The 144,179-nt window shown below is 43.0% G+C and overlaps 3 protein-coding genes across 7 annotated transcripts; 1 reads left to right on the top strand and 2 right to left on the bottom strand.

Annotated features, from left to right (window-relative positions):
* Nucleotides 1–52,029: 52,029 nt before the first annotated feature.
* NSUN3 (NOP2/Sun RNA methyltransferase 3) lies at nucleotides 52,030–75,471 on the bottom strand. Of its 2 annotated transcripts, none has more exons than XM_084843397.1 (6): nucleotides 75,329–75,471; nucleotides 72,285–72,394; nucleotides 70,286–70,629; nucleotides 67,773–67,927; nucleotides 65,560–65,681; nucleotides 52,030–53,676 (listed from the first exon to the last, which is right to left on the bottom strand). In XM_084843397.1, exons 1-6 carry the CDS (start codon nucleotides 75,431–75,433, stop codon nucleotides 53,415–53,417), a joined length of 1,098 nt encoding a protein of 365 aa, XP_084699523.1. In that variant the 5' UTR covers nucleotides 75,434–75,471; the 3' UTR covers nucleotides 52,030–53,414. The 2 variants fall into 2 exon arrangements, with proteins under 2 accessions (XP_084699523.1, XP_084699524.1); XM_084843398.1 differs by lacking the exon at nucleotides 52,030–53,676 and adding an exon at nucleotides 61,604–61,752.
* A 4,689-nt stretch (nucleotides 75,472–80,160) lies between these two features.
* Nucleotides 80,161–143,110, bottom strand: ARL13B (ARF like GTPase 13B). 4 transcript variants are annotated; one of them, XM_084843393.1, is made up of 12 exons: nucleotides 142,853–143,110; nucleotides 141,231–141,411; nucleotides 130,474–130,544; nucleotides 126,857–127,106; nucleotides 98,975–99,080; nucleotides 96,510–96,712; nucleotides 92,677–92,791; nucleotides 88,177–88,432; nucleotides 87,569–87,685; nucleotides 84,903–84,971; nucleotides 84,067–84,109; nucleotides 80,162–81,766 (listed from the first exon to the last, which is right to left on the bottom strand). In XM_084843393.1, the coding sequence occupies exons 2-11, from the start codon at nucleotides 141,287–141,289 to the stop codon at nucleotides 84,102–84,104; spliced, it is 1,254 nt and encodes a 417-aa protein (XP_084699519.1). In that variant the 5' UTR covers nucleotides 141,290–141,411; nucleotides 142,853–143,110; the 3' UTR covers nucleotides 80,162–81,766; nucleotides 84,067–84,101. The 4 variants fall into 4 exon arrangements, with proteins under 4 accessions (XP_084699518.1, XP_084699519.1, XP_084699521.1 ...); XM_084843392.1 differs by lacking the exon at nucleotides 84,067–84,109 and having other exon boundaries at nucleotides 80,161–81,766; XM_084843395.1 differs by lacking the exon at nucleotides 84,903–84,971 and having other exon boundaries at nucleotides 80,163–81,766.
* Nucleotides 102,364–113,398, top strand: STX19 (syntaxin 19). Its single transcript, XM_084843396.1, has 2 exons — nucleotides 102,364–102,657; nucleotides 109,956–113,398. The coding sequence occupies exon 2, from the start codon at nucleotides 110,011–110,013 to the stop codon at nucleotides 110,893–110,895; it is 885 nt and encodes a 294-aa protein (XP_084699522.1). The 5' UTR covers nucleotides 102,364–102,657; nucleotides 109,956–110,010; the 3' UTR covers nucleotides 110,896–113,398.
* Nucleotides 143,111–144,179: the final 1,069 nt, after the last annotated feature.

Genomic DNA, 144,179 nt, shown 5'->3' with positions numbered 1-144,179 from the left:
GTTTATCAGTTCTTAAACACAGTGACTATTATTACAAAATCCATAATAAAACAGGCATCAGATAAAACCCATTTAAGCACAATTGTAGTTACCTAGGAGAAAGAAGTAAAACCTTCAAGCCACAGAACAAGCTGTACCATAAAAACATCAAGCAATAATCTAAGGGAAGAAACTTAAATCAATATAAACAGCAGTGACATTTAGGGAGAGGGGCAAAAACCAAAAGCCCTAACCAAAAGCCTGAGCAATCAACACAGACGTCACCTAGTGCCATTAAAGATAATAGAGACCATGCCAGGCAGACATCCCTTGGGAGGACATTCCATAAATAGGTCACTGCTACAGAAATGCCCCATCTCTGATAGCCTCACACCTAATCTTTGAAGTGGTGTGTCTCTGTGTGTGTGGGAGGGCAGTATCTGGTGAATAGCCTGTAATGATGACCTTGGATGTCCATATAGTATAGAATTGGAAGAGACATCAAAGGTCAGCCCTGTTGATGCAGGACATTTGCTGCTGTTTGGGGGCTGTGGGACCACATTGCCCCGCAAAGAACTCACTGTGGGCTACACCCCATCACCAAATTTGCCATGACGGCCAAATTGTGGCAATTTTCCACTAAAACAAGGAAGATGGGGTGCGAGAGCTTTGTATGCAAGCACAAGCACACTTCCAGGGACCCTCCCAGAAGTGCAATTTTGCTTGTACAGAAGGCGTGTGCACCTAATGCACCTTGTTTCAATGGAAAATTGCTACAATTTTAGCAGCTGCAGTGGTGGCGAGGGAAAAGGCAGGTCACACAAAAACAGCTGGGGGGGGCACATACAGCCCATGGACCACGTTTGCCCACCCCTGACCTAGACCATCAAAGTCTCAGTCCTATCTATGTATGTTTAGACAGAAGACCATCCTACAACTCCCCACATCCCTCCAGTGGCCATGCTGGGAATTGTAGGACTTTTTCTTTCTAAACATGCATAGGATTGCAGTTTAAGACACATATCGATTGCAGTTGTGCTTGTCAGTCTACTTATAGATACTTTTACTGTAGACTCTGAGTTGTGACCTAGAAACAAATTGGAACAGAAATGTGTTCCACATGCCAAATCCACTGAGAAAGTGAGCATGTTGACTTCAACACACTAAAAAAAAAAAAAAACAATGGTGGCATGAATGAGGTTTCTATCATAAAGGATTGTGACAAGACCTAAATATGATCATCTGAAAATTTGGTCTCCCATAATGTGAGGGAGGAGGGAAATGATAAACCACAGAAAATCAGCTATGCTATTACATTTCATAATGAAATGAATAATTACTCTTCTGTTTCAAAATTCAGCACATCTTCTACCTTCATTATTTTTTTTATTGAAAGCCTATAAATACTAGCATGATATAGCTAATCTGTGAACCTCTGGACCTTTCAAAAGTATCTAATTGGTGCCATTTTGTACAATCAATATGTTACAAGGACCTAATATGCAGCCCTCCTAATCACTGAAAACAATCCATGCCAAGAAAATACGACTGCATTGAATATTCATATGTGAGTGCAAAGGTTAATTCATGCTGTACTTGTGTTATACTGGTCTAATTATCTACTGAAGGAATCCTTTCAAGGTACGTTGTCAATTCTACAGACTAGGTTCAATGGAGTGAAACTCAATTTCATGCTCTTTTTTTTTTAGCTAAATGCTAAAATCCACCTTCACTTGCTTTTTAAATGGATAGGAAAGATAAGCATAGCCACATGCTCCAAAACGAGATGAGGTTGCTTGTGCAGTTGTTACCATTTCAAGAGGCAACTTCATCCCTACTCTCAGCCTTTTTCATGCAAGGCAATTGAAAGGGTTACTGTCAAAAGAAGTTTGTTTCTTTTCTTCTTCTTTTTATGCAAGGGCTACTTCTTCAGAAGGATCGCTGTTATGCAGTAATGAAAATCCTTCTTTCGGATTTTCAAGTAACCCTTCAGCTTGTATTCAAAGATATAATGTAATGGCTAAAGTAATAGAGCATGAGCCCGTTAATACCACAGAGAATATTGTGAAGAGTTTAACCCTCCATTGATAGAAAAATTGATCATACCAATCTGGTATCACAGTCAAATGTACCCCAAGAAAGTCATACAAATAAAAAACCTGGTAAAAGTTATTAAGCATGACACCATTTGCAAGTTTAAACAAATCATGCTTTTATGGAGACCTTCCCTTTTCTAGTAAAACAATATAGCTGCATGAAAGTCATTGGAGTCAACAATACCCCACAGTGTAAAGTGCAAAAATCTACACAAATGATATGTGGGGTCTAACTGACCCCACAGTTTTTTAAACATAAAAAAATGTCCCATTATACATAAAGCAGAATCATAACAGTTGCACAAGTATAACAGTGCAATAATCATGAGTTGTGAATTACTAGTAGTAACAACAATTGCGAGCGGAGATGGGTTAAAGAAGACGCAGACAACAAGCTTGGGTTGAAAATTGGGCCACATTTATTGAAATACCTGCAAAGGGGTAACTAGGATGGGCATCTAACTGTGTCAGCGGCTATCTGGCACTTTTTGGGCGAAAACACACCCAGTCCCAGCCTGAGGGGTGGCAGTGATCTCGCCACCCCTCCGGACTACCCCTTCTGGGGGAGGTAGACCTTCCGGTGTCACCCCTGACCCGGTGCCGCACAACACCTGGGTGAGTGAGTAGGGCTGGTCTCCCAGGCAACCCTTATCCCCCCGCCAAGCCGCACAACCCGTTCGGGGGGCCTCAGGTGTCACCTGTCACCATAAGGTGCCTCTGCATGCACACCATCCCTACTTTCCTGTTTTTGCCTGTCCTAGCCGCCACAGGAGTCACAAGCCTAGAGCTTGTGAAACTCCCCCCACCTGTGCAGAAGAACTTCCCTCAGGCCCCTTTGCAGATCAGACAGAAATATGTTATTTACTACATGAGACAGGCGGACACTGTCCGTCCTGTAACGCTCCCTCCATGTCCACAGAATTCCCTGGCGGGTGGTGCATCCATCATCTCATTTGCATAGGCCATAAGCCATTTCTCTGTGCACTTTCGGACGTGCCCTGCCACTGGCAACGTCATTCCATTCCTTCCCATTGATCCATGGGAGCAGTGAGGGCTGCAATAGGCTACTTCCGGCCAGGTATGCCGGACCACCTTCATCTCAATCAAGGCCTGTTCAATCAGGTCCTCGCCTGGCTTACAGCCGAAATCATACCTCTCAATGTGCAGCACCTGGACCTGCGGAGGAAGACTGACCAACTTCAGTGGAACAGCTCCCACTGTATGCCTCGTCTGAGAAGCCACTGGATCTTAATGTGTCGGGGTGACTGAAGCTGAAGTCCGAAGATGACATACAAGCCCTTCGTGCAGCACAAGACATCAAAACGTGCTCATGTAAGAGCACTCATTCCAGCATGCGACGAGTCTGCTGGTCTAAGGAATAAGCACATTAGGGCAAGCAAAGCGAAAATTGTGTCAGGAAGAAGCAGACAACTCACGAGCGTGGGCCAGAACGCTGTGAAGCCCCATTTTCAAACTGCCATAACGTGCCTGTGAGAGAAACCTCCAGTGGCCACCATGGAGAATGCTTCACTGTAACAACAGTGGTTCTGAACTGCAGTTATCTAGGCCTAGCGGGGTAGAACTAATGTAGAAACTGCCCAAATTGCCCTTATGTCAAGAGTAAGCCACTGAAGTGATAAAACGGAGGCCCCTCCTCAGACCCGCGGCATTCCATAAAAACCCATAAGGTCCCAACGGGGCATAACCCATTGACTTGCATTTGGCCGTGGGCCACTGCCGAGCCCTTGCCATACCGATCAGTTTGATCACCAAATGCGTAAGTGGGTTACACTGGGACAGACCTGTACCTTGAAGTATATCAAGGCCCTCCGGGACAAGTCAGACTTGGGAGCCCTGACCAACCCTGAATTCCTAAGGGGGCTTGAAGAAGGCCATTAAGGCTGCTGCGTGGAACTGGGAAACATCTTATTGGAAAGCACAAATGGAGGGCCATTACCCCCAGAGCCTGAAAGGGGTATCCGGGGAGAGAGGGTGGCTAAATTTATTAAAACAGGTGACATCTGTGCCCAACCTTATATTGCACGCTGAACCCTAAAATCTGACATGGGGTCAGTGAATCCCACCATTGTGGGCTGGGAGGCTAAATGGCCAGCTTACGACTTATGGTCCCAGATAGTCTGTAGTTCCTTAAGGAGGCGCAGAATTGCGGCCAATGGTCTATAGGTAAGGTCCGTGAATCCTATCGCTGAAGCTTTGCCTAATGCACAGGCACACCCTACCTGCTCTGTCGCAGGCGGCTCCTGTACGGAGAGCCGTGGAATGCAGGATGGCATGCCTGGCTTCAGTCTCCCAGTCTCCCATAGTATTGCAAGGATGGGATGGATCTGGGAATGGATGCACCAGTGGGGCTAAGGCCCAGAAGTCATTGACCTAATTTCGTGACAAAGCATTGACAATTGGGTTTGCCTAACCCGGCACATGGCGGACCCAGAACCAGATGTTGTAACACCGACACTGGAGCGCAAACACACTGACGCATGACATGACCCTCTGATTTCACGAGGACGGGGAATGAATAACGTCGTCACGTTGCCATACCGAAGGGAGGGGGGGGTTCTGACTTGGCTATGAGGTCATCCAACATGTGCTTGGCGGCGGCAGCCCCCACTCTACAGGCCAATAACCACAGCATGATCAGACCTGCCCTATGAGTCTGACCCCCCCCCCCCCAGGATTCACGGAACCCCGTGAATCCGCAGTCTGGCTTTGAGGAGCGGCTCACACCTCCGGAAGGAGGTGCCATTAAAGCCCTACTAAGTTGAAGCCATGCCCATGGATACATGCACACAGCAGAAGTGACCCTGGGTCAATGGTGCAGCAGCCGCAGTCCCAGCACTGCCCAAACTGAGCTGGCGAGAGAAGGCACGGCCAGGGGCCGCTACCCTAACTGAGAAAAGAAGATGCCCTACAATATCTTGCATGGCCCCCCAAGGGAAACCCTAGGAAGATGTATAACTGCTTGGAGCTGTGCCTAAAGGACCTGAAAGTTGTCCTGAGGGAGGCAAGAATAATGCCTAAGGGTATCAGATTGGCTTCACTGAATGTTGATGTGGGAGACGGGCCCTCAGCCTTTTGTGAGTTAAGGGACACTGGTAACAGGAAAGGGAAGCAATACTTGCGTAAGTTCAGAACATTGACCACCAACTTTGGACTCCATGTAGCATATGCCCATCAGGGCCTTGTGGCTGGGATCGCCATCCAAGATAACTGCCCCATCGACGAGGTGTATCGCACTGAGCACAGATGATCAGTGAACTTGTGATTAACAGACTGGCCCTCAGGGAAGGGAGGTTATGAATCAGGATAACTCCCTAGAGGATTTCCCTGGCACCATTTCGAGAAGGGAAATCCCTAGGGTTGATATCGGGGTGTGGAAAAGGGGGGGGGCTATAACCCTTCTGCCAGTACTGCCTTATTAAGCTCTCATGAACCTGTCGACGCCTGACGAGGAGAAATGTTGCTTACGAGGAAAGGATGGCCTATGTTGACCTAGAGAAAGGGGAGGGGTCCTAGGACCCAGCATGAAACCATGTTCCAAGTTAAAACGTGTTCCCCCTGTTGGGTAGTGTCTTAAAGCCGGAGTAGCGGCGCCAAACTAACCGGGCATGGGCCCGCCAGAGGGAGCAGTAGCCTGCCCCTGGGCTTCCTACTTCCTCAGCCTTACCGGGAGCCGCGGCAGGCGCACCGGGCAGATGGTGGGCGAGGAGAAGGAGGGGGTGGGTGCGCCGCCGCCACATGCGCCAGGGCCCCCAGGGAGCAGCAAGCGCCGGCGGCGACAGGCGCCGCTTCCTAGAGCGCGCTGCCACGAAAGCCGGCACTCACCTGCGCCACTCAGAAGTGCGCGCCCCTGCCAGGAACGCCGGCGCTCCCGCTGGTACAGTAAGCTGGTTACGAGGGGCGGCACGCGGCACGCGCAAACCCCCGGGCCAGACGGCGTAAGCGGACCGCGGCGGCTGAAGGAGGCAAAAAGGTGGGTAGGTGGGTGGGTGGGTCGGCGGGCGAACGCTTGGCCGCTGCCAGCGCCAGCAGCCCACAGGGAGCAGAACCATGAGCGCTGCACCCGGGCGTGCGCCGCCGGCACTCCCGCCGAGGCAGCAAGCGCAGGCTTACTCCAGCGCCCACGCACATGTGCCACTGCCGCGCGCGCCAGCAACCCGGATCTGCGGCAGGTGCACCGAGCGAACCGCGGGAAGCGAGGAGCAGGAGGGGGCGGGTGTGCCGACACCTCAAGCGCCAGGACCCCCAGGGGGCAGCAAGCTCCGGCGGCGACAGGCACCGCACCCTAGCGCGTGCCGCCACCAACGCCAGCAGTCCCGCAAACGCTGGCAACAGCGGGGCGAAGCTTTTGGGGTTGACGCGCTGAGCACACTGAATCCAAGGAGGCTGGTAGCTGGAACGACGACGAATCTGGTCTTCAGCAGGCAAGTGTCCCTCATCGTTTCCAGGCAGAGCTGTAGCTCTCTCTAGCTGCGTCGAGCCAGAGAGCTGAGATTGGGAGGGGGGCTAAGTTTAAGGCAACTCAGCCTGCCCCTCCTTGCATGGTGGTGCCACTGGGTGCACCAATCAGAGGCCCCTATGTCTTGTCACCCCACCCGCCCGCAATGCCCCCCCCTTTCAGCCAGACAAGCTGGCCCCGGGGTGAGGGCATATCTCAGGAACCTTGCAAGCATAGCACTAGGGATGGGTGGATTCCCTACCTTCCAGTCCATGGGGAATCCGCCCACAGCGGGGAGGCAATCCATTCCTCCTCCCGGAATCCTCTTCGGCCGGCTCTGCTACGTGGCGATTCTGTGGAGCCACCAGCCAGCTCTGAAGTGCCAGCGATACGGCCACCATACCATATCGCTGGCTGAAGAGGAGTTGACTGTGGATGCAAATGGTGTCCAGGACATCATTTGCGTCCGCAGTCAGTCCCTTCAGCCAGCGATATGGCATGGTGGCCATATCACTGGAAATCCGGAGCCAGAGGATCCAGCCAAAGACAATTCTGCAGGGAGGCAGAGATAAGTGTTCCGTTCAGCCATGGACTCTGTGGGGTCAGATTCTTTAGAATCTGGCCTCATTGGAGTCCGTGGCAGAATTCTCCGCCATCCTGACATAGCACACACTACCTGGGAATCTTTTGCACAATTACAACATTTCACAACTGCATGCATAGGACAGACAAATGTCAGGAGCGCCCTAGATGCCTCTTAGTCCCCTCCAATAGCCAAAAGAAGATGCAGACAAAAGGGATTCTTTCCAAGGCTTTATTCTTTTACAACTTAATGACTCTTTCAGATGTAGGGATGTACAAAAGTCACTTACCTTTCCACGGATTATGTTGATGGTGGGGGGGAGGCATTCCATCCCTCCCCCCGGAATCCTTGATGGGGAGGAGGCGATCCGTTCCTTTCCCCCCAGAATCCTCCATGGCTGGCTGTGCTCTGCGGCAGCTCCGCGGAGCAGCCAGCCAGGCCCAGGCCAGAGCCGTCCTCAGCCGGATTTCCAGCCGTGGAGGGCTCTGGGTAAAAAAAAAAAAATAAAACACGTACGCAAATGGCAGCGGCTACGGCCGCTGCCATTTGCGTTCCTTATTTTTGGCCGTCTTAGTCTACGTAAATATTTATGTAGACTATGATGGCGAAAATAAGGGAAACGCAAATAGCGTAGCGGGCACTATTTGCGTCCCTTTTTGATTTGCCGTTTTAACCTACATAAATATTTATGTAGACTAAGACGGCCAAAAATAAGGAATGCAAATGGCGGCAGCCGTAGCTGCCGCCATTTGTGTACGCGTTTGTTTGTTTTTTACCCAGCCATGATAGGCTATGTAAATCTTTATGTAGCCTATCACGTCTTGTGGGACTAAAAATCCGACAAGACTGCAAATGGCGGCAGTGGCAGCCGGTCGGATGACCAGCCGCTGCTGCTGCTGCCGCTGAAGCCACTGCCGGAGCCGCTGCCGCCCGGAACATCCACCCCAGGTAAGTCTTGTCCCGGGGGGGATCCGCGGTGGGGCGGGCGGTGGCAGGCCGTTCCGCCACAGAGTTTGGGGGGCCGAATGAGCTGGCATTCGGCCTCACCGAGATCCGTGGCAGAATTCTCTGACATCCCTATTCAGATGGTAATTGCCAGTGACTAAGCAAGGAACCTCGAAGGGTATCTTAGCAGGGTAACCTAAGCTCCATGTACTCAGTTGGTCCCCGTTTGGAGAAGGGCGGGAAAGCTCTGAAACGTATGGGCTAGGAGGGGAGGCTCCCCCCCTTACCTGTGAGGCATCGAGGCGCTGTTGCAGAACCCAGAGTCAAAGAGACCACGGAGTGAAGGGAAAAGAGAGTCTGTATTTAACGCTCGGGCTTAAGGCTGGAATCATTTCCAAAGAGCCAGAAGCCCCGAAATACATCAGCACATTGTTTTTATAGACATTGTGACACATATGAAACGGCTCCCCCTCCCGCGTGGGGTTGCAGTCCTCAACATTTCTTCTCCTAGCACTATTGTTTATAATACAAGAACTGGGTTATAGGGTAGCCATGATAAGCAGAGAACAGAAGAGAACAGCAGAGAACAAGATATACAATTGTATGACCTTTGACAAGATAAGGAATTCCTGTGTCTCGTCAGCTTACAACAATATATTCAAGGGAGAAAGAGCTTAGCAAGAACATGAAGCATGAGACTGCATGAGGCTACTTAGTCTGACCCCCGATATGGCTGCTACATTCCCCCCTTAAATGCATAATTTCATTACAAGTATAGCATTTCTGATAACCATACAAAGCTTTTTGTGACATACATATTACTTAGCCTCTTGTTGGGCTATTAGAGCGTAGAGGGCAGCAGTTTTACTAGCTGAGACATAAAACAGATTGGTTAAACAGCGCATAAGACAAGGAATGCAGAGACATAACAGAACTTTTATGAACAACACTGGTAGAATTAGGATGAACAATGCTTTAAGCCAGCTAAGATCTGGAAGCCAAGGGGTTAACTAACTGAGCTAATTGTTTTGTCTTATTGTTTTGTTAGCTACTATATTGTGCAGCTTGTTGATCTGTTTATCTACAGCATTGCCATTATCAGTTAAGTTAAAACAACAGAGCTTTTGGTGTGTCTCACAACTTAAATGATGAAGAAGGAAGAGGTAATCTATACCAGCTCTATTTTCTAGAACTGCACCTCTTAGATCACGCAACTCTTTATTTAACAATGACAATGCTCATGAGGTGGCATTTATGCTTTTGGCTAAGCTGCAAGCTAACTGGTTGATCTCTAGACCATCAGCCAAGGCTAAACCTGGAACCCCAACTAGTGACATTGCTAAGGCCAATTTTTCTGAGTCAGAATATAACTGCACATGACTATTACAATTTTTAGTTAGTTGGAGTGCTCGAGGCTGCCGTCGATGGATTTTCTCGGGCCACAGGGGAAGAATTGGCACCAGTTCAATTGGAGGCTGAGGCAACATGGGTGGTTATTAGACAAGTTGGCCGGAATGAATGACCAAGTGCAGGAACTACATGTCTAAAACTATCCTTGAGGCAAAAGCATGTGGGCATCATTAAAAGATATGTTTTGAATTTTATTACAGTGGAAGGGGGCCAGGGATAGCTTTATATTTTCTGGAAAATTTTTGACAATTAAGCATTTGTGCGCACGTAGTATTTGTTTCAGCAATGATGGGGGTACGTAAAGTAAATTCTGTAGGGAGTAGGATCTTTGCAACTATGCCCCAATTAGCATTTTGGGAATAAGTTAAACTTACACCATAAACTCTTAACATGGTATCTTTTTGAATTTTCCCAGGATGTCTACAGACAGGTATTAGGCAAGAGCTAATAAGCCTGTTTACAGGTATATCTCTTGGCAAACAAAAATGTTTTACTCTCGTGATATTAGCCAGGTGAAGCCAGTCATTATCAGCAAATCACTGGGACAAACTTCTCTTTCTAGGGGCAGACCCCCCTTTTTGCACCTTATTAAGGAAACACAATGCAACACTACTAACACTACAACACGCATGTTTGATCTTCTTTGGGATCTGACCTTACGCTGGGCAGCTATTCACCTGGCAAGCTGCAGTAGGGTCTAGTCTCCTTCTTTAATTCTCCAGTTGCAGGTCTGACCATACGCAGGGGGACAGTCTCCCGGTGTGTCCACAGTAAGGTCTAGCCTGAGTCTTCTTACTGCTTTTTCAGAATGATTTTTAAAGGATTTTCAGGATTTCTGTTTACAGTCTACTCTCTCCCTTTCGCTCTCTTGACTCGTGTCCAATGTTTCCAGGGTTTAACTCCAGCTGCTTTCATAGCTGCGGGGGTGGAAAGTATGACAGTTTTCAGTCCTCTCCATCTGGGAGTCAAAGGGTTATTTTTCCCTCTTTAACTCATACTTTAACTCTTGGTTGGAAAGGATGAACTTCTGTGATGGGAATGGCTTATTTTCTAAGACAAAGCGATGCTGGGCTTGAAGAACTTTGCTCAGTGTTTGGACTTCTTGTTTAAGGCTAACGTTTGCTTGCTTTTGATGCCGCTCCAGTGTCAATTATGAAGTCAATGTCACGGCCCCTCACAAGCTGTCTCCCTTTTCGCCCATTCTGGCCCCTTTGGTTTTCTCCTTTGTATTTGAGTTATTTTATTTGGGCATTCATGCCACTAATGTCCATCTTGTCTACACTGGGCACACTGGTTCTTTTTTTTAAGAATCTTCTGCCTCTGCCAGGTCTTCTTTTCTTCTTTCGTCCACGTCTTCTTGGGCCTCTGGGTTGAGGGGGCTATACTGGCGATAGGCATTTGAAAGACGCTCCAAGTACGCTCTGGGGCCTCGGTGGCACCTTGCAGCACTTTAGACACTTTGGTCATATTAACTGACTTTTTCATACTTGCTTTCATGGCTTCTAACAGCAGGGTTTGATACTGGGTGAGGCGCTCTAGCCCCACTTGTGTTTTGGGATTCCAGTGGGGGGGGGTTACTTACAAGGAGACTTTATTGGGTAACTTACAGCACACAGGCGTACTTAATGGTTGGATCAGACAGCTTCTCTGAACCACGAGCTATTGGGCTAAATGGGTTTTATACCATACATGTTACTCATGAGGCAGCCCAACACTAGCAAGCATTTTCAGCATAGGCTAGAAGTGTTTGGTTCTCAGGCACAGCTTCCTGTAAACAACTTCGCTTCCCAAAGTGCTTGATAACACTTTTATTTATTAGTATGGGAAGACAAATTTTTTTCTCTTTCTTTTGCTTTCTTTTTCTTTGCTGATCTGCCTGTATTGCAGATCATGTTTTAAACTTTTAAATAAAACTTTCTGCTCTATGCACCAGCCTTGTCTCTTTATTTGTCTTTTTCAAGTTAAACTCACTTACTTAAACCTTTCTGCCTTACACTAGTCCCAATGACACACATTTGGGATAGACTCTTCTTCTCTTTCTAGTTACATTTTCTTTATCTTAAAGAACTATTACATTATTGTGGCTACTTTACCCCAGGTAATAAGCTCCAGGCACAATCAGCTGCTTTTAATTTACCCTGGGGGCAACTATGGCCACGCTTCTTTTCTACAAATGTTTTTTTTCTTTGCCTTTTGCCTTTTCTTTCTTTTCTTTTTTTCCCCTTCTCTATCTGTCTGCTACTTTCTCTATTCCTTCTTTTCTACTTGCTTCTGTCTTTCCTCCTTGTCATCCATTGGGAACCACACTTAGTATTATTTGGAGTTGCAACTAACACTAATCTGCAAATATCACATATATTTTATGATATTTAAGAAATCATAAAATATACACAACAAACTTTTTCTGCAATTTAACACAATGAGTAGAAAGCACTTTTAGCACGGTAAGGAATGATGGAGCAGATCCAGCAATTATACTGCTCTTCTGGCTGAAAGCTCAGGGCCCATTAAAATCAAGGGACGGGCATACCCATACACGCAAAGAGTTCTAGGTCACCATTTTTGCATCGGCAACTCTATGCTGCATGAGTTCTGGCAGAAGGAAATCTAAAAGTCATAGATCAAACTCAGCCTGATGTACACTGAGCTGACTACAAACACAGACACACGGTCCACAGCGATGAGAGTTTAAGTTTATCAAAAGCTTCACAGCACTGTCCATGGCAAGTCTTTGACAATTTAAAATTTTAGTTCATGTGCAGAGTGTCTCTAAAAAGCCCAGATGATGATGGAGGAAAACAGAGAAGGCTCTGGGCAATGAAGATGCGATGTTTCCAGCAAAGGCTCTCCATTTTTGCATCAGTTTAAAAAGGGAAAGTGTGGCCCTACACCCCTTCTGACAGACAAGGGCCTTTAACTTTTTAGCAAGGCCTCTGTCTAAACAGAGCGGCACAGCTCAGCTCTCTAGCCGTGACACTTTAACTTGGGCAACTCCTCTGTAAATTTTATTTTACTTCTGTCAGGTTCTCACAGACATTTTAAAAACTTACTCTTTTTTTTTCTCTTTTAACCTGGTACACGAAAGCACTGAAACACTGAGTGCCGAAACTCAGGACGCTGGGGGGTGATGGGCATCGCCTTATACTTGCATTTTTTAGGCAGCCATTAATCTTCGGGGAGGCGATGGGGTGATTTGCAGGACTTCAAAGGCAAGCTTCTTAGTTTGTTTGTATTTGTAAATCTCAAGCTCAAAACAGGACATGATGAGGTACAGGGCAGCTAAATCTTTGCTTTGGCACGGGCAACAAATAACTCGGGTCAGCTTTCTTCGCTGGGGTCTCAAACAGGAAAACAGTCTTAATTTAAAGTTGTAACATCACTGACAGCGTCAGCCAGCCAGCTACACAGATCTCATAGTTTTTTAAGACAGTTGCTCTAATATCTTCTTTTCTTTTCAATCAGGTTGGGTCTCCCAGCTTACACAGTTTATTGCAGCTTTCAGGAGCATGGTAGTAGCGTGATTTTGGCTTAGCCAGGAACATGCTGTCTGGTTTCTCGGTCTCTTCAGCACACACACTTAGGCAGTGTAACACTGGACACTTAAATTAGTGAGATTTCTTCATTGCAGGGAATCTCACGGCAAAAGCTTAATGGTTACGCTGTTCAGAAATCATATAGCCGATGGTCAGTAGCTACAGGATCTATGCAATTTTAACACAGTTCAAAGCTAAACACGGTTACCTTGACAGAGATCTTCAACGTGGTCTCTCCGCTTCATTCTGCTTTGGGACAGTCTTATGGCACACTTTTCATTCGAAGAGGGGTCTAGCCTGTGCTCTGGGGGCTGATTCTTCACCTTTATTTTCTATTTTGCCTTCATCTTCTGGGTCTTCATTTTCAGTTTCCATTTCTTAGGGATTTCATCTCTATTAGGCGAGGTGATGATGTTGCACAACTCAGAACGTTGTAGGCAATTTTCCTGCCCCCCCCCCTTGGCGCGCTAGGCTAACAGCTACTTCTTCGGCCTTACACTCTCACGCTCCCACGCTTTGTTAAAAGCCAGACTGTCCTGCAACATTTTTCTAATTAACAGCCTCAGATCTTGTGTTTTTTTTTCCTCTCAGCTCGACCTTGAGCTTTTTGCTGTTTTCTCTCTCTATTCTGAATCTTTTTTAAAAAAACTTTTTCCTTTTTTGTTTGACATACATCTCAAGGGGGTGCAAGTCTTGAGCAGTAGACGAGCTCGCCTCCCCTTTTTTGTGAGAACACATCTTTTTAAGGGTCGCTGCCGATTTTATTAAATCTTCCGCCCAACACTTCAATTTTTCAGTTTCTTTTATTAATGCTGATTGAGGTGTAAGAGAGAAACCTCCCGATCCCGTAGAGATGAAAGTCTCGGCAGACAATATCTGGGAGTTGAGGACCGTAGCTGAAATCGGCGAATTACTGCCGGTGGGGCTTGAAACTGATGGCGACCGTTCTAAGTCAAAGCGAGGGGCAATGCCTCTGTAGGGGGGATGGCAGGGGCTCAGGAGCCACAGGATCTGGATCTCGACGGGGCGGTCTTACAGTAACATGAGCCCGTGGTGGAAGCAGGGCATAAGCAGGTGGAAACGCCGTTAGCTCTGCCAGATCTTCACATGGGGCTTCTAACACTGGTTGTAATTTCTTTTTGGCCAATTTTTCTTTTCTGAGCACCAAAACTTTTGCCTGGGATTCTAGGCATTTCTTTAGCCATGGAGGAGAAGCGCGGACTATGGAATCTCATGAGTTTATGTAGGGAAATTGGTTGGGGTGCCCAGGTCTCCCAACCACAATGGCATATACATGGCTGATTTTGCTGGGCTCTAAAGAGCCTTTCGTAGGCCATCCTACACCAAAAGATGGCCACTCTATTTCACACAAAGTCTGCAACCGTTGAGGATTCATGGGGGGGTCCCCATAATCTCCACTAAAACCTTTCTTAAAATTTGCTAGCATACATCCCAAGGGGGTGCAAGGTTTGCTTCCCCCACCACCCATAGCCTCCCTTCTAAATTGAAGACAGACACAATTAGGGAATGGGAATTGGTCAGTGAGTAAGGGGTCTCACTGGCCGACACAAGAGGATTTTACACACCATGCACTTTGCTACTGGCCTGGGCACCCAGACGGTCAACGGTATGCGTCAGAAACCGCAGTAGCCACTCACACAATCATCAGTCTCTCCACTGCATCCATATGTCCCTGCTACCCACTTTTCCCACTTTTTACCAGAGCGGAAAGCGGCTTCCCCAGCTTCCTACTGAGTACTGGCGTGCTGGGTACTGGCGCCCACTCGGGGGTGTGATCAGGCCCCCCTTCTACCCGCAAGTAGTAGGTTCTTTTTGTATACGTATACCACCAACACTGACCTTCTTCATAAGGCGGGGCCCTCTTTTTTTCTGCCCAGTGGCCTTTTTCCCTAAAGGCGGGGCCCTCTTTTTCCCATATAGTTGCCTTTCTCCTGAAGGCTTCCAATGTGGGTTTCAACTCAATTGCAGCTGCGATACAGGCAGGGCTCAAGTTCCTTCCTCCACTTCCTCTTGCCGCTCGCTGCCGTTCGGGCGATTCCAGTGCAGGCTTTCTCCCATTCACTCGACAAAAAGGTCGGTGGTGCCAAGAAAGGGAGGCATGCGCCAAGCTCGTCTTCCCAGTGCGGCGATCAAGAGCAGGCAACTGCCACCTGTCTGGCTCAGAGCCTGCCACATCTGAGTCACGGCACCATTTATGTTGCAGAACCCAGAGTCAGAGAGACCACGGAGTGAAGGAAAAAGAGATTCTGTATTTAACGCTCGGGCTTAAGGCTGGAATCATTTCCAAAGAGCCAGAAGCCCCGAAATACATCAGCACATTGTTTTTATAGACATTGTGACACATATGAAACGGCTCCTCCTCCCCCTCCCGCGTGGGGTTGCAGTCCTCAACATTTCTTCTCCTAGCACTATTGTTTATAATACAAGAACTGGGTTATAGGGTAGCTGTGATAAGCAGAGAACAGAAGAGAACAGCAGAGAACAAGATATACAATTGTATGACCTTTGACAAGATAAGGAAATCCTGTGTCTCGTCAGCTTACAACAATATATTCAAGGGAGAAAGAGCTTAGCAAGAACATGAAGCATGAGACTGCATGAGGCTACTTAGTCTGACCCCCGATATGGCTGCTACAGTGCAGCCGTTGCCATAGCACCAAGTGGGCTGAGCGCCTCCTCTCAGTGCCCTCCACTTCACGCCTCTCTCTGCGCCGGCGCCTGGCGTCTAGCAACAACCAATTTCCTGCTCTTTCGCTGCCTGCATCACTATCTCTCTCAGGAATGCGAGCAGGGGGGGCCTCTCCCTACAGCTGTGCCTCTCAGAGACGAGTGGGATCCTCTCCCACGGGTTGTAGCTCTTCCTCAGAATTAGAGCTGCTTTGGGGCTCTATGGGCTCAGTTCCAACCCTGACAACAAAATAGTTATGTGAAGCACATAGTTGCTGTGATTCTGTCATTGCATCAGCCACAGATACTGGCCCCTTCTCTTGGTATCAGGTAAGCAGTAGCAGGTTCTAACAGTTCTGAGGCTACCTTTCTCAACATCCCAGGCAAACTGACCATGTCCTTCAACCCAACCCAGGGTTTGATCAACTGTAGACACAAATCAACTTAAGAAGAGGCACCTTTTGGGATATTGACACCAACATGGGTTGTTCAACTGCCAAACAACATAAGCATTTAAGCAGGAAATGCCTACTATATTTGAAGGCAAAACAAACACCATTGTATTGCCAAGAGACAATGCTTCTTTTAAACAGATCTGGAGGCAATGAACACACCAATGGGTCAGGGCTACAGATTTTATTGAATGGCAAACAAAAGGTTAAACAAAGATATATACAGAGCACCATTATGAGGCTTACTTCCCATTTCTGTTGTTGGGAATCTCAGGAGAATGACAATGGAGAGACCCCTGCCAACACCCAGCATGCAGCACCTTCTGTGGTCCAGGTCTGTGTCGAGGTTCTGCTCGGGCAACTTCCTAGGGACTTATATTTCTGAGAGCTGCACAAGCTACATGCCATCCTCGATAGCAGCACACCTGCTGTTTTGGTTATACTCTTATAGTCTTAACTATGTTTATACATTCTGGCAAGGTCAGAAGATAAGTGAATATGCAGCACACAGCCAATATAGATAACTGTGTGATCATCCCAGTACTTCCTAAACAGGTGGTTAACCTTGAGACTCTTTCTCCAGCACGTACCATCTTTAAAAATACAGACATAGCTAGCTCTAAAAAATAATGAAGACAGCAACATGAAGAAGCATAGTTGACTGCTTAAAAGATTCAGTCCAGCATTACTAGTGCCTCCTTGGGATCACAATAGCCTTCTGATGATTTCCCCTACATAAGTAAACTGCTCATAGAACTTTATGCTATGGAGTGGTATAATAAATAAATAACGCATAGTTAAATGCATTTGGAAGTATATGTGTGGAGACCATCTGGTCACAGGTGTCTACACCACCTATGGCCTCATCATCATCTCAGGCTTGGATATGTTGTTCAAGATTGCTGCATCTTTATACATCTAAGAACTGAGTACAACTGCCATTTCTTCAGTACATAAGGAAGTATCAAATCTTGTTGAAAAATAAAATCCAGAATACGCCTGTTCACGCATCTGGATTTGTGGGAAAGGAACACTGGGTGAATTTCAGATTTGTTTGCTTTTTTCAGTGTGCCAACCAGAGGGAGGGTTTGTTTTTGTTTTGTTTTATTTTGTTGGTTTTATTTTTTAGCTAATTCCCTCGCAAGAGTGGCATACTGGTGAAAAAGTTATCAGTTGTTACAGTTTACCTGGAGCCCTGTAAATGTGGTGTTTATCAATCACTGCCTGGCTTAGATTTTGATTCTGCAGAGGGTGTGTGTGTGTGTGCGTGCGCATGTGTGTGTATGTATATGTATATATATATATATGTGTGTGTGTGTGTGTGTGTGTGCGCGTGTGTGTGTGTGCATGCATGCTTTATAAACATATATGTGCTGTTGGTGGGAAGGATTCAGCAAATAGATTAAGCAGTGCTATTGAAATGTTGTCAGCTCCTATGCATGAGAACTGTATGTTGTGTGTATGTGATGGTAGTAGTTTATATGAATATTGTATAAGTACTGTGTGTGTAAAGCTCTCCCTCTCTCTCCCTCTCTGCATGATATATTTATCATAAATTCTGTAGACCTGGTAAAAAACCACAATTTTCTGTTAGTGTTTTTTTTTAATCAAGACATGTTCAGTGCCCAGAGGTGATCACAGTGACATTACTATACATGGCATGTACACCTCTTTCTATGCTCTGAAGTGTTTTAGCAGCAAATCCTATTTTCCCAGCAGACAAATAATACTAGCGACATTACACTGCAAGACAGCTTATAACAAGTATTTAATGGACTCATTTCCACAAGTGGATGACACAGCAAAAAGTATTCATAACTTATGGACTGATTTTTAAAAGCCACATTAAAACACTGTTCTTTGTCGAAGGCTAAACTTATTAAGTTTAGGTGGCAGTTCAAACCAGTGATAGAAAATGGTGACAACCGACCAGCAATATCTAGACAGAGAGGATACGGGGGAGAAAAAGAACTAAAATATAACCAAAATGTAGATGAAACATAAGAACAGGAGAATATTAAATCATATCCAGTGAGGTAAATCAAAGCCTCTTAAATAATAATGAAAATATATGGGAATACAATACTAGAACTTAAACAAGGTCATTTATAAGAAAATATCTGTAGCATATTTTCAACCTACCGCAGTAGGGAAAATTCATGAATAATATTAGAGGTATTTACATGATCCACTTTCTTCTGGTATAGTGTTTGCCTAATGTAATGAGATCTGAATTGCTCAAATAAAATACAAATTTCAGAGTGATATACCTGAATCTTATAGTGCACACTTTTTATTATTTAAAAGGCAAACAGGAAGTGTTTTATGCATCTAATACTGAATGTTAATATTGGCATTTGCCTGCATTAATATTACAGGTTATTGTAAGTGAATTAGCAAAACTTCCAAATTAACAAGTTTGTGCATTACACAGTCCCCTTCAGGATAAAGACTCTATGGGATTAGTTTTTATTCAAGGCAAGGCCTTGCCATTCTAATTTCATTTGTGCAATTCAAATCTTATTTTGGGACACAGAGAGTGTATAGATAGCATCTGCAAAGTTGAGAGACAGATTTGCCTTATTCACAGAAATGCCAAGTAAAAATTATTTTCTTGAGTCCAAGCCTTCAAAGTCATATTTCTTTAGCTCAACATTTATACTTGCAGAGAGACAGAGACAGAGAGAAGATAATTTTAATCCATCCCATTCCAAATCTTGCCCATCCTTTGAAAAACAAATGCTGGTTCTATTTCCATGGTGACTAGTTCACTTTTGTGCTATCCCCATTGCCACAATTTATAGGGAAATGCCATGGGTATACTGGGGATCCTGGCATGTGCCTGCCAGTTTCTATACCTGTGAATAGCCCTGTGATGTACCCCCTGTGATACATGTACATTATGTTGACTTGTCTGCCAGAAGCTTCTTCCTGCTGCTTTATGCTAAAGCTTATTCCACACCTTATTCACTTGTACTAGTTTCGCAAAATGTTGCAGTATATCCTCCCACCTAACAGAAAGCCTCTTATTCAGGGTTCCAGACAGCCACTCTTTTTTGTTTCCAACTTGTTACTCTACTTCTGTGGCTTCTGGGCATACTCAGTCCTCATGTCACTATTTGCGGGGAAGTTTTATTTTTAAAAAACCTTTCTTGTAATTCTGCAATCCTCGGGGTTCCCCTGAGCATGCTGATACCTCCCTCTTGTTTCCCAGTGGTCCTGTTTTGGCTATAATCCTGTCAGCACTCACCACGTGAGAAGGAATGAGGTTTGTTTTATTCATGCTTAGAATTTCTAGATTATTTCTCTAGCTCAAAGTGTCCAAGATGATGTTCAAAACTAATCAATACCACATTCTTAAAATCCAATCACCGTAATTATGTTTCTATATTTTAGAAGTGTTCTAAAACTCAGAAAGAAGGGAGCCTGAAGACTACCCAAGAAAGAGAAAGCTCTGCTTTGAACCACTACAGAGGCTTCCCCAAATAATGGCTTCCCCAAATGATGTTATCGTGTGTGTGTGGGGGGGGCTTACATGGAAACAGGTGTTCCTTCATGGAGGCTGACCATAAGCCATTTAGTATTCAAATAGGCAAAAACAACACCCTGAACTGGTCCCAGAAACGGACTGTCAGCCAATGCAGCTATGAGTCCACTAATCCTATATTCTTCTGCCCACCAGTCCTGTCAGATGATGAGCAGCAGTATTCTGCATCAGCTATAGTTTCTGGACCATTTTCAGGAGGAACCCCACATTAGATAATGTTACCAAGGCATAAATGATGGTGACAAATATGCCTATCATCAAGAAAGTGGCAGAATCAGTGAAACTATAGGTAACTGAGAAAAGGCAACAGCAACCACCTGGGAATTCAGAAGTAAAGCAAGATCTAAATATGAACCTGTTCCATCAGGGTCCAAGCCCACCTAGAAAAGGCAAGCTTATATCCCTAGACAAAAATAACAGACATAACACCATCTATGACACCTTCAGTTCCTTGGAAGAAGGGCAGGATAACAGGGAGTTTCATCATTAAAGGTGACCTAAAAATAGTTTTGAATATCACCGATAAACAATAGATACCCTCATAATCTCTGGCTCATTTGGACTTAGACCTTGGCCAAGCTCAGGCCCAAGCTGTTGAGTCCAGGACTGGCAGGAGATCAGGGGGGTTTCTCCATGACAATGGAAGGAAAAGCAAATGGAGGATTACCCAGATTTTTTCAAAGAATTGGCTTTTGTGTGCTTTGGGCTCCACGAGCGAATGCACCACACCAGTAAAAGTCGCTTCACAGAACATACTTCCAGGGGGGTAGGGGGATTGGAGTAAACGTCATCAGACTGGTGGGGGCTGCACAACCAATAAGAGGGCCTCCCCCCCCCCAGGCTCTTTCTCCTTCTGCTGATACTCCTGTAATGTGATGGATCAAAGCTTAGCACTAATTACTTCCTTACACCAACAAAGCAAACAATAAGAAACACAGTGGCAGATCATTTGTTACTCCATAAAATCCTGGGAAGTATCCTCCCATGAAATGGTCTTGCCAAAAATCAATCGCTTTCTCTCTCTCTCTCTCTCTCTCTCTCTCTCTCTCTCTCTCTCCACACACACACACACACACACACACACACATACATTAATTACTTTCTTTCAACAAAGCAAACAGCAAAGATGCACAACATGGATATTTACGAAACAAGCCTCATTGACCACAATGGGAGTTACTTCTGAGAAGACACCTGCTTCCCAAGCTATGTCCAATTCCACTGGTTTTGGTGCAGGCAGATCAGAATCTAAAGTGCCAGAGGCAGATGATATGATGAAAAAGGGGGGGGGGGGCTGGTTGACAACAGGGTAGGGCTGCAGTTTATCACAGTGATGAGTTGCTCAGATTCAAGAGCTGAGATAACGCTCTTTAGGGCCTGGACAATCTGAATGGACCTATTAGGTGAGCTGATGATATTTCAGACTACTATGTGATTATGTTATTCTTTATTGGTACTGAAGCTTTAACCCAACTTCGCATGCCCGGTTTGCTGATGAACTGGTGGCACAGGTGCTGGAGTTGAAGGTTGCAGCTCTAGATCAAGACTGCTCCCCACATCCCCCACATTCACTTTGTCCAGCAAAATGTTAGAAAATAGCTTCACAGAAACCCTGTTCATGTGGCCAGTTCAGTATACTGAACATGAGCCAGATAAGGAATTAAAATGGTGGTGCTGGGCCCCACACCTGGCGTCCATGTGTTAATTGACTCTTCTGCACAGAGCTCACTCTATACCCAGGTGGTCTCCTGAATACAGCTTATGAAAGGGCAAGGAATATTTTTTTGACAATCATTGAATCCCAAGTTCCTCAGGCTATTAAGACATTGTGTTTCACATTACTGGGCTTTGTATTTATTTTTGCTTTCTGGAACTGAGTTCTTATGCTATCTTATTTTGTAACAAAACCTCCAGTCTGCTTGGTTTATTTTTGCCAGACACAACAGTCTCTGGGTAATTTCTTAACAAATCCTTTACAAGCGTTGTACCGTACCTGCCAACCTTGATAATGGAAATATGGGATATACAGTACAATACATCTTCAGAGAAAGCAACAGGGAGTAGGAAAGACCTCCCGGCACAGAAAGGCGATAATGTTTTCAATGTGACTTTGGAGCAATGGGGGTCAGTACATAGAGAGAAGCCGTTAGGTAGTGTTCTACTCTATCATTTGTATTGACATTTCTTAATAGAACAGGGTAGCAAGATAAAATATATTATAATATGGATTCTAGGACACCGTTACATGAGCTGAAATGAGAAAGCTGACAAGTGTGCATTCAGAGTCTTGTAGTTCCATTTGTTTTTTTCAGGAAATGGGAACAGAAAGTGAAAGACAAGACTGAAGCTGGTTTGACATGCTATCTATTCCATGATATGAGTAACTGGAGTATTTCTGTTTTATTATAGTCTGTAGCAAGCTGAAGTTGTCTAGGCCAAAGCTTGAACTGCTTATATCCAACGCAGTCACATTTGGCTTCAAAAGATGAAATTTCTCTAAAATGAGGGAAGTGGTTAAAAGAAAGTTGAAAGGGGAGAGTCAAGAGGGTTAAATCTTTTCAAAATGCTTGGAGGTTACTCAAAACCACAATAATAGAAGCTCACTTAGAATGTAAAGCACAGGTTAGGAAAGGTAATACCAAGCCCGTGAGATCACCAGCATGGTTAACAAGCAGTGTCTAATAGAATCCTGTTCTATTAGAGAAAAGGAGGCTTCCTTGAGAAAATGGAAGTCTTGCCCAAATGAGAACAAAAAGGAACACATACTTGCACAAAAGACATGCAAGCATACACTAAGAGATGCAAAAAAAAAAAAATGAGGACCATGTCACTAACAACATCAAGGCCAACAATCAAGAATCCTTTAAATATATCAGAAGGATATCAGGAAACCAGCTGGAGAGGTAGTTGGACCATTCGATGACAATGGAGTTAAAGGAGTACTGAAGGAGGACAAGGAGATTGCAGAGAAGCTGAATAAATTCTTCTCATCTGTCTTCACTGCAGATGATATAGGGCAGATACTTCTGCCTGGACTGATGTTTTCAGGGAGGGAGTCTGAGGAACTGAGGCAAATGGTGGTGACAAAAGATGAAGTTTTTGACCGTAATGACAAATTGAAATCTATCACCTGGCCAAGACGGTATCCATCCTAGAGTTCTTAAAGAATTCAAATGTGAAATTGCTGGACTTCTTAGAAAAACATGTAGCATGTCCCTAAGATCAGCCTCAGTATCAGAAGACTGGAGAATGGCCAATGTAATGCCAATTTTTAAAAAGGAATTCAGAGGGGATCTTGGAAATTACAGGCCACTTAGCTTAACATGTGTTCTGGTTATATTGGTTGAAAGCATTATCAAAGATAAAATTAGTAAGCATATAGAAGGACAAGCCCTGCTGAAAAAGAATCGGTATGGCTTCCACAAAGGTAGGTCATGTCACACTAACCTTTTAGAGTTCTTTGAGAGTGTCAAGAAAGAAACATGTGGACAGGGGTGATCTGGCAGACATGGTTAACTTGGACTTCCAAAAGGCTTATGATAAAATTCCTCACCAAAGACTCCTGAGCAAGCTTAGCAGTCATGGAATACGAGGGGAGGTCCTCTTATGGATCAGTAACTGGTTAAAGAACAGAAAACAGGGAATAGAAATCAATGGTAAATTCTCTGAATGGAGGGATGTAACCAGTGGGATCCCACAGGGATCTGTATTGGGACCAATGGTTTTCAACCTGTTCTTAAATGATGTGGACTTAGCTGTGAGCTGTGAGGTGGCCAAGTTTGCTGATGATACCAAATTATTTAGGGTGGTTAAAACAAAAAACGATTGTGAAGAGCTCCAAAAGGATGTCTCCAAAGTGGGAGAATGGACAACAAAATTGCAGCTGCAGTTCAGTGTAATCAAGTGTAAAGTGATGCATGTTGGGGCAAAAAATCCCAACTTCACATATAGGCTGCTGGGATCTGAGCTAGCGGTGAGTGACCAAGAAAGAGATCTTGGGGTTGTGGTGGACAGCTCAGTGAAAATGTCAACCAGTGTGCGGCTCTTGTGAAAAAGACAAATTCCATATTAGGCATTATTAGGAAAGGAATTGAAAATAAAGCTGCCTGTATCATACTGCCGTTATACGAATCTATGGTACAACAGGGTCCATAGCCAGTGGGAGTTGGGGGGGCATCCCCCCCAAATTTTATCTTCCCTCCCAAAATAAATTTTACAAACAAATAATTAAATTTATTATGAAAGTTTTTGGAAACCAACAAGAAAGCCTTTGTTTTTCTTAAAAGTACAGATACTTTTATTTTGGGATAATAGCCTGTTGGAATCTACTCACATATTCCTAATAGTACATGCAGTTGATGGCATACCTGAGATGAAGGAATATTTTGACTTATGTTGTACTTTTTTAAAAAAGAAAGAACATGTTGCTCAGATTTATAAAGGCAGTTTTTGGACACTTAGATTCAGTTACAGTTATAGATTCAGATGAAGAATTTATTGTTTCCACACTCAAATTAATCAGTGCACCTTTCCCTTGTGAAAAATGTTGTCATCTAAAAACTGAAACTAATGCATTGCTCAATCAGTTCAGTAGCCTTTTTTTCCCCTTTCTTACTGAAATTATGCTAAAAGTACTGGGATAGCTTAAACCTGTAATATCAGTGCTGCAGCAGAAGAATCTGGATATCGAGGAACTCAGGAAGCATTTAAACTTATTGACTGTGCTGGGAGGCAGTTGCAAGAAATGCAAAATGATACATGTTGTTTTTAAAAACATTTTTGAAGCAGCCAAGAAAGCATGTGAATCTGCTGACACTGAAGCACCATCAACACATCTTCATAAACAACAGTATAACATTTAATAAGGATTAATGCCAAGTTCTGCACCTAGGAAAAAGAAACCAAAAGCACAGTTACAAGATGGGGAATACGTGGCTCAACAACACTACAAGCAAGAAGGATCTTGGAATTGTTGTAGATCACAAGCTGAATCTGAGCCAACAATGTGATATGGCTGCAAAAAAGGCAAATGCTATTTTGGGCTGCATTAATAGAAGCATAGCTTCCAAATCCTGGGAAGTACTAGTTCCCCTCTACTCAGCACTGGTTAGGCCTCATCTGGAGTACTGTCTCCAGTTCTGGGCACCACACTTTAAGAAGGATGCAGACATGCTGGAGAGGGTTCAGAGGATGGCAACCAAGATGATCATAGGGCTTTGTTTCCAGGGGACTGGAAACAAAGCCCTATGAAGAGAGACAGAAAGAACTGGGCATGTGTAGCCTTGAGAAGAGAAGACTGAGGGGAGATATGATAGCGCTGTTCAAGTACTTGCAAGGTTGTCACAGAGAGGAAGGCCAGGATCTCTTCTTGATCATCCCAGAGTGCAGGACACGGAATAATAGGCTCAAGTTACAGGAAGCCAGATTCCGGCTGAACATCAGGAAAAAATTCCTGACTGTCAGAGCAATACGACAATGGAACCAATTACGTAGGGAAGTGGGGGGCTCTCCCACACTGGAGGCATTCAAGATGAGGCTGGACAGCCACCTGTCAGGGATGCTATGACTTCGATTCCAGCATTGAGCAGGGGGTTGGACTCGATGGTCTTATAGGCCTCTTCCAACCCTACTATTCTATGATTCTATGATAAACGTCCTTGGACTTCAGGGAAGCTGATTTTAATAAACTCAGAGCACTGGTAAGTAGGATTCTATGGCAGGAAATCCCAACAGGAAGAGGAGTTCAAGAGGTAGGGGGGAACACTTATGAAATTTGGAGATGACACACAGAATTGGTTGGGATAGCTAATACTTTAGAAGACGGAAACAAAATTCAAAATGATCTTGATAGATTAGACAACTGGGCAGAAAATAACAGAATGAAATTTAACACAGACAAGTGCAAAGTTCTTCACACAGGAAAAAAAAAAGACATAAAATGCACAGGTATAAGATGGGGGATACCTGGTTTGGCAATAGCACATGTAAAAAGGATCTTGGAGTTGTAGTCGATCACAAGCTGAATATGTGTCAACAGTGTGATGTTGTCAGGGTGGACACTGAGCCCATAGAATCCCAGAGTAGTTCTGATTCTGAGGAAGAGCAGTCGCTTCTGGGAGAGGAGCGCACTCCTCTTTCCCAGGACCAACAGCTGACGGAGATTCCTCCCACCAGCATTCCTAGTTTAGTTAGCAGTCCAGGGAGTGACCAAGCACAGATAGCAGACTTGGTGGATGCGTGACGCAGACGCAGAGAGCGGCGCCAGATGGAGGGCGCAGAAAGGAGGCGAAGTGCCAGGTTGGCGCGCAAACAACGGCTGCGCCCAGAGGCTCCAAGGGAAAAGGGGAGGGACTCTCCCTAGTCCTCAAATTCAGGGGTCTGCCAGTAATTCCCTTTCAAATGGGGACCAACTGTTCCAACTTAGGGCATAGGTACTGTGCTGCTCAGATCTAGTTGCAATCGGTATAGTTGTTAAGTTGTAAAAGAAGAATAAAGCTTTGAAAGGAATTCCTTTGTCTGTGTCTGGACTTGGCTACTGGTTTAGACAGAGAGAGACCTCCAAGGAGCCCTTGACAGATGTGGCTGCCAAAAAGGCAAACGCAGTTTTAGGTTTTATTGTTGATTTTGCATGGCTAAAGCAACTTGTGATTGGCATAGTTCTGTTTGTTATGATACTATTAGTGATGGTTTGCGCCTTTACGTGTGTAGTCTACTGCAGGGCCAAAGAGAGGTATGGGATTTGAGAAAAGCCTTTTGAGAGGGGAGTGTTATGAAAATTTCATTTGTAATACATTTGGATTAATCAAGCTATTTTATGTTTGTTCTACCTCTGCTGCGAAATTGCCATGCTGGCAAAATGTAGTGCCTTATAAGGAAGTCAGGAATGCCAAGAATACATCATGCAAGAGTACGTGACTAGCTTTCTGCGCATGCTTGAGTGTCGAAAGGCAATGTCTGTTTCCTGCTTCCTTTCCAGCTAGACAAAGAAATCAGCACAGCACAGGCACAAGCCACCAAAGGCTTTGTCTGAATCACATTACCTAACTGCCGTCCTTGCTTTGGTGCCCTAACCCCAAGGACTGCCATATTCTGCAGAATAAAATTGTGTTGGACCAAATCTCTGCCTCCTCCTGTTCTTGGTGAACAATTGGATAGTCTACCAGGAATATGAATGTAGTTTTTGTAACAGTATCTTAAGACATATAGTTTCAACACAGGAAGTAATCATTCCACTTTACTCAGTGCTGGTCAAGACTTCACCTCAAATACTGTGTCCCCTTCTGGACATAATAGTTTAAGAAGGATTTGGATAAATTGGAACGAGTTCAGAAAAGGGCAGCAAAACTGATCAGGGGACTAGAAACGAAGTCCTGTGAGGAAAGATTGAAGGAACTGGGTATGTATGACTTTCAGGAGAGCCGACTGAGAGAAGATATCATAGCACTTTTCAAGTACCTAAAGGGTTGTCACACAGAAGAGGGCCTCAACCTGTTCTCTAACATCCAAAACTGCAGGACACAAAATAATGGGCTTAAGGGCCAATCTACACTTACAGGTTTTTTCGCTTGCCATGAGGTTTCACTGCCCATCTTTCACACTACACAGTACCCGCCTCAAATTGGAACTAGAATTTTCCACTTCCATGCTCCCGCTTTCAATACCCTGATATCCCGGTATTTCCCCTTAATGTGCTCTGATTTTCCTCCTTCACTACTGTATCTGGTCATAGTCCCCTCGCCTGCCTGTCCATATATGGCAGTGTTTGTATTTCTCTCCTGTCCAATCACAGCTCTCGACGGCCCCATGTCGTCTTCCGGCTACTGATCGCTAGGGATGTACGAAAGTCACTTACTGTTTCGCGGATCTGCTTCGCGGTGGGGGGGGAGGCACTCCGTCCCTCCCCCCGGAATCCTCAACGGGGGGAGGCGCTCTGTCCCTCCCCCCGGAATCCTGCCCGGCTGGCTCCGCTCCGCGGGGTTTCCGTGGAGCCGCCAGCCAGCTCCGCCTGCAACCGGACATCTGGCCGCTGGGCAGCAGGGACGCAAATGGCGGCAGCCATAGCTGCCACCATTTGCATCCCTGTACTTAACCATGATAGTCTATGTAAATATTAACATAGCCTATCATGGCAAAGTAAAAAAAAATGCATACACAAATGGCGGCGGCTGTGGTGGCTGCCATGTGCGTTCACTATTTTTTGCCGTTCTACCCTACGTAAAGATTTACGTAGGCTAGAACAGCTAAAAATAGTGAACGCAAATGGCGGCCACCGTAGCCGCTGCCATTTGTGTATGCTGCGCCCAGCCAGGAGACCAGCCCCTGCCACCCCTGCCGCCACACCTGCCGCCCCCGCCACCGCCCCTGCCGCCCCTGCCGCCCCCCCACCCCACTGCTGCACCTTCCGCCCCCACTGCCGCCCCGCCGCCGCCCCTTCTGCCCCCACCGCCGCCCCTTCCCTTCCGCCACCCCCGCTGCCGCCGCACATTCCGCTGCCGCTGCTGTGCTGCCGCACCTGCTGCCCCCGCCGCCGCACCTGCCGCCCCCGCCACCGCACCTTCCGCCGCCGCTGCTGCGCCACCGCCGCCGCACCCGCCGCCGAAGCCACCACCGCATCCGCCCCAGGTAAGTGCCATCCCGGGGGGTTCCGCAGGGTGGACAGGGGGGCAGGAGGCCGTTCCGCCACGGATTCCGGGGGGCCAAATGCCAGTGCATTCGGCCTCACTGGAATCCATGGCAGAATTCTCCACCATCCCTACTGATCGCATAGCTTCCTCAGCACTCAATGTTTCCTCAGCAACAAGCGAAAGGCTGGATGTGCGCGTGCTTGTCTTACCTCAGAAGCTAAGCAGGGTCAGCTCCAGTCAGTAGTTGGATGGGCAACCACCTGGGAATCAGGCTTCCTGCACTGAGCAGGGGGTTGTTCTATCTCTTCAAATGAGACTAAGTTTTACCCCCTTCTATCCCCTGCTTCAGCTGTTTTTTTTCTTTAATTAAGGCGTTATCTTCGAAAAATCGTGTGGCTTCTCTGCGATGTTTTTTTTTTTTTCTAATTCAGGCATGTTCTTCGAAGATTCGAAGATTTGAAGCTTCAAATGGGGCTGTCGAGAGCTGTGAGTGTGGTGGGCGTGGAATCAACAGAAACAGGAAGAGTTTCTGATCCTCCAATGAGAGTGTCCGTCTTTAAGAGCAGGAAAACAGCACAGCGCTCGAGTGTGCACATTTGATGAAGCACCGCAATGGGGAAAATGGGTGAGTGTGGATAATCACATTTTAATGCGAGAGCATTTAACCCAACAGGACACCAAATACATTGTGATGGCGGGTGCAATGTAGATCGGCCCTAAGTTACAGGAAGGCAGATTTCAGTTGAACATTAGGAAAAACTTCATAAGCATCAAAGTGGTCAGACAATGGAACCAAATGCCCAGGGAGGTGGTGGGCTCTGTGTTGCTGGGGTATTCAAGGAGAGACTGGACAGCCATTTTTCAGGGATTCCCTAATTGAGCAGGGGGCTGTATTTCATGGTCTAAATGGCCCCTTTCTACTCTATGATTATATGCTAAGAATATTCCTATTGTAGCTTATTCTTTATTTTTCTACTAGTGGGTTATTCTTGATCTTTTTACCTTTTTTGTTCATCGGAGGCAAGAACCATAATTGTTGAAGTTGCTTAGTGAAAATTTTTGAATGTACATAAATTGCAGTATGGCTGGAAAAACAAGGGCTAATGAAAAACAGATACAATTTTGTCTTTAACAAGGTTTGCGGACTAGATAAACTGCTTGCCTACTTTTGTTGCACCCCCCCCCCCCAATGTTTAGGCTGTGTACAACCACACTTGGAATATTGTGTATGGTTCTGGCCTCTGCACCTAAAAATGAACATTGCAGGGTTGGAAAAAGTGCAGAAAATAGCAACTAAAATGATCAAGGGGCTAGAGCAACTCCTCTATGAGGAAAGGTTGCAATGTCTGGTACTGTTTAGCTTAGAGAAAAGGCAGGTCAGGGGAAACATGATAGAGATGTACAAAATTATGCATGGTGTGGAGGAAGCGGATAGGGAGACATTTTCTCCCTCTTTCATAGTACTAGAACCCAGGGTCATCCCATGAGCTGATTGGTAGGAGATTCAGGGCAGGTAAAAGGAAGGGGTTCTTCATAGTTAAACTATGGAATTTGCTACCACAAGATGTAACAATTACCACCAATTTGGGTGGCTTTAAAAGGGGGTTGGACATATTCATAGAGGAGAAGGTTCTATGATGGCTACTAGTCCTGATGGCTATGTGCTATCTCCAGTATCAGAGGCAGTATGACTATGTACACCACCTGCTGGGGAACATGGGCGGGAGGGTGCTGTTGCACTCATCCCCTGCTTGTGGTTTTCTACAGGCACCTGGTTGGCCACTGTGATAAGAGAATGGTGGACTAGATAAACCTTTGGTCTGATCCAGCCTTTTTCTTAGCAATACATTTCACAAGCCATTTCTTGTGCTAGCTTTGGCAGCACATATACTAAACAAACAAATTAAAATGGAACAAGCGATTTCTCTTGGTATAACCTTTTCTTTTCTTTTTGCCTTTGGTTAAGCATATTTTGTCCCAATTAAATGTAATTATATACTCCAATTATATATTAAAGCAATCTTATGTAAGTGTTATCAATTTTATTAGGGCAGCCTTCCCCAGCCTGGTGCCCTTCAGTTGGTTTGGACTACAACTTCCAGCATTCCTGATCATTGCCCATGCTGCCTGGGGCTGATGGGAGCTGAAGTCCAAAACATCTGGAGGGCACCAGTTTGTGGAATGTTGTAGTAGGGGATTTAAACAGTAACTACCAAATACGACTTCACAGAGTATCAAGCCTTCATGATGTCCCACAGTCCTTCTGTTCTTGGATGTTGAGTGACCTACATTATTTCCATCTTCTTCCTTAATGGCTCCTACAAGCTCTAATCTTCTGATTTATTCCTTGCCTTGACAAAAATCTGTCCCTCAAGACTTTATTTCCTCCTCCTCCTCCTCTGTTTCTGTTTCCCCGTCACCCATTTCCTGTTGCATTTCTTCACTCCCCTTTCTGTCCTGCTAATGTGAGCACTTTATAAGTCTACTCTTCTTCTTGCCATTGGTACTGATTGCAGAGGTTAAATTTAGGGCTGTGCATGGACCCCCTGCTTGGCTTCAGATGCCTCTTTAGACCTTCCAAAGTGGCCCAACTTTGCTTTGGGCTGATTTAGACCCCATCTGCTTCAACTCAGATCCAAATCCAAAGTGAGATTTGGAGATCTGAATCACTCGCTTTCGATGTTTTCCCATTGCCTTCATGGGAAAACACAAACAGCCATAACTTTTTCACTTTTCACGATACATACATAGAATCTGGGGAACTCTCAGCCCCTCTGGAGGGGTGTCCATCTGCCAAATGTCAGGGAATTTGGCCTAGTAGTTTTTGTGCTAGGTGCAATTTGATTTTTTCAAGGAAAACTCTCAAAGCAAAGAGCTGTAACTTTTCACTGCTTGCACAGAAGTGCATGAAACTTGGGGAATGCACAGCCCCCCTGGAGGGCACCCTACCTGCCAAGGTCCAGGCAGTTTGTGCCACTAGTTTTTGTGCAAGGTGCAGGTAAAATGTGCTGTTCTCAGAAACTCAAACCAAAGTTCATAAAGGGATAATCAAGTTAGGTGTTGAAGCGGTGAGGAGGTCCCTATCTCTAAACTCTGCTGTAAGTTTCTTTGAAGTGCAAATAGTGTTACTTTCCTATTCACAGTCAATAACCTCAGGGTCTCTTTGGCTGAATTGCCTGGGAAAACACTGGCTGGGAGGCAGGAAGCAAACAAAGACAGCAACCCTGCCAGGTGGGCACACTGACTTGAATGAAGAGCAACGACAGTTGTCTGCTGGACTGACAGAGGCAGGAAGCAACACAGCAACCCTGCCAGGCGGGCACAGCAGCACCTGACCCACCTCTGCCCCTGCCAAGACCCCGAAGATGCCTCATATTGGGCTTGCATGTTTTGCAACACACAGTGTAGTAGTATATTATTTAAATAATAGCTGTTATTGTGTGCAGTCCTTTGCCCATTGTTTTTTGGAAATATGGACTGTGTATAGTCCTTTGACACACACTGTTTGCTTGTCCACACAGCACAATGACACGCACACTTGCACAGACACAAAAGAACAAAAGAAAAGTGAACACTAAATTACAAGCAAAGGTGTAACAGAAGAGAAAGGTGGTTTATTTATTTATTTATTTATTTTTCAGGAAAAGAAATAAAAAATGGGAAGGGAAGGAATACAGGAATTGAGAAGGGGAGGTGGAAGGGAGCCAAGAACAAGGAAATGAAAGTGCTCTCTCTCTCTGTCTCTCTCTCTCTCTATATATATATATGTATGTATGTATATGTATACGTATATAGAAAGAATCAAAGTAAGGGCAAACTAATGGTTGAGAGAGAATTGCAAAGGTGTGTGTGTTGCGGGGGCAGAGATAAACAACTACAGTGAATTTTTCTGGATTTTTAAATGAACAAAACAAGAATAGAATAGATGTTAAACCTATTACAGAAGGGTGGGGTGGGGAGACACTAACATAGCTGTCATAGCACATGCTTTCTTCTTGGCTTTGTTCTGCCAAACGAGAGTGGAAAGTGTTAAGGCTTCCACTGCCATGCCTGGCAGAGACTGACGTAGTTGCTCCCAGTGGCTGCAGCAGAGGCAGGATAGGACTGGAGTGGAGAAAGAAATGCCATGGAGCTTCCCTTTCAGCTCCCATCCCATCCCATCCTGCTGCCGCCACCACCATCACTGCACACAACAGAAGCTCATCAGGGCAGCAGGAGGCTGCTCAATTATCACACAGCGTGCACACCCCAATGGATCATTTTGTGCACACACCCCTGAAGTGTGTGCACCCCACTTTGGAGACAACAGCTCTAGCTTCTAGTCCTCTCCTCTCCAGTAACACCACATCTCTCACAATGAGCAGATGGAGGCTAACTCACAGCAAAGCTCAATCCCTCCTCCTTCTCCTCTGTCTCCTCTGCCTTTCCTCCCTCCCTCCTCATCTTCTGCCTGTCCTGGTGGCCAGATCTATCTCAAATTGATACATTCGGCAGCTCTGCATCCTCTCCCCTTCCCTCCTCCCTTTTCCTCCTCCTCTTCCCCCTATGCGTGATCTTTCAGAAGTTCATACATTTTGGATACAGCCTGTCTGGGCTGCTCAGAAGGCATAAGAAGGGCTCGAAAGGCACACCGAGGCACCTCATAGGTGACCCGCTTCACTTTGGGGTGCCTTGGTGCTATTCATTTGCTTCGTAGCAAGTTGAAGCACCTCCCAATCAGCCTGCTTCGCCTCATTATTTGGTCTTCAGACCAAAGCGGTGCACAGCCCTAGTTAAATTTGCCATGGGGATTCCACAAAAATGGAATCCTCGAGGCATGTATTGCAACAAACATGTCACCTCTTATTGTATTTCTGACAGCAGTTGCCAGAAAGAGAGTAGGAAATGGCAATTAGACAAAATCTTAAAACTTCAAGAACAGAAATGGATTTCTGTCTACCCCATCCCCATTTTGCATAAATGAATCATCACAATTGTTGATACTTTCTGGATAAAGTTTGTTTGTTTGTTTATTGCATTCCTATACCACACAATAGTGAAAACTGAATGTGTTTTGGTCAGAGATGTGGAAATGTTCTAGCAGGTCATCAGTGAAGCTGAACTTTTCCTGACCGTTCATAAAGACTAAACAGGAGAAATAAATCCTTGTTGATCAATTTTATTTCATTACATGCAATGTACGCTTTTAGAGAAATTTACAATATAATGATATTTTAATAAAGCCAGATCAAAATCTCTGTAGAACACTTGCATTGGTAGTGTCTACATATATTTAATAAACAAGCTACCTCTGGAATAAGAATGAAGACAGGTCATGGCATGTGATTATGTTTGTACTGCAAACTCATAAGTTCTATAGCATAAACAGCCTTACACATGGACAAATAGAAAATTCACAAGGGGCAGATAAAAGGGCCTGCATAACAGAAGAGATTTTAAAAGCAATGTTTTGATTTATTCTTAGAAAACATTCAACAGAAGCACTGTTAGAGAATTGTTAAAAATCTGGACTGGTTTAGCAGCAATTATTTTGCAGTGGGATTTGCATTTTATTTTTTAAAAAATATAAGCTATGCTTAATAATTCTATTTATGTTACTTCATATCCATTAGAAGATGTGCAATTTCTTCTCATGTTTTCAGTGAGGCTGCAAATAACAGACAGCTGAATTTTGACAAGGGAGAATTTCAGTCCAAAGTCATGAGTGGCCCACTATCTAGAACACCAGAAAGAAGTACGAAAAGAAATGCTTTGAAGCCTGAGACACAATGCCTTGCTATATCTTAATTCCAATACTGGAAGGAAAAGAATGAACAAAACTTCAAAATAATTTGCACAATAAGACAGATTAATAGCAAAGCTAATTCAAAAACCAAGGGTGCTTCCAGACAAGGCTTTTATTGTTCAATCTCACGGCCTCATTCATGGCATTTTACAAGGGACCAAACAATAGCATCTTCCATTTGTTACCTTCCCAAATTTTCCCACTGTTCATTCTTTTCTCTTAACAGAAAAAATATATTAATGAAGAAAAGACAAAATAGCTGCATGATGCCTTTTGAATGTTAGCGACAGGAGCAATTCGTTGGGAAGCACCCCAAGAAAGTGGAGTTAAAACCTTCAGTCTTACATTAAAAACTACTAATAGCCACTTTGAATAAAAATTCATTAACTTATACGTTAATAGAGTGAGTTATGTTCCACAAACCACAAGGTGATTCTCCAGCTTTAGGGAAAATAGGGTAGACCCTGTTCACATAGAGTTCTCAAGCCATTGGGGATTTAAATTGTCATACAAATGATAGCTGCTATTGTTGCTGAATAATCATGAGGAGGAGGAAAGCATCGGTCTGATATTTGCTGCTCTGTCTACAACCCAGTTAAATTCTTATATTGAAGGCACTGAAACTGAGAGAAGGGAGGTGAAAAACCACTGTTGCTATATTCCAAGCAGCTGGGAATAATTCTTACCTATATGTATAGCTATTCTATAGCACAATTCTACATGTTTACTGAGAAATAAATCGCACAGGTACAGTGTTCAATGGGTCTTGCTTCTAGGTACATTTGCAAAATAACGCAGTCCTAATTTCCCCTTTTGCCCTCCCTGCCCCTTCCCACTGGCATCTTGTTCATGGATTGTGAGCCCTCCAACAAGATATCATTTTTTTTTAAATCATTCTCAGTTCTTCATTTATATTTTAGGAGCTATATGAATAATAACCCTATGGAAAAAACCACACCCCAAAATACAAAACAAAGCTGATATGAGAGTTCACTGAGTCTGTTTGCCCTCTTGTCTTTCTGCAGTGAACCACCAAGTCTCACTGTTGTCATCTCTCTCTCTCTCTCTCTCTCTCTCTGTCTCTCCGCAGCACTTTCCCATCTCCATAATGATATTCCTTCTTTGGGCAACTGCATTTATTTGTGGTGAGAGGCCGCTTGTGCAGCATTTCAGCAAGGGGAACAAAGAACTGCAATGAAAATAATATTTTCGTTTATTGGAAGAACTGAATTGGCTCATGTCAGAAGATATCAAAACTTAAAGCTGTTGGTAAGAGGAAAAGACAGAACAAACGGGGTATTTGTTACAGGTCCAGCCATTCCCTTAATATAAGAAATAACATTCTGTTTTTTGAAATTTATTTACAGATTTGAGTTTTGCTACTTTCAATCTTTGAGATTGTTGGAGCTCACGATATTTCACAGCCACCACTGTGGCATCTGCTACCAAAGGTGGAAAAATTAATTTGGAGACTACCGGCGCTTGCATTGCATGGCCAAATAGAGTACCAGATGAAATGACATAACCATTCCCTTTATGCTGGATTTGAACTACTTCATGCAAAAGTAATCATTTTCTCAATTAAAAGCAAAACATGCCGTCTAATAAAAAATATACTGTCACAGTTATTCTAGTTTTAACTGACAGGCATGACAGAGTGGGGTTTTAAAAATGCTGTTACATGATGCAAGGGACATGTTGGTTTTGTGCGGTGTCTTTCAAACACTCTGCAATCTGGTCCAACAAAAGTTAGTTCAGGAAAGGAATAACTAAGTCCAGTGACATCATTAAAAAAAAAGGTAAAGGTAAAGGTGTCCCCAACCAGTCGTGTCCGACTCTAGGGTGCGGTGCTCATCCCCGTTTCTAAGCCGAAGGGCCAGCGCTGTCCGAAGACGCTTCCGTGGTCATGTGGCCAGCATGACTGAACACCGAGGTGCATGGAACGCTGTTACCTTTCCCGCCCATTTACCCATTTATCTACTTGCAATTTCTTGCTTTCGAACTGCTAGGTTGGCAGAAGCTGGGACTGAAGATGGGAGCTCACTCCGTCACGCAGCACTCGGGTCTCGAACTGCTGACCTGCCAAACCTTCCAGTCTGCAGTTCAGTGTCTTAACCACTAAGCCACCGCGGCCCCAGTGACATCATTAGCACTAGTCAAAAAGCATTCATTACACTTATTTGTCTGGAAGCACTAGTGTGAAAGCGGTGGACGAGGGAAAGGGGAATTTCATTTACCCATCAACAGTGGCATATAGTTTGCATGCTGGGTAACAGGGCCATAGCCATCCTTAAAGGTTTTTTTTTGGGGGGGGAATGCAGTGGGGAAGTTCATATGGTTTGCAGACCTTTTAAAGACAAAATTTAAACTGTTTTTTAATTATTTGTTTGTTAAAAAAAATTAGGGGGCAGAGAAAATTTAAGGAGGAAGCGCCCCCCCCCCCAGCTACAGGCCTGCTGGGTAAATATAAATTCCTTGCAAACCAGGCGTTAACTGGGGAGAAGATTTCTAGATCCAAAACAAACATACTACTCTAGGGAATATTGTATGAATCCTGTACATGCTTTGTGAGCACAGCACATTCCTGGCTAAAGAAACCCTAATCTGAAAGGAATGTTAGAATAGTTTCCCTCAAACAGCACGGAAGTTAAGTCAAAAGGCAGCACTTTTGTGAAGTGTTGGCTTTCTCAGGGAAGACTCTTTATCAGGGCCACCTGGATGCATTTTGCTACCTGAGGTGGAACAGCAAATAGCATCCCGTCTGACCCAGCCGACATATGTAGTACCCAAACCAGTCAAGTTATTCTAGCACTTCAAGCAGAAAATCCCGCAACCACCTCACCACCTGGGCAATAAAACTACTATAATAATAGATTAAAAAAACTCAGAATTTGTTTTGACCTGTTATTACAAAGTTTAAACTTTTAACAAACATACTTATGATGTTATCAACATTACATAGCGTATGTTAGTTTTCATCTCTCTAATTTGTGAAAATATCTGAACTGATTTTTGAGAGTTTGTTTCCTGAGCGTTACTATCTACGCTGAGATAGTACAGAGATGGCAAATTAGGATGAATTTGTGTAATGCCAATGCTTGATAGCATGAACTTGTTAACTGTTGCCAACAGTCACCATAGATCAGCCTTTCCCAATCCAGGATCTGTACATTGTTGGACTACAATTCCCAGGCAGCATGGCCAAGTGCTGAGGATGATGGAGATTGTAGTCCATAATATCTGATGACCCTAGGTTAGGAAAGGATTCTACATATCATTTCCACTTACCTGTCAGGCATGTATTCTCCAAGGGACACTCAGCTAGGAGGTAGCAATGAGTGCCTCACAATGTGTGGATGGATACTTAAGAGTTTAAACATGTAGATTACTGTTGAGAGGTCAACTCACATCAAACACAAGATTAAGCTGCTAGTTTTCACTAAAAGTTTACTCTTCTATGATTCTATGATCAGTTGGCATAGAGCACATCTATCCTGTCTTGCCGTCTGGATCCTGCTTCCATGTGATCAGAAAGATCCGCATGGCAAGCTGGAAAAGGTGTTGCAGTAGTGGAGTGTTGCTATGCATAAGCAGCTTCTACAGGGATACTGTCTGATGTAGACCAGAAAAGAAACCATAGAGAAACTAACAGCATCAACGGACAGCCTTCAGTTTTCAAACACTTGTGCTCTTGAATTCCATCCCATGGTTATTCATGGAATGCTGAACTGCTGGCCATGAATAACGCAAGTGTTAAGAATTTAATGAATATTAAATATTAATAATAAATATCCAAATTGAATATTAAATTCTGAATAAAATAAGTGTGTAATTAAATATTTTCTCTCTCTTTGTTGCATGTTAATGGGAAGGCCACAACGCGGAGCAAAAACTTCTACAAAAAAAATCCCGTGGACATGCATATAAATAATGAAAGCTATACCAAGCTCAGTTTTATAATTTGACACCAGCCCCTCCCCCTGAGGATGGTTTCACAGCTACTCATCCATGAAAGAGAGTAATGACATTTTTTGCTGAAGAAGAGAGTCATTTTATTTTAGTTACTACCTACAATGCATTTTAAATGGGGCCCTGTGGGCTGTGAGATGGTTGCCACACTCAGCATGTGGCTCTGTAAGCTGGGAGGTTATATGTATATATAAAAACAGGAGTTTGGGGTTTTTTTGCTAGGCCTACTATCCCCCCTTCCCCCCCCCCCGCCCCGGCTCAACAGGTAGGCCAAGAAGGCTGGAAAACTAGCTGATGAAAGCACTTTTTGACAGATGTCTCTTCACTGTTAGGCAATGGTTTTTACAAAATTATCTTCAGTCAAAATCACATATGGGAGAGACACAACACTACTTTCAAAGATAAAAGAAGCAAACATCTACTCCCCATGCTTGCCATCTCAGTTTGACAACCTGATTACTGAATAGGTAAATAAATTTCACATTTGCCTTCATTTGTATTTAACAGTGGGAAGCTGTCAGAATCCCTGCTGCAAGCAAGGCATAGGATATTAGAAAACAAGGCCGGATGGACTGTTTTTTGGTCAGTCATACTGTGTGGAGTTCTGGTGAGCAGCAACTTGGCCAGCTCCTTCATTTTCAATAGAAGTCTAAAAATACCAGTTGTGGCATTGTGAACTTTTAGAACATTTACAGATGGCAAATTTATACAAGGTGGCAATAGGGGTACTTAAAGGTATTGTTGATTTACCTGCAATAGGTGTCCAGATGTTATTTTTATCAGCTGGCTTCATGGGAGTTCTGGGGATGCTTGTTGGCATTTCCAGTTCCTGGGTAGAAGAGAGCTATGGAACATACTTATAGACTGTTTTACTGGATTCGGGGGCAGTTTCTGGCCATAGGTAGATTGATGTAGAGCAGCTTATGTGCTGGTTGGGATGAGCCACAGCTGGACAGGAAGTAGTAGGGGGCACCCAACTGGCACACTGTGGATGAGAAGAAATTATTTGGATTAGCTAAGCCAGGGAAGAGCAAGGGAGGTAGATAATGAGTGACTATCCTCTGTTTTTTTTCCTTTTCTGAACTGATACCAAAGAATTGGCACCAATCATCCTTTTTCTCTCAGATGCTGCTAACTGATGCTAGTGTCAGGAATTAATCCAAGCCTCTTGAGATGTCTGACAGCTCTGATTCAGAGTCAGAGTTGGAACAGCTAGATCAGAGCCCAGAGGAGGGACCTTCCCTAGAGCCCCAAGATGCTGGGAGAGATTCCTCCAAAGGCCTTGACAAACAGATGGCCCAGGCTGAGTTACTGCCCCCTCCTTCTACCGTAGCAACTCAAGTTTCTGAGGAGAAAGAGGAGGAGGAGGGTGTGACTTGAGAGATGCTACGGCGCATTGCTAAGCAGGAAAAGTTAGGGACAGGGCTTAGATGCTCTGCCAGGATAGCCACTCTTAGAAGCCAACATAGGAGGGAGCCACCCTAAGGGAGGGGCATAACTGCAAAGGAAGTTTGGCCATGGGGTTTACAGGCAAACTGTCAGCAACTTCACTACCCTCCAGTTCATCTCTTCTGGTTAGAGCTCGCAGATTAGTTGTTTAGGGCCTGAGGCAGTCTGAGAGCTTCCTTGAATCTGCACTTGTAGAAAGACTAGTCTCTAGCAAATAGTCATATTAGCCTGAAGTTTTGTCTCTTTGTGGTGTTAATTGCGCAGGGGAAGGAAGATCCAATCCTGACAGCTAGTTCAGTTGTGAACAGATAATTCTGAATGAAAATAGGCTCCTTCCCACTGAAGGGGTGCCATTTTCCTCCAGAAGCCCCTTCCCCAAGCAGCACTAATCATCATGTAGCATTGTTCCCAGCTGCTTTGGGGAAAGGGAAATGGAAGCCATGAACTAGAACACCAGAAGCAGTTCTGGGTGTGGCACTGAGTTTTGCACTAACACTCCGCATTTGAACGCCATCCTCCAAAATTAACAGGGGGCCTCAGTCTCCATTTTGTCTCCCATGCTCCCTCCCCCCAAAACAAAATTCAAACTTCATCTGAGAAATTTTGTCTCAGCACTAGTAATAAAACAGCTGTTCTTGACACCCAATAGCATGTAAAACTGAATCAGGTGAGTGGTCCTATCCTGTCTCAAATGTCCACATGAAAACTAAGGGTGGGAGAGCAGAGCTACATTTTAGGAGATATATTAAAATGGGTGTGTGTCTGTGTGTGTTTCTGGAGGGCCTTTCCCCTTCTGGGACAATATGTGGGTTAACCGGCTGCTGTGTATCCATTTTTTTAATTGATTCTATGCTACTGAAATACTTCTTGCTTCACTTATTTTATATGTTGTGTTTGCAGGCTTGCTGTTTTATGACATAATTTGTTCTTTCATTGGTTACTTAAAAATATTATTAATTTTATTGTCAACCATCTCAGGATAAAGAAATACAAATTGTGGGGGAAGAATCATAGAATCATAGGGTTGGAAGGGGCCTACAAGACCATCGAGTCCAGGTGGCAGCATGTACATGTCTCTCTACACATGAATTCTCAGGATCATCCAAGAACATACTTTATATTTTTCTGGGAGCGTAGAGAAGACAAGTGGCTAGTTGGCTACCCGAACTGTCTCAAGGTATTTTGGCACCCTAAACAAGGTGGTATTTCGCTGCCCCCAAAGCAGACACACCTCCCCTCCAACCCACCTCCTGCCTCCTATCTCCTGGCAGCAGCAGCACCATTGCCCACCTGCTGGGCAGGCTCTCCAGACAGCTGCAGTGGCTACATTTCCTGCTGTTGCATTTGTCTGTATTGGAGGGTTCCTAGAATTTGGTGCCCGTAGAATTTGGCACCAAGGCAGCCTCCTGGTTCACCCCCCTTGAGACAGCCCTGCTAGTTTCACATGTAGCCCAATATGTCCACTTCTTTGAGGTCCTGTAGCAGTTTGGCAGTGGGAAATGAGGGTGGGAAAGAAACTGGTTATATATACAAGATGGGAACAAGGCTAGCAAGCTTAAAAGAAAGATAGAGAAGACTTATGGAAAATGCATTCAACTACTGAGACTGGGTACCATCCAATACTAATATATTTATTTTCTATATTTATATAAGCCCATCCAATAACATTGTTCTTTGGGCAGCTCACAATGTAAAAGGTTTTTTTTAAAAAAAAAAAATCACAACATAGCAATTTGAATCATGAACATTTTCCAGTAGAGTGATGCATTAAAACAGATAACTAAATTATGTATGGTATGGAGAATGTGGATAGGGAAACATTTTTCTCCCTCTCTCACGATACTAGAACCCAGAGTCATCCCGTGAAGCTGATTGGTGGGAGATTCAGGAATGATAAAAGGAAGTACTTCTTCCCACGGTGCATAGCTAAACTATGGAATTTGCTACCTCAAGATGTCATGATGGCCACCAATTTGGATAGCTTTAAAAGGCGGCTAGAAAATAACTGGAGGCTATCAATGGCTGCTACTCCTTATTTATTTATTTATTTATTTATTGCATTTATACCCCGCCTTTCTCCCTCTCGCAAGGAACTCAAGGCGGCTTACATTATCCTCCTCCTCACCGTTGTATCCTCACAACAACAACCCTGTGAGGTAGGTTGGGCTGAGAGTCTGTGACTGGCCCAAAGTCACCCAGTGAGCTTCCATGGCCAAGTGGGGACTAGAACCCGGATCTCCCGGCTCCCAGTCCGTCACTCTCACCACTACACTACACTGGCTCTCACATAATGGCTATGTGCTGCTTCCAGTACCAGAGACAATAAGCTTATGTACATCAGTTTCTGCGGAACATGGGCAGGAGGGTGCTCTTGCACTCATGTGCTACTTGTGGGGTTCCCATGGGCAGCTGGTTGAACAGAATGCTGGACTAGATGGATCCTTGGTCTGATCCAGCATGGCTCTTCTTATGTTGTTCTGTTCTTACACTATGCAACATATAAACAATGGTTCAGAACAATGGAAATGGACTGGAAGCAACTGATAAAGCAATGCCATAATGTGATTGAATTGTCCAGTCCTAGTTAACAGACTTGCAGGCCTGATTTTGATCAACTGCTGTTTCCAGACCCTTTTCAAAGGCATTCTGGCATACAACATATTTCAATAATCTAAATAGGATTTTTTTATATATAGTGGCAAACATACATTAAGATGTATTTTATTTTATTAGTAAGATCTGTTCCAGATTCTCTATTTCTACTATGGTCATAATCCTATCAACACATCCCTAATTCTTTAGCCACATGGCCCCAGTGAGGCATAACCTTCTAACCTAATATTGGCTCCTTTGCTGCCTAAGCTGTCTGCTTCATAGGAGCATAGGAAGCTGCCTTATACTGGGTCAGACCACTGTTGCATCAGACCCAGTACAATCAACACTGACTTACAACAGCTGTCAGGGTTTTATGCAAGATTATTTCCTAGCTCTTCATGGAGATTCCAGGGATTGAACCTGGGACCCTCTGCATACAAAGCATATGCTGTACCCCTGACCTACATCAGACCAAAGGTCCATCTAGTCCAGCATTCTGTTCACATAGCAGCCAACCAGCTGCCCACAAGAAACCCAAAGCTAGACATGAGCGCAACAGCACCCTCCTGCCCATGTTCTCCAGCAACTGGTGTACAGAGACATACTGCCTCTGATACTGGAGGTAGCATTTAGCCATCAGGACTGGTAGCCAGTGATAGCCTTGTCCTCCATGAATTTGTCCAATCCCCTTTTAAAGCCATCCAAATTGGCGGCCATCTTGTGAAAGTGAATTCCATAGTTTAACTATGCGCTGTGTGAAGAAGTCCTTCCTTTTATTTGTCCTGAATCCCCCACCAGTCAGTTTCATGGGATGACCCTGGGTTCTAGCATTATGAGAGAGACCCTCTATACTGGAATGCCTCTGTCTATTCTGTACAATCTCCTCCTTCATATCTAGTTGTATGAACTCCTGCTTCTTTATTTCTAGCCAAGGCAAAATTAGGCAAGTCAGGTAGGAGAAATAGTGAATTACTGCACATTAGTTGCCATTACCTACTTTTTCTCTTTCTCACCTTCACCATGTGTCAGGAGACAGAAGGGAGGTCATGTACAAAAAAGAAAAAGATTTACCTCAAGAAACTATGGCGAAAATTTGGCAGAGGAACAGGCTTCAGGTCATAAAAGAGTGCAGCACCTAATACAAGATATTTTTCTTGAACTATGGGTATTGCTGTTCCAACTGATATATCATATCTCCCATTTTCCCACCTCTTCAGATATTTCTATATTGGACTCCAATGTGTGTGCGCGCACGCGTGCACGCACACGTGTTAGTGATTAATGCAGTTTGTAACATGGAAGAGAGCCCATTTTAATTCAAATTACTTAATCCCTAGAAATGTGCTTATTTAACACAAGAGAGAGAGGCCCCTCCCCTATATCTGAGTCTCCCCGGTTACCCTGACAGAAAGAGCTGCCTGGCATTCCCTGTGATGCTTCTGCTGTTGCTGTGTTGGTCTTCGTGTCCTCAGAGGCAAGGCTTGGAGTGCAGCCTGGCAGCTCAGCAAAAATCTCTACTTTGTATTAAGGATATCAATCACTTTTCTGGTCTGCTGACAGGATCACTTTAGACTGGGAGCTAGAAATTGTTCCTGGGTCTGAGTAGGATGCCAACTGACTAGATTTGTGTCTGACCTGGCCAGGATTGTTTTTGCTCTGTTTTGTTTTCCTGCCAGGTGCCAGAATTGTTCTTCTTTTCCAAGCTATAACTACATATGCCAGCCTTTCCCAACCTGGTTCCCTCCAGATGTCATTGGCCATGCTGGCTTGGGATGATGGGAATTGCAGTCCAATACATTTGGAGAGCATCAGGTGGTATGGTGGTGGTGGGGAGGCTGGCATATGCACACATCACTATAGCACACATGCACATTAAAGTCCCAGCGACATAGCACCAATGGCATGGTTACCCATACAACTTGGGACAATAATCACCTACGTACAGATGGCATGCTGGTGACACCCATACCTGAGGCAATACAGTACATAACCACTGATCTGCCTGAACTGCATGGGCGGGATAGAAAACACTAATGCTATCAGCCAGATCAACTGCCAGTCAAAGAATGAGCACTCGAATGCCTATGAGATCATGTCCACCTACCTGTTCAAGCCTGCAACACTATGTCCAAAACCTTCTGCCCAGGCTTCCACAATTTTTGTAATCAAAAGTTAGCAGCCCTAGTTCCAGAGCTGTCTCTTGTAGCACCACAAAATCTGCCTATTGACTATGCTGTTTCCTTTTCTGTGCTCTTGTCTTTATCCTAGGTGGACCAGAATGTTGCTCTTCATTTAGCCCAGGGGTGGGCTACTTCGGATGGTCTAGGGGTCCATTTCCACCCCCAGGATCCCCCCGGCAAAAAATTAGCAGTTTGCTGCCAGCAAAAAATTGGTGTTTTGCTGCCAAAATTCAATGGCAAACCACTACAGAGAGTGAAAAGGGCATATTTAGCTTTAAAACAAGCAAAATTTGCTACTTCTGGCGCCGTTTCTATACAAGGCATTTACTGTGTGCTAATGATTGGTGACTCACGGAAGTTTGCAGGTCCTATATATGATGTCTTCATTCTCCAGGGTACCTCCCACACTTTGCAACCTTTATCACACAGTTCTTCATGATGACAAAAGTCTGGCACTTTCCCTCCTCCCGCTATGAACCATCATAAATCCAGGGTGCACTGATGAAATGGGGCTTTATCGCAAATAATACTACAGCACCATCTAGTGGCTTTATACTGAAACACATAGAACTTGCCAAGAGGAAAAAAGGGGGAAAAATATGTGGAGAGGAGCCGATTGTAATCCTGCAAGGAATCTGGAAGCAGAAGCCCCAGTAAAGTTATGGGATTTTAGCCTGGTGTAGAAATGCTCCGAGTCTCTGTAGCAGTTTGCTCTTGAATCTTGGCAGCAATCAACTGATTTTTTTGCCGATGCCGCCACCACCACCACCAAATTTTGGTGTCGGGTTGGCAGTGGAAGTGGCAGCAGCTACATGAGGAGCCATATGTTGCCCACGCCTGATCTAGCTAGCTAATCAGAGCTGATAGTTCTTTTCTAATCACCATTGTTCCAGACAGGTGTCCTTTCCACATTGGTCCTCAAATCTGTCAAATATTAAGAGCCTGGATGAGAAGCTATGGATAATAAAGCACAACAACAACAACAACAACAACACACACAAGCACAATTCCAGAATGAACACACAAACCACAACTCAAAACCTAAGTACAGACCAAGAGCCTCTCTGTTCTCGTCTCTCTATACTATAGTTATCACTACTTACCATTTGCATAGCATTTTCAATTTTCCATTGATTAACATGCTTGCTCTAACATCATCCTTGGGAGGTTAGTCACAAATATAACTAGCTTAAGATGAGGAACTGGAGTTGAGACAAACTTCAAGGCCATATGAATCCTTGGCAAAAATGGGACATGTACCCAGATCTCCCAGACTGAAACCTCCCTAACCACCAGAACACCCAGGCACCTAACTCAATAATCTTTTCTTCTTTTCTCACAGTGTCTCCCACCCTCCCTCCTTCTTTTAAGCTGCTTACTTTCCAGCTCATCTGATGTAAGCTGTTCCATATGGCCATAGAACCAAGGAGCACATACACTCAGGGCTCCTTCACACGGAGCTTTTTATCCTGCAATTGAGATTGCTCCCTCATGGAAGTTTGCGGGCTCTTTACATGATGCAGTGACCCTTCAGGGCGTCCCCTGTACTAAATGCCCCTTGTTTAGTGTTTAAATCGATTGCAGATAATGAGCTGTCAAATTACCCTGTTCCGCTTCCGTTTCCGCTGAGAAAAGAGTAAAAGCAGCAAGAAGAGGAGCAAGATCAATGCAAGATAATGGGAGACTCAGATACGGGGAGAAGGAGGGGGAAGGAAGCACCTGAAAAAGGAGTCAATTATGATCCTGCATTTAAAACGGAAGCAGAAAGCCTCATTTTAAATGCAGGATTTTAGGCTGGTATAAAAATGCCCTCAGACTGAATTCTGGGCTGAAACAGGCATTACTCCAAATCTGTGTCTAGCAGCTATGTCTTTTGTTCATTTTTACAGTAGGTGCAGGGGCCCCAATCCAGATCTTTAAAAAATAAAACCCTACCACAACCACCCCCATGCTCAGATCCTGATCCAAATTGAAGGCCCTGTACCTAATCTACAGTAAAAATGAAACAAACCAACAAACACCCATGGCTACTAGGTACAGTAATTACATTCAAAGCAATGTCTGTTTTGGCCCTAAGTACACCAAATCTATGGGATTTTATTATCCCATTGTTCTTTTACCTTTGAGGCAGCTGAGTAGTAGAGCTTTGCATGCTTTGCATTTCGAAAGTCCCGGGTTCCATCCCTGGTGTCTTCAGGGAGAACTGGAAAAGAACCCCTGGAGAGCTGCTGGAATTCAGACTAGTCAGTAGTGAATGAGAAGGACCAATGGTTTGATGGTATATAAGGCAGTTTCCTCTGTACCTAGGTGGTCCCTCAGAGTGATATAAAGGTTGTGAAACCGTCCTTGAAACCTGAAGAAAAATCACATGAAGCAGCACACTAATACATTCAGATGACATTCTGAAAAGAATCAACAGTAATCCACCAAAATATTACAGATAATATAAGAATTTGGAATCATCTAAGGATATAAATTGAGTTGGGTGAAATCACAATATCCTTGCTGCAACTCTTCCCATCAGTTTTATTTACCATGTAGAATGTGTAGCAGAAAAGCAGGAATATATTTTATTCAGGACACAAATCAAACATGGATAAAGCATACAGCTGAAAAGAACCTGAAGCAGTGTAATCCAAAGTACATCAGAAGAATGTTTGAGAAGCTGGGATTTATAGAAAAGGCTGCAATCTTAGCTGCACTTACCTCTGAGTAAGCCCCATTGAATCAATGGGATTTATTTTAGAGTATATATGGGCAGGAATTGTACTGAGGAATTGCACTTCCTATGAAATAAACCATGTGTACTGTACAGTTTGGCCTTCTGATTGCGACATATATAGATAGATTCATTGCAGCCACAGTCCATTCTGAGCACTACCCAGGGGTGGTGGTTGGGAGAGGTGTTGTATGTTTTAAGTCCCTCAGTAGTTTGTGGAAATTTTTATCTGCACATTATTATCTTTGGTCAGTTTTATGTGAGTACTGTTTCTCCATGTCTGTTATTTATAAATAAACAAATAAACAAACAAATAAACAAACAAATAAATAAATATTTGTAGTGTGGGGGTTACTTTTAATTGTTTCACAGGTCTTAGGTGGGCTGAGGGAGCTTTTTAAACATGCTGTTACTGAATCCTGTTACCTTGGAGGCCAGCCCAGGCCACTGGGGTCCAGCGCAGAGAACTTGTCAGTCTGAAACAACAAAGGCTGCAATCCTGTACACTCTTTGTTGTTGTTGTTTATTCGGTCAGTCGCTTCCGGCTCTTCGTGACTTCATGGACCAGCCCACGCCAGAGCTCCCTGTCGGCCGTCGCCACCCCCAGCTCCCCCAAGGTCGAGTCCATCACCTCCAGAATATCATCCATCCATCTTGCCCTTGGTCGGCCCCTCTTCCTTTGGCCTTCCACTTTCCCTAGCATCAGCATCTTCTCCAGGGTATCCTGTCTTCTCATGATGTCGCCAAAGTACTTCAGTTTTGCCTTTAAGATCATTCCCTCAAGTGAGCAGTCTAGTGATGTACGAAAGCCACTTACCTGGTCCCACAGTTTGCTTCGCGGTGGGGGGGAGGCGCTTCGGTTCTCCCCCCAAAGTTCAGGCCGGGGGGGAGGCGCCCCACCTCGCCCGGCCGAAATTCAGGCCGGGGGGGAGGCGCCCCGTCTCCCCGGCCGCGAAATACAAAAGTGATTTTTTTAAAAAAACAACAACACCCGTGATAGGCTACGTAACGATTTACGTAGCCTATCACGGCTAGATTTCCAAAGTCAGCCGTGATAGGCTACGTTAGTCGTTACGTAGCCTATCACGGGTGATTTTGAAAAAGAAAAAAAAAAGCGTTGCCCTTATTTTCGCCGTAGTCTACATAAATCTTTACATAGACTACCCAGGCTCAAATAAGGAACGCAAATGGCGGCGTCCATGGGCGCCGCCATTTGCGTACGCGCTTTTTTTTTCCCCCCAAAGTCACCCGTGATAGTCTACGTAACGATTAACGTAGCCTATCACGGCTGACTTTGGAAATCTAGCCATGATAGGCTACGTTAATCGTTACGTAGCCTATCACGGGTGTGGGTTTGTTTTTTTTTCATTCACCTTGTAATGGTGGCAGCGGCAGCCGGTCGGAAGACCGGCCGCCACCCCCGCCCCCGCCAAAATGCTGCCGAAACGCTGCTGAAACGCTGCCGGGACCCGCCGCCGAGAGGGACATTCGAGGGAGGTAAGTCCCATCCCAGGAGGGGCGGGGGGGCGGAGAATTTCACCAACAATTTCGGGGGGCCAAATGCGTTGGCATTAGGCCTCCCTGAGATTCATGGAGAAATTCACGGCCATCCCTACAGCAGTCTGGCTTTATTTCCTGGAGTATGGACTGGTTTGATCTTCTTGCAGTCCAAGGCACTCTCAGAATTTTCCTCCAGCACCACAGTTCAAAAGCATCTATCTTCCTTCGCTCAGCCTTCCTTATGGTCCAGCTCTCGCAGCCATAGGTTACTTGCTTTAACTATGCGGACCGTTGTTGTCAGTGTGATGTCTCTGCTCTTAACTATTTTATCAAGATTTGTCATTGCTGCCCTCCCAAGAAGTAAACGTCTTCTGATTTCCTGGCTGCAGTCAGCGTCTGCAGTAATCTTTACGCCTAGAAAGACAAAGTCTGTCACTGCCTCCACGTTTTCTCCCTTTATTTGCCAGTTCTCAATCAAGCTGCTTGCCATAATCTTCGTTTTTTTAGGTTTAACTGCAACCCTCCTTTTGCACTTTCTTCTTTCACCTTCATCATGAGATTCCTCAGCTCCTCCTCGCTTTCAGCCATCAAAATGGTATCATCTGCATATCGGAGATGGTTAATGTTTCTTCCAGTGATTTTAACTCCAGCCTTGGATTCATCAAGGCCAGCATGTCGTATGATGTGTTCTGCGTACAGGTTGAATAGGTAGGGTGAGAGTATACAACCCTGCCGTACTCCTTTCCCAATCTTAAACCAGTCCGTTGTTCCATGGTCTGTTCTTACCGTTGCAACTTGGTTGTTGTTATACAGATTCCTCAGGAGGCAGACAAGATGACTTGGTATCCCCATACCACCAAAAACTTGCCACAATTTGTTATGATCCACACAGTCAAAGGCTTTAGAATAGTCAATAAAACAGAAATAGATGTTTTTCTGAAACTCCCTGGCTTTCTCCATTATCCAGCGGATATTGGCAATTTGGTCTCTAGTTCCTCTGCCTTTTCTAAACCCAGCTTGTACATCTGGCAATTCTCGTTTCATGAATTGCTGGAGTCTACCTTGCAAGATCTTGAGCATTACCTTACTGGCATGTGTAATAAGTGCCACTGTTCGATAGTTTGAACATTCTTTGGTGCTTCCCTTTTTTGGTATGGGGATATAAGTTGATTTTTTTCCAATCTGTTGGCCATTCTTGTGTTTTCCAAATTTGCTGGCATATGGCATGCATCACCTTGACAGCATCATCTTGCAAGGTTTTAAACAGTTCAGCTGGGATACTGTCATCTCCTGCTGCCTTGTTATTAGCAGTGCTTCTTAAGGCCCATTCAACCTCACTCTTCAAGATGTCTGGCTCTAGCTCACTGACCACACCCTCTTACTTGAGCGTAAGTCCCATTGAACTCAGTGGGATTTGCTTTTAAGTAAATATGGTTAGTATTATGCTAAAGGAAACACCTTAAGTATGAACAAATCCATTGCAGCCAGTGATGCAGGGTGGAAAATTTTCCACAACAGAACATTTTCCAGTGCTTTTTCTGCAGAAAATTTTCTGTTTCATAAGGTCAGTAAAAATGAACATATGCCAACTGCAAATACAATATTAGGCAAGCTTGGCAGTTTCAGAGTTGTAATTAGTGGTTTTTCAGGCAATTATCCCTAGCATACATATATGTCATTGAAATACTTATATGTGTCAGAGTGAAATGGAACTAATAAACAGTGACAGCGAACCTGAAGGTGCCCCAACAACCTCAGTGGAAGAGAGTTGAACTCTGTTGAAATGGATGAGTGGTTGTCAGTATGTTATGTACATTTTGGGGGGTTGCTAAAATTAATTAGTGTGTCAACAGTTGTCAGTACCTTTGGGGTTTTTCCTAAAATTTAAGCAATGTAAAGGAAGCACATGCTAATGACTTTTAAGTGTTATAAGTATTCCCATAAAAATCTACATAACACTTAAATCACATTAAGAGAGCACTGTTATGGCCCTTTGACAGTGTCGGGGGGGACATAGGATTTTTTGGATTCCTGGAGCCACGGCCACAGACATTGCTCTGAATTCAGACCCAGGAGCCCAAGCTCCCCACCCACTCCCACTCGCAGATGGCACAGAGAGAACCAGACCAGTTCCTTCTCCGAGGTCACAAAGGCAACCTTGGAGGGAAGGGAAAGGGGGCGGGGAGGAGACTGGGGAAGGGGTACAAGCCATCCCCAGCCTCCTTTCCTCTCCCTCCCCAGAGCCCAATCTAGATAGGCAAAAATGCCCATCTAGCAAAAATGCAGACCAGGGAAAGTGCAGAGGCTTTCTGAGTTTGGAGGCTGACGGGCATCTGGATAGGATTGTGCCCTAAGTGTGCTTTAATTTTCAGGTCAAATACTTGTAGTGTATTAAGACAATTAACATGGGGCACTTGTTTTTAGCTTTATTGTTTACTACATCCAGTGGCGAGAAAAAGTTTGTGAACCCTAATGATAATTACAGAAATTCTATAGTTTTACCATGATAGCCTTCGTGAATCAAAACTGGTCCTTTTCTAAATATCCGATAGGGTTTATATTAACCAGTTCTGTGTCTTGTGAAAGAAAATGATGTATAAATTAGGCAAACAATGAGTACTTAAGAATCAGGGTGTATGAAAAAGTAAGTGTACCCCTGGTTGCATCAGCTCAATTAAAGGGAATAATTAGAATCAGGTGTCTAAGTAATTTGGTACATCTTCAGCGGTGAGTTTCGGAGGCCCCACCCTATAAAGGGATCAGAAAGTTCGTGAGTTTGATCTTCATTATACGGTTGTGTGGAAACACATCATGCCATAAACAAAAATGCCCTGCTCAATTAGCATTGATTCCTGCATTGAACAGGGGGTTGGACTTGATGACCTTGTAGGCCCCTTCCAACCCTACTATTCTATGATGCTATGAAAAGACATCTCTGAGGACCTCAGAAAAGCAGTTATTGCTAAACGCCAGCACAGACTGCTCCTCGTCAGTCTAGAAAGGGTTTTAAATTGTTTTAGATATATGTTGTTGTTGTGTGTGCAATTTGTTCTATGTAACTGCATGAATGGTTTTATACTTTATACAATGTATTTTAATGGGTTTTTTAATTTTTGTGAACTGCTCAGAGAGCTTCGGCTATGGGGCAGTATAGAAATAAATGAAACAATGGGTTTGTTTCATATGTTGAGTTATACTATAGCAAATGTACATAAAATGAAGTCTTTGTACCATTTCTTCAGTTGAGCAAAAGGAGCTTTTCAAAGCTGGACTTTGGATTGGGAAGTGCTCCAAAAATGATAAGCTACTCTGTGCAACAAAGTTACAAGCAATTTCACTATATTATGCTAATTAAAAAACTGACTGCTATTGTATATATGTGTACTGGAAGAGTAAATTCCATTATTGTATTTAAAGGACGTTGGCAGCTATTTGATACTGGAATGAACCAATACAATTCTACAGATATGTTCCCCAATTATGTCAATACTTTTAGGATACATTCTGAAGAAAATCATTGAAAGTTTTCTGTATCATGATTTATTAAGAAGTAGGATATACTTTTTTTCAGTATGTTTGTATTGTCTTGCAATAATTCATAACAATTCATATAGTTTAGTACAGAAGAGTGACTGAATTGACATTTGCTTGAGAGCATAATTTCTTTGCTTGAGAGCATCATATTCAGCATAGAATTGACATCATTTTGCTCAAATCATTTGTTCTGATTGTTTATACCAGTAATTATGGCTGTATTTATGTAGAAATATTCTTGTAACACAGGAATAGGACAACAGATAATTCCAAATAGAGGGCTCCTAGCACTATAAATCAAAGGACACTATGCATCTATTCTGTCTTTCCCTTCTTAGTGGATCTTTTTCTGTTAAGAAAAAAAAAGACAGAAGCGGTGGCAAAATGCAAGAGGGTTACAAATGGAAGAAGCTGTCTTCTGTACCTCCTGTAAACGTGTGTCTGAAGCAGGGCGGTTGCAGAACAAAAGCCTTTTCTGGAAGCATACTACACTACAGCTGTTTGTCATCCTAGGTTCATTTCAAGTATTTGTTTTGCAGCTGCCAGATATAATGCATTTGTCCCAAAACTGCACGCCAAAGTGCCCCCATATATTTGGCAATCAGCTGTTAATAAGGGCCTTTCAACACAATCAACTCTTTTATTGTATATATCTGACAGAGTAACAGTAAGCTGGTTTCAATCTAATCTGTGACCTCCAAGAGTGCCAGAAGGCAATCCTTTGTAGGAACAACTTGTACATATGAAACTTATTTTTTGGGAGCATAGGGTAGCTTCACCATAAAATGATAGATTCTGCATATAAATCTGCTCCCGACTTTTAAAATGTGCCTGATGCTATGCATGACCTGCAGTTGTCATTAAAACGAACTAATCATTCTGCAATTATTAGCCCCAAGTTTTAATAATATTAGCCTAGAAACATGGGATTTGGAAAACTAGGTCACTTTTTTGTGTATAACAGAAATACTATCAAGTGGTGCTGAGTGGTTAAAACTTGTTCTGTTTAAACGCTTGCTAAAAAGCAGTGTTTAAGCTGATGTTTCTAAAGCAAGGGTGGGGAGCATTGGGCACTCCAGATGTTCTTGGACTTTAATTTAGCTTGTTTACAGGCTGAGTTTGTCCATTTTAGCACTGTGTAGCCACTACAGAGTGCTAAAAGGGTCCAATTTAGCTAGCAGACAAGCTAAATGTATCCCTTTAAGCGCAACTCAGCAGTTTGCTGCTGAATTTCGGCAGTAAATCAGCTATCCCCCCCCCCCCATTGCAGTGAAGCTCACAGTGGGGAAGATCCAAGGGGTGAAAATGGCCCTTGGATCTCCCACAGTTGTCCACCCTGACTTACAATAACTAGACAAGAGTCATGTCGATCATATTTTCTTTAATTTGGATATATACATTGGTCCCCAGGCTTTCCCCCTTTCTGGAAGTACTAGAAGTTCATGCTGCTGGACACCTAAAGCAAAAGTGAACTCCTGGGATGCAGAACTGGCCAGGGTGTGCATGTCCATGGGCAGAACATTGCTGCAGGAGTCAAGGATGTGAGTTATGACGTCGCTGTTCTCTGCCTTGGAAAGAGTACATGTGGAATAAACCAGGGATCCTCCAGGACGCAAGGCTTTAATCGCAGACCTGTAAGCAACAGGATCCAAATAAGTTGATTTGGATTTCCTCAACATACATATTTCACACTAGCAGAGAGCCTTGAAGCAAAATGCAGATTTTTGTAACTTAGGCATTGCCCAACATGTCAGCAACAGGTCATACACTTATTAATGTTCAACCAATGACAGTGAATGTTGCTTTAAATTACATTACAGAATCTCTTAGTGTATTATTTGCAAACAAATATTTAGGGCACAATCCTATGGAGACAGCTGTCAGCCTCTGAACTTGGAGACTGATGACTACCTAATGCTCCCTGTATTTTTGGCTAGACAGGCGATTTCACCTGTCTAGCTGGGGAGCTTTGAAGTGGGCAGGGGGGAGGCCACATGGCACATAGAAAGCTGTGTAGCGCAGCTTCCGTGGTCTGCTCCCCTCCCTGGGACTGCCCCCTTTCCCCCGTCTCCACACTCTGTTTCCGAGCGCATATGCATAGCCGGCGTGAAGAGAACTGCACTGGCTACAAGAGGGAGGGGGAGGGGAGCGCAGTTTCTGGACTCCAAGGTCAGAGCCCTGGTTTCAATCTTGGAGCCCAGAAACGGAAAAATCCTAAGTCACCCCAGAGGCTGTCAAGATTGCTCCCTCCAAGTCTTAATTGTTTTAGTATGATTAAGGCCTCTATTTGAACAGAACTTTGGGATCTTTATTTATTAATAGTATTCTGCTATGGTTGCAATGCTGGTTTTGTCCATGGGACTCTTGAAGACCAAAATTTGTAGTGTATGCATTATGACCACATGTTCAGGAAAAAAAGAGATTTCCCAGTTTTGTGTGCAATAGCTGCAGTAAAGCAGAAGTAATGGCAGATACCTTTCCAAAACTTACACTCATTGTCACTTTTTACTGGAAAGTTGCCTTTCTGTTTTGCCATTTTATAATCTGCCTATTATGAGGTCACCAACGTGATCAGAGATATAGCATTTGGGGGCTCAGTTGGCAGGCTGCCTGCATACACTGCTTTTGTAGGAATAATATTACATAATCAACTACTATTTAAATTCTGCTCTAGGATAAGCTGGACAAGCTAAGATTGCCCACTGTTTTGTCTTTTAAAAAAATAATTTAACCAAAATGTTAAATCATCAATAAAGGGTGATATAATGTATTTGAAAGAGATCCCATCCTGTTCAAGAACTGTACTGAATCAATTTATGCATTCTAGCCTCAATTAATTACAAATGTAGCACATGTTCAATGAACAACAGTTGAACAGGATGCTGAGTAACTCTATCTGCACCCCACGGAAGTTGAAGAATGTGGATTAAAACCAGGGCTATCAGTGGGGCAATAAACAGATTTTATTCTAAGCCTTGGTGTCTCAGAGCTGTTAAGACATTCTGAATATCCTTTAAAAGCTTCCATTAGCAGTGGCTTAAAAGGAAACTTTAAAAATGGGACAAAACAAAGAATACAGAATATGGGAGCAATAAGTATTGCTTCAAGTTCTCAACAACTTTGAAAAAACTCAGATATTTTAAATGTCACCTCCCTCCGCCCAACAAACTCTCACTGCTACAAAATGCCAAAAAGCAACTACTTTACGTTGCGATAAATTAAACTTCGTGATAGGTTGCCATTTTTGTCTGTTGTAACATCTTGCTCTTTCAGGCCCTGTTCTCTCTGTCTCACTCACTCAATCACTCACTCAGTCACTCAGACATACACACACACACACACCCTATAGAGATTTAGGTGTAAATAGCTGTAGGAATACATAGAGATAAGGAAATAATAGTGATACAATAATTCATGTTACAAACTCCACTTCCTCAGCCCACTCCTTCGGAGACTAATTACACGTTCTTCATCCTGTTAGACGGGCCGGCATTAATTATGCCACCAATTTATCCATTCTTTGCATTAAAAAAAGGGGGGGAAAGAAGACGGAAAATTTCAGGACAAAATATGAGAACATGCTGCATTTCAACACTGCCATCTTGTGTTCACGATTAGAAGTCATTTTCTGAGCATGCTGAGCCAGTTCTGAGCAGCAGGAAAGCAATCCTCTCTAAGCCACTCAAGCAGCTGAAATCACATTTACTTTCATCCCCGCATTTCTTCTTATGAAAGTGATCATAGATTTTGTTTTCCTTTTAAAAATCAACCTGGCCTAGCCACATCATAGTCACTCCACTTACATTCTTCAATTGTTTCGTACAAAATCAATCTGAAAAGGCCAGAAAATCCCTTCTGTATTAACAATACAAAATTTATCATATGCCTGCAAAGTGAGGCAACTTGCTGGCACTGGGGATACTCAACAGCAGCACCAAAAAGCTTTGTACGTGTTTCCCCTCTCATTATAGTGGGGGCCTTCCTGTTGAGCAGCATTTCAGGTTTGAAGAGGAATTACATTAAGCTCCTTGATGTACATCACGTAACTGGGCTGTTTCCCCCTGCACAGCAATCTGTCCTCTCTCTCTTGTTGTTATCCGAAACACTTCTTTTGGTGGGATATTTTAATCTTCATTAATTTCACATTTTAGCTATCCAGTTATTGCCCTCATAACCACAATATTGCAGTAACCTTGCTGCCTTTTATTCCAACAAAATTAGGTAAGACCCTCTGTCCATAGAGCAGTTGTCAAGCTGCAATGAAAACAAAAGCTTTCCTGGCAGCTGGAGCCTTGGCAAAAAAAAAAAAAAAGGGGGGGAAGGATTTATGGGGACAATGTCCTTTCCTATAACCAGTAGCAGAGGTGGGAGCGTGCGTGACAAGTGGATATGTGCATATACATGAGCACATACAAGCCTAGGAGGAGAAATACTTTGGGGGACACTGATATGTATAACAACTAGAAATGATACTCGTTTAAGACATTTTAATTAATAGTATGAATTTTAGTTGGTTAATTGATTACATTTGCATATTGGTAAAGCACCCAGGCTTGGATCCTAATGCTTTGTCAGCAGAAATGTCCCCTCAATGGAGTTCTGCTTGTGGGATTCTCACCAGTGGAAGATTCCTCCCTCCCCTGGCACTTCCCCTTCCATCCCCCAAAATCTGCTCCATAGGCTAGGAGGACCCTCTGGGACACGGTGAGGGAGTGCAGGAGCCTGCAGAGGGGAGGAAAAATCAGTGAAAATGGCCTGCCCTGTCTCTTCCTCCAGCAGAACATTTGCTGGGTTGAAGTAACTAGCGTGGATGGAAGGCACTCTTCCGCTTGCGGAAGAAGACTCAGGATCAAACCCCAAATATTTCTGAAGCAAGGAATGTATTTCGTTTTTAGAGGACGCATGCATGTGTCATAAGAGACATCATCTTCCTCTATGTGTGAGAAGGGAGGATGCCTTTTCTTAGACTGTGTCTAGCATCTGCAGTCTGATAAGCACTTTATTAAAAATAACTTTTAAAAATATGTAGTCCAATTCCCATTTTAATCATTTAAGGCGCAATCCTATGCATGTTTAGACAGAAAAAAATCCTACAACTCCCAGCATTCTGGGAGTTGTAGGACTTTTTTTTCTGTCTAAACATACATAGGATTGCACCCTTAAACATTTTTAAATTGATCAGTCTAACCTATCGTGTACATCATCCAGAGAACGAGTGTTATTGGATGACTAATACCTAGAATATTAATCGATTAAATGTTGCAGCCTTAATTATGACTCCAGTAACCTTTAATTCCAGACATACGTTCAGTCCCAGTCCTAAAGTTGAGCACAGTATTTGAGTTCTCTTATCTCCTGGAGCCTCTTCTGGCAGTGTACTGGGAAACTACTAGACCAGGGGTGGGCAACTTGTGGCTTTCCAGGTGCTGTTGGACTGCAACTCCCATCAGCCCTAGCTGAACTGCAACTCAGCTAGGGCTGATGAGACTTGCAGTCCAACATCTGGGGTGGGGGGCACAAGTTGTCCACCCCTGAACTAGAAGCTGAAGTTTTACTGGAGGATGAGTTTGGATGAGGCAAGTAAATAGATACTAGCCATACATGGGTAGTGGAGATGGGGGACAGGAAATGGTAGCCACAAATGGGTATACATGAGATATATTTGCAGTCTTCAGACTGTAACCAAGAACATCCAGGTTCACACGATTGGTGAGTCTCATTGAGGCTTATTTAAACCACAACGAGCCACAGCACCCGAGACCAAGCTATGACTGCAACTTATCGTGTCATCCAAAAGGCAGGGAGGGGGTTGTGGGAGGGTTAAACTACCCTCGGAGAACCCATGGTCTGTTTTAAGGTTATGTGAGGGTTGTTTAACCCTCACACAACCCATCCTTGCTGGGTTTAAACAACACAACAAGCTGCAGTTGTAGCTTGGATAATCAAAATGGCCACTGGCACATGCATGTGCCAGGGGCCATTTTGATTACTTAAGCCACAACCACAGCTTGTTGTGGCTTAAGCCACAGTGGGCTGTTTGATTGTCCAAACAGCCCCGATGTGTTAAAGGCATATTCCCCCCACCCATTATTTTGACATATGTTCAGAGGGCCACCTTCACAATCCCATGTTTAAAATGTACTCTTTAGTCTGCATTAATGTGGCATACTCTCAGAACTGCTGGCACAGATGCTGATTTCTCTATACCAGCACGCTTACTTCGTTTTACCTTTATGCCTCATGTATTTCTTACACTCCTATGATTGTTAGCTTGGTTCCCTCCACCCACCCTTAATAAACACCAAATCTGAACAGTTGTGTTCATAAAAATCCCAATGAATTTAATTGTTGTTGTTCAGTCGTTCAGTCGTGTCCGACTCTTCGTGACCCCATGGACCTTAGCACGCCAGGCCTTCCTGTCCTAATGAATTTAATAACAGATGGCAAAAATGGGAGGATAGGACTTGAGATAAGATTGTGAAATAGCAGGGCCTGGGATCATGAATTTTAATTTCTTCTTGCATACAAAAATAGCAAAGCATCCAAGGTAAATGGTAGATAAATACAATGGTGGTAGGTGGAAGGGTGACGAAAAACGGGGGGGGGGGGGATGAAATGGGCAGGATCCAGTAAACCACAGGTGAATTTCTCCTTGTGCAGCAGAGCGTTCCTTAATTTTCCTTTCCACTGCAGACCCTTGTGTCCCTCTGAAAAGCTACCCTCCATAACGGCATGGGATGTGGTATTGAGGGCAGCGGCGGCGGGGGGACTACTGCAGTTTGGATGTGGGGGTGGAAATCAGCAGAAATTGGAGTTCCTTCCTGTATATGAGTTGAAGTGCCTTCTTCTTGTGCAAGTGGCCTTCTGGATGCTGTCCAGTAGGAAAGGCGGAGGAGTGGAGCACTGGCCAAGAAGAGGGACAATGAAATACTTTGGTCCAAAAACCATTGCACTAGAGAAGGGGTGAGGAATCATTTTCCTATGAAGGGATCTCGACCCATGGGAAACATCAATGGGGTGCCAAAGTCAATGGTGGGTTGGAGTCAGATACAGAGGTAGGTGAAGCCACCGCTGGGTGGTGTTTGCAGCACTGCATAGTTCTCACATCTCTCTGTGCTATCCCACCCCATCCCTCTTTCTCTGTGCCACCTCTCCCCCCCCCTCTCTCTCTCGGTGTCCTCCTTCTCTCCCTCTGGGATACCTCTACTCTATGGCTCACTGCAAAGCTTACCATTCCCCCACCCCAAATTCACTCTGTAGCAGCAGCATCTCCTCCTCCCTCCTTCCCTCCCTCTCTCTCACACACACATACACAGCAAAAGAGGAAGTGATTCCCAGAAGGGTGGGTGAAAGAACAAGAGGGGGCCTGCAGCATCTGGAGAGCTGAGGGCTGCCTGAAATTAGGCCGAGGGCTACAGGTTCCCCAGAACTAAAGTTTACACCTCCTTTAATGAGCTAGAAGATTTTGCATGAGAAAATCAGGAAATGGATTATAGCAACAAACCAATACTGTGGAATGAAGTATACCCTTCTATCACAAACATCACACTGCACCGCCCCCCCCCCCCCCCAAAGCCATTCTGGATCCATCCTTAAGGCCAGTTCACCCTATTTAATTTCTCCACATAGTCAGATTTTTAGTCTGAATGGGCACTAAACCTTAGCATATTCAGTGGTGCATGCAAATAAAAAATATCTCTTGAAGGCACAGCAGCTGTTCATGTAGCCCCATGCCGATTTTATACTATCCGTCCCATCTTTTGCCGTGCCTGTATTTAGATACAGACTACTTAAACTCATGCGATATATATTAACATTTTAGCCGTGTTCGGGTGTTCAACCCCACACACAATTCCAATGGTGTGTGGAAGAGAGCAGAGCCATGCTCTGCACCCCGAAGGCCTTCCATGCTGCCTTCCATGTGTTGGAGGGGCAATATCTGAAGCAGAGAGCCTCCTGTGCAGGCATGATGAGATTTAGAACCTTGGTTGTGCAGGGGATCCTACACACGGAGGACAGACTCGCCATTTCAGACCTTTCCCCCTCCAATACCCGGAAGACAGTGACGCTGGGCCCTTGGGGATGCAACAGAGAGAGGAGGGCCAGTGAACATAGCCCCACTCTCCCTCCCCTGGGACTGGAATTGTGTGCGGGGGGGGGGGCAGGGTTGAATGCCTGAACAGAGCTATTCTTTTCGTAATCCAAACAGACAGAAAATGCTGCAATGCTCTGTCCAAACTATAAATAAGATGGTGCCCAAACAAAGCCAAACTTTACACTTGAAAGATTATAGGAGTACTTTTGACTGGAATGTGCATCGCTCACGTTCACCACTGTACATCCCATCCCTGAAACAATTCAGAAAACGTGGGAAAAGTAAACCATTAAATCACTGTGATTCTTTCAACAAAGGAACGTGTGCTTGGCCCAGTTCCTATGTCATGGGGAAACCTTGTTCTGTCGGAGCCATGCCTCAGACTTGAGTGCTCTCTCCCCCTGCCTTCTTCCCTCACATGCTCCAATTCACTTCCCCACTTCTTGGTTTGCCATAACTATAGTTTGGTATGGCATCTGAACTAGGCAAACTACGGTTACCACAAACCATAATTTGCCCCCAAACCAGAACTGGAAACCCAGCTCAAATAGTTCGATTCTGGTTTGAAGGAAGGATATGGTTTGTGGCAACCATACTTTGCTGGATTCAGATGTAACGCAAAACTATAGTTATCATGAACCAAGAAGTATGGGACAGAATTATAATGTGCAAGGGGAGGAGAGAAAGTGTGAGCCTGAGAGTAAAATTACACATTACATGTCTTGCTTGTTTAAGGGCCATGGCAAAAAGAAGTGAAATGTTATAGTTGTGGGTTGTTGTTTTTACTGCAAGTGTTACAGCACTGATAACCTACTTTAATGTGTTTTAGCCAGGGGCCACATCAAAAAAGGGATAAATAATGGATTAATAAATCTGTTTATTTTTGTTATTGTTGATTTATGAATAATAAGCAGTGGAGCACAGAATTAATATTCAAAACTATGGTAGAAAAGTTATTGTTTTGCAGCTGCTATTACTGTATTCACGTAGTTTGATATGTTTTCAACAAACACACAGTTTCTCTCTCTTCTAGATCACAGGCCCAATTGGATTGAATGTGCTTTTGGGAGATGGGCAATTCTGGTTTGTTTGGATTTTTCTCTACCAACAAGGTTCTTTCTGTCAAGAATGTTCCATTCCAGGATTATAATCTAGAATGATTTATACAAATTTGCAAAAAAATTCACTGAATGATGTATGCTTCCTTGAGCCAGAGGTTCACAAATTGGATTCCACATAGTCAAATAGTGGAAAGAGAACACTGAGGGAGGTCAGTGTTTTAAATGTGATTGATTTCTCCAAAGGAAACGGGTGACATGATGCATTACTGCAATAAGACACTCATATTTCGGTTATAAATCACACACTTTAGACCTTTTCCTGAGGAAGTCATGCAAAGCGCACACACACACACACACACACACACCTTCTCTTGCACTGCCATTATAAGAGCTTTCCATAAAGAACACTACTTTTAGGAAAACAAACTATTTTATTTCTCTCTCAATTCATCCTGACAGCTGGGATACTTCTGAGGTGAAACACAGCACTGCGTTAAAACGCTTTAGTATTTCATCAATAGCCATAAAATAATATATAGCAGGAGAAAATGACTGAGGAAGAGAAAAATAAAAAAACCTTGCTTAACTCATTGCCCCCATCTTTCTCCAATATCTTTATATTATACAGCTCTACATTTAAACTTTCTAATCATTTCTGCTTGTCTCTATAAAACATAATGCAAAGGCTGCAACTTAAGCAACAGTAAACCAAAGCTGTGAGTTTTCCTGAGGAGAGAAGTAAAACTGAGGTGAGTTATTTAGACGGTATGTTTAGGGTGCAAACCTAGGCATATTTAGATAGAAAAAAGTCCTATAACTCCCAGCATTCCCCAGCCAGCCATGCTGGGCGGTGTAGGACTTTTTTCTGTCTAAATATGCATAGGTTTACACTCTCAAGTGTAAAGATTTGGCCAATGGGGACCACTTGCTTTGCACAGCTGCAATCCCCAAAGAAATAAATAAGGATATGCCTATATTGCAAACATGAGGCAGAAGCTCTTGGGGATGCATTCCAGTGGTGGGTATGGACAAAGGCAAAACAGGGCAGGGCCAAAATACAAAATATACCAGCATCTTTTAGCTTAAAGGTCTTACTGCCCATAACGAAGCCTTAGGAGAGGCATTTCAACCTTTTAGAATGGGAGGGACGACGTATAAAAGCCGAGAAAGCAACAAATGATTGGCAGTTGGGGACAAAGGGGTAAGGCTATGGGGCGTTGCCTTCAGGGGAATCCCAGAGGGCCAGAATGGGACCCCAGACAGGCCAGAAGTTCTGCACTGCTGCTCTACTGAAATGAGCTGCACCAAAACACAGCCGAGCTCTTGTGCAGCTTCCCTTGCGCTGGATCCAGAGGACATTAGACTAAATTGGGACTATGTTCCTCCGAGCCAACCCATTCATTTCGTTTAGGTTTGCGCAAGAAAACATGCCTGTTAATGCCACAAATTGGTTGAACTGTCATAGCAACCTCATCCTTCCGTTGAGGATCCCTGGGTATTCTACTTCTTGCGAGCTGTCTCAAGAATATTTTTCCCAGAGGATTTTTAGAATGTGGGCAAACTTGTAATTCTCCAATCACCTTTATAATTGTCTTGACAATTAAACCAGTTTGGAACTGTTTCCTGGTTTTAGTGCAGGTCACCCCAACCTAATCCTAGTGATGGCTGGCAAGGGACCAAGTAAAAACCACTGACCTGCTGCTGACTTTATGACCTGGCTAGGAACTTTGAGAAAACACACCATTAGTGTGGGCATAACCATGATGCTACGTAAGCTACAGTATAGTGTACATCCCCACCAGAAATAACTATGAGTAACCTCTTATTATGCTAAGTGTGATCTACGCTGGTGGTTTTCTGGGCAGCAGCTGGGGTTCTTGTGTGTGTGTGTGTGCACAACATGGCTTCGGGGGCCTTGGGTTGTGCATCCCTGCTCTACATATAGGATCCCATTAGAGAACATCTTCTCTGTGTGGAACACTATTAAATCAAAGGGAACAGGGGCCCTGTGCTCAACTATGTCCTGGATCCTCTGACTATAGATCTATGAGCAGCTTTCTAATCAACCAACACTCCTATGTAATGAGAGAATTAAACACCAGTCTCCCTAAAACCATGAAGGCTTGTTCGGAAAGGTTTCTGCAGCGTGAGTTTTCTGTTTTCTTAATGGTGAAGCTGACAAACGTTCTTCCAGTGGAAGACAAGGACATTGATCCCTTGTCTTTTTCTGATGAACAGCCTCCATGCTGTAAACTGCAAGGATATCTTTTAACTCCTGTGCAGGGAGACACTTTATACATTGGAAAAACTCCAGATAAATAACACAACACAGGTCCCACTCTACACAACACATAGCAGAAAGATTAACATTACCTGGTGTGAATAGGATGTATGCTCTAATCCTAGTGCTATACTCCTTTACCTTTTTCTACAAGTAAAAAATTAGTTGGAATTTTCTTATTATAATTATTTATAGATTACATTGGTATCTTGCCCTTCCTCAAAGGAATTCAGGATTTTTATCTTCACAATGACTCTGAGATAGGTTAGGCTGAGAGATAGTGGCTGTGTTTGGATGTCATGATAAACCATGGTTTATCATGATGGGAATAAACCTAGTTTCACACCATGCTTGAACTCCTTCCTTCCTCTGTGCAGCTGTAAGGAGGAGTCTGGAAGCTTTTGCTTCTGTTTTTTTTAATTAACCAGAGCTTGTTATATCATCTGAATCTGACAAACTGGTTAATGTTTATTATAGTTTGTTTGAAACAAGCCAAATTCAAACTGTGGTTTATGAAGCTGGTTTGTGTCAATAAACGACAGTTCAGATTAACCACAGTTTAGGGTTCAGATGCAACACTAAAATGTGTTTAAATGGAATTAGCTCAGAAACAAAAAGCTTCTGATCTTCTCCTCATGACTGTACTGGAGAAGGAGAGGGGAGAATGGAGGCCAAGGGGAGGCTGAACTCATTATCCTGGTTTATTGTGATATCCAACCACAGCGACTTGAGTGACTCAAGATTACATGCTTTGTGTGAAGAGGGTCCCAGGTTCAATCTGGCATCTCCAGGTACGGCTAGGAATAGGGATGGGCGAACCCCCTGAAGTCCGGTTCGGAGATGGCATCTGCCATGGGGAAATCTGGGCTGCTTGGGCTCACTGGACTTCCCCAGAGCCCTGCATGCACCCGCCAGATTTCACAGGGTGCCTTTCCGGTTTTAAAAATGCAAGGTGAGCTGCCATTAACAGACCTTGGGGAAATTGCAGCCATAAATTGTATATTTTATGTCATTTGTGGCCATAAACCACTTACATCCACATACATTGAGGCTGTAAAAGTGCTTTTACAGCTGCAATTTACGTAGATGTAAGTATTTTACAGCTGCAAATGGCATGAAATACGCTATTTAGGGCTGTGATTTTCCCAAGGTCCACAAATGGCAGCTGCCATTCATGGACCTTGTCTTTTTAAAACCTGGAAGCTGTTCCACATGGAGGCTGGAAGGCACAGAGGTAAGGGGAGCTGGTCCACTGAGGACTCTGTGGTTGGATTCTTGGGAATCAGGCCATATTTGAGTCCGCAGCAGATTCCTCCAACATCCCTAGCTGGGAAACCTCCTACCTTAAACCCTGGAGAGCCACTGCCAGTCAGAGCTGACAATACTGGACTCAATGGTCTGACTCAGTATAGTCATAGCCCAGCTTCCTATATTAATTTATAGCTAAAAGGGTTTTGAAAATGAATCTCTTTGGTCCAAGTATGAAATTCTGTCCATTACATCATTCCGTGGAGAAATGTAAAATTGTGGTAGCCTGACCAAGAGGCTGTGGCAATCCTGAATAAAGTGGGCACCATCCACCCCTATTTACTTTCATCTCCTGGAGCAACATAATTTGCTCTGGATCCTTCAGCTTGTTTCCTTGTTCTGAATTGTTCTGAGATTAACAGACATTTGGTATTTTCCAACTTTCACATTTGCCAAGCTGTTAATTATTTGCCACAGGATTTTAAGGATTTAAGGAGAAGTGTTTTTAAAAGGTTTCAGAAACTGTTACATTAAAAGTCAAGTGCAAACTCCCCTGATTTTCTGTTCCTTCACCCCCTGCGAATGTCCTAGTTACAAGCCTATTGCTCAGCATGAAAAGCAGAATAGTCCTCTCTATACACTATGGCAGTTATCAGGAGAAGGCAGTATAGCTCTATGCCCTTTAAAATGATGACTGGCTCAGTGTGAGTGCATATGGAGAGGAGAGTATAAGGATCAGATAGATGCAGAGCCTTAGAATATTTAGCATGTCCTTCAATCCAGGGCTGAGCATTATTGAATTTCAGTCAGTTTCCCTTCGTACTTCTTACCTTAGCAGCTGTATCTGTACAGCAGATAATACCTTCCTCTGTGCTAATCGCAGGGTAGCCTGCTGGGTATCAGAAGAGAATAACCAACTTCTATCATTTGAGCAAGGAGCATCTACTAGTACCTGAATGACCAATAATAAAAATAAAATGAATGTGGACATTGCCAGCATATGGCCAGAAAAATGTTACATCTATATGAGAGTACACCCATTAACAGTATAAACCAATGCTATCTGCCTACTAATGAAAGACATCTTACTTCATTTCAAGCTCTATGTATATTTATACACATGCAAAACTCACTAACCTCTTGTTAAACAAGTATTTATGCAATATATAAGTGCAAAATAGTTTTGAAATGTTTTTGGATACACTGTAATCTATTACTGGGTCGTAACTCAGTGGTACGGCACACGTGCTTGGCATGCAGAAGGTCCCAGGTGCCATCCCTGGCATCTCCACGTAGGGCTAGGAAACCCTGGGGAGTCACTGCCAGTCAGTAAAGACAATAAGGTGGATGGTTCAATGGTCTGACTTTGTAAAGGCAACTTACTATGATCCTCGTACAAAAATGAATAAACAATGACCACTTATCTCCATCTGATGAAGTGGGCTGTAGTCCACGAAAGCTTATGCCGGAATAAATTTCTTTGACTTTAAGGTGCCACAAGACTCTTTGTTGGTTTTGTTGGAACAGAGTAACATGGCCACCCTCCAGGAATGACCATTAAGTTGTTACTTATCCCATCATTTCTAGTTGTCACCAAATTTGTTAATTTAACCATGTATGCCACATTTCCATAATTTCCACAGTATTTCATATGTCAAGTTGGGTACCAGGTATCCTAGTTTTTAACCCTGATTTATTAGTTATTTTTTCCTAAATAAACTTTCTGCATATGAGATTTTGCATTTCAGTTGTGTTTTTCGCAGTTCAGCATGAAGAGCTGATGCCAAGGTGTCAGTCTAGAAGGACAGTCCTTCTACAGAACTGCCACACTTTGGGTTGTATCTGGGGAGTTGTATCTGGGTGCTTGTCTGAAAGCAATCCCCCATAAAAAGCACCAGCCATTTTTCCCAGTGAAAAGAGGTGTCAATATTAAAATAAAAGTTTATTGGTAACATTAAAATGAAATCATTTTGTGGGTCCAGAGCACACAGGGATAGAAGTGAAAAACCTAATGCAATCTTAGGCTGCATTGTCAGAAGCACAGTGCCCAGATCATGAGAAGTAATAGCTCTTCCACACCCCAAGCTACACTGGTAAGGCCCCTTCTGGAGTACTGCGTCCAATTCTGGATGCCACCTTTTAAGGAGGACATTTACAAAGTGGACTGTGTCCAGAGTAGGGCGACTCAGATGGTGAAGGATTTGGACAGTATCCAACAGTGTCTGCAAACGCAAATAGCGCTAGTAGAGCTCCACCAAATCTTTCCGACGTGCAAGCAATTGTGCACTACGCTTACAGAACTGGCTGTTGCGTGTGCACAACCATGCTAGTGCAACCGCAACTTTAGTTGAATTCTCCTCTTGTGCATAGTTCAGAGCCTAGTTTCTGTTAGCACAACGTCATTTGCGCTAGTGGAATGACACAGCTGGATACTGCCCCAAGTCCTATGAGAAATGGTTAGAAGAGCTGGGTGTGTTTAGCATGGAGGAGAGAAGATTAAGGAGAGACATGATAGCGGCTTTCAAATCTCTGCGGGGCTGTCATGCAGAAGATGGAGCAGACGTGTTCTCCGTTGCTCCTGAGGGCAGGACTAGAACTAACAGGTGGAAATTGCCAGGAAGCAGATTTTGGCTAAACTTATAGGAGAAATGTCTCTTGGCAAGAGCTGTTCAATAGTGGAACAGATTGGTATGGGAAGTGGTGGATTCTCCTTCACTGGAAGTATTTAAGCAGAGGCTGGATAACCATCTGCCAGAGATCCTGCAGTGGGAAAGGGATTCGTCCAGATGACATTCAAGGTACCTTATCTTTCCCTGGATGGGAGCCCTAATGGAATGCACTGTGGCCTATTGAAACGAAGGATAAAAGTATAACTAATAAATAACATAGTTTGTATACTCTTATTTACTTGTTTTCACAGGGGAAAGTAAGAACCATCACTGAGAATTCTGATGAGCTTGAGTTAAAAGGCTGGAGTGAGCATGGGGTGGGGAGAGAAGAGTATGTTAGAGCCTCATGAAGTTATCAGCCATTATAAAGGTACCTTGTCAAATCCTCCAGGCTGGAGGTTTCCAATTTGTCTTCCGTCCAACTGAGAAACAGTAACTAGGTTCATTGATGATTCTGGGATGAAGGATTCTAGGGTCTGCTTCAGCCAACATGATCTCAAATGATCATATTCATTGCAATGTAGAAGCCCTAAACAAAAATGATCTTAGATAAATAAATGCATAACATTAATGCCATGTGTCCAACACATTTTCCAAACTATTATGCAAACCAATAAGGAGCCTTTTCAGTGGTGGCACCCCAATTGTAGAATGCCCTCCTCAGAGAAGCGCCTACGTTGTGGTCATTTTAGCAACAAGTGAAGACCTTTTTATTTTCCCTGGCTTTTAAGTGCGCAATCTTATGGGGATGTCCGTAAGCCTCCGAATTTGGAGCTTACAGCCATCCAATGCAGAGTGGGAGGAGCAGTGGCGGTGATCTTCAGCTCTGCGCTCCCCCTGCTCTACATTTTAGCTAGACAGGCATTTTCACCCATCTAGCTGAGGCATCAGGGAGGGAAGGCGGCTGGGGATAGCTCATATCCCCACTTCCCCTCGCCTCCCTGTCCATGGAAACGCTCCCTTTCTGTCCTCTCCGAGGTAGCCTTTGCAACCTCAGAGAGGAAGCCGGTGTGGTTTGCTCCGTGCCGGCCGCAAGGGGGAAGGTCAGGGAGCTCAGACTCCTGGGTCTGAGGTATCCTATGCCCCCTCCCACTGACTATGTCTAGAGGCCATAGGATTGCTTAGTCCTTCAGTTTTGCTGTTAAATGTGCTGTTACGTTTTTTACAACCTTACACTGCTGCTGGCTTTTACTGTGGTTTTTATTTTGGTTTTATGCTGTTTTAAACTGTTAAAGGTTTTATATTTTATCAAGTTATATTTTTTGTGTTTGAATTTTTTTCAGCCACCCAGAGAGCGTTTTCTATTGGGCAGTATAGAAATGTAGTAAATAATAAATAAAATAAAACCTTAATATATAAAATCAGAACAATGCCCCTGAAATGAGTGAGAGAAACAGCGAGAGGCAACAACATTATGGCAAGAATTGGGGCCAGTCCACATGAGCAGATGTGATACAGAGCACGCCACGGCAAAGCCATCAACTTCATGCTATGGTTTGATAGTCGGATAGTCTGTCAGTCTGCAATGAGCTGAGTGAAAACAATTTGCTGGCGAGTGATCTGGCGAGATGCTAAAGCAAGTTTGTTTTGAACACATATATTCCAAGGTAGAAAAAAGTAACGTAAGAATGGCCTCTCGGGGGCAAACTACATATTATATTACAGTCACATGTAATGAAGCAAAGCGCCCCCGAGAAGGGATGATTTGTTTCGAACAGGTGTGGGATGAAAAGGAATGGTTAACCCATACCCTGCTAGTCATTTCTCCTTGGAGCTCCAGCACACACACTGCTTTTACCCCCACCGGATCCCCAAACTGGTTTTTGAGGTAAATGTGTGTTTGGAATACTACTATGGGTTAACAGCAGCTGGAGGGGGAGATTTTCTGGGAAAAGCAGAGAAGCGTTAATCACACCTTTCTACCCAGTCTCTGCTGCAAAACACCTCCTCTCATAAGTGCTTTGAAACAAAAAAGGGGCCATTGGGGCTTGAGTATACATGGTTGCAGTGTAATGTGTAGTTTGCTCTTTAGACCCTGCGTAAATCCAGCAGGGGCTATCATATGGTGGGACATAACCTTCCTCCGGGATCAGGGGTGGGCACCTTTTTGTCTCTCGAGGGCTGTAGTCCCTCACGGGTAATCTGTCGGGGGACCGCATGTCAGTGGTGAGCGGGGCTGAAGCCAGCAGTGGGCAGGTCCAGAGCCAGAAATGGGTGGGTCGCCCCTTTCTCTTTCTAGCCACCCACTTTTCTCTCTCCTCTTCTTCCTTCCCATGCAGCAGGTTGACAGGGAAGGGACAGATCGCCTTTGCCAGGGTCTGGATTGATCGCATGCAGAGGGCTTTGGAGATGAGGCTGAGGACTGCAGGTTGCCCACTCCTGTCTTAGATTCTCATGAGTTCCACAATGACCTGTGGCTTTTATGAAATGCCCACTGAATTTCCTCCAACTTCACTGAAACGTATTCATTCCCATGATTGATAATCTAATCTCCGTAGAATCTTAGCGTCTTTCCTTTTCATGTATCTGCACTGCACCTCATGAGCACGCCGAGATTGCTTTGTTTTTCTCTCTAGCTGACCTTGCAAAATTAGAGTATCACAGCAATGATATGAAAATACCAGAGGACTGCAGAACGCTTCTTTTCATGTGCCTTCTACTAATGCACAGGAAAATTGGTGCCAGGCAGCAAGGGCATAATAAGCAGATTTGCGTTCGAAACAGAAATTAGTTCCTGATGCGCTGGCTTTTGAATGCAATAGGGAAAAGAAATGCCACAAGAGTTTTCTTAATGAATGCCACTGAATAACCCATTTAATGGGTTATTTGAGCAATCTAGCAGCCAATTTGTGTGTGTTCTAATTGGTTTAAGAGTGCAGTGGTTTACCTGGCCAAGCATACTGAAGTGTTGCTATTGATTTACCCCCCGGAGCAGCACACATATCCAAAACCTTCTCTCCATTCTCAACTTCCAGGGCCAGCGCTGCCAGCACTGATGCTGCATTCAGCAGGTAATATTCCTTCAGTTTACTGGCTCTGTGTTTCTGAGCGGGTAATCGACCAGGAGTACGACTGATATAGCACTTCAATGACTGCTGAAAACAGGATGAGGTTCTTGGGAAAAGGAGGTGATAGCCCTTCAAACGCAAATCATTCTCCACTTCAGAGGAAAAATGGAATTTGTTAAGGAGGACAGCATACTGCCACCACTGGGGCGTCGTAAGCACTTCCCTGGAGATGAGAAAAGCAATATACATATTATTGTACATATTTTACACATAGACATGCACTGACATATAACAAAAAGTGCCATCGCATCTGTAAAAATGGAAGGAAAACATTTCGGCACCTGAAGGGCTGCAGATAAGATTTATACCAAACTGGTGAGCCACAGTTAATTTGCAAATTGAGTTACATGCAAATACAGTTTTCATTATCATCATTTCAATCAGTACACCAAATCAGAGGATACAGCAGAACAACATACTGCACCTAATTTTTATTCTGGAATGAGTCAGAGTGTGTGTGTGTGTGCGTGCGCGCACGTGCGCAGGGAGGGGGGGAACTTGACTAGGATTCTGGAAACTGGCTTCACAATAACGGGAAATTATGGCTTATTTATTTACTTCCCACCTGATTCCTTGTCCTTTCGCTGTGGTTTTACAAGAGATTCTTTGTGGTGTAGTAGTGCAGGCATAGGCACCCCTCCAGATGTTTTGGTCTTCAACTCCCATAAGCCCCAGCCAGCATAACCAATGGTCATGGATTATGGTAGTGGTCATCAAAAACATCTGGAGGGCACTAGGTTGCCTACCTCTGGTAAGAGATTTTGGACTAAGACTGGGGAGACCCAAGCTGCAGTCCCCACTCAGCCAGGAAGCTCACTGGGTGACCTTGGGCCACTCACGACCTCTCAGCCTAGTCAATTTCAGGGTTATTGCGAAGATAAAAGGGGGCAGGGAGGACACCACATATATCACCTTGGAAAGACGGGGTATAAATTGAATGAATGAATGAATGAATGAATGAATACAGGACACAATGCTGGGACAACACAACAAAGGATTGTCTCCATGGGCCCCTTGGCCAGGGCCTCATGGTTTTGGGTACACTATTATTGAATAGGAAGAATAACCATATTTCCAGAGATATTTTGCTACTTATGATGAAACATGGTCAAGGTGCATGGCAAAATATACTTCCAGCCTTGGGCCACGGACTAGAGATTAGAGCACGAGTGGGCAACCCTTTTTTTCTGTCCAGGGCCACGTTCCCTCATGGGCAATCTGTCGGGGGCCACACTTTGGTATTAGGCAGGGCTAAACTCAGCACTGAGCAGAGCCAGAGCCAAAAGTGGGTGGGTCACCCCTTTTCTCTTTCTCTTCCTGCCACTTTCTCTCTCTCTTTCCCTCTTCCTTCCTGCCTAGCGGTGTGCCAAGGAGAGGACAGATCACTCTTGCCGGAGGTCTGAACTGATTGCATGCAGAGGGCTTTTGAAATTAGGCTGAGGGCTACGTGTGTCTCCAAGGCCGCAAGATGCTCACTTCTGTATGGTCTCTAAGAATACAGAAGTTAGCCATCCCTAGTTTACATAGTTCTCAGATTCTTTCTTATCTGGTCTTCCTTTTTTATATGGAGAGAAAAAATACATTTAGGCTGCAATCCTGTGCATGTTTAGACAGAAAAAAGTACTTCAACTCCTGGCTGGCGGAGGAATGCTGGGAGTTATAGGACTTTTGTCTGTCTCAACATGCATAGGATTGTTGCCTAAAAGTTTTACATTTGTTTGCATTTTGTGGAGCTGTTTTTACTGTAATTATTTTATGAAGCATTGAACCAGAGGGGGCAGCGAGGGGAGAACAGAAGAGAAAGAAACAAAAATAGACCTGACTGAGTTCCATGCTTCTCCCAGCTCCTTCGTGTACTGTTTCTCAAAATGATCGAGAACAACTTGGCATATTTGCTTTTGAAGCTTTGCTTCTGATTCTGTTTCCAACTTGGAGAGAAGATGACAAAAAAGGCATACATGAATACCAATTAGCCAAATACTGTACTTAGTTATACTTTAACCATATGCAGTGCAGTTAAAATGCTCTCATCTCAGCAAATGACTGATGTTTCTAAGCTTGCATGGCTTCTTACAGGGTTGGTGAAAAGGGTGTGTGAGGACGGTCCTCTTGCATCTCACCTAAGAATAATAATAACTTGGTCATGTTATGCTTCTTATAGTAATCCCCCAATATTGCCTGGAACTGCAAAATAAAAAAAATATATCTCAAGTGTCTTGGATTATCTGTGACATCCTTGATTTTGACCTAATCCAGTGTGGTACAGCACTTTAGGTATTGGTTTCTGGAAGGCCCAGATTCAAAGCGTCCAGATCACAATCAGAGTTCAGATCATGAGAAGTAAAAGGTCCCCTTCACATGAAGGGCCAAAGTGTGTGGTAAGGGCCTGTGGGGCCATGCCTCTAGCCCCACCCGACAACATGCCACTCCCCCCAGCCCCGCTTCCACTGTCCTTGCATTAGCACAGGCATTTGAGGTGCGTAAGCCTTTGGGTTTAGGCCTCTATGTATGGAGGCTTTCTTGGGACCTGGACTCAGGCAGGCCTCCACACAGATGTCTATACTCAAAGGCTTCCCCAACTCAAACATCCATGCTAATGTATACACAGGAACCATGCATTATCAGGGGTGGGGCTGATGTATGGCTCTGCAGCCCCTTTCTGCACACTTCGCCCCTTCACCCACATGAAGGAAGGGGTATGTGTGTGTGTGTGGGGGGTATATAGTGCCACTCTATTCTGTACTGGTCAGGATGCATCTCCATGTTTTAAGAAGGTGGTTACCACATTTGGGCACCACATTTTAAGGACACTGACAAACTGGACCATATCCAGAGGAGGAGAACCAGAACAGTGAGGTGTCTAGTTAGTCATGACTAAATTCTCACTGATACTAACAAGTCTACTGTACACATGACTAAGTCTGGATTCAATCCGATGTTTATCCTGGAGAGAAGGTTAAGGGGAGATATGACAGCTATATTCAAGTCTCTGAGGGGCTGCCATGTAGAAGACACAGGAGAATTCTTCTCTGTTGCTTGAGAGGGCAGGAGTAGAACCCATGGGAGAAATCTTGCAGATTTTGGATAAACATTAGGAGAAACTTCTAAAAGGTAACAGCAGTTCGACAAAGGGACAGATTCCTAAGGAGGTAGTGGCTCTCCTTCACTGGAGGTATTTTATTTATTACATTTCTAGACCGCCGAACAGTCGAGCTCTCTGGGCAGTTCAGCCAAGGATGGATGGCTGCCAGGACAGGAACGCTGTAGCTGCGGCATCCTGCATTGCAGATCCTACACTGAACAGGATATTGGACTAAATGATCTCCAAGGTCCCTTCCAACTCTGTGATTCTATAAAATTCGCACTCAGCTCAGTGGGTGATTTCGGGCTACTTACTCTCTCTCAACTTAACTTACCTCACATGGGAAGGATAAAAACAGATAGGGTGGGTGGGAACCAAGAAAGGTAGCTTGGGCTTCTTGCCCAGGATTAAAAATGGTAATTTAAAACCCATTAAAATCAAATTGTTTTTAGGCTGCTCTTTATTTAAAGTCTCTGGCTCTTGTTATGGGAAAGATCTCCAGAAAGATTGAAGGAAACTGTACCCCAGCCTTGTCCAACCTGGTGTCCTCCATATCTGTTGGACTTCACCTCCCAGCATTCTCCAGCCAGCATGGCTGGTTGAGGGATGCTAGGAATTGTAGTCCAACATATCTGGAGAGCACCAGGTTGGGGAAGACTGCTCTACCTCAACTCTTCCAGTTCATGGGAATGTATGTTTATAGATGTGCTTAACAGAAGGCTCCACAGTCTATTTGGGGTGTGGACTCTGTACCACAGATGCTGCGTTTACACGGCACACAGAGTACGATTTCCCAAGGGGATGGAGGTGTAGAAGGCAGGGATGAATTCACGGGGTCAATGAAAAGATGTCTTTATGACCACCCATTGTTTACAACATTGTATGCGAACTTTCTGATTACACAGATGGCCTGTGACCTACAAAGGATGCATTCTGCTTGATGGCCTATAAAAACAAAAAATATATTTTATTTATCTGAAAGGTTATTACCATCTCTATATAGGATAAGGAGAGACTTTACACCATTACTCACACACCCATAACTTTTGTACTGGTATTCTAAGAATGTATATATCAAGCTGGGTTTTATTGTTGCTTTTGCATTTGTTTCGGTTACCCCTTTGGGATTATCGTCATTATTATTATTATTAATAAAAATCTGTTTACATTAAATGGGAAAGAGTTCTGTGTTGTTCATGATAAAAGTTCACTGACCGTGTTGAAATTTGTTCTAATGGAGCAACACAACGTCCTGATTATAGTTTAAAAGGAGACTTTTCTCCCTCTTCCCCACTGTTTTATCCCAGTGTGATTTCCCACTTTTAGGAACCTATTTGTAGCCCAGCGTCCAGCAGCAGGAACAAAAAGTGGCCACAGAAGGCGTGTTTTTTTGTACAACATCTCAGCTAGAGGCACAACAAAGCAGCTGCGAAGAGGCCGAGGCGGGGCAAGCCGGTATCCCATCACCATTAAGCAAAAATGCTGAAAACTCTCCATTCATTCCTATGGGCAGCCTTCGCTTCCGCCCCCGGGGGGGGCGGGGGCGATTGAAATCGGAACCGAGTCTGGAATCCAGATAATCACCAGCCCACGGCTGCGGCGACGCGGGGCTCGGAGGAGAACTCCGGGGAGAGGCCACGGCGCAGCTGCTTTCGAAGGGTCAGGGCCCGGCTGCGGCAGCCGATCCCCCGCTAAGCTCGTCAGGAAGGCGCGGCCTGCGGGTTCTTCCTGCCGCTGCCCGGAAAAGCCCGAGCAAACGCTGCCTGCGGGTCGCGCTCACCTGCTCCTTGGCCGAGGAGTGCGTCTTCCTGAGCCGGCAGGCAGTCGCCGCCTCCGCCCAGTGCTTGAGCCCGGGGAGCCGCTCCCAGTGCCGGAGCAAAGGCATGGCGCCTTCCGCAGGCCGCTGGGCCGGCGCTCCGGAGCGGAAGCGGCTGAGCCGAGCACGCCCGGTTAAGAAAAAGCACAGAAATGCAGCCCCTCCTGCCGAGGCGAGGCGCTGGGAGCGGCGGCGCCGGAGAACGCGGGGCGAGAATTCGGGGCTGTGCGGGTTCGAATGCGGCCGGGGCGCTGCTTTTGAGTGCGCCTCCCTTTCAGTAAAAAATAAATCTTGGAAATCTGCCCCGCAATTAAAAAGCTAGCACCTCAAGGTGCTAGTTCATCCCACGCCCTGCCGGGTAGCATTCTTTAGGGCAGGGAGCATTAATGACCGCTTGCGTTGGCTGCCTGTGTTTCGGAGCCAGATTCAAGGGGCTGGTTTTGTCCTACAATCAAAGCTATCGTTTTCCCAGTAGTAACGTATGGCTGTGAGACCTGGACTATACGGAAGGTTGAGCGCCGAAGAACTGATGCTTTCGAACTGTGGTGCTGGAGCCTGGAGAACACTCACGAGAAGGGATGGCAGAGAATTCCGCCACGGATCTCGCGGAGGCTGAATGCCAGCGCATTCGCCCCCCCCCCAAATTGGTGGTGGAACGGTCTGCCCCCCTTGCCCACCCCCAGGACGAGACTTACCTGGGGTGGATCTTCCTGGTGGCGGCGGCTCCAGCAGCTACTCCAGTGGCGGTGCGGCGGCGGCGGCCGGTCTTCTGACCAGCTGCTGCGGCCGCCATTTCCAGTTAAAAAAAAACAAAAAACAAAAAAAGTGATAGGCTACGTAAAGATTTACGTAGCCTATCACGGCTGAATTAAAAAAAAACAAAAAACGCGCGTACGCAAATGGCGCCCATGGGCGCCGCCATTTACGTTCCTTATTTTGGCATGTCTTAGTCTACGTAAACATTTACGTAGACTAAGACGGCGAAAATAAGGGGAACGCAAATAGCATAGCGTCTACGCTATTTGCGTTTCCCTTATTTTCGCCGTCTTAGTCTACATAAATGTTTACGTAGACTAAGACATGCCAAAATAAGGAACGCAAATGGCGGCGCCCATGGGCGCCGCCATTTGCATACGCACGTTGTTGTTTTTAATCAGCTGTGATAAGCTACGTAAACATTTACGTAGCCTATCACGGCTGACTGCAGGGACGCAAACGGTGGCGGCTACGGCCGCCACCATTTGCATCCCTGCTAGTCAGCGGCCGGATGTCCGGCTGCTGGTGGAGCCAGCCGGCGGCTCCGCAGAATCCCTGCGGAACGGAGCGGGCCGGCCAGGATTCCGGGGGGGGAGGAATGGAGCGCCTCCCCCCCCCGGCCAGAATTCCGGGGGGAGGGACAGAACGCCTCCCCCCCAGCATCAGCAAAATCCGCGAAAAGGTAAGTGACTTTCGTACATCCCTACTCACGAGTCCCCTGGACTGCAAGGAAGTCAAATCAGTCCATCCTAAAGGAAATCAACCCTGACTGCTCATTGGAAGGACAGATACTGAAGCTGAAGCTCAAATATTTTGGCCACCTAACGCAAAGAGAAAACTCTCTGGAAAAGACCCTGATGCTGGGAAAGACTGAAGGCAAAAGGAGAAGGGGACGGCAGAGGATGAGATGGCTAGATAGTATCACTGATGCAATGAATATGGACTTGAGCATGCTCCGGTAGAGAGCGCAGGACAGGAAGAGCCTGGCGTGCTATAGTCCATGGGGTCACGAAGAGTCAGACAACATAAAGCCTTACATGGCTCAGGGCCGTAATACCTGATGGAACGCCTTCCCCAACCTGAACCTACCCGGACGCTACAGTCAACATTTTTGTATCTTTTATTGTTCACCACTCTGGAATCTATCTAGATGTGGAGTGGTCGATAAATGTTGCAAATAAGCACCTGGGGCCTTACTCCAAGTGCCGCCTCCAAGGGAGGCTCGGAAAATGGCAACAAGGGAGAGGAGCCTTTTCAGTACCTCCCCTTCCCCGAATGAGCCCCGCTCTGAGGTCTAGCCTGCCTGAGACCATGCTGACAGTCATTTTTTGGACGCCAGGCCAGGTTAATACTGCCCTCTGTTCCCCGTCATTTAATGGCATATAATGGGACACTTATGTCAACTGTCTTGAATAGGTCTATTATCGAAATGGTTTACTGAAATTCTTTTTAGCTGTTTACATTCTTTTAAATTTTGTACATTAAAAATGAAATAAGTAATGTGATCCCACATGAAGGGATCCAGGCTGTCTTCTTGCAGCAGCTGGACAGTACTGGTGGTGGCGGCGCATGCAGGATGAAAAGACAGCGGACACCCTCTCACCTCTCTAGCGATGAGCACATTCAAGATCATCTGCCAATGCCCTGGTCCCGCTACCACCTGCATTGGAGCTGAAGTATGTCTTAACAAGAGAGAGGGCTTTTTTTGGCAGCATCATCCCAATTGTGTAATGCAAACCTCTAGGGAGGTTTGTCTGAGGCCAACTTTGCTATCTAATAGGTGCCAGGCGAACCTTTTTAAAATTCACCCAGGCATTTTAAACATCTTTTGACTATGGTAGATGCTGATTTTAACTGGTTGTATCTGCCACTTCCATGCTTTTATGTTTGTATTGTTTTCTTTTGCAGTTGTATTTTAGTAAACTACCTGGATTTTATCTTTGTGTATGTGGAATTTTTTTTTTTTAAATCCCAATCCAACTACAGACCTAAGTCATGGGAGGCTGCATACAATTGACTGGTTGCATATCTGCCTAACCTTTGTATTTTTTGAAAATTCTGCTCTTCTAAGCTCTGGCCAGCATACATAGTCAGCCCACCTCCCCTCCCATTTCTCACAACAGCCCTGTGAGGTAGGTTAGGCTACTGGTTAGGTCGCTCAGTGAGCTTCCAGCCGAGTGGAGATTGGAACCTGGGCCCCCCTGATCAAAGTATGAACCCTTCCACTTTCCCAAAGCTTGGAAGAGCCAGTAGTCCTTGAACATTGGAAGGAGAGGGGGATTTGCCATGCAGGAAGTTGAAGGTGCTTGAATATTTGTGCATCAGGCTTCTTATAAACTTGGAGAACTCATTAAAGCTTCTCTGAATTTTCCTCACTGTTTGTTACACCAAGTACTGTTTAGCAGTTATGGGAACATAAATGTCAAATCTATTCAATGTGGTAGTAGGCAGGGTCTACCCTATAATGTCTGGCCTAGGTGCCTTAGACAAATCCTGAATTCCATCCAACTTCAGCTGGACTCCTGGCAAGTCTTAGGCGTCCCAACTTTTCTGGGCCTGTGGGCATATTTAGAATTTTGAGAAAGTGTCAACCATCATGAAACGACAGTTGCAGGACAGGGCACCCAGCCACAAAATGTGACTGCTCTGTGTGTACATACAGTTACCCCCCTGCTCACACTTTGTCACTCCTACTTTGGCAGCTCCCTCTTGCTGCTTCCTCCCTCCCTCCCTCCTTGTTCTCTAGTTGTTTGGTTAATTGGTTGCTTTCTACCTCCTCTGGCTGCTTTCATTCACAGCTTCTCCAGTTTTCACTGCCACTGAAGATTCACCCAAGAGCTGCAGTGAGAGCTTGCAAAGTCTTGCAGCATCTGCTTCCTTGCTCAAAATTATGAGGCGCAGCAGTGAGCCGGGGGCCTCATAAGCATCCTGCCATGAAAGGGATCTTGGCTTTCAGACAGAGGGACCTACTTTATTTTATTTTAAAAAATCTCACCATAAACCTAAATAATTAAGGGCACAATCCTATTGCTGCTAGTCAGTGGCTAGACAGCCATAGAAATATGTGGTGGAGGGAGCAATCCTACCAGGATAGGCAGCTGCCTCTGAACTCAGAGGCGACCACCTGCCCTGCATTTGCGGCTAGACAGCCGAAATCCCAGGAACCGACCTTCACCCCCTCCTGCGCTGCCTCATAGGCAGCACGGAGTGGTGAAAATGGGGTGTTACTAGGGGTGTGCCAGGGCGGGGAAGTCGGAAATCTGGTGCGACACGTCCTCCATGTCATCCGGCCGCCACTTCCCATGCTCCAACTTCCCACGGCTAGACAGCCAATTTCGGCTGTCTAGCCACAAACGCAGGGCAGGTGGTCGCCTCCGAGTTCGGAGGCAGCTGCCTATCCCGGTAGGATTGCTCCCTCCGCCACATATTTCTTTATATCTTTACTTCATAAGTGAAAACATTTAGATGTGATATTCAAAAAATAAAAAGTAGTACAAGACAGTATGTTATGAAATATTCCTGATACTTTGGTCCCATAAAATATATATTTAAAAGCTGTAAACAAATGTGTAAAATATATATATCAAAAGGGGGGAAAACAAGTATTTAAACTTCAGGATCATAGGATTGTTGTTTTAATAATCCTTTTGACTTCAGTGTTTGCTAAATGAGCAGAAAAGAAAATTCTTATGATCAAGAGAAAAACTGAGGTTTTTCCGCATTCAGCGTACAGTCCAGGATTATGTCCCAATCTATAAAAGTCTTGAAACTATGTGCAAAAACAATTGTGAACTAGTATTTAACCTATCAGAGCCTTTGGGATTATAGAAAGTAGTCTTTCAAAACTAAAACTCTATAAGCTTTTAAACTGTTTTGAGTAATAGATAAACTTTTAATGTTTACACCCACCTGCTGAAAAGGAAAATAGGCAGGCTTTGAATTGGAGAGTGATTTTCACACAAGCCTGGCTTAGACATACTTCAGGTAATTTTTCCTTAATATTAGTACACAATGGGGTAAAAGCAAAGAAATAGCCAAGCATGAGATTTCAAATGGGTTGGGTTTTATTCATGGTGTAAAAAGTGTTTAAATGAAATTCACATATACAAACATACAATATAGAACAAAGGAGTTCTAACAACACATTGTTAAAATGTGACAATTTGCAAAGTTCCAGAATGCTCTGATACACATCTGCAGCTCCAGTATAAGCAGAGACTTCCTTATTCCCTTTAATACTAGGGCTGCTTTGAGCCACAGTGGGCAAGGACATTCAGAGTTGCCCCTGATTTAAGAGTATCAGGAAGCCTCTGATCATATGGGAGTTCTGTGTAGGTTATCTCTTATGTGCACAGATCCTGAGCAAGGAAGTGTAAAAAGTTAAATTTGATGTTAAGGGAAACGTATATACAGTAAATAAGGAAATATCCCATAAAGTTTGTTTAAATTACATTCAGACTTTAATTTCTTGCAGTTTTCAGTCTTGGAATAAATAATTCATTTGATATTACTATGCATTCAAACAAAGTATTCCATGAAGAACACCATAATTTTGGATACAATTCCATTTATAACATGAGATCAAAACACAAATGCCCCAAACTAACAGGAGGAAATTAATGTGCAGATGATGTGTTCTAGTTTTCCCAAACTCTAAAATTCATTCCAGGAACTGTGGCTGTGCACATGGAACCCATGGATTATTACTAATAATCGTGTGTGTGTGTGTGAGGGGAATTCATTCCCCCTGCCTCTGCCCATGGAAACATAATTAGCATAGAACTATTCCAAAGACTCTTGCTGTGGTTCACTACACACAAACCCAGCTTCTGGAATGTTTTTCCCACTTGGGGAAAACATGAATTCTGCACCAATTTTTGCACGTATTATCTTCCCAGTGGATCAGGACAAAACATGAAATCAACATTTCAACAGCTAGGCAACTTGTGAGGCAAGTCACATGCAAACTGTATTGCTGTTGCAAAAAGGTGATATTCGTAAGTATGTTCTGCTTAGGAATATAGTTATGAGTTTTAATATTTCAAAATAGTTCTGTTAACCAAATAGTTCTGTTAAAAACAACCAAGATACTAGAAAAATATAAAAATAGTTAAAATGTACAGTTCTTACTTTTTTCCATTTGAACATGCATATATTTTACAAAAAACAACAGAGGAACCCTTGAAGTATCGAATATAGAAATACACTAAGTCAAACAGAAAAGCAGTCCTTAAGCAAGGTGTGCAGTCAAGTTGCATTTGGTCTTGAAAGTGTTCTTCAGGGTTGTAACTTTCATTTCCAGCAAGGAAACCAAGTGAGAAGCCTCGCTCTCATTTCCCAAGAGTTCTACTTATACAAGTTTTCTCATTCCACATTAACCCTGAAGAGCAGCTGGTGAGTCAAGAAAGAAATAGTATAGCTATGTGTCATGAGGACCACCTTCAGCGCTGAGATCCCAAGGCAATCTTAGTGTCCTTGCCCAGCAAGTATCTCTTCAAATAAGAAAAACAGTAATATAGGTCTTCCCTTTACATGGTGCATGCATTATTAAAGCTGCCACGACTGCTAGTTAAGAGATAACATCATGGGTATCGCTGTTAGGTCTTTGCCGTACAGTCAGTGGAGGCAGTGGCTTTCCGTAGAAATCTAAGACACAGATTAGAAAAGAAGCCAAGTTAAACATATATTGCACCCTCTACCTAGCTATTATTTTGGGGAACAGCAAAAATAGCATGGAACTGTCTGCTAATTTAACAAGTGTGGGGAAACCTGGGGTTTTGATTTTTTTTCACTAGAGTAGAAATACAATCCACATTATGTCAAAATGTATAATATTGGAAGATGTATGTTTGCCTGGTTTAGAGTGTAATTTATTTTTTTATCTGTCTTTCACATTTTCTGATAGTACTTTGTCATGGGAATAACTTGCAGAAGGAAAAGGGGAACACCTGAAACAGTTCTAGTATTTCAGAACAGCAAAAGCCCAAACCAAGGCACTCTATCCCAGGCATAAAGGCTAACACAGTGAACGGGGCTCTTGATTTCACTGTGACTGAATGTGTTAGCTGAAAACCACAGTGTGTTAAAAGACATAAGAATGTATAGTCAAATGTAATTTGAAGGAAGAGAGGGGGAAAATCTAAATGTGTCTAAATCCAAATGGGTGGGGTGCTATGTCCTCCCCCAAACTACTGCTGCCGCTGCCACTATCACCTCCTTCATAGACAGTAGTGTGAGGAACCCAGGTTGACCAGAAACAATATAGAAAGGGAAAGGAAGAATCTCAGGAGGTCAATGCCTAGCAAGCATCTGCCCTCTCCCTTCCTTTTTCCACATTACCACAGCCAGCTATGAAGCAGGAATAAACCATATTAGGGATCTCAAGCGGATACCCGCGAACTCCTGTGGTTCGGTGGTGCTGGTGCCAGAACTGTTTGTACTCTTCTGAATGAGATATTGTAGAAATTTTTAGACAACGCAATGTGTTTCCTAACATAAACAGGAAAAGGGGACTCCCAGTGCCAAATTACTAATCATTGCGTGGTGAAAATGTATACATCCTTAAACAAACTTAAAAAAATAGAGGCATAATACATGCAGGCTTAGTACATGCAAAATTATAAAGTCAGAAAATGAAAAAATATTGGTTTGTATGCCCAGCAGGAAACAGACAGAGAACAGGAAAAGTGAATGCAAGTAACATTTAGGATCTTTTTTGACTGTCCATGGCACTGAAAATAGATCAAGCGCTTTCTCTCTCTCACCGCTCCAAGTTTTTCTTGAGTTTGTCAAGACAATTTAAAAAAATCATACAATAGATCTGTAAATATAATTGACACTGGTAAGGCTGCCTGAAACTCTTCAGCTGAGAAAAGCTAATATATTCTGGTCAATTGCATGATGTTATGTATTTTCATAAAGATATGCTATATTTTTTTTCCAAGTGCAAAATATATATGAACCCAGTGGCTAAACCTTTTGGGCTAACTAATAAAACCATACTGGTATATAAACCCCAACGCATTTCTTTACAGAAAAGGTAAAATTGTGAAATGATGTGACTGAACGTTATCATTTTTCATAGAATCATAGAATAGTAGGGTTGGAAGGGGCCTACAAGGCCATCGAGTCCAACCCCCTGCTCAATGCAGGAATCCAAGTCAGGAATCTATTCATTTGTTTAAAATGAATGAGAAGTATATAAAGCTGACACAATAAATTAGTCATTATGTTAAGCAATTCGTTTCTTTGGTGTGTGTGTGTGTGTGGGGGGGGTGCTTGCTTTTTCTTCTTTAACAGCCTGAGTTGTAGGGAAACTGTAGCTCCTGAAGCTGAAGAGTCTTGGAATTCTGTCAAATGCCCACTTTATAAAAGTAACTCCTAAGCTGTAGTTAGTGGCCAATAGTAGTGCCAATAAAGCCATGATAAATAGCTCTGAAGTGGCATGTGGATTCTATTGCAACCTCTGAGATCCCAGTTCTGGTGTTTCTAAGTGAAATGTAGACAATGATGCAAGGAACTTCCTACGAGATGATTAGCATTATTAACTGTATTCCTTGTGTCACTCTGCAATCAAAGCTGTACGAACAAATCTAGGAAACCTGGTGCCCTCAAGATGTTTTGGACACCCATAATCTCTGACCACTGGCCATATTGGCTGGGACCGGTGGGAGTGGGGCTATAGGAGGTGAATGCCAGATGTTATTTTATGTCAGCAAATTTACCAGCTTGAGTTACTATGTGCAAACAGGAATATTTCTTGCACCAGAAAAAATAATCAGTTCACTTTTTACATGTGGAAAAGTGAGAGACAGCAATTACGGATCATGTTCAAGGACATACATCTTTTGATTCTCATTCCCTTGCTCCAGCCACAAATCAGGCTGCCTTGCTATGAGCAAAAAGAATGTAATCAGAAAGCACAAGTCCTTCCCTCTTCTCCCTACCTCTTTTGCTCTGCCTTTCTCTTGCTTTCTTCTCTTTATACGCCTTAAAAAGAAAGATGGACTTCATTATACAAATTTGTTCTATTACAATACATAATAGTTGTGCTTACCATCACAAGTATTTAAAAAATAATTAGAAAAATATTAATTTTGCAAACTTAAAGCAAGTTGCCTTCATATACGCATCTAACTAGCCCAGTATTATATACTCTGTCTGGCAGCTCAGTCTCTGGCATGGGCTTTTCTCAGTCTTTTCTATCTGAGATCCTTTAACTAGAGGCTCTAGAGATTGAATAGAACCTTATACATGCAAGGCAGGTGCTCTAGCACTGAACTATGGACCACAGAGCTCTTAGAAATACTGCCAAACAGGAAGGCTCCTTAAAGCAATTTGGACATACTACAGTACAGCAGCATGTAAGAATTTAGCAGTTGGTTTACCTGTCCTTTAGTACTTCATTGATATTTGTGGATAGCTAACAATATATGCAACCTACTTCTATTTTTCCTCTGAACTGTACCAAATTAAGGACATTTTTAGCATTCTATAGAATGGGATCTGTTATAACAAAGGGGTTGTTGTTTAATTGTACATCATGGTAAAGGTACATGGCATGAGTGAGCAATGATCTGTACTGAAGCAAACAGAATGAAGCAAATAGTTTATAAGCAAGACACAGCTTATGCTTTGCTTTAAATGGAAAAACACTAGGAAAAAGCATGGATCTTTTTAAACACTTGAAGCATGATTAGTTGAGAAGAAAGAAACAAGCCAACATGCAAAATGGAATAAGTTTCTGAGGACAAAAAACAATTGTGATTTCCTCTGAAATTACCATTACGACGACTTTCACCAAGAGGTTCAAGTTTTCGAATTCTGTTAACTTTAGGAGTTTCCCATCCAACTACAGAAAAAAAAATATCAAAGAGCGACACCACATTGTCAAACAGAAATCTAGAGATGCAGAGATTCATCTTTGTGAAGATGGATGAAAACATCTAGGCTTTTGGAGAGGAATTTGCAATATAAAAGAAAATGTGGACGGAAAATTCCACTTTAAAACCAACTGCCTATGGTGAGAAATAACTTAAGAATAATGTCACAACTGTTTAAAGAGACATTTAGTCCAGCAATGTCTCTGATAGCAGCCAGCCAAATTTCCCTGGGAAATTCAAAGCAGGGCATGAAGAAGACATTCCCAGTTATCTCACACACATCTGATTAAGAGTTGGTATTAAAATGTAATCAGGCTTGTAACACCTGTGAACATGGAGGTTTCATTCTTAGTTATCATTTTTAATAATGGTTAATGATAGCAATTAATTCTGTAAGTTAATTATGTACTGCAGTAAGTATTATTTCTTTTGAACATAGTAATATGTTCATATGTACTACTAATCGAGTTTACTAAGTGCCAAGTTCTAGCATTTTGACAGAAAAAGGAAAAACACACACTCTCTTGGTCTCCCAACACTATTCCTAATGTTGTGAATCTTACAGATCCTTTTAGTTGTTTTGTTTTTATTAGACCATTTTAAATTACATGGGAAAAATATCTAGACTTAGGCTACAATCCTATGCACACTTAATTGGGAGTAAGCTCACCTGACGTCAGTGAGCTGTACTTTTGATTAAGCATGCATAGGATTGGGCTATTTATGCACTGATTTAAAAACTGGATCTCTCCCCCCACCCAGCCCTATATCTACAAAAACACTGGTCCAATAGAAGTTATGGGCCATCAGGAGAAGCAATCACTATTTTGTTAGACAGTATTTTGTTTGGCAATATATAACATTAAAAGGATCCAGTAGGCATGGCATGTTTTCAATATGGATGTAAACATGGATTTTAATTAAACGCACAGCAAAAGCTATCCCCCTTCCTTTTTTAAAATAGACCCCAGTTAGAAATATTTATTTATTTTATGTGTGTGTGTGTGTGTGTGTGTGTGTGTATGTGTGTGTGTGTGTGTGTGTCTCTCTCTCTCTATATATATATATAAAAAAAAATAAAAATTCAAGATTTGTAAAGCTATGTTTATGGTGCACAAGAGTGATTACTGTATACCTAATGTCTGGACTTCTGATACATATTTGGCTTATTCGCCTACTTTTGTCACAAGGTTGATCCAAACAATCAGGAATTAGAATCTGTTTGAATCATAGAATCATAGAATAGTAGGGTTGGAAGGGGCCTACAAGGCCATCGAGTCCAACCCCCTGCTCAATGCAGGAATCCAAGTCAGAGCATCCCTGACAAATGGCTGTCCAGCCTCGTCTTGAAGGCCTCCAGTGTGGGAGAGCCCACCACCTCCCCAGGTAATTGGTTCCATTGCCATATTGCTCTGACACTCAGGAAGTTTTTCCTGATGTTCAGCCGGAATCTGGCTTCCTGTAACTTGAGCCCATTATTCCGTGTCCTGCACTCTGGGATGATCAAGAAGAGATCCTGGCCTTCTTCTCTGTGACAACCTTTCAAGTACTTGAAGAGTGCTATCATATCTCCCCTCAGTCTTCTCTTCTCAAGGCTAAACATGCCCAGTTCTTTCAGTCTCTCTTCATAGGGCTTTGTTTCCAGTCCCCTGATCATCTTTGTTGCCCTCCTTTGAACCCTCTCCAGCTTGTCTGCATCCTTCTTAAAGTGTGGTGCCCAGAACTGGACACAGTACTCCAGATGAGGCCTAACCAGTGCTGAGTAGAGGGGAACTAGTACTTCCCGGGATTTGGAAGCGATGCCTCTATGAATGCAGCCCAAAATAGCATTTGCCTTTTTTGCAGCCACATCACATTGTTGGCTCATATTCAGCTTGTGATCGACGACAATTCCAAGATCCTTCTCGCTCGTAGTGTGGTTGAGCCACGTATCCCCCATCTTGTAACTGTGCATTTGGTTTCTTTTTCCTAGGTGCAGAACTTGGCATTTGTCCCTATTAAATGCCATTCTGTTGTTTTCTGCCCAGCACTCCAGTCTATCCAGATCACTTTGAATTTTGTTTCTGTCTTCCAAAACCTGAGTAAACCTGGGAAGCTGAATCCATTTCTGTAAGGCAGCTACTCAAAAGAAAGCAAGGAGTACTAGCTCAAGATTTTAAAGGAACCTCATCAAGGAGAAAAGCATCAGAACAGCACATAGTCACCTTAAAACCATAAAATGGAGACAGCCATTTGGTAAAATGTAGAAAGTACTTTATTTACAGCAGATATTCCTAGTTCTAGAACACCTATCTAGTCTACCCTATCTGTGGAATAAATCTCCCATGACACAACTTAGCTTGCCCTAGTAAACTAAAAGATTTGAAGGAATTCTATAGTAACAGAAATACTACCACAGTACTTTTCACTGTGTACAAGAAAATTCAACAGCAGCTGGTTTATACTTAAAATACCTATGTTATGAAATAAGCCACGTGCAATCTACTTTTTCTATGCTCAAAAAGGAAATTTCACTACAGCGTGCAGAAACTGACATACCAGTAGTTCTATTATTTTTAAAATTTACCTGGTGCAAGAGGTGCTACTGGTGTAGGATGTGGGGAAACAGTCTCTTCGGTACTGGCTGGTTCTACTCGGTGACTCCTTTTTAATTTCAGTTTCTTTGCTTTCTTTTTACTGTTCTCTAAAGGAAATTGAAAGAACACTGGTCATAAAACATCTAGCATTTGAACAACAAACTTTTATTATTTATGTTACAAATTTGTATCCTGCCTCTCAGTATAAGTATTTCCAGAGTGTCTTACAGTATCAAACAGTAAACACAATAAAATCTTTAAAACTACAATAAAATAGAAAAATAAAACAAAATTTCAGCATTAAAACAATTTTATGAGGTCTGGAAAATACATTTTTGCCTGACACTGAGAAGACATCAGCATGAGCTCTAGGTAAGCCTCAAGCGGATGTCTCAGTCAAGAAGGCCACAGCTGTTACTTGCTTCACCTCAGATGACGGAGGGCCTTTCTTCTTCAAACCACAGCACAAAGGAAGAGAAATTCCTGACCTCTCTCTCGCCCAATCATTCTGAGACCGCCAGGGGATTTGGAGGAGTGGGAATGGGGTCAAGCTAGTATTTATAGATCCCTAAGTTTAAGGCCATAGAACTCAACCCACCTGTTCCCAAATTCAATGTAGCATTATCACCAGAGTCAAGGCTTTCTGAGATTTGCTGGTCATTCTCATCTTCATGTTCCAACTGTTGTGTTAGCGCAGATTTATAGCTTTCTACCAGTCTACAGTCATTTGATTGCTGGCTGTTCAGGCTCTGAGCATCCATTTGCTCCTGATCTGTTTTAGGTTTCAAGGCAATGGCATCCTTCTCATTCTCTTCCCGTTGCCTCTTCTTCTCTTTTTCAATTTTCTTTTCATTCTGACAAAGCACAGAAAGATGTCATTTTAGTAAAGCAGTGGGGCAGACCTAATATATTTAGAGGAGGAGGGGGAGAGAACATGAGAAATCAACAAGAAAAGCCAGAGAAGATACTTTACAAGGATTATCAAAATGTATTTCACATATTAAATGTTTTACAAGTTGTTTTTATAAATCATTATGCATTTTTATAGCACATATTAAGCAAAGTATTTTATTGGTGTTACGTCATTCACTTTCACAATAAGCATGTGCACAGAAGGAAAAAAATCTACTCCAAGCTAGTTCACAGTCAACTTGGGATTTGTATTCCAGTCTCCATGCAATCCTTCCCACTAGACCACAGATCATCAATAATATAAAATAAATTAAACCTCAGATTTAGAAGATTTAAATCTTGAATTAATATTCAGTTTCTCTACTCTTAGTAGGGGCTGCTATATACAACTTTACATTTTAATTGTGTTTAAATGTCAGGTATTTTAAAGTTCAGCTGTACAAATATTTTCTGTGTCCCTAATTCAGTTCCCCTATATGTACATACAGATTACTGGGAGATTCCATCAACAAATCGCTGTGTATAATGTACTTGGAATATGTAATATAGTTTTCCCCATGCTGGGAATGCTAAGCCTTTAATCACTTACATTGATTTCGGAAGCCTAGCAGCTGACATTCTCCCCATCTCCCCCCCCCCCAATATATGCATATTACTTCAAAGAAGTTGAACTAAAAGGTATTGCAGTTATGAAGCCAGTTACATCTCTCCCTAAGGTTTATGCTTTTACTAAGGCCTTTGGCTCCTGGAGGAGGGAACAATCCAGAACAGTTTAAGGAAACTGGATTTAATGAAGCTCTTTTTTTAATGTTGACTGTTTGGTTGAGGCTTTTCTGATAGATTTCATGTAAATGTTAACCACCTTGAACAAATTTGGAAAGGCAGGAGTTACAGATTTATTTAATCAAACAAATAGAAATAAAGCATGTACAAAAATGTATTAATTTAAACAGGAATGAGAAACACCAGGCCCTTCAATGTTATTGGACTGCAACTCCTATCATCACTCACCATTGGCTATGCTGGCTAGGGCTCATGGGAGTTGCAGTCCAACAACATCTGCAGGGCCACAGGTCCCCCACCCTGATTTTAAATATTTATAGGCCCTCCCAAGGCAGTTTCCAAAAATGAATATACAATATAAATAACATTTTGTTTATTTATTGCAGTTCTATACTGCCCAGTAGCCAAAGCTTTCTGGGCAATTCACAAAATAAAATGTATACCATAAATGCATAAATATAATAAAGCATTGTAAAATCTAGAGCAGATTAAAATAGCCACAAAATAAAACCAAAGACCCAATCTTGAGAAAATCAACAGCAGAGGATAAGCAGCAGTGTAAGAATCTAAAAAGCACAACACACATTTTTAAAATGGAAAGACTAAAAAGCCAGGCAAAATAAGTAAGTCTTCACCTGGTGCTCAAAAACCACAGCATAGATCTCAGGCAAGCCTCTTCGGGAAGGGTACTCCATAACCAGGGTGCCACAACAGAAAAGGCCCCTCCGTATAGTAGCCACCTGCCTCATCTCATTTGTTGCGGCACCCAGAGAAAGACCTCAGAAAATGACCTTAATGCCCAGATAGGTATATAGAGGAGGAGATGCTTCTTCAGGTAACTTGGCCCAAAGCTGTTCAGGGCTTTAAAAATTAATACTAGCACTTCGAATTGAGCCCAGAAATGTCCTGCTGCCTTATTTTGGACTAGCTGACATTTCTGGACAGTTTTCAAAGGCAGCCTCACATATAATGCTTTAGAGTAATCCAACTGGGAGGTTACCAGAGCACAGATAACTCTATCAAGGCTATTTCTGTCCAGATAGGGTTGCAGCTGGTATATCAGTCTAAGTTGATAAAAGGCACTCTTAGCCACAGAGGTCTCTTGTAGTTCCAGTAACAACACTGGATCCAAAAGCACTTCCAAAGTGCGAACCTGATCAATAATAGGGAATGCAACCCATTCCAGGACAGGCTGAGCACCACTTCATTGGGCAGAAGACCCATCCACTAATAGACCCTCCACCTTGTTTGAGTCTCAGTTTATTGGCCCTAATCCAGTCCATTACTGCACACAGGCACTGGTTCAGTACATCCATTGCATCACAAGAATGAAATGAAAATGAGAAATAGAACTGGGTGTCATCTGTATGATGGTGACACCCTCAGTCCACATCGCCAGGTTATCTCCCCTAACATTTTCATGTAGATGTTAAACATGAATAAACATTACGGGGAATAAACAGAGCCCTGTGGAACCTTAGAGTATAACTGCTCCAGGGGAAAGCAATAATCCCCCAGTGCCCCCTTTTAGAATTGACCATACAAGTAGGAGCAGAACCACCTCTAACCCACAACTTAAACAGCCTGTTCAGAAGGATACCATGGTTGATGGTATCAAAAGCTGCTGAGAAATTCAAGACAACCAACATCTTCACACTCTTCCTTCAGCAAAGTTTATCCCCAAAAACGACCAAGGCAGTTTCCATTCCAAAACCAGGCCCAACTGAAAAGGATCTAGAAAATCAGTTTAATCCACGAGTGCTTGGAGTTGAACGGTAACTATAGTAAACATTAACAATAAAACCATAATACTAAAGATAATCATTATTAAGGACCAGTAATACCACTTCATCCCAGTAAAAGCACTAAATTCCAATAAATAATTACAGTTAAAACCATTTCATTCCAGCAACCCAATAAAATCCTGTTTAAGAGAATGCAACAGAAAACAAATAAATCTTTAGGGCCCTTTTAAAGGTTTGCAGTGATGGGGTCTAACATACCCCAGTTGGCAAAGAATTTCACAAATGTAGGGCCAATTCCAAAAAAGCCCACTCCCTTGTGCCCGCCAGCCTAGTTGTTCTCATGGGTGGCCATGTAAGTAGGGTTTTGGATGATGATCTCAAAGTGTGGGCAGACAGATATGGATGAATGTGGTCCTTCAAGCAACTGGATCCCAAATGGTTCAAGCTTTTCAAGGTTAGAAACACCTCTTGACTAGGCTCAGAAATGCAGCAGCAACCAGTGCAACTGAGATATCACATATTCCAACCACCTAACCCCACAGCAACACTTAGGTGGCCGTATTTCCCAGCAGTTGAAGTGGCTGAAGCCCCAGTTAGACCGCATTACCCAAGTCCAGCCTGGATGTCACTAGCGCATAGATAATGGTGGCAAGGTCCTCTCCACACAGGGCTGTAGTTGGTATACCCTTCTGGTAAAAAGCATGCTTGGACACTGCAGCCACCTAAACTTCCCCCGTTAGTGTGGAGCCCACAAGAATTCCCAGACTGCACTTGGTCCTTCAGAGGGACTGCAACCCAGTCTGAGTCCATTTGTAAATCTCCATCCAGAATAGTTGCCTTTCCTACCCACAGTATTTCTGTCTTGTCTGGATTAAGCCTAAGCTTGTTCACCCTCATCTAACCCCAAACTGCTTCCAAACACTGATTCAAGAATTCCACAATTGTTTGTGTAGATTTAACAAACCCACATTTTGTATTTTTCCTAGAAAGTTGGTGGCTGGCCTGTGGAATGGGTGCCACAACTGCTATAGCAGCAGAGGTTTATGGCACTCTTGGAAAGGCAGCAGAGTCTATGGTTCTGACTCTGGCATAGAGCTAATTATGTGCTTTTGTCTGTATTACCTGCATGGGGCTGCTTTTCTCCAGCTCATATTAAGGTATGGTTGGGGAGGAGGGCGGCATAGGTATTGTAACATGAAATATCCAATAAATTGGGCTTAACTCTTGGAACATTTGTCAAACAAACTGGCCACCATTGTCTTCTCAAATTACTTTAACCACACAGTGAAAATTGACTATACTTTGAAAATCCAAGGCATACATATCTGGAAGCAAATCCTGTTGAAAATCAAGGAGAATGACTTCAGAGTAAACGTGGTGAGAATCATGTTACAAGTCCCTCCCTGAAAATTATGTGTACCGGAACCTATTTATTTTAAGATTAGCTTAGGTAAATGCTGATTTAATATTGGCAGGGACAGCTGCTGATCTGTTACTCCACAGATGTTACCTATTAAAGGGAAGGGTGAGCAGGAAGAATGGTTTTTAATCAACATTGTGTCTCTAGATCTACTATACTCTGCCTCCACATCTACTACCAAATAGTCTCAAATCTGGTTTATCACAAACATTTTTCATACACTTGAGTGTTCTAATACCTCAGTGATTACAGTTGAGATAGGCTGGAATGGGTTGCCAATTACTAGCTCAGAGTCTGCTTCATCCAAAACACTCCTTCCTTCATGGTCAGCTTCTTCTTTCTCTTTCCGTTCTCTTTATTATCGTTTATAAAGAAGAGGAAAGAAAATGGAAGATTTTGAATCAACACAAATCCAAAGGCAATGCTTTTTAAGGTATGTTCCTTAAAGTGTTTGAAGTACTTCACATACATTAGGTCAGTTATCCCTACAACTCTCTTGTAATGTGGGCAAGTGTTATTCCCCAAATTAGAAAAGGTGGATGTGAAGCTGAGAGAATTGTGGCTTGTTTGAGGACACAATCAGTGGCTGAGGTCTGAGCATGAAACTTCCTGGCTTACAACTCACACTTTCTTATCTATTTGCTAAACCAGCTCTCATCATTTAAATGCATATTCTTCCCTATCCTTAAGGCAAGGAGTTGAATATAAAAGTCCATTACAACCAAGCCCCAGTAGGGCTAGTACACAATATCCCTATACTTTCCAAATCTTTTACTGCATACAGGACCACTACCTGATCCTGATCCTGAAGTTTCTCCCATTTCTTTGGCTGTCTTTACAGCACCCATGTTGAATGCTTTGTGACTCACCTTATTTATCAAGTGTAGTGAAGAGCAAGAAAGATAGAAGAGGGGCGAGTGTGTTTGGGGACCTCTGATACAGCAGGTTGCACAGACAGGCTATCGGTATTCTGGCTTTGAAGTACTCTATGTAGGATCCCAGGACAGTTAAAGACAGACACATGCCCTCCTTTATCTCCATCCTTTCAGCTACATTCAGGTACTTAATGGAGAATGAAAATGTGGTAGGCCAACCAGGAAGAAGGAGGGTAGAGGGGAGAAGAGAAGAAACAGTGGCCATGAGGCTTAAGCAGGGGAAGGGATCCAAAGATGTCCTTCTATTAGGGGAAAGCCTCTTCTGCTCATGGAAGGACTTCTGGAGCCAACTTTGTTTAGTTATGTATTCAAAGCACTTCTGAGACACAAGTGACAAGAAATGTATAGCTTTTTTGGTTACACTTTGCAAAATTTCTTTCATAAAGGATTTTTGGTAAGACCAATGTGCACGTAACACTCACTCACTGTAAAATCATGCAGACTGATTGGCTTGGCTTATTAGTTTTATTTTTAATATTCTCCAAGAGCTTTCCCAATCCATTATCTATGTAGATTAGATACATGATCTATGCTCCTGCACACCAGGAACAAGAAAAGTAATCAGAAAAAGAAAACACAACAGTCCCATAAATTCCATACACAGTTCATTTATTTCAGATGTCAGCTTTAAAAAAATCTTCTACCCCAGATATAGTAACTATAACTAAGGAAATTGGGTGGGGGGAGTCAGGGGCAAAAAGATTTGAGAAGGAAGACATTACTATGATCAAAATCTTTTTCTCTCTCTTATAATATGGAAAGCCTCTTCAATTTCACTACAAAGCCTTCCTCAAAGCAAATGAAGTGGTCCCAAATGTATGCAGTCATAGAAATATTATTAAATAATTTAATAAATAAATAATGTGATACTGTGCAATCTTACCAAAACAGCTTTTATCTACAAGGTTACCTAGTTAAAACAGATAAATTCCTCGCCCATTCGTTAGAGAAAGCTATCAAGACAGATGGTTGAGCGCACAACAACAGACTCTTCTACGCTGAGCCCTGTAAATGCAATGTTTATGCACTGCTTTGGAAAGCTTATAAATTGTACTGCAGTATGTTTCACCTGGAGATCTTCATTATTTGGACTGATTAAGTGTAACTGGAACTCTGTATTTCATAATGGTATTTCAATTGAATGCATGAACCCTGTGCTGGATCCAAATGCAAATCAATGGAATAGACAGACATGCCAAGGAATTGTGAATTAGATACACTGAGAATTTAAAATAAAAGTAATCTCAGGTGGGAGTCAGTCCATGAAGACATTCACGCTTGTTTTTATTCTGGAATGAGGTACACATCTATCACAAGGAGTGTTAGATCGCGACAGTGAATCTGAAGACAGCCCTTCATTTCTGCCAGAGATGGCAAGCACAACCCATGCCTCAGAATAACAGCTTCACCTCAGTGATACTTGTGAGTTTTGTTGAAGCCAGATTTCATTTTGATTACTTCCACCACAATTTATTCTGAAAAAATATGATGGCCAATAGTCCAATATTTCAAGCATACTTATTTTCTAGTTAAGTAGAAACATTAACATAATGAGTTAAGATTCATCAATAGATGCCTCCCTGAAGGGAGATCATAAAGGCAGTGCTAAACAGGGCTGTGCACATTCCACTTGTCTGAGATGTGATGTTGGTTCAAATTTCCCATCCTGAGATTTTGAACCAGTTTATCTGGGGTTATTTAGGAACATCTAAAAGCCGGAGGGGGGTATGCAGGACTCAGGAAAGGGGTCAGCACAGTTCGTTATCCATCCCACAGGTCTACTATTCCCTGGCCTGTAGCCCTGCACAACATATCTATCAAAGTAGTTTGGTCGTGCAAAATGTCCCTGTCTAGGTTTTCGGATACCCTGGCACTGGATAGCCATTACTTAAGGCACTAATATCTGTGTCACACCCTGCCTGCCTGTATGTGGGCTGGAGAGAACAACCATCAGGGTTTAGAGACTGATAGAAAAAAATGCTGGATGGCAGAATTAAATTGCCAGGATCTGGCCAAAGATGCTAGACCAATGTGGTTTGGAAAATTACTACTGCCTGCATGTGTGCTTGCTTCCATCTGCTAAACATACACTTCTTTTTTCTTTCTTTCGTCCTTTCTTTTCTTTCTGCAATAAAAGTCACAATTTAACTTCAGAAATCTCTCCTTGTAACTGGAACCTACTGTTTAGATAAGTGGGGAGCATAATAGCATACTTTTCTCACCCCCAGGTTCCTGCCCAAAATTCCAAACCTTTTAAAAAATCTGGATCTTTTAAGCTAAATTAGGCAAAACAAATTCCAAAAGCTGTTGAAAATCTGGATCTTAAAAGTAAAATTGTGCAAAATAAACAGATGTAATTCTATTTTGTCATCATAAACTGACAATATCTTGGTGCAGAGGGCAGACAGACCATAACTGCTCTCTTTGTAAGCCACAGAGAACTGTGTGACAAGTTCTGCATATCCATCAAGGCTCTGAACTTGTATTTCTGGGGCAGAACACAGACTATATCAAATGGCAAACAGTTTTCGAAACTTGCTGGAGCTTCATAAACTGTGTGTGCCATGAAATGAGAAAGGGTGCATATTTCTGTTCTCCCTGCAAGTTCTACTGGTACTTGCAAATCTTTGAGAGCATCTAAAGTAGCTACTTGGATGCAGACATTAATTGTTTGCCTTGAATGAATATTACCCAGGCATGTAACCAATGTTAGTTTTACTTAAGAGTAGATGAACTGAAATGGATGGGATTTAAGAAAGCAATGGCCAGTTTGGAAAGGCCACTCTTAGTAAAGCAACTTCATATAGGCAAATTAAAGACTTTGAATATTTTGTTGCTTGCTATAGGGCAACATTTGTCTTTTAGCATGCACTAATATTCATCATATTTGATAATGTATCCAATATAATACATTAAAATAAAATATGTTATTGATGTAAATCGAGAAAGTTTTAGCTTGTTTTAAGGTTTTATCTACTATATTCTTGTTTTCTGTGTTTTCTATTGGTTTTATCCTATACACCACCTCATGTGCAATATAAAGGGCAGTATAAAAATGTTTGAAATAAATGAATATTAAAACCTGATAATAACGGTCTCTCATACAGAACCTTCTTATAAAGGAAAGAGAGGGTACCTTTCTTCCCGTATCTTCCTCACTCGTTCTGCCCGTTCTTGTTTCTCTTGTTCTTCAGCTGCTTTTTGTTCTGTGGTGTCCTTCTGGATTCGTTCATGTAAGGCATCAAAATCTTTGGCTATAATATGTAACAGCCAAAGTAAACCTTTCTTTATGGATTTGTCAATTTTTTTCCCATAGCCCATGATAGCTGAACAAGGCTCCTATAAGCAAGAGAAAAATCAGCTGCATCATCATATTGTTAACTTACTATGAATGTGAACAATGGATTCTTACCTCACTGGCAAGCATTTTCTCAAATAATTGTACAGGTGATGGGCTACTCGGTTGTCAATACACATTCTGATCTACCTCAGTTGTTAACATAGCACTGAACAGTAAAGACTGCAATCCAGAGGGACAGAGGTGCAGGTTTGCCTACACAACCTGAAGATGGCTTCTTCAGAAACTGTACCCGTAACCCCCCCAAAAAATTTTTAACACTAAATCCAAGGGATCAGTTTGTTGATTTGATACAAGAGCTACTTAAATGAGAGGTTAGGTTCCCAAGAATTTACTGGGGTTCTTTTACAGTAGAAGAAATGGGACCTGCAACAAAGTGTAACAGTTTGGAGTGCTCTTGGTCAGTTTTCTAGCCTATCAAGTCATGCCTTATTTCAGGATACTCCATTCCCTCTCCCCTCAGTTTTCCATTCCCCACCCACGCCGCCACAGACATTCAGCATGCTGCGGCCACTGACATGCTCAGTCCTCACTGAGTTGTTGTTGGGGGGGGGTCCTCTTAAGATTTTTTTCTACTTCTGCAAAGCTTGGGGATCCCCTGAGCATTCTGATACTTCCCTCTTTTTTCTCAATAGCCACTGTAACTCTGCACCTGAGTTCTCTCTATATTAGCATATATGATTAAAACGTATTACAGAGATTATATTTTTGCGAACTGCCCAGAGAGCTTCGGCTATTGGGCGGTATAGAAATGAAATCAATCAATCAATAAATCATCGTATTTTAAAAGGAAATAATTTTGAAGATTCCCTAAAGAAAATGAAATATAGGCACATTATATGATCACTTGTTTAAAGTGAAGAATACCTACTACAAATCACAAGGCTGCAATACACTTATTCCAAATGTGGTCATATTTTGTAGTTTGCAGAGTGCAACTTTCTGGAAATAGAACAAATGTGTGGAAAACATGAACTCAATTTGAAATCATGTTATGTCGCCATCTAAAGTGAAACTACCCTGTTCCAAGACTAACATGGCAGAAAGATTGAGGTTCTGACAACTCCACCAGTTTCAAGGATTGCAGAGCTGCATAGGCTAGCACCGCTGTGCCCAGCAGTCCTGTCCCTGCACATTCAGTGCAAGTGTGAAGGGGTTCTACGCACGTACGAGTGTACTCATGTGGAGGATCTCTACAGGCACAGAATCCTCTTGCGCACTGTTCTAATGTGTGGTTGGTGCATGCAACAGGAGAGGGGGCGTGAATGCCAGACACGACCCTGCTTCCCCTGTCAACGTGTATGTAATGTTCGTAGGAACACCGTTTTGAAGATAATAGTTTCTGCAGGCAGTTGATATTTTTATGTAGAATTGTCTGCTCCAAGCCTCCATAATATAATTAGACGTTTCAAAACAAAACAGGAATCAAAAGACATTTTCAGTTCCCAAATGCCACAAGTGCAACTAGTGTCTATAGTTGCATTTATTAGGAAGGAACACCCCCTTGAGAAATTCAGCTGAGAAACCAGCAAAAAAAACCTGGATCAAGAAATTAGGTTCATCAGAGAGAAAAACTTGCAACATTCTAGGAACATATTGGGGAAGAAAAGAACTGGTGCTATTATTAAAATGGAACACTTTTTTTGGAGAAACCAAATTCTAAATTCTTCAGACCCAAAGAAAAACCTGACCCCTAAGGTTTTGTTAAGGATGAGTGTAGAACAACAGATAAAAATGTTTTAGTGAAATGCCAAAAAATACCAGGTTCTAGTGACTTCAGAAAGAAATTATACAAGGTTAGACTAAAAGTTATGATGAAAGATGTTTCAAGATTTGCCATTGCTTAAATTATTTCACTGGACTGCAATAAAGGCTATTGATGTTTTTTTTCTGTACCGACATTTGCATTTAATAGATCTCAAAAGCAGAGCATTCCAAAATGTTACATTTGTTGTAACAATTGACACTACGCTGGAGTAGTAGCCTAAAGCATCTAAGTGGGGCAAAGGGTAGAACCAGTTTGTTTTGTTGTCCTTATTGTCTGGGTATTAAGCAACCGAACTATCAAGTCTGCCTTTTCTCTATTAAAACTCAGCCTGGCACAGCAAAGTCAACCAGAGCTCAGGATCACAGAGACAAGAAGAGAACATAGCTGTAGCGCAGATGGAAACAATAGGATTATATAATTCTAGTTTCAAAGCTCCATCCAAGCATCAGGTTTAAGGATGTTAAAATGCACTTACAATCTGACAGAGGCATTTGTGCTCGTTGACAAGCTTTTCAAGAGATAAACACTCAATTACATCTGCTTCTGCCAAGGCACCTTCTTTGTCTTGCTTATTTGCCAACCTAAGGAAAAGAACACCACCAGGTGAGAAGATACGACTGTGCTACTAACACCGGTAAAAATTCAAGTTCAAACCAAGTCAACAAGCAGTACTACTAGAATATAGAAAATCTGAATTTTCTAAGCAACAGAAAAGAGAAAATAAGGTAATGGCCTGGTGTGCACATAACGCTAAGCCATGGTGTGGTTTGTTGACACTTGACTTGAAATTGGGCCAGTTTCCACTATCAGACAGCCTATCATGGTTTAATTAAGCCATCGTGGGCTGTGGTGCATGCCAGCAGCCATTTTGGATATTCAAGCCACAGTTTGTCGTGTTGTCCAAACCTGGGCAGCGAGGGCTGTGCGAAGGTCAAACAACTCTTGCATAACCCATGGCCAGTTCTAGGATTAGGCAACTGTTGTTTAACCCTTGCACAACCCCTGCTACCTGGGTTCGGACAACACAACAAGCCATTGCCCAGGCATGAATAGGCAACCTGGCGCCTGTGGTAGGCAGTGGTGATCGTGCGAACCAGATCAACGTCTGAACCCATCACCACGAATAAACCATAGTTTGTTAACCAGCTATATACCACAAATAGAACCCATGGTTTGTTGTCAGCTTACGAAGTCGGCCTTGTTTAAACCACTACTTATTGCGATACCTGGCTTATCCCTAGCTGGTTTGCACTAGTGCTCACCCTGAAACAGAAGCACCTGATAACAGCAGCCTGAAAATGAAACCACTCTGAAGGTTGGCGAAATGGGTTGGGAGAGAAACAAACCAGAAATAGGGAAAACAAGCCTCAGTTTGTTTGCTCAACTGCAAGACAATTCATGGCCCAGGCAACAAACAACGGTTAACATAAAAAAATGGCTTAGTTTTCTGTGCAAACACAGCGATTGTTACTAAGGTTAAACAGTCTCTGATACTGCCTACTTAATAATAATTACTCCTCAGGTAATTGTATATTTAGTAATAATTAATAACTCAAGTTGGTTAGTTCTCAGAAAATGCAATTCAGAAACTCTGATTAATTATCTTTAGTGGGCTGAATGCAGATATCCACCCATGCAAGGAGGTGGGCAGAAGCTGGCTTTCCCACCCCTCCTCTCTCTACCAGCCTCCAGAGCCCCTCACAAATGCTGCTGTTGTTTGAGGGAGAGAAGAGGTGCCTGGAACCAGGTATCTTCTAAGTGCTAAATATGTGTGTGTGTGTTTAATGTTCTATCAGAAACAACCTCTGAAAACCAACTGATTTAAATCTAAGTCAATCCAAGAAAAATAATCGAGTCAGAAAGTCTTCCATGTGACCGTGCCTATGGAGGGCCTGGGGAGTTGTATGCAGGAAATACAGATACACGGAATTATGCTGCAAGACTAATCTTATGCACACTAGCTCACAAGAAAATTTCACCCACTGAAACTTATTCAGTGGGATAAGCATGCTTAGGATTATGCTTTAAGTGTTTCTGTAATGGTCCTTCACAACACAGCCACGTCAAAATAAAAGGGCTATGATGGAGTGGAACAGCTGCATCCCAAGTATAAGAATGTTAACATGTTATTGTATTTTTGCATTGTATGTTCATTAAACTAAGAGACAAATCTGCCCAGATCTCTGAAAGAAAAAAGGCTTGTGACCTATCCATTTGATGTGGTTGTATAGGTTGTTTTATGTGTTCAGAGTGGCAGACAACTCAGTGGAGGATAAACACTTGAAAAGCATAATTTTTGAAATATATAGTAGAAATTCTATAGACAAAGCTGCTGACAGATGTTTTTCCTATTTTTGTACTTTCCTAGGGGAAACACTGATCCTCATTTGCAAGAACTTCAGTTCTTTTGAAAATTTGAGTAATGGCCACAACAAGGCTAGAATATTTCCATTTCTTAGATGCCAAACACCACACAGGGGTTGGGGAGAAAATGTCAAAGTTTTTAGGTGAAAGCATCAAAAGGTGCCCACAAAACAAGCTTACAAGGGTTTTTCCAGCCTAGGCTATAAATGCCTAGATAAGCAGCGCTGAAAACATATTAATAATATCAATGGGATGGAGTATGTGGAATTGGAGGGGCTAATTTATGCCTTGCCCTAAAACACTGCACAAGACAAGTGAAACTAATTCAAAGATGTGCAAGCCAAAGAACAACTTCTTGTGCAAGCTCTTGCACAGGCTGAACTTACCTATGATACCACTACACAATTCTTGTGAAACTCTTGCGCCAGAGATAGCAGAATAGTACAAATGGCTATTTTCTTTCTGCTCACAATTATTTGGATCTAGCCCAATATATTTTAACCCAAAATATATTCGATTTTGACTTGTACACTTAATAGTATTACAAATGGAATGAAATGCTTATTATTATTAGCTTTATCCTGCCCTCCTGCTCTTCCTTTAATGGGCTGAGGGTGGCATATATTACTCTTTCTCTCAGTTTATCTCCACAACAACCCCCTCAGGTATAGTAGGCTGAGAGCGCACAACTGGCCCAAGGTTACCCAGTGAGCCTAATAGCAGAGGGAATTTGAGAAAAAAATGACAGAGAGGGAACTTGAACCTAGGCCTTTCCAGTCCACGTCCAACTTTCTAACTACACCGGCTCTTACGATGAATCACTTAATTTCCTTCTTTGATTAATTTTAATAATGCGTTTCTATACCAGAATATTTGAGGAACAAAAACAATGATTTATTACATTTATACCATAGCTTTCCTCCAAGGTCCTCAAGGTAGCATATTTCCACCCCCAACTCCCATTTTACTTTCAGAAAATTATGTTTCAGACCATTTAAGAAACACATTACATATTAGAACAGTCATTTTTAAAAAACAGAATTCAAATGTGTGTACATTCAATAAGAAAGGCCCAAAGTGGTGTGCATGCTCTTCTGTACCTACATGGTAGCTTTTCAGCAGGCCCCATACCCTCCCCCAGGTCATCCTCCTCCCCCTGGAGTAACATCTCATGGATGTGAGACGGGATTGCACTGGAAGCAAACACTGTCCACTGCTTGCATGTATACAGAAGCATTTTGTGTGTGCCTATGGGCCTCTCAGGATCCCAGTTAATAATTTGGAAAAATTTCTTTCCCTCCATATTTTCTGCGACTCCTTACAACACACATTCTCTAAAAAATTCTCTAGTTTGCATGCCAAGTATCTGATGTTCAGGGAATTCATCGTATTAGGCAACAGGGATTTGCACCATAAACCAGCAAGTACAGTAAGGAGGTAGCCAGGCAAAGGCACTTCCTGGCTAATTAGAATAGAATGGCCCGCCTTGGAAGTAAGGCTGGGTCTCCAACAGGCAGAACCAGATTCCCCAAGCGTAAAGTAACCAATTTGCTCTTCTACGGTAGCACATCGTAACCAGTGAAGACTCTCACACTCCACAGCTTTCCAAGATGCACTTTCCAAGTGATTATTAAGGTCCAGGAGGATTAAGCAAGCAGAAACTGTTTTAATGGGAATCACACTCCAGCTCTATTATTTATGCTCACAAGGATATTGCAAATTACCTTAGAGCATCGGATCCTAAAGCAGAAATACAAGAGGCGGCCAAAACGTCAGGATTTTTTTTAAAAAAAGGTAAGTAAATTGCTTTTAGTTTACACCAAATAATAAAAAACAGGATACTGTTCAATCTAAAAGCCTCAAATGTCAAGATGTTTTTTTAAAATAGTGGGTGTTTGCCCTCTGCAAAACTGGAAAGTGTTTCTGATAGATATGTTTGTAGAGGTTTATTACTTGGGTACATGAATACTAATTTGCTAGACACATTTTATGCACCCAAACTAGTTTCTTTTGGAAGAGTGCCAGGAGTAGTTTAAAGACGAGAGCTCACTTTTAATTTTCCAAGTCAATAGAACCTTTCTTTGTACAAACCTCTCATTTTAAAACTGAGGAAGGCTTACAGCAAAATGTATACTTGTAAAGTTAAGAATACCAAGTTAAACACTGCGTGAACAAGGGAGGCTTGTTTTATTTCCAGAAGAACCTATAAATCATGTCTTGATTCAAGAACACTTGACGTTTATTATACGTACTTGAAAGTGGTATAGAATCAAGGAAGCAGGAAAAAAACAGAAATCGGTTATAAAGTGCCTCAGGAAACTTTATTATAGCCAGAGAAGTTCTGCACTTTTATTTTAGGAATCATGGGAAAGGGAGTGTATGTGTACATTGGAAAGAAATGACATCATCTCACATTTATGAAAAAATATTAGTACTCTATATGGAAACTCTTTCAGTCAAAGGTCACACTCACTCATAACAGATAGGTCCAAACATTTTTTAAATGCTAGTTTACTTCAGAATTTCCCTAGTCCTCAAAAATTTGGGCTATTTGAACAAAAATTATTCAAGACAGAGCAATGTTCATATTACTTTTTAAGTTAAGCTTCATCTTGCAGCTGCAGATTTAGCACAATACTATGTAGAGAGCTTCAGCTATTGGGCGGTATAGAAATTAAATAAATAAATAGCCACCGTCATTTACACATAACCCCCCCCCCCCATCTATTTTAAAATCGCTTGTAAAATGTTTTGGCACTCAGTTTATACAGGGCAATGAGGAGAACTAATCAGTCTTCCTGTAAGTACACTCTGAAGCCCGTATTATAGATCAATAGTTTTCAAACTTGCACCCTGACAAAGCTCTTTCTACATCATCTTGTCTGTTGCCAAAACCTTCAAACCTGCCTTGGAATCCCTGTGTGTTACAGAGGATTCTATAATATTCAGAACTCAGTTCACATGAGGTGCACTGTCTAGATCTGTTGGGCTTCACCAGCAACCTGTGTGAACTCACTCCATATTGTAGAGCAGGGCTGGACAGCCTGCAACCTGTGGTATAATTTCAAAAGCCCTCTGCAAGTGATCTTGGGCCTCGGGCAAGAATGATCTGCCCCTACCCAGTGGTCTGCTGTTTGGGCAGTAATGGGAGGGGAGGGGGCACGAAAAAGAGAGACAGAGAGAGAAGGGTCGCCTCATCCACTTGCCTCTGGTCATACTCACCACTGTCTCTGGAAAGCACCAAACCACTTGCATGGGCCCCAAACAAGTAGCTGCCTGAGGGACTGCAGCCCTCACCAGGAAAAAAAAACATTTCCCACCCCTTTTCTAGAACACTGGTTTCCAGCCAATAGTTCAGGACACTGTAGTGGGTCACAGCCTCACCTAAGCAGCAATACCACCATACAAATATGATAAAAACAAATTAAGAAGTAGGCCTCAAAAGGTACTTTGGAGCTAGGTAGATCCCAGGTCCAAGAAGGCTGGTGATGACTGCTCTAGAATACATACAATGCTTCACCGAGGCTATGTACTGCGGGGAAGATTGGTAGTAGAGGGCAAGCAGCCTCGCAGGGAGGATTTTTTTGCCATTACTGTTCTTCTCATTGAAGAATCCATGATGGCCTTCAAAAGAATCCCAGGGTCCCCCAGAATGTAGTTTGGAAAACTCTGCTTTAGATTAATGCTACAATACTGACATTGCAAATACTCAAAGGACAAGTTAAATTAGAATATTAGCAAATGCTGAATCTCTCTTAGCTTTAATAAATGCTCACTACAGTTCTCAATAGTGACTCACTCAATTGCAGGGATATCAGTTACAGGGGTATCCAAGTTGTCAGGATACTTCAGCAACAAAGAGACATGTCTGTCCTCCAAAACTTGCAACACAAAATCTATCTCATAATACACCTGAAACACCTTCAGAGAACAAGCCAAACCTCCAGCAGTATTGGCGCAACCCATAAGAAACTGTTCCTAATCTTAACATTATCCAACAAATAATACAGGGCGCAATTATATGGCTTACAAATACACATGACTTCTCAACCACCAACATTAGTTCACCTTATAGTTCTTTTAAAGCACTGTATTTATAGTGCTATTTTGTTCAAGTTCATTGCTGTAGATTGACAACTACAGCTGTAGTTTCATTGTGAGCAATTTTGTATTATGAACTCCTCCTTATTTCTTAATCACATTGTCTTTCTCTGGGAGTGTTAACTCAATGACCTCCGCCCTGTATCATTTGGATCATGCGTCTGGGATAAACAAACTCTTATCCAAAGCCTTTCCAGTTGTTGTAAGAACTATACTTGTGCTAACCCTGAGCCAGCACCCTTAGTAGAAGGGTAATGCTATATTTGACATAGGAGGGATATTCTGTATCTCAACTTTCCCCAATCTGGTGCCCTCCATATGTGTTGAATTACAACTCCCATCATCCTCAGCCAGCATGGTCTAATAAATCTAGAAGTGACCAGGTTGGGGAAGACTGCTGCATTTATGTGATACTTAAAGGCAGCAGGGAGGCAGGATTGTGCACTACTGCTCTGGGGAAGGCAGAGCAGAATCCTCACGAAGCTTCAAAAATAGTTGAAGCTGTCAGGCATTAAAATGATAAAATATCAGGTAAAACAGCAAGTAGCGCATCAACATCAACATTCATTTAAAAAGCTTGGGAAAATAAGGTTTTAACCTGATGCCTAAAACAGTAACCCAGTTTGCATGTAACGTTGGACAATTCCTGGGGTGCTTAGCACAGGAATTCCAGGATGAGTGGAGTGTGCAGGCCTCACACTTGTCACTTCCACTTTTAATCAACAACCCAGGAATGCCTTGTGACAATGAACCTGGATACTCTTGGTTGTTTATGATTTAAACAACCCAGAGTTAATTCAACAATTTCCCATGATTTGTTGTTGGGTTAACTCTGGGTTTTCTAATCCATAAACAGCCTAGAGTTTCTGGGTTCAGACATCATGAAACAACCCAGGGACAGGGTGTTCCTGGGTTGTTGACTGAAAGAAGAAGCGACAAGCACACTTTGCTCATCCCCACAATTCCTGGGTTAAACAACCCAGGAATTGCCCAACATTATATGTGAACCACATCAAAGAAAGTTACAGACAGACCTCTAGGTCCTGTTCTAGAAACAGGATATTACCACTGAAAATGCCATGTCCTCAGTTGCTACTCACCTCACCTCTGAAAAACGGGGAGGGGACACTCAGACAAGGGCGTGTGAAGACAGCCTTAATATTCAGGCAGGTTTATATGGTGACAGGCAGTCTTTCAGATATTCTAGTCCCCAAACTGTTAGAGCTTTCAAACCCAGTGCCTAGAATTGTGGTTGGAAACAAAAGGAGGCCAGTGGGTAGCCTATTGATGTTTGCCACTTTCTCCTGTTACATACATTTATAAATGTTTCCCAGCTACAGTGGTGCAGCAGTGAAGTATTTTGCCTCTTAAAAAAGCATATGGAATTTTAAAGCTTTTATTTTTAATTGTAAGAATAAGGATGCATGAGTTAGTTTTTCAGTAATTCAATTTAATACAATCCAAGATAGCCCTATTTTATCACCAGCTGAAAACACTAGCAACTTGCCATTTAATAACATACTGAATTAATGTTCGTAAAAGATGCCTTAGACTGTGCTAAAAGATTTTCAGGTCACTAACCTGAAGTTTTAATTCAGTACTCCTGAATATTTTCACATGTGCCAAATGGAAGTTTTCAAAGAATATTCTAAACTGTGCCAAGCAGTTTTGAAACATTACTAAAGACTGCTATCATTAAGTCACATCTTCTGCTATGGGAGTCACAGTTTTGTAATGCTAAAAAATGATTCACACAATTTATGTATTTTCTTGTGAAGTGCAGTTTTCCATCAATTGGCACTGAAATATGCTTACCTAATAAGTTCCAGAACACTCACAATATTCTAAAGAAATGGAATTTGAATCTGTAGTTTAGAAAACTGTTACAAGGAGCTACTGAAAATTATTTCTCAATATTAAGCGGGGGAAAACAACTTCAGGGAGGGACATAAAACAAAGTCAGCAGTAGTATCAATGAATTTAGGTGTTTCCCACTGTTTCATAACTGACATTAAAATCTCTATGTACATCATGCAAATACAGATCCCAGATCAGAAACCACATCTGTATAATTTTCAGGTGCTTATGCTATTACATAAATATGCATACAAGGTACTGTGCATCGCTTGTATTAACTCATTCTCCTTTAAAGGCATATGTGTTGGACAAACGCTACTGCGAATCCTAACTTATTAATTCAAATATCCCACTTTAACCAAGTAGAGGGTTATGCCATAGATTAATTTGAGGGGTAATTTTCCTTAGAGACCTAGTCTTGAATGAAACAACACAGGAAAGTTCCACTGATTACAGTCCCCCACGAAGGCAACTGAAACCTGCTTCAGTATGGCAGTATTCCATACCTATACTATAACACATGTAAGCCCCTTACCATGTGTGTCTGCCCAAGTGGGTAGAGAATCCCCACGCTGGTGCTGCACATGCCTTCTGGCCGTTAGTGTGGTTGCTCCCTATGCGATCCTGCCATAATAAGTGACTTACAAGTATTGACCCTACTGTGTGAAGGGTCTCCATACAAAATTGTATGGAGACACCACACGTCAGGGGCATCCCATGTACAAAGCATCCCACAGATTCTGTAGCACACAGCCTACAAATCTGGTCACACACCATCCTTTCCCAGTTTCTACAAATAATCCCCAAAGCATATAGATACAAGATATAGTTCTAATAAAGGGGCACCACTAAATGGATAGCAGCACACAAATACGCAGTAAGCAACAGATGTACCACACAGCAGGAAATCACACACAGTGAACCAAAACAGCAAACATGGCCTTAATATACAAACAATACACAGGCAAATAGAGTTGAAGGCTTTCTTTTTCTCTCTAAAAGCAAAGGTCATAAGTCTTCTTGCCCCTACCCCTCAGAAAAATAAAACGCCAGTGAACACGTAAGCATCGGAACAGCCAGAATTTGAAGAAACAAGTCATGGCATATACATATTTATCAAAAGGCCATGGGATTTTAAGTTAGGGAACACTCTCTTGAGAACAGTTTCTTTGCCAATTTCATAAACATGAATAGATGATTTCCCAGGAGACTGGATTTTTAGCCAGCAATCACGGAGCCATTTACTCTGTAGCAAGTAGTAAGTTCCAGAGAGACATTAGTATTGCTTATCAGAGTCCAGCACAGTATAAGGCATTTGTGGATGGCGGCCTGTATTCACAGCTGGAAAAAAGTTATTCAAAAAAGCTATGCAAGGTTCGATATCCTTCAAAGCACTGTACAGACTGTACAACCTATTTGTGGCAAAAATTCCTACCCACCCTCTTGCATTGTCTTTGGTCATGCCTGAACCCCTGTACAGGCTATGCTAGATTCTTTTCTTCACATGAATTCTTCAAACTGGGAGTGGTGTGTATATATACACACACCACTTACAGATTTGAAACGAGAAGAATTCCTGCTATTTAGATTTCCAATAAAACTGGCTGTTTTATTGATGTTTTTTACTTGCTTGTTTTATACTTTATAGGATTGTTTTCAACTGTATTTCGTCTTAATTGTTTGTTAGCCACACGTGGCACCATCGTGTGGAAAGGCAGGATATAAGTTATAAATAAAATTTTAAAATCTGGCCTTTCCAAATCAGTATGATGGCACTTTTCCCCAAGTGTTTTAGTATTTAGAAGAAACAGCTCCATCTCCCTTTAGGCAGTCCTTTATTACTACTTCACGCTCAAAAAAGGCCTAATCTGTCAAATACTTCATATTTTTAAGAAGTTTTGAGTCACAGATTTTCTTTCACAGGGGTTGGTTTCCAATCTCATCATCCTGATTAGGATGCAACTTGATTGCCATCAAGTTGCATGCTCCCTCTTCCTTTCCTCTCTTGTACAAACTCTCTCTTCCATTTCCTTCCTTTTTCAAATTCAGTTACATATGTACAAATGTAAATGCTAACCATAGTTTCAAATCAAGTGTTAGAAACCAACCATGATTAGTGTTTAGTTCAGTACGATTTATTAAATCTATTCATTTATCAAATTTATTGCCTGCTTTTCATGATAAAATAATCCCAAAGTGGGGTACAAAACTAGTAAAACACAATAGAATCATACAAATATACACGGATCAAACAGTAAAACAGGGGAGAACAGAAACACAGATAAACAACAGCTTACAAGATGAAGCAACACAGACTCAATCAAAACTGTGGGTGAACAACTTGGTCTTTAGTTGGTGCTGAAAACTTGTAAGACTCAACATCAACCATATGTGAGAGGGGAGAATTACACGATCGGGGTGCCTGTATCAAGAACACCCTCTCTCCAGTTGCCACATATCGAATTCCAATATCTGGGCAGATACATAAGGGAGATGATCCATCAAGTATCTTGTCCTAAGCTTTGTAGGACTTTATTAGCACAAGCACCTTCAATTTGGCTCAGTAGCTTATTGGGAACCAGTGCAACGTCTTTCAGAACTGGTGTAATATGTTTCCGGTAGGCTGTCCCACTCAACAGAGTAGCCACCACATTTTGCACTAGCTACAGCTTCTGAGCCAACATCAAAAGCAGCCCCACACAAAACACATTGCCATAGGCCAATCTTGTCCCATGGCTAACCCTGGAAAAAGGTAGGAAGAGGGGGGAGGATGAGGATAAGGGGGAGGAACATTGCAAGCTAACAATATTCTCCCATGCATGATTAGGAAATTAAAAATGCCACATATGAGCTGCACCAAGGTATCTTCTATATGCTGATCTGTTCAGCTTGCCAAAAAAAAGGACAAAGTGCAAAAAATGAATATTGCGCTGTCAAATATAATGTGTACTTCACTCCCATGCATATATCAAAGCAATTTCTTAAGGTAGTCATAAGTTTGCTACTGTATGTAGCATATTTACATATCTCATGCTGCTGCATTTTGCTGACTTTTTTCCTCTGTAAATTTTCTGCATACCTGTAATATGTCAGTGGGTAAGTAACAACTAACTAAAGTGGATTTTAATCCTTAGGTTTACACCACTGTCTGAGTTTAATACAACAGAACCAGAATAAATTCTGCAGAAGATGAAAGACCGCCTTCAAGAGCTTAAATTGCGAGCAAAGGAGCTACGACTACTAGAAGAAAACAGCTGTGTTCCTAGTGTTGTGGCAGAGCAGGAACAAGGAGAACTTGAACAAGCAGCTGTTATTTTTGAAAAGGAGCCTATAACAGAAAGGTATCTGAATGAAATCCAGCGGATTCACAATGATATTAACAATCTGGCAGCGGATGTTCAAAAGTTTAGTCAGCAGCAAAAGAGCCTGATGGCTTCCATGAGAAGATTCAGCGTGCTTAAAAAGGAGTGCAGTGCCACAAGAGAGATAAAAATTCAAGCAGAACACATTAGCAAGTGCTTGGATGACTTGTCTAAAACAGTGAAGAAGGCAGAAAAAGAACATGGTTCATCATCTGCTGTTGGAAGGGTTCTTGGTTCTCAGCGGGCTGTCCTATTCCGTCGCTTCCAAAATATCATGTTTCTGTACAATGATGCTATAACAGCCAAGCAAGAGAAATGCAAGAGTTTTATTGTGCGTCAGCTTGAAGTGGCTGGAAAAGAGGTATCTGAAGAAGAAGTGAACAATATGGTTCGACAAGGGAAATGGGAAATCTTCAATGAAAATCTGCTCACTGAGGTCAAGATCACTAAAGCTCAGTTATCAGAGATTGAACAAAGACACAGAGAATTGGTCAATCTAGAGAACCAGGTGAAAGACTTAAAAAGCCTTTTCATACAAATCTCCCTTTTGGTAGAAGAGCAAGGTGAAATGATTAACAACATTGAAATGGAAGTCATTAATACTCAGGACTACGTTCAGTCATCCAGAGAAAAGTTCAGGCTGGCAGCCAAGTATCGAAAGAAGAATCCTTGCAGAGCATTATGCTGTTGGTGCTGCCCCTGCTGCAAATAAGGGGACTTCTGGGCAATTAAATCTTCTTTGCAATAGCCCTGGTCCAGCATGTAATGAACCGGGGTAGCCTTGATTCAGGGGGGAAATAGCTGCATGCCACGCGTAGGCAGTTTTTTCCACTTTTCATTTTCTTTTTCTCAAGTCACATGCCCTGTGTGCTGCAGAGTTGGCAGGGGAAGAGCACACAACTAAAGACAAGAAACTACTGAAGAGGAAAAGGGGTCACTTGCAAGGGAATGGGTAGCACCGCCATTGCTTGTCATATGCCACCATTTTTAATGGTGACGGCTAGCTGAGGGCTCCTTTGCTATGATAGTAAAGAGTGGGAATACTCTCTTTTTAAGTATTATTTCTTTAAAAGGGCACAAGATAGTGCTGGATGTGACAGGAAGGAGTTATGTTAGCAGTTCACCAATGATGTCACAAGGCTAGTCAAACAGGTGCTTGAAACATAAGCACTCACCATCATATTTGATTCCCTTCCTTGGGAAATGATTTATGCTCGTAGCAATTCTATTCAGCAGTTTGGATGAAGGAAAACTGCAAATCTATTGTAACGGAAGCTAGGACAATATTATCTGGAAGGTGCTCAGGAAATTAGTAAAAACTGTGAAAAACAGGTTGTCTGGCTCTCCTGAGGAAAAACAATATTTGAATCTATTTGTGACAGTGGTATTTGTCAAGAACATTTCAGGTTGTTCAGTAATAAGAGCCATACTGAAATAGGTTAAAAGGCAGATAAAAACAATGTTCAAAGTATAACATTCACAAAATCTTCAAGAACGCAGTGAAAGCTCTGTTTTATATGTTGCACCTTTTCTTCCATGCCATTTGTTGAGTCAAAGGTAGCAGTTCTCAGGATAGTTTGGAAAATGTGCATCTGTAACTGAAGTTGTATATCCCAAATTGGGCTTCACCCAAATTAGTGTATTTGTTAGTCCAGAAGAGGAATTATTCCAGAATCAGAGCTTCTATGTGTTTGTTAGACATATGTTAGCAGGGTAAGTTAATTAATTTCATCTTAGAGAAGAGGGCCAAAAAACAAGGTACAAGAAAAAATAAAATAGGGCCTCATACAGTGGCAAACATGTTTGCCACAACACGTAAACATGGCAGGACCTTTCAGCCAATCCCAGTTCCCTGGCACAAGTGCCTGTGTAAGTAATCAAGTCATTGGCACTGTGTACAAAGGACAGGATCCCAGGATCTAATTTAGGCATGCCCACCGCCTTCAGCAAGCTCAGTGGGATTTTTATCCTTCCCCCCCCTTTAAACAACCCCCACCTCACACCATCCAAAACAATGCCTTTGAAAGTCCCCTCAGATTCAATATTATTTTACCATGGAACATATAGGGGAGCAAGGGCTACTGTTCAAGAAACATCACTCAAAGCAATCTTGGCCTCACGGAAATAGTTATGGGGTTCTTTGGATCCCAGCCATAACGTTTTTGTGTATATGTTACAACAATTAGGCATGAAGCAGGCCATAGAACAAAGACATCATTAAACAATAGTCTGTGGACATGTCAATATAAGATACTTCTGGTCAGTTTTGTCTCCAAATATACCAAAACCCAGTAATCTTGGCAAATAGACATCAAATTCCCCAAACACAAACACCAGTGATGTCACAAGGCTAGTCAAACAGGTGCTTGAAACATAAGCACTCACCGTTATATTTGATTCCCTTCCTTGGGAAATGATTTATGCTCCTAGCAATTCTGTTCAGCAGTTTGGATGAAGGAAAACTGCAAATCTACTGTAACGGAAGCTAGGAGAATATTATCTGGAATGTGCTCAGTAAATTCCGGACTGAAACTTTCTTAGAAGTCTCTGATAGCCTGCCTTGCACTGAGGCAGCCTAAACATGCTACCCAAAAGGTCAAGAAGCAGAGCCGGTTCGCATATAACAAGAAGCCACCATGAGTGAATTTCCCCACGGGGCTTCTCACTGCAGCACCTGCCGCTATTTTGAAAATTCAAGCCACAGCAAGGGTGCAACTCAGCTTGCTGTTATTGTGAACCCAGCAAGGGAGGGCTGTTAGGGTGGTTAACAACCCACTCACAACCATAAGACAAACCATGGGTTCTGGGGGCCTTGTTAACCACCCCAACAACCCACCCTCTCCAGGTTCAAATGTAGGAACAAGCTGCGGCAATGCAAAACGGCAAGCCCCATGGGGAAATTCACCCACCGTGGCTTGCCATTACATGAGAACCAGGTCATAGTCATAATTATTCAGAAACAAACAGCTATGCCTGTAAGACAACTTTTATGCCATCAGCAACCTTAGCTATCCATAGTTCTCAAATTACCACATTTCACCAATGCAAATTTAATTTCTTTAAAAAGCTAATTTATTTTCACTCCGAAGACAAGACTGAAAAGACTATTACCATATATACTGTCTGTTATGTAAAGTGCAGAGCTATCACTAATGTGAGACAAGCATGAATGTATGTGTGGAAAAGACTGAATTAAACAATGTTGGCAATTTACATATTTGAAAATGATAGAGAAATCATGCTTCGTTGTAACTGCGAGAGAGGAAGGGCAGTAACAGATTTGAAATGTGTAGCTGAAACAAAGTTAAGCGAGTCTAAATCTGGAAACCATTTTTTTGGCCTAGCTATACCTGGAAAGCCACTGGACATTTTAAGGGCAGAAAGGCAAATACTTTCTACGTTGCTCCAGGCTGATTTTATAAAAGCTTTGTTATACGGAATCTCATTGGTAACTATTTAATGCATATTATGTATGTAAACATAGATTTTTTTGAAAATGACTTAATACGGACTACACTCAGAGCAGATTCAAACTTTATATTTTGAACTTGGGCACAAAATTATGATTTGAGGCATGTGTGCTAGGCAAGCTTCCTCCACAATTAACATGGAAGCAGCAACTGAAAAAGGAGCTAGCCCTACTTACAGGCTAGGTACAGACAATTTTTCTCAACTTCATAAACAATGGTTTTATGAAGCCAGGAACAAGCATTGGAATATTCCTTGCCCTTTTCCTCCCCTGCCCCCACCACTCACATGCCAGATTTGGAGCTGCATTCCTGGCTTCTATAAAATTAGAGCTCCGTCCCGTCCCAACTAGGGAATCCAGCTTTATCTCAGTTAACAAGACAAGTTAAGATCCTAGCATATTATCCTGACTTGTTCAGACATAATCAGGAATTCTTGCTTTATACAAGCCAGGAACGAAGTTCCAAAGCTAGTGCATGAGTTCTTGGCCCAGACTACCACTCCTGGCTTCATAAACCATGCTTCAGGAAACCAGGAAAAATCATCCAAACCCAGAGTTTATGCAGGAAAATCAAACCATTTAAAAGCACTCATGATGCACAATCGAGTGCACCACCATGTGTATCTTGCCGTTTAAAATTGAGAACATTTTGTACCGGAGGTTAAAAATGTGCCCCCCCACCCCCCTTAGTTGATGCTATTATTCTGCTCTAATACTTCTAATTCCTTTTCTAGCTCTTCCATTTTACAAGACTAGCGCATACTAGCCATTGCCAAGCCAGTCAGGTTTTTCAGACCAAGCCTGTCCAGTTAAAATCTCAAGTTACTTTTTCTTAAAACAACAGCTTCTGCAAATGCATGTTGCCTTGTAATTTAAAAGTTATCTGAAGGAACAGCTATGGCAAAAATCCACAGAATAATAGAGGATTTTGTCTTTTACAAAAGGGCAGATGTTTGAACTTAAATGAAGGCTCTTCATCTAATGGTGCCTGAAACAAGGGTATCTAAAACATGATTTTTATGGCATAAGTTGAACGCTAGGGCAGAGTTTCTCTGAACTATTCATTGCAACATCATGGTTGCCCCCTGCGCATGCCCCCCCCCCCCCCCGTATAGGTGCATAATGTAATGGCGATATTCTCTTTCCACACTGACGCAGATGCTATCATGGGGCTCTCAAGCATGGTTATCATCTAATGTGTTTACAGGTCAGAAAGATAATCCCACTGTGAGTCAAAGAAAGCAGATGTCAGAAAATACCTGAAGTGGTGTGTTACATTACTGACATTCATTCTCTCCTAGCCATACTCCTTCTCTAAAGTGTTTTTGATCTGCCTCCTACCCACATTGCAGGCCAAGAAACAGGTGTGATAGGGAGAAATGTTCAATTCTGTACAACAGGCATTTACAAAAGCAAGGATCCGCAAGAAGCCATTTCTGATCCACTGCAGCAGAGCTGCAGCTCTATACCATTTCTGTAGCTCGCAGTTTTAACAGGTCCTGGTTCAACATGCTCTGAAAGGGAACAGCAAAACCAGCTATGCAAGACTCATTCTACGCTAGGGTGTTCATAAGGCTGGCTGGAGCGGAGCAATAATGTTAAGGTGCCAAAGTCTTGGCTAAGATACCAAAGTACTTCTACATGGAGAGCTGGTGAGGATACGAAAACTAAGAAAGATGGGTTCTTCTAGGAGAAGATGTGGAAAGCATGAGGTTGCTTCCTTTGCATACAGAGATATGGCGTAAAGTAGCCTTCCGCAACCTGATGCTGGCTGGGAATGATAGGAGTTGTAGTCAAGAGATATGGAGAGCATCGGGTTGGGGAAGTCTGGGATAAAGGACAGTCATACTGCTGAAGTAACAGACACTGACCTAAGGTTTGGGAGCTGCTGTTCTGAAGAAATTTGCCTTCCAAAAGGAAGTACAACAAAATCTACAGTGCCAGCCTGAGGGGAAATATCTCTTCCCATCCCACCCAATGCGATGTGCGGTGGTTGTTTTTCTGTTGGCTGCCTTTATCTCTCTTGTGCAGGGAGTCTTACTCATAGCTGAAACAAATTAAAACATAACGGGGGGTGGGGGTGGATTTGTCACAGATGAGTTCAACTAGATGCTAAAATCTGAATGACAATTTTTAAAAACCATTTTGGTGCTCTGGGAGGGAAAGAGGAGAAACCATGTCTGCCCCCCCCCACACACACACACTTCCCCACTACTTGTACCTATCTTTGCAAATAAGCTATGTGTCTTTGTAAGCAGCCACAACTACCAGAACGAACAAATGACTTCTTTGCAAAAATAGCCACAACTGCTGATAGACTTGGGCAGGGGGGAAGCAGCAGCAGTGGCTTGTCTGCCTTTTTTGTTCTCATACATAAGGCAACGAAAGTCACAACCTATGCAGCATTATACAGGAATGAACCACACTGAATTCAAGGTGGCTTAACTTTAAGTAAAAACACATAGGATTGGGCTGTAACCAAGTCTCTGCCTCTCTTGCATGTTACCCATCTATAGTCCCTTCCTCCCAGACAGCCTTAAGCATGCCCCATTCACGGTGGGGTTTTATCATCATAAGCACAATATATAAAATTACCTACATCATTATATGAATATTCTTCTTATCCAATCACCACCTACTACTTGAATTCACGGAATTTTATTCATGGAACATGGCTCTTTACCTCTGCCTCCATTTGGCATTTCTGCACATCTGCTCCAGAGTGTTGGGAGACCCTTGGGATTGGGAATAGTAAGGGATATGATGTATGGGCTGCAGATGGAGGAGGAACATGGTGGAAACTGCATGAGCAGAAGAGCAACTTAGGATCCAAGTCTATGTCAGTGCATGTCTGTGTAAACAGTAGTTATGGTCACTTCATCGCAACTTCCACAGGCCCATAGTGGAATGGAACAGAGACAATGGAACAAATGTTTCAAGTATACTAAAATGTTTACTTTCCCCCACACCCAAGATGTCTTTCCTGGTGATTTTTTACAACTAAATGTTTTATTTTAAAAATATGTTTTAAACTTTTCTCTTATAGCTTCTCTCTCCTGCTTATGCTGGGGCTGAGCAGAAGAAAAGTATGGTCTTAGCAGAAGTTATGAAATTCTAAACCGGGGTAGGCAACCCTTTTGGGCTACAGGCACATTTTGGGCTACAGGCACAACCCTTGGGCACCACCACAAAATTGCTTCCATGGGAAGTATCGCAGAGGACAAGTAACCTGCCCCAAAGACTGAGTATAAGGTAGAGGTGAGGTCTGAGCCACAACACACTAAATAATTCCTTTGAAACCACAGCTTTCAGCATCAATAGGTACCTATTTCACAGCAATCCCAGCTGCCAGAAAGAAAATGTGTTAATTAAAAAAAAAGTGGGAGGGGTAGGGCACCTTGGCACGCACCAAGAAAAGTGCCTGGGGCACCACATTGGCTACCCCTGTTCTAAATGATTCCCTCAACTATTACAGAAGCAGAAAGTGAAGGTAAAGAACTTGAAAAAATGCACTTGCTGTTTCACATATGAAATCATTTCTACCAAGGAAGAACTGAGCAGCAAAGGAATGCTTTGCATCCTGCACTGGTCCTCCTTGTATGGTACAGCCCCACTCTTGCAACTTTCCTCTGGTTGAGAAGTGCTAGATCACCTACATCTGGTACTGAGAGGTGTTGCCTTGTTGGTCCCAGAAAGTGACACAAAACTGAAAGCATGGTGTTGTTTACTAAACCAACAACTTGTGTCTAATCACGGTTGATCAAAAGAATTGAGAGTCTTCCAATTGTCTTGATTATTTAAAGATCAGGTACAGAATCCTACATAAAATGTCAAACCCCTGTATCAATAGTCTATGTAAAGTGTTCTAGAGTTCAGCAACATTTAAAGAACAACCCCCCCCAACCCCCAAATGGGAAGAAACAGTCTCAGTGATGAGAAAGAGATCCATCCCAATCCAAGGACCAACAATGAGCCTCTTGGAATTTGCCTTCTTGGTGACTTGGGTGACCGATAAGACTCAGAATAGCTAGCTGAACAAGTTTAAGATGGCTAAAAGTAAGAGGCATGTCATAGTACACGTTCCATCAGAATATAGTTTTTCTTTAAATTATTTGTTAAGTTCTCTTGTGATAGGATGTGTTACTAACTTAGCTCTTCTGGACTTCAAGACAAGGCTGACTAAAACAAAGCTTCAAAGGGGAAAACACTTACTGAACATGCAAAAGTCCCAAGCTAGGTTTATTTTTACAAATATTGGGGACAATAATTTTTCATTTGGAAATAAACAGTGGACTTCTTTGGTTGGCAAGAATATGTAAGCAATTGAGGATTCATAAATAGATCTTGGAGCAGCAACAGCAAATATCCTGCCTGCATCTGTGTGGTTGGCCCTGGTTTAAAAAGAAAAACAATGACAAAGTCACAAAAGTGCCTGTTTTATTGTGTGCTTGCCCAGCATTTCAGAGAACAAGTCTCCTTCAGGGGCTGCCTGCAACATAACAAACTGTAAGAACATTCTTACATAAAAGCCAACACCATGGACAAAATACAAATAAATACATTCACATCTACAAATTCAAATAAGAATAACGTTCTATTATCAAAATATAAATCACCTTCCAACAATTTAAATGCCCCCCCCATTTACCTGCACTATCTGTATCAACTTCAACAAATGACCACTGAGCCATCCCCAGTTGTCTTTATATCTCACCCACATAGGTGCATATTATCAACATCCAGGGCTCTTCTCAAGTCAAACCACTGCATTTTTCATGCAGTTTCCCAGGACTATCTCTAAATGCCCTTATGATTAACAAGATACACTGAAAAGGAAAAACCCATAACAAAGAAAGGAGTTGTAACTCTTCATTTAACCTTTTGGGAGATAAACTACCCAATTCCAAAATCCACTCAATTTCTGTTTTTTAGCAGCAATTTTTCATGTTCACAGTCCATCCTTTCCAGTGCCCAAAATTTTACATCACAGACTGTATGATTTTTCACAAGATAATGTTGAACCAAGGGGGACCTTCCCCTCCATTGCTAATGTTGCTCAAATGTCCACCCGCTCTTCGTTTGAGGGCCCTCAAGGTTTTTCCCCACATACATTTTCTTGCAAGGGAACTGTATTAAATAAACAATATTACTGTTGCTAGAAGTTGTAAATAGTTCTGAAGTATATCTCTTTCCAATCTGTTGGTTTACAAACATTCCATCATGTTTGTGTGTTGACATATACACAAATCCCACATGGATGTGTCAGGGAGAGTTACATATACCTGTAGGTTACAGGTTACCTACCTGTAGGTTTGTATGCAGGTTACAGGTTATCTACCACAGCAGGGGAAAGGTTGGGTGGGGTGTGTGAAAAAGAAAAAAGTGTCTGTTATATCTTCTCCATTCCTGAAACTATCCTCATCCCCACCTAAGAAGTCCTGAACAATGCTGTCTGGGGACCTGAACACTCTTCCTGTGGGTGAGGGTGGGATATGCTGCAAAATTATGTTGAAAAACTCACTTGTTCATACACTATGGGCCAGTTCACACAACATGTGGCATGCGCAGACATCATTTTGAATATGCAACCCCCAATCGGGGGATGCACCATGTCATGCAAACTTGGCCATAGTGGCTTATTCAAGGGTTAAACAACCCTCACATAACCCTACTACTAATCTATGGCCAGGTTTGCATGACATGGCGCAACCCCCGATTGCCCTGATCAGGGGTTGCATACTCAAAATGGTGGCTGTATGTGCTGCAGCTCATATCATGTGTTAAATAACCCACGATGAGCTGGCCATGCCGTGTGAACTAAGTCAATATGTAAACAGAAGCAACTTTGCTTATTATACAGATACACGTATCAGACTGCTGGAATTTGCTATGGCTCCCAAACTGTACTCAACCTGTAGCTCAAGCAGGGCTTCACAGGCTACACAACTAATCAGTAATTATTTATTTATTTTGCTTATATGCCGCCCTATAACAAAAAATTCTCAGGGCAGCTCACACAATAAAACCGGTTAAAAACAATAACAAATACAATAAAGTTTTTTTTAAAGGCCTAGAAAAATTTAAATAATAAAAAACTAAAATGGAAGTAAGTAACAGGAAGTCACGGAGTGGAAACAGGCAGGTGACTTATGGTCAGTACACACTTTATGCTTACCACAACAAGTCCAACCAAGACTGGCCTCCCCGTGCCCAGTTTATATACACCCTTTACTTATCAAATGGCTTAGTATGCTAAAGGCTACCATCACATGGAGAATTCCTACACCTCAGATTTATGTTTTTTACAGCTGCTGGTAGGGATTTGTGGATTCTCCATGTATTTATTTGTTAAAATATTTATGATAATGTTCAAGGTGGCTTATGATAACACAGTTACAATAATTTAATAGTGACTACGCACATAGGAAGCCATTCTAAATGCTACAGCTGGGAGTGGAGAGCTTGCCAGAGGGATACTATTTTTGTTAGCACCCCATGGTCATTGCAACATATGTTCCATCCTAAACTTTGTTGGCAGAATCTGACATTGGAATGTTCTCTTCTAAAATATATGGATCGAGATAACTGATTGAGATCCCAATTTAGTATCCTATATCCACAGAAAAGATATTGGGACTGATTCAAATCTATTAAGCAAGAATACACCTTAGGAATTTGTTTGCTTTTAGTACTTATAGCTTCAGATTTCAGTAATCAGATAGTCTCATCCCTCTAAAGTAGTTTATGCTGATATATAATGCCGAAAGTAATCCATTGCCCTTTATGGCCAAACAGATATTTGAAACTAGGCCTTCCATCTCTAATCCCTATATTCTACACCAGAATGGCCTTTTTCTTGTTTTACTAGGATTGTATTCACAAATGTCAATTGCTTTAAAAAAAAGAGATTGTTGGATGAAGTGTACTTGGTCCCTGAGAATGTCTAGGCTTCACATAGACAGTAACTCTTTAGTATATCTGAGGCTCTACAACTTAGAAAAATGTACTTTCACATCATGATATAAGACAGCTTTCCCCAACCTGGCACCATCACAATGTGTTGGACTACAATTCCCATCATCCCTAGTCAGCACAACCAGGTTGGGGAAGGCTTATATAAGGGAATATAGGCAGGGGTGCAAGGTACCATGCATACCTTGGGGTTGGACTCGATGGTCTTGTAGGCCCCTTCCAACCCCACTATTCTATGATTCTATGATTCATATAAAATATTGTCTACCAACAATGTGGTCACTTAATACTGGTGTTTATAGTGTCCATTTACTACAGATGCCAAAGACTAAAGCCACTGAGAAGATAAGTAGCATTGCAGAATGATCTGGTGATAGTGCATATTAAATAGGCAAAGAAAATGTAACATAATCAATATTAATTTAACTAAGGCTACTATCCTAAACATACTTACTAAGAAGTAAATTATCTATAGCTTCTATTTTCAGAGTTAAAGTTCTCACATTCCTGTGAAGTAGTTTAGGTTGATAGATAATGCCAAAGGTAATCCATTGAGCTTTATGGCTAAACAGATATTTGAAACTAAGCACTCCATATCTAAACCCTCTGCATCCATTCAACACTGTGAGACTTGCTTTTGAGTAAATATGCAGAGGATCGCACTGCACATCACAGACATTTATGTTTAGAAATAGATTATTCTTTTCCGTGGACTTAATTGTTTCCTGTCACTCTTCAGCACAAGCTGGAAAAAGGATAGAACAGATCTCAGCTGCATTTTCAACATACTCAGCTCAGTTCTCTCCATTAGCTGTGACACTTGTTGGGTGTGTTTTAAGCACTAATTAGTACCCTGTCAATTATCAATATACAAATAAATTAGCTGCATGTACTTTACAGGTTAGACTAGTCTAATAAAAAAAATATTTAGTCATTTAAAGATGGATTCAGAACAGCAGCAGAGTTGGTGATTGATTAGGTGAAGTCATAATGAAGCATTACAGACATACGGTTCCTTGTTTAGAAAACTTAAGAAATCTGTATTAGAACACAGTTAACTGATCATGCCATGTATATCTGGCAGGTCAAAATTCAAGCCACGTGTCACTTTGCCAAAATGTCACCCATGAAGGTTTTATTATCAAGATGGAAAATACCTTTCAGTGGGTTCAATTAATCCATGTGATAGCAATTGCCAGAACAATTTTAAGAACTTTCCACTAAATTGTTGCTAATTTATCGCTATTTTCAGCATGTATACCCTGCCTTTCTTACAAATATTCAAGGTGGCTAACGATGAACCATCACTAAAAATGGAGACAGTGCTGCAAATATGAGTATGTTCAAGATCTACTAGAAGCAGCAAATACATACACTAGGAAAAATGGTCAACTAGTTGATCAGGACACACAAGTTGGTCACATCCTGACCTGAAGTGGTTGAGCCGATAGTACCACCACTTTTGGGGAGGTGTTGCTGTAAGCATAGTTCTGCCACCATTTTGTGTGTTCCCTCACTGGTGTCTTGGCTCAAAAGGTTCCATTTTGCCTGGGAAGACGAGCGAGAAGAGACCTAAGGCAAATTGAACCAGGGCAAACTGAACTTGAAAATTTCCTGCTCATTCAATTGAAATGGATAAAGGAGTAGCCACATCTACTATTCAGACAGCATGGTGCCTCCTGAGATCATTAAATGCCAAACCATCCTCTGGTTCTAATCTAATCAAAGCCTCATGGTACCAGCCTATCAACTGGATAAAGAAAGCCTTGAGATTGTAAGTGACTTCTCCAAAAAGTACTACACCCTGTTAGAAGTCCAGATGCCTTTCTTTTGTTAGACAATCATTTCTTCTGGGTCCACCTGGAAAATAACTTTCCAGAAACCCCACTACCACTCAAGCATGTTTGTTTGTTTTTTACACCAGTTCTAGCTGTTTTAGAACACCCAAGTTGCCTTGAGTCTGAAAGGCATGCAAAGGGGAATCCCTGCTGTTATTTCTGATCACTGATCAAATATAACTGCAGAGAGTCCTCCAGGGGGAAAAGGACTTGGAGTCCAAGCTTTGTCCCCTGGAGGAATCCAAGGGGGCTCTGCAAACTAGATGAGGAATCTCCGCAGGTCAGATTAGACCTGTGAGCTGGAGGTTCCCCATCCCTGCTCTCCCTGTTTACACAGAGGTTACACTGGAATTATTCTCTAATGTTGTACATTTGCCTTACAGAAACATCTTCAAGCTACACATTTTGACTGAATAAAACCTTGTTTTTTTAAAAAAAAACCAATTTGCTCTTTTCAAATGGTAACATGTTTCCATGAGTTTTCCAAATGAATTTCCATTTTTTTATTAGCAAGACAGAAAAAGTCTTCAGGGGAAAAAAACATTTTTTTCTGGGTCTTCACATCTCACATATTCACATTTGATCAGAGCATAAAGGGAAGATTGGTAAATATATCTTCTAACTGCTTTTCAAACTGCAATCCCCCTCTTCCTCCTACCTCCTCTGAAGCCTAAGTTACACTGTGCAGCCATGCCACTCACCCCACAACTCTTACTTCTGTTCCTCTTTCCATTCCTGGAAAGCCTTTGACAGTACACTCTTCAACAGCTATTTTGTTGTACCTTCTGAACAGAACTCCATTCTCTGAAAAAGCTCTGATCTCATTCTTTTGCTCCCTAAATGCCTTACATGGGCACCACCTTGACTAAACAATTCCAGTTATGCACACTTGCTCCCTTGTGTTTGGTTAGAGTGCTAGTTTCTGGGCCAACTTTACAGATAGTCCACCCTTTCCTCTGGCAAAAAAGAGCCCAAATTGCAGTGAGAAACAGTTGGCGTAGCACATTAGAGCTAAATTTCCTCCCTCTCCTTCCAAGCCATTCATGTTCCAGAATAACTTATTTCCTAAACATAGAGAAGTATTCTGTAGACATGCTCACAGATGTGTGTCCTTACCAAGCATAGGCTGGACCTGCGTTTTCTTGTTGTTGTTTTTACAAAAGTAGAAAGATAGATAAAAGAGTGCACGAGACAAAACCAGATGCCAAGGAGAACAGGGTTCCTTTATTTGTAAACACTGCACGAGAAGGGGAATTTCAGCCCATCAAGCTGCACCTCCCAAAATTCTTGCATTTGTTGTTAAATCAGCCTTCTGCAACTTGGCACCCTCCAAATATGTTGGACTGCAACTCCCAGCATGCTCCAGCCAGCCATGCTGACTGGGACATGCTGGGAGTTGTAGTTCAATACATCTGGAGGGCACCATGTTGGGAAAGCCTGATCTAGATCAACATATATACCAATTAGCGGGATAACAGGCAAGCATGGCCTTGGTGTACAAAATGAAGCAGGACAAAGGCTAATAGAGTTTTGCCAAGAGAACACGCTGATCATAGCAAACATGCTTTTCCAACAGCACAAGGGGCGACTCTTCACATGGACATCACCAGATGGTCAATATCAAAATCAGATTGATTATGTCCTTTGCAGCCAAAGATGGAGAAGCTCTATACAGTCAGTAAAAACAAGACCTGGAGCTGACTGTGGCTCAGATCATGAGCTGCTTCTTGCAAAATTCTGGCTTAAATTGAAGAACGTAGGGAAAACCACTAAACCATTCAGGTATGACCTAAATCATATCCCTTATGAATATACAGTGGAGGTGACAAATAGATTCAAGGGATTAGACCTGATAGACAGAGTGCCTGAGGAACTATGGACGGAGGTCTGTAACTCTGTTCAGGAGGCAGCAACGAAATCCATCCCAAAGAAAAAGAAATGCAAGAAAGCAAAGTGGCTGTTTGATGAGGCTTTACAAGTAGCTGAGAAAAGAAGGGAAGCGGAAAGCAAGGGAGAAAGGGGAAGATATATCCAACTGAATGCAGAGTTCCAGAGAATAGCAAGGAGAGACAAGAAGGCCTTTTTAAATGAACAATGCAAAGAAATCGAGGAAAACAAAAGAATGGGAAAGACTAGAGATCTCTTCAAGAAAATCGGAGATATATCAAGGGAACATTTTGTGCAAAGACAGGCATGATAAAGGACAAAGACGGCAGGGACCTAACAGAAGCAGATGAGATTAAGAAGAGCTGGAAAGAATACACAGAAGAACTATACAGGAAAGATCTGAATGTCCCTGATAGCCACGATAGTGCGGTCACTGAACTTGAGCCGGACATCCTAGAGAGTGAAGTCAAGTGGGCCTTAGGAAGCATTACTAACAACAAAGCTAGCAGAGATGACAGTATTCCAGCTGAGCTATTTAAAATCCTAAAAGATGATGCTGTCAAAGTGCTGCACTCAATATGCCAACAAATTTGGAACACTCAACAGTGGCCACAAGACTGGAAAAGGTCAGTTTACATTCCAATTGCAAAGAAGGGCAATGCCAAAGAGTGTTCAAACTACCGTACAATTGCGCTCATTTCACATGCAAGCAAGGTGATGCTCAAAATCCTACAGGCTAGGCTTCAGCAGTTTGTGAACCGAGAACTACCGGAAGTACAAGCTGGGTTCCGAACAGGCAGAAGAACTAGAGATCAAATCGCCAAAATTCGCTGGATCATGGAGAAAGCAAGAGAATTCCAGAAAAACGTCTATTTCTGCTTCATTGACTATGCTACAGCATTTGATTGTGGGGATCACAACAAACTCTGGCAAATTCTTAAAGAGATGGGAGTACCAGACCATCCTGCCTGTCTCCTGAGAAACCTGTATAAGGGCCAAGAAGCAACAGTAAGAACCGGACATGGAACAACCCATTGGTTCAAAATTGGGAAAAGAGTACAACAAGGCTGCATATTGTCGCCCTGCTTATTTAACTTATATGCAGAGTACATCATGAGAAACGCCAGGTTGGATGAATCACAGGTCGGAATTAAGATTGCCGGGAGAATTATCAACAACCTCAGATACGCAGTCGATGCCACCCTAATGGCAGAAAGCGAAGAGGCTCTAAAGAGCCTCTTGTTGAGGGTGAAAGTGGAGAGTGCAAAAGCTGGTTTGAAACTCAACATTAAAAAAACAAAGATCATGGCATCTGGCCCCATCACTTCCTGGCATAGAGAAGGGGAAGAAATGGGAGCACTGACAGATTTTATTTTCTTGCGCTCCAAGATCACCACAGATGGTGACTGTAGCCATGAAATTAAAAGACGCTTGCTCCTTGGGAGGAAAGCTATGGTTTTCCCAGTAGTAACGTATGGCTGTGAGAGCTGGACTATAAGGAAGGCTGAGCGCCGAAGAATTGATGCTTTCGGACTGTGGTGCTGGAGAAGACTCTTACGAGTCCCCTGGACTGCAAGGAGGTCAAATCAGTCAATCCTAAAGGAAATGAACCCTGAGTGCTCATTGGAAGGACAGATACTGAAGCTGAAGCTCAAATATTTTGGCCACCAAATGTGAAGAGAAAAGTCACTGGAAAAGACCCAATGCTGGGAAAGATTGAAGGCAAAAGGAGAAAGGAATGGCAGAGGATGAGACGGCTAGATAGCATCACCGATGCAATGAATATGAACTTGAGCACACTCCGGGAGAGAGTGGAGGACAGGAAGGCCTGGCGTGCTATGGTCCATGGGGTCACGAAGAGTCGGACACAACTTAACGACTGAACAACAACATTGTTCTTTAGTCCCCTACACAGTCCAAGTGCTATTTTTCTCTGCAAGTGTCTCAACTGCAGCTTATTTACCTTCTGCTTCACCATTACACCAAACATATTTCTGGGTGATGGGGTAAGACCTTCACACATGCCTAATTTATGAGAAATCTGTTCGATAATATAAGTTCCCAGAAACGAGGGCCTTTAGATAATGCATCACTTGCACCCTCTTGTGTCGAACATGCATACCTCATTAATACTAAGAATTTGCTAATAACTTACTTATGTTAAGACTTATGCAAGGGACATATTACTTGTGTTTGAACGTCATATTAAGAAAAACAATTAGAATCACCACTACAGGCAGTATTGGAATATAAAAAACATATGGGAACATTATATACAACATTTCTGTAGAGCTTGCACAGACAACAGCCAGATTGAAAACATAGTTTCTAATGACTTCTGTAGCACCACAATACAGTTTAATTTCCCTGCTCTGTTATGCTTGGAAAGAAAATATCCAGCTTTAAAGGCAGTTCACAAAGGAAGTACCACAAGCTCTGAATGTTTTAAGAAACATATTTATTAAGTTATAGATCAGTATTTAAACACACTGATTTATGTTACTTACACTAATACAGGTTTCCCTGATATCTTGGGATGCCTTAGAACTTCTGACATCGTTTCTTTTGTCTCTTCCATTCTCTCCACATCACTAGAATCCACAACAAATATCACTCCATACGATTCAGCATAGTAATTCTTCCAGATACCCCGAATTCTCTTTCCACCTCCCAAGTCAAAGATTGTGACTTCAAACCGGCCTTGCTTAAGGTCAATTTTAGAAAAACCAACTGTTGGTGCCACATCTTCAGGGGACTCTAACAAAAGATAATACGCATTATGAGAGACAGCTGTGATGCAATTTGAATAGTTAACAGTTCTTACATTTACATGATAATTGTTTTGTATACTTACGTTTATTATATCCCATTGTCCTGTCTATTATAGATGTTGGCCACTTTAAGGGAAGAGGATGGGGTGTTGGAGTTTTGAATTTTAAGGTATTTTACTAATAGTTTTGTTTTATTCTTAAGGTAGCATCTGCCTATATAAAACAAATAGTTCCCAGCATTCATTCTGTCACCCTCAAATCATGTCAGAGAAAAGCCAGGCAACTAGTTGAGAGGAAGGGAGAAACATCTTCCACCTCAGGATAAAGTTTTGAGAGGGGGCAATGTGTTTCAACTTTTTATGCCTCCCCCAAACCTGAGCTAAATTTGAGAGGGCAAAGGAAAGAAGGCAATGCTCTAGGCTAGGGGAGAAAATTCAGGGCTTTCAGGACAAGAATAACAGGAAGAGGAAGGACTGAAACCCCTTCTACCAAAACACCACCTAACCATGAATTTCAGAGACCTATTAATGATTCTTTTATAATAACTACATATATTACAACTGGACTGAAAAATGTCTAGTTGACATATAAGGATACTCAAGATGCTGTGTTTGTGCATTTCCAGTGTTGGGACACTGAACACAAATAAAATTTATGATGACCTGACCTATTCTGACATGATAGATTGCAGTCTATTATTTCAGCCTTTAGAATAGAACAGTAAAAAACTTAAACGTTTAAAGACACTGTATAGTAAAATAACTAAACATTCATGTTAACACCACCTAGTTCACATGCAAACCAAAGTCGGTGTACACAAGATCTGAAAGAGCCAAGTAGTATGTTTGGAGCTCAATGGTTTTGAAGCATAAGTACCATAAAAGCAGGGAGGAGAATTGATTGACTTCATATTCCTAAAGAAATGTCAATCCAGATTAAAAATAAATAAGGATATTTGTTATTAGCCATCTGCCTGCCAGAGCTGAACTACCTGGGAATAATCAGAATGTGAATTTGTTTTACAGGCCAGAATCCAGAGAGGTACATGCAAAGTGCTTCCACACAAACAGTGCCAGAGGGTGAGTAGGGTGATTTTCTCTTCTGGTTTAGCCACATGCATTTAATGTATTGTTGATGCAGAGGATCCCCTAACCTCCAAGGGTGGCTTTAAAGAATGTGTGGGGAGCTGCCACTGAAACAGGAAAAGTGAAAAGCCCTTGTGTGTATGTACATGAGCCCTTTGGAGCTGGGTCATACTGAAATAACAAAAAGACGGGGATAAAAGGTTTTGAGGAAGAAAGTGATCAAAGTTTCTTTCCCATAGGAAAAACCTATCATTATCATGGACTAGATTAATTCATAAATAAAGTCTTCAGGGATATCAGCAAATTGCTGAGTAACCATCTTAAAGACGCAGCTCAACAACTTCCCCACAGCTCAAATACAACAGTTTTATCCAATTCACAGCCTGTATGTGTGCTATTTTACTGTGTGCTATTTTACTGAAGCTGGAAGAGAGAGAAAATCATGCTGATACAGATTTGTATGGCTGAGGAGATAAAAGTGATGTGGCAAATTGCAGGTACCTTCCTAATTATAAATGGGAATATAAAAATGTCATTAGAATCACACTTGGTTATGGACACACAATTTCCTTCTTTGAGTTTTTCCTAATTATAGCTCGAGTCAATATCATAAAAGAGGTTATATCTACAAGATTGATTTTTATGTAAAATTTACTGATGTATGCTCATTGCTATATTTCAGTAAATAGGAGTTATTGCACATGCAAGAGGAAAAAATAGAGGAAGAGGAAAATAATTGATTTTCTATCCTAAACCAAAAAGGCATCCTATAATGAAATGCCTTATTAACTTGAAGACATATTTTACATATTTCCTGGAATTAAAACTAATTTATGTCAGCAATTCCTTAAATGATGGGGAGAACAATCCTACGGCCATTAGATGGTGTCTAGAGAGCCATAGGATTTTTCGGTTCCCAGAAATTGCGCTCCCCATCCCTTCCCCCTCTGCCTTGTAGGTAGTGTGGTTCTTGCCAGTCTCCATGCACAGAAACGGAGCACAGAGAGGGGAAAAGGGGGCATTCCTGGGAGCAGGCAGGGGAGGAGACTGCAGAGCCTCCCCTGCTCCTTCTCTGATGTTCCCCAGCTAGACAGCCGAAATCACATCTAGCCAAAAATGCAGGGCAGCTGGAGCATGGAGGACAGGATTCCCTTCATGCTCTGGCCACCCTGCACTCGATAGGTATTCGCCTCTGAGTTCGGAGGCTGATGTCTATCTCCGTAGGATTGTGCCCTAGGGGAGTAATAGACAGTGACTGGGGGACATGGGGTTGTTTAATTTCCAGGCTGTGAGGTCAGAGCCCTGAGCTAGGAAACTGCACTCCTTGGCCCCTCCCCCTCGCTGCCGATGCGACTGCTGCTACGAGCTTGCAAATGCGAGCTCATGGAGGGGTAAACGGGGGCATGCCGGGGGGAGGGGATGGGACCAAGGACATAGGGAAACGAGCTGTCCCCAACCTCCTTCCCTCTCCCTCCCCAAAGCCTCTACTAGATGGGCAAAAACACCTGTCTAGCTAAAATGCAAAGTTGCCCCTCCTGCTTTGCCCTGGATACTCATAAGCCTCCAAGTTCAGAGGCTTACAAGTACCCAGGACGGATCCGACAGGATTGCACCCTGAAACAACTACCAAAGGTATTTTCCTTCAGTTTTATGAAATATAGAGCTAGGACATGGCATTCTACTTCCTTACAAAGAGTGCTTTCCTCTGTAAGGGTATATGCACTAGTCCTAACTCTGCAAGTGCAGGACTTCTGATCCCAGCAAAGGCTTTACAGCTCTCCACCATGTCAGGAGGAGCATGTAATGAGGATGTGTGCTTTGAAGTGCTTTTCAGATTCAGCAGAAGCGAAAGCCTTATGACAGTATCCAATGCTGCCCCTGCACCTCCACCGATTATGTTTCACCAGCAGGACCCACTGCTGGCGCAACAGGAAGCTACTGCTTCCTAGAACAACCCCAGAAATGAGCCCAAACCTTTGTTTCCAGAAACAAATAGGTCAGTGGTGCTCGCGGATGGGAGCTCCGCTGATCTGTTCTATTCTGGAAATGAGTGTTTTGCCTCTGCTGGTGCAGGGGCAGCATTAGATACTGCTCTTAGTTTACTTAGTTAGTCTACACTGTTCATAACACTTTAATGCTATCCAGAAACTTTAGACAATGGGATAAATCCAAAACTGGGTCAGGTTTAAACACCAAAGAAGCTTGTTGTAATACTTGATAAGACAATTTCCCAAAGAATGATTGGATCAAAACAAAGAGGTTACTTACCGCCTTGGATTCCTTTCACTGTTGCAGTTTTCCCAGCATTATCAAGACCCACCATGATTAATGTCACTTTCCTTTGAATTATAGAAGAAGAAAATAGTACTTTCAGTTGTTTTTCCTGGAACAAGCATCACAGTCCTTTTAGAAGACATCTTTAAATGTATGCTTTGGAATCATTCAAGTATCAATTATTATTTATATAGCACAAACTATATAACGTGGCACTTTACAAAGAACAGGCTTGACAAGTGCCTACACCAAAGGGCTTACAAAAAAAATCTAAAATAGGTAAAAGGAAACAGAGGAAGGGGGTAAGAGAGGCAGGAACAGACAGAGGCAGAATATGCTATTATTTCAGCTATATGTACAATACAGCATTGGGACTAGGGGGATATTCCAAAGGCTTCCTGGAAAAGGTGACTTGAGGAGACATGACAGAAGGGAGGTGGTCCACTGAGACAGTTCCAGGCATATGGAAGAGCAAGGGCGGTGTCATTTCAGGGAACAGGAAATCTTTGGATGGCTAAGGATGGTGGAGCTGGATGAGTGAAGATCACAGGAAAGAATGTAACAGAATACAAGAATAGAGAGATAAGGGGAAGACAGTGAAGGGATTTAAGGAAAGTTATCACACTGAACCATGAGAGAGATGAATAATTTTGGCAGCAAACTTTGCTGAACAGATATGAATGCACAAAAGTGGGACAAGAGAAGATCAGAGAGATGACCAGGGCATAGACCAGAGTTTTGGTCGAGGAGACAGAGAAAAAGGGCCATATTTTAGTAATGGTCAATTTATTTGTATCCCACATTTCCCATATTGTCCTCAAAGCATATATTGTCCTCATATATTGTCCTCAAAGCAGTTCACAAAAGAAACAGATGCAATCAACGTAATTATATTACATCACAACATTAACTTCATCAAGGTTCATTTAAAACAAATAAAAATTTAAATAAGCATAAGACATACTAATAGGTCAGATAACAATATCTAGTATCAATAACAACATATACTCGCGTCAAACAATTCACTAAATTGTTCACATTAAGATATCGAGCAATAACATACACATCAAACACACAGCAAAACAGGGGAAGAAAAAACCACAAGGCAATTCAAGCAGCAAAAAGACTCTCATCTCACCAGGGTCCCATGTTCTGAGCCCAGAAAGGGCACCCTAATGGAACTCCTTTCCTGGCTGTCTCTTGGCAACACAGCGCCAGGAAAGGCAATATGGGTTGATGTCCACAAGCTGTCCATGAAACAGCACAAACACCATCACACATACCAAAATGTAGCAGCAGCTCCCTTATGAAGGTTCCTGACGCTGGGGGTGTGGCAAAGCAGGTGGAAACAGTCAAGCCCTGATGGCAAACACACAGTCTTTTCCCCTCCCATTAAAATATTTTGTAATGTTGTAAAGGGAGAAGGAATATGACATGGTGACAAACTAAAGGGGTGGGGGGAGAAGAGAGAGAACGTAGAGAAAAGAGTCAAACAGAAACCAGGCTTCATGCCCGGTCCACAGATTAGATGGTGATGTTGTCAAAGAATGAGGAAAGTCAACGAGGAGAGGACCTGCAGCACCCAAGAGGAAATATCAGTGAGGCACTTGGAGATACAGGAATGGGTGGAAGGTAAATGTTCTGGTGTAGGGAGGCAGAGCTGGGTGGCACCAGCATACAAGTGATGCTGAAAGCCATGGGATTTGATGAGGTTACCCAGAGACAATGCATTGGACTGGCAACAAATCAAACCTGCAACAAGATGTTGCAGTGTGGAGTATTCCCGTTCAGGGTTTCAGCCAGTTAGCCATGCCCACTTTCAAGATACCGCATTCCATCTAAGCCTCCCACTTTCCACTAAGGACTATGCTTAGTCCTCACTGGAATAGGTTTCTTTTTCTTGGGGTGCGGGTGTCTCTCCCTTTGGGTTTTCCCGCCCCAAAGATTTTTTTTGTACTTCTGCAAAGCTTGGGCTTTCTCCAAGCCTGCCGATTCCTCTCTTGTTTATGAGCAGTGGCATTTGGGCAACATAGGGAGCCACACGGAGAATTCAGTTCATTATATAGGATAGTAGATATTGATATACAGGCCAAGTACAAAACCCTGGGATCCCAACAGGGAGAGGGAAAGCAAAGGAAGAGCACCCCACCCATCCCTGGAAACAATGGAAGAGTGATTAGATAGGCAGGCAATCAGCTGAGGACACAAAAACTTAGGGCATAAAGGGAATCAAGCAGAAGAGAGTGATAAATTGTATCAAAGGTGGAAAGGACAGGGATGATGGGGACTGAACAGAGGCCTTTGGATTTGACAGTGAAGTGGGAAATTATTTTCATGGCCGTGGTTTCAGTGGAGTGTAGGCAGCAGAAGCCAGAATGGAGGGGAAAACAGTTGCATGTTTTGACTGCTGACAGGAAGGAGCCAGAGGAGAAAGATGGTTGCTAATGTGGTGGAGGGGATACATAATGGCAGGAGATGGCAACTAGACGTTAGGAGGAGATAAGATCATGGGGGCATGAAGGGGGTTAAATGAGTATAATAAGGCACTTAACTCACCAGATGAGACAGGAAGAAAGAAAGGGGAGAAGAGAGCGTTAGAGAAGTCAAAGAAGATGGATTCTATTTAATTTTGATAGAGGAGGCAAAACCTTGAGCAGAGCACAAGGACAGGAGACAAGCCTTGGCACAGGGGTACGCAATATAGAGCCTGCAGACACCAATGTACCCTCGGACACCTTCCCAGGTGCCCACCAAAACAAATCAGATGAAAATCACACAAATAAAATCTCCTATTGATCTGGAGACATCTTTGGCCTACAATATACAAGTACCATGGTGAGCAACAATTGCATCTCTATTTTGTTTTCCAAGCCTGGTATGACTGACATTCATTTATGGAGGAATGTTTGATTTTATATTGTTTTAAATCTTGTTTTAAGAGGTGTTGTAAACCACCCTGAAAAGAAACACAGAAAAATTAAATAGATGGGGAAACAGAAGTTGTTGTTGTTGTTGTTCAGTCGTTCAGTCGTGTCCGACTCTTCGTGACCCCATGGACCATAGCACGCCAGGCCTTCCTGTCCTGCGCTCTCTCCCGGAGCGTGCTCAAGTTCATATTCATTGCATCCGTGATGCTATCTAGCCATCTCATCCTCTGCCGTCCCCTTCTCCTTTTGCTTTCAGTCTTTCCCAGCATCAGGGTCTTTTCCAGGGAGTTTTCTCTTCGCATTAGGTGGCCAAAATATTGGAGCTTCAGCTTCATTATCTGTCCTTCCAATGAGCACTCAGGGTTGATTTCCTTTAGGATGGACTGATTTGACCTCCTTGCAGTCCAGGGGACTCGTAAGAGTCTTCTCCAGCACCACAGTTCGAAAGCATCAATTCTTCGGCGCTCAGCCTTCCTTATAGTCCAGCTCTCACAGCCATACATTACTACTGGGAAAACCATAGCTTTGATTAGACGGACCTTTGTCAGCAAGGTGATGTCTCTGCTTCTTACTATGCTGTCTAGGTTGGCCATAGCTTTCCTCCCAAGGAGCAAGCGTCTTTTAATTTCATGGCTACAGTCACCGTCTGCCGTGATCTTGGAGCCCAAGAAAGTAAAATCTGTCACTGCTTCCATTTCTTCCCCTTCTATATGCCAGGAAGTGATGGGGCCAGATGCCATGATCTTCGTTTTTTTAATGTTGAGTTTCAAACCAGCTTTTGCACTCTCCTCTTTCACCCTCAACAAGAGGCTCTTGAGATCCTCTTCGCTTTCTGCCATTAGGGTGGTATCGTCTGCATATCGGAGGTTGTTGATAATTCTCCCAGCAATCTTAATTCCAACCTCTGATTCATCCAACCTGGCATTTCTCATGATGTACTCTGCATATAAGTTAAATAAGCAGGGTGACAATATGCAGCCTTGTCGTACTCCTTTCCCAATTTTGAACCAATCGGTTGTTCCATGTCTGGTTCTTACTGTTGCTTCTTGACCCTCGTACAGGTTTCTCAGGAGACAGGTAAGGTGGTCTGGTACTCCCATCACTTTAAGAATTTGCCACAGTTTGTTGTGATCCACACAATCAAAGGCTTTAGCGTAGTCAATGAAGCAGAAATAGACGTTTTTCTGGAATTCTCTTGCTTTCTCCATGATCCAGCGAATTTTGGCGATTTGATCTCTAGTTCCTCTGCCTCTTCGAAACCCAGCTTGTACTTCCGGTAGTTCTCGGTTCGCATACTGCTGAAGCCTAGCTTGTAGGATTTTGAGCATCACCTTGCTGGCATGTGAAATGAGCGCAATTGTGCGGTAGTTTGAACACTCTTTGGCGTTGCCCTTCTTTGGAATTGGAATGTAAAGTGACCTTTTCCAGTCTTGTGGCCACTGTTGAGTGTTCCAGATTTGTTGGCATATTGAATGCAGCACTTTCACAGCATCATCTTTTAGGATTTTAAATAGCTCGGCTGGAATACTGTCATCTCCGCTAGCTTTGTTGTTACTAATGCTTCCTAAGGCCCACTTGACTTCACTCTCTAGGATGTCCGGCTCAAGTTCAGTGACCGCACTATCATGGCTATCAGGGACATTCAGATCTTTCCTGTATAGTTCTTCTGTGTATTCTTGCCACCTCTTCTTAATCTCATCTGCTTCTGTTAGGTCCCTGCCTTCTTTGTCCTTTATCATGCCCGTCTTTGCACAAAACGTTCCCTTGAGATCTCCAATTTTCTTGAAGAGATCTCTAGTCTTTCCCATTCTGTTGTTTTCCTCGATTTCTTTGCATTGTTCATTTAAGAAGGCCTTCTTGTCTCTCCTTGCTATTCTCTGGAACTCTGCATTCAGTTGGGTATATCTTCCCCTTTCTCCCTTGCTTTTCGCTTCCCTTCTTTCCTCAGCTACTTGTAAAGCCTCATCAAACAGCCACTTTGCTTTCTTGCATTTCTTTTTCTTTGGGATGGATTTCGTTGCTGCCTCCTGAACAATGTTACAGACCTCCGTCCATAGTTCCTCAGGCACTCTGTCTATCAGGTCTAATCCCTGAAATCTATTCCTCACCTCCACTGTATATTCATCAGGGATATGATTTAGGTCATACCTGAACGGTTTAGTGGTTTTCCCTACGTTCTTCAATTTAAGCCGAAATTTTGCAAGAAGCAGCTCATGATCTGAGCCACAGTCAGCTCCAGCTCTTGTTTTTACTGACTGTATGGAGCTTCTCCATCTTTGGCTGCAAAGGACATAATCAATCTGATTTCGATATTGACCATCTGGTGACGTCCATGTGTAGAGTCGCCTCTTGTGCTGTTGGAAAAGAGTGTTTGCTATGATCAGCATGTTCTCTTAGCAAAACTCTATTAGCTTTTGTCCTGCTTCATTTTGTACACCAAGGCCATGCCTGCCTGTTATCCCGGTGATTTCTTGACTTCCTACTTTAGCATTCCAATCCCCTATGATGAAGAGGACATCTTTTTTTGGTGTTAGTTCTAGAAGGTGTTGTAGGTCTTCATAGAACCGATCAACCTCAGCTTCTTCGGCCTCAGTGGTTGGGGCATAGACTTGAATTACTGTGATGTTGAATGGTTTGCCTTGGATTCGTACTGAGATCATTCTATCATTTTTAAGATTGTACCCCAGTACTGCTTTTCCCACCCTTTTGTTGACTATGAGTGCTACTCCATTTCTTCTAAGGGATTCTTGCCCACAATAGTAGATATGATGGTCACCTGAATTAAATTCGCCCATGCCTGTCCATTTTAGTTCACTGATTCCCAAGATGTCGATGTTCAACCTTGCCATCTCATGTTTGACCACCTCCAGCTTACCTTGATTCATTGATCTGACATTCCAGGTTCCTAAACAATATTGTTCTTTACAGCATCGGATTTTCTTTTCACTGCCAGACACATCCACAGCTGAGTGTCCTTTTGGGTTTGGCCCAGCCGCTTCACTCTTTCTGGCGCTACTTGGAAATACCCTCTGCTCTTCCCCAGTAGCATATTGGACACCTTCCGACCTGAGGGGCTCATCTTCCGGCGTCATATCTTTTAGCCTTGTGATACGTTCCATGGGGTTTTCTTGGCAAGAATACTGGAGTGGGTTGCCATTTCCTTCTCCAGTGGACCACATTTTGTCAGAACTCTCTGCCATGACCAGTCCGTCTTGGGTGGCCCTGCACGGCATAGCTTATGGCTTCAGTGAGTTACGCAAGCCCCTTCGCCACAACAAGGCAGTGATCCATGAAGGGGGAAACAGAAGTAGGGGAAGACTAACAAACAACAAGTACCAGCAAAGGAATATAGGGAGTCTCTTTTCCCTCTACATCTCCAGCATAACCGTAACTCAAACTGGAAAATATTTTTTTCCAATAATGCAGTTAAGTTTTTAGTCATACTTGCAAACATGCAAATAACCATTTCCTCTCTGGCCTACAGCAAGGTAAGCATCACCACCATGCAACCAGCAGAGCCTCCAACGTGCAGTAGGTCACTAGTGTCTATATGTGTGAGGAGAATTTTAGAACATAAAAAAGCCACACACATAAGGATAGTACATGGAAAAATTGATTGTACAGAGTCAGCTTTCCACTCAGAGTACTTTCCTGCTTCAAGGTTCATGTTTTATTTTGTGAGTGGCAATCTTTGCATTTGATTCCAGCTCCTTCAATTAACTGCAGCAACCTAATTTGTTCTGCTCTTATTTTCTATTGTTTAATGTCTCCTGCTTGCCCTGCAGCCAAGTTAATGGGCAAGTTTGCACGATCACAGAGGGAAAACAAGCCACAGTGGTTTATTTTCCCTCACCATATGTGCTGTCATGAGCTGTTTAATTAGCATAATTCCCCTTGCCCGGCGAAGGTTGTCATGATGTTCAGACCCGGAGAGGGTGGGTAGCTGGGGTGGTTTACAAATCACCCTGGGACCCATGGCTTGTTGGTGAGTTGTTGAGTGCCTTGCTGTGACGTCGGAACCCAGCATGATGGCTTGGCCCAAGCAATTACATCTCCTGGCAAGAGTGGCGAGAAGCCCAGCTGCTCCTCGATTATCTCCCTACAGCAGCCTCCAGCCTCCCTCCTCAGTAATGTCCACCCCTCCGCTGATACAGAAATGACACTTGGGAATGTCCTGAACGCTCTCACCACCTTTTTTATTTTTTTTTGCACTGCTTCAAAAATACCTAAATGTGTTTGTAATTTTTCTTTTTGCCCCATTTTTTTGCAGATTTGCCTGCCCAATATGTAGAGTCTGCAATAGTACATTTGCCTCATCAATTTGCTTGTAAATTACCTTCTCCACTTTGGGGCTTCCACTTACAGCTTTCAAAGTTTGCTGTCAATGGAAGTGCTGAAGTGGAATTCCTAATGACAGAAAAAAACGCATTTCCAAATGACAGGCATAAACTAACAAACCCATTTTTGCAGTAAGTACAGCCATACTCCCACAGTAATTACACTCATACTCTAGCAGTAATTACATCCACGAATCCCAATAGCTCTGTCCTGTTTAGTTGCCACTTTTGGAGTTTGTGGCCAAGGCAAGCACCAAAGCAGAGAAGAAACTGACAAGTGTCAGTTCAAGACTTGATACAGTGAAAGGATGAAATTGACAAGTGGGATATCAACACCTAGAGGTGATACTGATGACGGTGCTGCTAAGACAAAAGGAAGAAAACAGCGAACAGTAGAAAGTACTTTGTATTTGGGAATGACAGAAAAATTAAAAAATTATAAAACGAACCCATCTGCATACTTCCAAAGCGCCAGGAGAAAAAGTGTGAACTGAAAAACTGCACAGAAAAGGGGTAGCTATCGGAGCAGGGTGGGAAGTCAGAAAAGTTTCCCTCTGTAGGGGCGAGAATATGAGAGGGGTTGTGCCGCAAAGGCCAAGAATGGGCAGGAAGACTAAGGGGAAAACAAGCCACAGCAAGCCGTAAAGAGCCCGATTGTCTGTCAGGAGTAACATGGATTAGCAAGCGAACAATGAACCCACTGTGGCTTATTTTCAGGGTGGCTTATCGTGACATGCTAACTCGCCCTATAAAGTGGAAAACAACTTCATACAACGTTCAGATACTTCCAGTTCTTTGGCTGAGCTGTAGCAGTGGAAAAAGGTACCAAGGAAGCTCTGAATATTGAATGGGGTCAAAGAAATGTCCACCTTCAGCTGAAAAGCTTATCTGCGCTTTGGGGGCAAAAAATGTTTTTTAAACATTCAGTGTGTTTGTCCCACTTGGAGAATATGGAGAGGTGCTACCAACTCCTCATATTAAAGTGCAGTCACAGCACCTATGCCTAGATAGCTTTTAACCATATCCCCTCCCCCCCACCTGCTTATTATGCTGACTCAATAAGGCTCTCTGCACATGCTCAGAGGCTCTTTAAAATATTATTACATTTATATCCCACCTTCTTTCCTCTTGCAAGGAATCCATGGTTCTCCTCCTGTCCATTTTATCCTCACAACAACCTTGTGAGGTAGGTTAGACTGAGTGTCAGTGACTGGACCAAAGTCACCAAGCGCACTTCATGGCTGAGTGGGGACTAGAACCCAGATTTCCTAAGTCCCAGTCCAACACTGTAACCACTACACCAGATTGTCTCTCGCTTTGATATGTCACATGTTCTTGCAATGCATCAGTAAAAATAGGCACAGAGGCTGAGCCCTGGTCATATTAAGCCCTGGATTAGAGAAGAGGGGGAGAGACACAGGAACCTTCAGGTGTGAACCAGTCTAATATGGTATCAGTTTGGGCAAAGAGATTTTTTTTTAAAAATTGGCAAATAAGAATGTGAACAGGGATGACACCAATATAAACCTTTTACGGGTGCTCTCCCCCGCGGCCCTGCCACTGCCTTTTGGGGGGAGAGGAGTGGAAATGCTTTAAAATGATTTTTTTCCTTTTTAAAAGTCTGGAATTTAAAAATAATTGTGCTTAGGGTTGATTTTTTAAAAAACATTAAATCCACATGAAAGTGATTAATATGTTCTTGCGGTCTAGTACCTTTTAAGGATCTATTGCCAAGGGCTGCGTTTTTGTCATCTAAATATATGGATTCAATGAATCTCAGAATAAGGAACAAGTAATATACATACTGAATGCTACAACCCAAAACTAGTAGCGTTGGCACATGATTTCACCTATTTTTTTTGTCCAAATGTGATTGAAAAGCTACAAATATCCTTGTTTTTATCTGTATGAATTTATAAATGAAACTTGCACAATATATTGTCCATTTCAATACAGACACCTACTCAGCAAGTTTTATCGCTGCTTCTTTATTTTTTATAATTAGGAATTCAGCAGTGTGGATTTTTTTGCAGTTTAGGGCACAATCCTGTGCATGTTTAGACAAAAAAAAAAGTCCTACAACTCCCAGCATTCCCCAGCCAGCATGGCTAGCTGGGAGCTATAAGACTCATTTCTGTCTAAACATGCATAGGATCTTATTGACCTTATTCTCATTTAAAAATAAATTATCCACTTTATAGGCAGAGCTGTCATAGCAACTTATAGATATATGTAATTGCTTGTAATTGACTAATCAATAAATGCACAATATAACACAAATAAAGCAAAAATAAAAATATGCTTTGTAGCAATACAGCCAAAATTAATCTGGGTCAGGCCACTGTTCAGTTGCCTTTAGCTTATAGTATTGCATACCACAAAGAGGAGTTCACAAATGCCTGAACGATTTACAATATAATCCTATGCAGCACAATCCTCAGAATTCCTCTGATTCAAGAGAGCTTACTCTCATATAAGTGTATAAGATTGCAGCCTAAGGAAATATTTTGTACCTGGTGCCCTCCAGATGTTTTGGACTTCAACTCCCATCAGCCCTAGCGAGTATGGCTAATGGTCAGGAATTCTGGGTGTTGTCGTCCAAAACATCTGGAAGGCACCAGGTTGGGGAAGGCATTTGCACAGAATGCTAAGCCAGAGTTTTGGAGAATCCTGGTTTATTATTCATGAGCAGCATGCTAGTGCATGCTGCTCCAATTATTCCCTCTTGACTCCTCCCAGCAGCGGAATCAGCTAAACAAATAAGGATCTCCCCAGGAAAGAAAAGCTGAATGTTACACCTGAACTAGGATTCCTGGCTTTTCGCTCTCAGACAAGCCAGGAATCATACCCCAAGAACAAATCCTGACTTGTTAGGGGAGCAACAAGCCACGAAACCTGGTTCAGACACAACACAAACAAACCCTTCTTGGTGAGTTTCTGGTTGGTTTAGCCAAGCCTCCTGGCAGAAGGAGTTAAGCAGGAGCAATCAGGCAGCATGAACCAACACTCTGCTTGTGAACAATAAGCTAGAATTTTCCAGAACCCTGGCATAGCGTTCTGTACAAACATGGCCACTGAGTAACCAGCAAAAGTTAGATCTTTGCCATAGGGCCAACAGGATGGGGCGGGGCGGGGGGGGGGATCTGGAGTAGGGTCAGTTTGGTACTATCTGCACTTTCTATATTTCATTTTCCCCTACCCCACATATATGTGTGTGTATATACATTACTTACAGCTCAGGATAACACTTCATGTATCTGATGAAGTGGACTGCAGCCCAGGTAAGCTTATGCCACTTTAGATTCAAGTTGCCACAAAACTTCTTGCTATATTTCAGATAGTAATTTCCCTTGTTCTGATCTCTTGTGAAAGGCTAATTGCCTCAAGGTTATACAAATGTATTCTTTGTGACACCTGCTGTGTACAATATATTCAGACCAATATATTGAAAAAAATACTATTCTACATGTATACTTCCTTTTTTTACCTGACAGGTTCTCGCCACCGCTTTAGCCAGTTGCAGCAATTGGCCATCAGACTATACATCCCTATCCAATAGCCATTCAGAGCACCAAATGAATTTACAAATGCAGCCTGTAGACGGATCCTGGAGTTCCAATCATAGACATACCACAGTGGAACAGATTGATGCAGATGCTGTCTTATTGCTAAAATAATGGGAGGAAAAAGAGAGTACAGTCAATAAGTACTTGCTGTCAAACTTCATTCTTTCAATACCAGCTTAATAAAGAGCTCCTTCTGTAAAGCTGACCACTAAGCACTGTCTGTTACAATGATTCACACAAATATATGGCCACCCCATTGAAAAATGTTGCAGTTCTGGAAAATAACTTTTACAGTGTACAGAACAGCAAGTGCAGCACCATATCTTTTATCTGGGCCAAATACATATTTCTGTACCACAGTGAAGGACATGCTAGATCACAAGTTCTCACAAAGGATTTACAAAAAAAATGTATATGAAATATTCTCAGAAGTTGGATCTGTGGAGCCTGTACTTAATAGAGGAAGGGAGATGCACAGAATTCCTGTCATGGCCATGAGATTTTACACCACCATGCTTCCAGAACACACTAGACCTGTTAGATTAATCTGTTTCTGCCAGTTACATTATTTCAAAATTTGTATCTTACCACAAAATGAACACAAGACCTTAGCGTGGTCTGCAAGTGTTACACCGAGAATCAGCGGAACCTGCTGAATATGGGTGTTGTGAGGCGGTGGGAACCCCCCCCCCCAAGATCAAGCAGAGGCACCTTCCATGAGCAGACCCCTTACGTCAGCCTTTGCGAACCCAGTGCCCTCCCAATGTTTTTGACTACAACTCCCAGAATTCTAGTGCTTTTGACTAAACTCCCATGCTGCCTGGGATTGATGGGAGTTGAAGTCCACAACATCTGGAGAGCAACAGGTTGGGAAAGGCTGCTTTACGCTGACAGAAGACAAATCCTGGATCCAACCCATGTCTAGTCCCCCACCACTCCACATACCCTCACAATAACCCTGTGAGGGAGATTAAACCGAGCGTGTGTGCACGTCACTGGCCCAAGATGGGGCCAGTTCTACGACTTGAACACAGATCTCACTAGAGAAGCCTCTTACGAGTCCCCTGGACTGCAAGGAGGTCAAATCAGTCAATCCTAAAGGAAATCAACCACGAGTGCTCATTGGAAGGACAGATACTGAAGCTGAAGCTCAAATATTTTGGCCACCAAATGCGAAGAGAAAAGTCACTGGAAAAGTCACTGATGCTGGGAAAGATTGAAGGCAAAAGGAGAAGGGGACGGCAGAGGATGAGATGGCTAGATAGCATCACCGAGGCAATGGATATGGACTTGAGCACATTCCGGGAGAGAGCGGAGGACAGGAAGGCCTGGCGTGCTATGGTCCATGGGGTCACGAAAGGTCGGACACGACTGAACGACTGAACAACAACTCGCTGGTCTAAGCCACTTTACCACCACGCCAGACAGTCTTAATGTTATTCTCATGGTTGTTCTCATTGTTACTATTATGTGCCAGCCCCGAAGTAAGCAGGACCCGAGCCACACAAAGGGCAAGAGCCTGAGCAGTGAGTAAGTCTCTTACCAGTGCTTCATCACCGCGAACGCAGGGCGAGGAGGACACAAACGCGCGAAGCCGGGTCCCAGGCACAGCCTTCGGCCAGCAACAGCGGCCCAGGAATTCTCATCCCCCACATCGCAGCCAGGCCGGCGGAGAGGCCCGCCCACTTTCCCTCAGAGCCGCCACGCAACCGCCACGGCAACCCCCCTCCCGTCGCTCGCACAGCCCCCCGAAGCGGCCGCGGATTCCCAAACCGGCCCTTCCACGGAGCCACGTGACAGCGTTTCTTTCGCCGCACCGCCCCCCTTCACGTGACGCTGGCAGAGCTCGCTTATTGGTCGGCTCTCGGAGTAGTTCGATAACAACGGGGCGCAGAAAGGACGCGTAACCAGGCTGGTTTCCAATGGTTACAAAAGAGCGAGAGGAGGGCGCGGGGCGGGAGAGGCGATAGCCAATGGGGCATGGAAGAAGGGGTGATTGATGGATACTTGGCAACCATTGGTTCCCCACGAGGCGGGGAATGGTTTCCAGGGAGAGCGGAGCGAGGAGTTCCTGCCTTGGGCTGCTCGCGCTGAGCAAGGCGGCGCTGCCCTGTTGAGGGCTGAGGCGGGTGTATAGTGCGAATCCAGGCCGGCTTTCGGGGTCGGCCCCGCTGGGCCCGCCGCTGGTGGCTGCAGTGAGCAGCCGCCTCTGCCGAATCAGCCGCTGGCCCAGCCGTCAGGCAGAATGGTTTGGGGGTGCTGGGAAAGGGGCAGCTTAGGGCGCGATCCTGTTGCATGTTCAGACGGGCAAAAGCCTTAGGGCTCCCAGCATGACCCTGGAGCGTGCTGGGAGTTGTAGGACCTTGGGCTTCTTTTACTGAACATGCGCAGGATTGCACCCTTAATTCGATACTTTTGTGACGGTGTTGATTCTTCACCGGATTTTGTAGGATTTTCTGCCTCAGGTGACAAAATAACTTGATCAGCTTTAGGTACTGTATGACCCTTGAGTTCAGGGTCGGTGGGAGGCATTTGCTATTCTGCCTCAAGCAACAAAATGGCTGGAGCTGGCCTGGCACCCACACCTGCCCTCTCTCTCAAAAGGTGTATTATATGGAATCATAAAAGAAATTATAAATGGGTACGAAATTGTTTTTTTTTTTTCCAGCTCTTGAGTCCCCGCAGCAGATGGTTTGGCTGATCAGACTTGATAAAAGTCCTTAGTACTGTTGCCCACGCTTGAATTTACCTCAGGAAAATGCTCCCATCAGAATGCCCTGACAGCTAGTTCTGGGAGGATGTGGTAGCATTTCCACTACTGGAGCTCCTTTTTATTTTCCCCTTGATCAAAATGTATTGGGTACATGGAA

The sequence above is a fragment of the Heloderma suspectum genome, chromosome 3, assembly GCF_057233095.1.
Source record: "Heloderma suspectum isolate Gila_16-S chromosome 3, 16-S_ref, whole genome shotgun sequence".
NCBI lineage: Eukaryota > Metazoa > Chordata > Lepidosauria > Squamata > Helodermatidae > Heloderma > Heloderma suspectum.
The sequence above is the reverse complement of the archived record's forward strand: the minus strand, read 5'-3'. Positions and strand labels throughout refer to the sequence as shown.

What these genes read in the sequence shown, in the direction of transcription:
- NSUN3 (XM_084843397.1), bottom strand. Translation starts at nt 75,433, where the DNA reads ATGCCTTTGCTCCGGCACTGGGAGCGGCTCCCCGGGCTCAAGCACTGG. An exon ending in ACTTCAGTATGCTTGGCCAG is followed by an intron (nt 67,928 to 70,285) that starts GTAAACCACTGC and finishes ATTTTTGTTTAG; the next exon opens with GGCTTCTACATTGCAATGAA. An exon ending in GTACAGATACAGCTGCTAAG is followed by an intron (nt 53,677 to 65,559) that starts GTAAGAAGTACG and finishes TGTTGCTTACAG; the next exon opens with GTCTGCGATTAAAGCCTTGC.
- STX19 (XM_084843396.1), top strand. Translation starts at nt 110,011, where the DNA reads ATGAAAGACCGCCTTCAAGAGCTTAAATTGCGAGCAAAGGAGCTACGA.
- ARL13B (XM_084843392.1), bottom strand. Translation starts at nt 141,289, where the DNA reads ATGTATAGTCTGATGGCCAATTGCTGCAACTGGCTAAAGCGGTGGCGA. An exon ending in AGGAAGATACGGGAAGAAAG is followed by an intron (nt 92,792 to 96,509) that starts GTACCCTCTCTT and finishes ACGATAATAAAG; the next exon opens with AGAACGGAAAGAGAAAGAAG. An exon ending in TCTCAACTGTAATCACTGAG is followed by an intron (nt 88,433 to 92,676) that starts GTATTAGAACAC and finishes GTGCTTTGTCAG; the next exon opens with AATGAAAAGAAAATTGAAAA.